General features: G+C 44.4%; 1 protein-coding gene across 1 annotated transcript; it reads right to left on the bottom strand.

Annotated features, from left to right (window-relative positions):
* Positions 1 to 81,664: 81,664 nt before the first annotated feature.
* Positions 81,665 to 143,369, bottom strand: USP46 (ubiquitin specific peptidase 46). Its single transcript, XM_080648584.1, has 10 exons — positions 143,177 to 143,369; positions 117,931 to 118,011; positions 113,456 to 113,669; positions 111,611 to 111,840; positions 103,318 to 103,394; positions 93,862 to 93,945; positions 91,203 to 91,400; positions 87,960 to 88,038; positions 82,228 to 86,448; positions 81,665 to 82,170 (listed from the first exon to the last, which is right to left on the bottom strand). Exons 1-9 carry the CDS (start codon positions 143,210 to 143,212, stop codon positions 86,347 to 86,349), a joined length of 1,101 nt encoding a protein of 366 aa, XP_080504710.1. The 5' UTR covers positions 143,213 to 143,369; the 3' UTR covers positions 81,665 to 82,170; positions 82,228 to 86,346.
* Between the last annotated feature and the right edge of the window lie 810 nt (positions 143,370 to 144,179).

Here is a 144,179-nt window from a genome sequence, read left to right as displayed (position 1 = left end):
CGCTAATGACCTAAGTCAGATCACACATCTGGTTAGACTTTGAAAGCAGGCCCATGAAACATAATTGTTGGAGATTTCTGAACACCAAGATTGCAAATATGAAGAGTTCACTGCCATCATGGGAGCTCAGTGGTTGGAGAACGTATAAACGGAATAAAACTGTCCACATGCTAACAAATAGGAGCAATCAATAGTAATCAACAAGTATTTAGCGTGGCCCTGAGGTTTCTCTGACATGGAATGATAACCTTATGATTTGTCATAAGGCAAAGGGCAGTTATGATCTAAAGCTTATGAATAATGTGGGCTGTGTCCCTATGCTGAGGCAAAAAGAGCCCAGCTGACTCAAAATAGATGTCTCCTAATGAAAAACAAATGCAACTCTGACAAACATGATTAGTACAAGTTACACTCGATAGAGGGAAAGATACTCTGAGATTGTGTGATGGCAAACATCTGGATTTGGGGGGATGGATGACGACTGAATTGAATTGCACGTGTTTGGACAGCTGGATTATATCATATTTAGGGCAGTGTCTTCTCACCACCCTTGACCCAGCTTCCCACCAAACGAAAATAAGTTACTTCGCCAAACCAGTCCCAGGTCCCGTTTCTAATCTCCACTGGGGCGCTGATAGTTGGGGCTGGAGGCCTTCACTTCATCAAGTGGCTGACCTGTAGCCCGAGGCTCCCGGGTCATGCAGGAAGCTGAGAGCCTTCCAAGCATAATCTTAGCACTCAGGAGGCTTAGGAAATGAATCTCTCTCTTGTTTCTGAAAGGGCAAAGCCATGTCATCTTGCTGCTGTTCCATTTCTTTGCTCTCTGCTCAGAAAAGGAAACAAGGTCAGCAGATCCAAAGGCTTTTTTTTTCCCCCAGCAGTTCAAGGTCCCTGTTTAAAGTGACATTTTAGAATGTCCTTGTTTTCCCAGAGGCTTCACGTGAGCAGGGACTATTTGTTTAGCTTCCTGCAAATGAAGGAAGTAAGAAAGAGATCAAAGGTGTGATTCCCGTCCTAAACAGGAATTTGCATTGAAGCAGTGCTCACTGTAATGGAACAATGCAACAGCCATGCTAGCCAACAAAAGGGGGTTGGTTGAGTAGATCTGGAACATTCATAGCTACACACTTGGGAGCTATTAAAATCGTGCTGTTAGACAAACACTTTATGGCACAGAGCAGAGATTTTCAGCCTTTGTCATCTCGTGGCACACATAGACTAATTACTAAAATTCTGTGGCACACCAAAAAATATATTTTTTTGTCAACCTGACAAAAAAAAATAGGTACAATTTTTGATTCACTTACACGAGATGGCTATTGTTGTGTTGGCTGTTTTTGTTTGCTTATTTACAATCTAAGGGAAAAGGGGTCAGTGTCCCTAACTGAATAGTCAGGTATTATATGTTTTAAAAATTCTGGCGGCACACCAGTTGAAAATCACTGGCATAAAAAATGTCTACAATAAAACATAGTAACTGTTAAAAGAAAAAGTTATCCTCAGTTTTGTTTAAGAAACATAATTAAAAATAATAATGAAAGGATCTATCCCCAAACTGTTAACAGGAATGTGGGCGTTGTCCATATAATTTATCATCTAAACAGAAACATTCTTTAAAATAAAATAAAAATGAAAAGAGGTACTAAAAAGAATTAAAATTATATAATATTTGAAATAGTTACTTATTAACTGATCCATGCTTTTATTATATTGGTAAATCTAAAAGTATGTCTATTAAAAATCATCTTCAAAATACTAAGAAATTTCTTAAAAACTAAAAATAATATCTCTGTATATTAAAACCACAAAAGGAAATTCTTTATACTGATTATTTGATCATTAAAATATACCATAAACAGCCCGGCTGGTGTGGATCAGTAGTTGAGCATCAACCTATGAACCAGGAGTTCATGGTTCCATTCCTGGTCAGAACTATGCCCAGGTTGTGGCTCCATTCCCAGTGTGGGGCAAGCAGGAGGCAGCCAATCAATGATTCTCTCTCCTCGTTAATGTTTCTATCTCTCTCTCCCTCTCCCTTCCTCTCTGAAATCAATAAAAAAAAAATGTATTTTTTAAATATCATAATTATTATTTTGGCAATATTCACATCCTTTAGTACATATTGATGTGCTTTAATCAGTCCCTTAGTGCAGTGGTCGGCAAACTCATTAGTCAACAGAGCCAAATATAACAGTACAACGATTGAAATTTCTTTTGAGAGCCAAATTTTTTAAACTTAAACTTCTTCTAACGCCACTTCTTCAAAATAGACTCGCCCAGGCCGTGGTATTTTGTGGAAGAGCCACACTCAAGGGGCCAAAGAGCCGCATGTGGCTCGCGAGCTGCAGTTTGCCAACCACTGCCTTAGTGGATCTGACTAATACCATATCACTGAATGTATTTATTCTGATATGGCATTGAATTTTTCAAACATTGCCTGAAATCTTTTTCAAATATAAACGCATGTTAAGGTTGTGCTAGATTGCAGAACAGCCCCAGTTTGCCACCCCGCCCTGTATCCACACCCTCTCCCAGGTAACTTTGCTGTGTCCCCCGCCCCACGCTGATCCTAGGCCCAGCCATGTGACTTGCTTATGTGATACAAATGTGATAACAAGTGTGATACAAGCAAAGTCTTGAACAGCTATTCTCATGAGATCGTACCCCAGCTGCCTGCTGAGAATAAGGACAGGGGAGCAGAGTGGAGGCTTCCCCGAGCCAGCCGAGGCCAATGAACAGCCAGCCCACACCCCAATAACGAAGCAAGCCCAGCCAGGGTCAGCAGGGCCGCTCACAGCCCAGCCCAGCCCAGAAATGTGAGCATGGCAAAGTCAAAGATGGGGCCAGGTGGTTGATACACACATATACCTTGTTTTCACTTTTCAAAACATCATTAGCAAGAAAGAAACCGTAAATAATCCTACAAGAACTTCGTGGTCAAGAAGGCGAGGAACTTAGAGAAAGAAGTTTGTAAAATGCCTACGAACAAACGAGTTGAGGTAGGCAGGCTCCCCAAACACCGTCTGGGTAGTAATGGCATGGTTGAGGTGTCACCCTCTGAGGAAGCGTGAGGGTGTATTTCTTTTCTAACTGGGAAAAAAAAAAAAAAAAAAAAAAAAAGCCGAACCTTGACATATGTCTTACAATTTACGTAGCTGATTTCTTACACTTGCAAGGGTCTCATCATGTCTCCCACAGTAAGAAAACTCTTGTTTCTTTGGGAAGTTGATGGAAGGGGTGGCACAGACCTCTCTGTGTCTTCCTGACACTCCACAGATGTTTACATAAATATTGCCATTTTATCCTCACAACAATGCATAGAGATCTGAGGCTCATAGAGGCAAAGTAACACAGAGAGTGAGAGGCGAATCTGAAATTTATCCCAAATCTATGCCTTTGCCACCACCCCACTGCTCCCAGGCAAAGTGAGCGATCTTCGGTGATTGTGAGTTTTTTTTTAATTTTCCTCTTCCTTGGTACTCATAGGACTTCTATTCCTTGCTCAGCATTCCCATTCGATGACAAAGAGCAGCCCTCAGCCAGTGGGTGGTTATTCTGAAGCCGGTTATTAAGCTGCCTTAGACGCTGGTCAGCACACAGACATCTCAAATAAGTGGGCGGAAAGCAAAAGCCCAGCACTGGCTCTAAGTAGTATCCAAAAACCCCCCGAGTCACTGGGTCCTTAAGACTAGGGTGTTCACAATCAGCATCTATACTTTTCTTTAAAAGGGGTTGTTATTCAGGAACTGGGAAATGTCTTTCCGTTTGATGAGTAGGTATTAGCATCCTCAAGTAACATTTAGCAAATGCCCACACAAGCATGTGGAGACCGGAATATCATTTGTTATGTGTGTATATTAATTAGTGCTTAAATGTTAATAGCAAGTATCTTAGGAGCACCTCAAAAAAGGTTGCCAAGTAAGCATCTGACGCCAGCTGGAAGAGAAGTCCTGTGATTATAATCAGCTCAGAGGCTCGGAGCTGCTTCCTGTGTTCTGGGATCATTTTTACTCTCCCACGGGCTCTCTTTAAAATACCCAGCAAGTACATGTAAATGCCACAGAGTGAAGTGCCTTCTGTCTATCCAGAGGCCCCTACGAGGAGACTTTTCTTCCTGCCTCTGAAGGCACCACACAGCCTGAGGGCATATCAGGGATGGTACAGTCGGTCGGTGAGACCGTGTGTAGGGGCTGTCTGTGTGCCCAGATCTGCTTTCACAGAGGATCCAGAGCTCCCAGTTTTGCTGAACGAGTAGATGATCACAGGAAATTGGTTATTCAGGGTGGTATGTGGATGGGGATCAAGACGATTGACTTCTTTTTCCATTTTTGCTCATTACTGAGTCTTGTGAATTATGTCATAATTGCCTCTGTAAAATGAGGATTAGAGCAGGGGTGGGCAAACTTTTTGACTCGAGGGCCACAATGGGTTCTTAAACTGGACCGGAGGGCTGGAACAAAAGCATGGATGGAGTGTTTGTGTGAACTAATATAAATTCAAAGTAAACATCATTACATAAAAGGGTACGGTCTTTTTTTTTTATTTCAATAGTTTTATTCATTTCAAACATTTTAACAAGAAGAATGTAAACACTAATTATTATAATTTGAAACTTCAAAAAATGGAGGAATCATAGCACAATAACATACCTTATATTGAAGATGGCAAAGGCAAAATAAAATTGCCTAACAAAGGAAAGGTACAAAAGCCTTTGAAATTAAACTTAAATATAATAAAATAATTTAAAACTAAAACAAATAGAAAAGAACAAAATGTGTAAACAGTAAATTAAACATTCTCTTTAGTGCAACTTCCAAATTATGCCCGGGACGTAGATGTAGATGGCAATGTAGACTGGGTTGAAAGGTTTTTGGTCTTTAAAACATCAACTTCAGTGGGAACAGTGTTGTTGGTCTCCTTTTTAGCTAATGCTCTGATACTGTGCTCTCCAGGGGCGTGTCTCCCTACATCACCACGATAACGTGTCTACGCATTCCCAGGGTGATGTCGGGGGACGCGTCCGCGGGCATTACAAGGAGCCTCTGGAAGATTGAGAGGTTGTTACTTCTACTGAATGGGCGGATATAAATCCGCCAACTCAGAAGAAGGAGCTGCGGCCGTGTTTCCCGACGTTGCCATGTTAACACTGCTGCTGGTGAAGGAGCGGAGGGGAGAGCAAGAGAACCCTCCGCTCTTTCGTCTCCGCGGGCCGGATAGAACAGCCGAACAGGCCGGATCCGGCCTGTGGGCCGTAGTTTGCCCACAGCTGGATTAGAGTCTCTCTAGTTCCAAAACAACTAATAAATACACCACAACCCAGAGTTTGAACGTTGATATAGAAAATCTGTAAAGTACCATGTTTCTCAGCATGAGCTGCCATAGCAAAGCCAAAATGATAACGAGGCTTTGTGATTCATCAGATCTACAAGAAGCTGGAGGAATGTCATCCTCCACATATGGTCGTTGCCTGCGTGACTAGAGGGTTCAGAGAATGAGGAAGAAGAAAGTTGCAGGTTCCTCCGAGGAACCTGGCCCCGCCCACTGCACCCTAGTCTCACCTTGGCTTTCTTTCATGAGCTGATTTGTGCACTGAGTTTACAAGTGAGCCTTGGGAACACGGGTTCTTTTGTAAATTGGTGCTGCCTCCTGTCCAAGCAGAATTTGGAAATGTGAAAACATGTTTTCTCGGATGAGCCTATGCCAATCAGCCCGCAGTGTCCACTGCCACCGTTACCTTGGACACCAAGATTAGTTCTACCTCGAGGTCAAATATATGAGGAAGGAACGATGTTTGTTAGAATTAGGTTTGGCTAAACGGGACAGTAAACCCAGAGAACTGGCTGAAACAAGTTGAAAGTTGATTTCTCTTTCAGGTAAATGTGAACCATTCATGTGCAGAAGAGTTAATATAGCACGTCTATAAGCACGCTTCTTAGAAGGGTCTGCTTGCAAGGTCCACCCTTAGCTGGCATCTGAACTTGATTCTCATGATGCTGAGTCAACAATGAGCTGATGTTGGGAACGACCAGCAATCTCGCCACAGAATGCGAGAAAACAGTGGGGATCACTTTTAGAAATTGAGATCAAGGACCTTATCCCACTAAGCACTGTACCTAGACTATTTGTCTGCTTTCTTGTGAGAATTTTAGCAGAGAGTGCCTAACATGACCAGCCCCCAACTGGGCGCTGAGCTCTAATGGGCTTCCCCGTGTAGAAACATCACTCATGCTGCTGCATTTTCATTGCTGGGGGAAGAGTGAGTTCTGTGTGACTCCTCCCAGGAGGCAGAGAGCACAAGGAAGTCTGCACCTGGATTCCTCCAGGCTCCACGTGTGCCCTTTTCTCCTATGACCCGGCTGAGTATCCTCACTGCATGCCTGTAATAAATCTTAGCCGTGAGCACAACCATCTGCTGAGTCCTCTGGGTCCTTCTCACAAGTCTCCGAACGTGGGGTTGGTCTTGAGGAACATGAAACAGTTCAGGACCAGGGGGACAGCTCCACAGTGATAGGGACCTGGGTTCCCGTTGCCTTTGGTTTGCCTTCTTCAACTGCATCTGGACCTTGTGGTCCGGGATGGCTCTTCCCTATGACTGCATTTCAACCATCAAGAAGGAGGAAAGAAACAAGAGAAGAGCAGCACCCCTGCCATCGCCCCCCGCCCCCAGTAATTAATTACAGTTCCTAACTATTATATAAATCATTACATTCCATTGGCCAGAATTTAGTCAGATAGCCACACCCAGCTGCAAAGGCTGCTGGGAAATGTCTTTACTCTGGGCAGTCATGTGTCTAGCCAGCATTCCAGAGTTCTCTACTGAGGAAGAGAGAATGGATATTGGGAAGCAACAGTCTCTGCCACAGAAAGCATGAAAACAGTGGGATATTTTTTTAAATTGAAGTCAAGTTAAGAATCTTTATACCAGTAAGCAAAATTAGACAGCTCAAAGTATTGACAGCTCAATTTTAGGCTGAATCTTCTAAACAGTGAAAAAGAGGCAGGCTTCTTGCCTATAAAAAGATTTATTCTGGGACCAGTGACCAGATGCTAAGCCACTTACAAGCTATTAAATGATTTACATATGGAAGGAACTGAGAATTCCTGGACATTGAGTCCCTACCACTTTCCTCACTCTTAATCTCTCACCTCATTAAAAATATATATTTCTAAAAATAATGTATTTCAACTGGAAATCTTTAAACCAAATGGAAAAAATCAAGCCCATGGTATTTGGTTCTCTATACTAGTACATCTCATAAAACACCTACTACATAGGACTTCACGAAGCCAACATATTATAACTCTTGTCCTCAAGGGATTTCCAGTATCACGCATGATAATATTGAATAATGTGCTATATTTTCATGCCAATATTCTACCATCAACCAACCACAGATTCATGGCTTATGGTCCTTGTTATTTATGGATGGTCTCCATAGAGTTCTATGGACAGCCCTGGTATGTGCCAAATTATGTATGGAAATGTGCACTTTTCTGTCAATTTCATCAGCTGATCAAAGGAGTCTAATACCCAATGATTACAAAATTTCCGTTCATGGTTTAATTTCTCATTACCTAGATGATAGATATGCTGTGACCCACTCATGCTAACTTCCTGGTGGCCTGGAGACAAGAAGCAGGGCAATGTAGCAGGTCGTAGGGGTTTAGAACTTAGAAGTTGGGTTGCAATTAGAGAGTAACTCTACCAAATAACACCTCTTCTCACTCCTAAGTGATATGTCTGCCTGTCATTTAGGATGGCTTTTTGTCTACTAGATCACCAGTTAGTGCCAATCCAGGGACCTCCATTTTCCATGTCAGTCCCAAGCCAGGAAGCCACGTGCTCTGATGACTCTGTTGAGGGGTGGAAGGGAGTCAGTTCTATTGCTAAAAGGAAGAAAGGGGAATGAATTCTGGGGCTAAGGATCAGTCTCTGTCACAGTGTGGATTCTCTTTTACAGAATTACTCAGAGGCAGTAGAGTGTAGTAAAAAGAGTAGGACTTTTGAGTGAAACACACACCTTGGAATCCTGTGTCTCTCACTTTACATCTGTGTGATTTTGGCCATGTTAATTTACTTCTATGAACCTCAGTTTCCTTCACTATAAAATTGAAATCATAATACCAATTGAAATCATAATCTTCACAGACATAGGAAGATTAAGGATTATATGTTTACAGTGCCAGGTACATAGAAAAGGTGTGTGGGTGTGGGGTGTGTGCTGTGTATATCCATGTCTCCATCCACATCTGTATATATTTACCAAGTTACTCAAGAATGAAGTTACAGAAAATGTAAGTTACCAAGGGTGCATTGACCTTGCAAACAGAAATGAGAAATGAGATGCGTTTCCCTTGCAAAAGTTCTATTTACTCTGTGCCCTTGATGAGAGGGCACACTCATTTCTGAGAAGGAAAAGAGGCAAAATGCTTCCCTTATGTTAATGGGCCAGCAGATTTACAGTCTAAGACACTGTCAAATAATGGATCGAGAGCATCAAATTTGATGTTAGACTTAAAACTTTGGGTAATCTTCACCAGGAACATTACTAGTTTGAACTGAATATTTTCTCCTTCTGTGATATACTTATCTTCTCTGGTTTCCAGAATACTTTTTTTTCAAGACTGTTTACCTGCTAACCCTGCCTCAAACCTTTCCCCAGTTTCTCACAGGCAGAATAAACTGCTTCCTTCACTCTAGTTCCAAAACTAGGACTTCTGCCCCATTCATGCCTGTGTGGCTGCTGGGGGTCACATGCCTGCATAAAATAGAAGACCACGAGCAACTTAAGGGCAAAGACCGCATTTTATAGTTTATTTATCACTGTCCCCCTCCCTCTCTGGCCTCTAGTACAAAACTTCACACATAACACATGCAAAATGATCAACGGTGGCTAAATGAATAAATAAAGGAATTCCTACTTGGCCACCCCAGGCTCAAACATTCCAGTGACTGTATATTCTGAATAAAAAATGAAGACTTCTTATCTGATAAAGGAACATATTGGGGATAAAGAACAGATTGTTTTACATGTTAACTATTCTGAGGAAGATCTGAAACATTTCACTATGTTCAAAAGTCATGCATCTCTCAGTAAGTAAATACAGCTCTGTGTTATTTATCTTAAGTAAGTCACTTAACCTCTCTAACTTCTCCTTCTTCTTGGCCCAATGCTGGTAATAATACTTGACCAGCCTACCACACAAGGCTACTGTGATGAGGGGCAAATGAAACCACGATGTGGGTGAAATCTCTTTGGGAAACTCTAACTCACTGTAAGATCTGAGGCCACAGTTACAGAAGTAGCTTCCCATTTTATGGAACATAAAAGTTAAACCTCCAATTTTGACCTTCTGGCCCCAGAGCTCCATAATCTTTCATGGCACAGGTTGCTGTTTCTTCTTGGTTTGGAGCAGTGACCTCTCATCTTTCATATATACCACATTTCAAGACTTGGGAGTCACTTGATAGAGAGTTCTGAATGAATCCAGCGAATCAACACACTCAATGATCTGATCCAACCTTTCATTTTACCCCATAGAGCTCAAACCTGCTATTTCCTTTTCCTACCAGTGATGAACTTTCTCTCACTTTATGCCACAGAATGTACAATAATCTACCATCTTGAAAGGAAATTTTGCAAAAATAAATTTTCACTGAAGTGATGGATGAAGGCCACCCTCACTGTTAAGATGCTAGGCTTTCACAAAAACAGAACGGACTGTAAATTTGTACCTTAACAGGGGCAGCATCTAGTTTCCTAAGGCTATAATCTACTATAGTTACAAAGAGAGTTTAAGGACTCAGTTATACAGTTTTAGAATTATGCTGAAGAGGCGGAAAAAAGAGTGCAAAATCCCCCAGGAAACAGGAAAAGGCCTGGAAGATCAAAAGACTCTTGTCCCCAAAGTAAGCTTTCATTATTCATACAATCCTTTTTAAACACCGAGAAGGCCCAGAGGAAGCACAGCAGATAAGTGATATCCAGAGTGCAAGAGGCCTCCTCTTGGGTCTGAGCAACACAGAATATAAAAGAGTAATTCAGCAGAAGGGGATAGGATTGCTGCTGGGGGTGCTACCACGCTACGGATGCCTTGGATGTGAAGCATTTTTAATAGTTTTATTTTTTAGAGGAGGGTTTCTCAACTTTGGCACGATTGATACTTTAGACCAGATAATTCTTTGTTGTAGGGGCTGTCCTGCACATTGTAGGGTGTTAGCAGTCTCCCCAGCCTCTATCCACTAGATGCCAGTAGCACGCCCCAGTTGTAACAACCAAAAGTGCCCCCTAGGGGGCAAAACAGCCATCCTCTTTTGGATGTTTAAGAACTGACCCACACCCCCAGTTGAAAACCATTGTTCTGGAGCCTATACGTATTGGGAGGTGTAGGGGTTGGTTCCTAGCTCCCCGTTTTCATGCTTAGTTTAAAAAGAAGTTCAAAGTGTAGTTTAAGAATGCAATACTGCCCTCTGGTTTTACTCAGACCAGAAGTAGAGTCTGACCACCTGTTTAGAAATAGAGTAGGCAAAGCTGGTGTGAAGGCATGGACATGGGAGGAGGGCAGGACTGTTCTGAAAGGAACTGAAGGTATGGTAGGTTAAGGGATGTAATTCTGGGGCAAGGAGGTCAAACTGGTAATACTGCAAGGAAGTTCTGCACAAGGAAGATTGCTTAGGTCAATTCACTCAGGTAGAAAGAATCTGATCAGTACCACAGGCCAAGGAAAGCAAGATTCAAGAGTCCAGAGGGTGAGAGACCCAACACCAGTAGCAGTAATGAGTAACAGCCAGTGAAACCGATAACTGGCCAGAGCTGGCACTAGAACTGGGTCTCCTGCCTGTAAGACAGATGCACTTTTTACTGACTCAGCTTCAAAATTGTACCTTCACTATGTACAAAAGGTTCTATGTCATGGTGTGGCCTTGGGATGCTCTGAGCTGAATTTATTCAGAACGCAATTTAAATGGGCTTAAACAGCAAGAGCATTTACTATCTCAGATTATAAAAAGACCAGAGGTGAAATGTCTTTGGGTTTGGATAATTTAGTGGCTAAACAATGTCATTGGGTACCCAGATTCTTTTTGCCTTTCTACTCAGTGGGTTAGCTTGTCCTTAGCCAATTCCCTTCATGGCTTCCAACATCATAACATCAAGGCAATGGCAGAAGAAATCATTTCCTGAATATCTCTGGGAAAAGGAGAGACATCACTTTAATTGGCCTCCTTGGGCCTGGAGATGGAGCTCAGCTACCTTTAGCCTATGGTTCTGCAGATCCCCAAACAATATTGTGATTTATCAGCAAGGGAGAAATGGAGAACTACTACTGAGTAGACATTCAAGGGTATCTACTACACATCCTATATAATAAAGAGGTGATATGCAAATTGATCCTCACACCCTCACACAAGATGGCCGCTCCCATGTGGTCAAAGATGGCCGCCACAAGATGGCAGGCAGGGGAGGGTAGTTGTGGGTGATCAGGCCAGCAGGGGAGGGAGGGCAGTTGGGGGGACCAGGCCTGCAGGGGAGGGCAGTTGGGAGTGACTGGGCCAGCAAGGGAGGGCAGTTGGGGGTTACCGGGCCAGCAGGGGAGGGCAGTTGGGGGCAATCGGGCCGGCAGGGGAGCAGTTAGGCATCAATCAGGCTGGCAGGGGTGATCAGGCTGGCAGGCAGTAGTGGGTAGGGGCAATCAGGCAGGCAGGTGAGCAGTTGGTAGCCAGCATTCCCGGATTGTGAGAGGGATGTTTGACTGCCGGTTTAGGCCCGATCAGGCCTAAACTAGCAGTCGGACATCCCCCAAGGGGTCCCAGATTGGAGAGGGTGCAGGCTGGGCTGAGGGACACCCCCCAGTGCATAAATTTCATGCACCAGGCCTCTAGTGGATGATATAATTTAAATAAACTTCACTACAATTCTGTGAGGGAAGTACTGCTATCAACTTGGTTTTACAGATAAGGAATTTAGTAACGTGGAATGCTTTGCCCAAGTGATGGATTAAGGTTTCAAACAGGTGGTCAGACCTCATGTTTCTTAAGAGTCATTCCATGCTGCACTAAGGTGCTCCCCCACCACCCACCCACCCCACCCCCCCGCTACACACACACACACCACCTTATATGGACTGAACTGGGCTACTGCTAGTACCCTGCTCCATTAGTTTCCAGAAACAGATCACACTTGCAAGATCTTATCTGAAGAATTAGTAAGCTTTTGCAAGGGTGTGTGTGTGTGTGTACAGAACAGCTAATTAGAGTTTTTCCTTTTTTTCTCTTTCATTCTTCCCTCTTTCCCTGCATCTCTCCTGACTTACTCTTTATACACCTAAGTCAATAAACATAGACCTTTTGAAGATACTACTCGCACTGCCACCACTGCTTTCAGAAGTAATCTTCATCTAAAAACCCATGGGAGCTTGCCTTGGATCAGGCAACTTGAAGTGTCCCATTCTGGCCAAGATCTGGCTACATCCCTGCCCACCAGGTGAGGACTCTGTGAGTCAAGAGGATGTGTCCCAGGAGCCTGTGTCCCCAAGGACAGACCACACCCAGTGTGTTTGCACCTCTAGACCTGAGTAACAACCACAGAGCAGTCGTGTGTGTGGCTGGAGTGAGGATAGAAAGGCCAGGGTGTATGGGTGGTGACTGGGGGCAGAAAGGAGAGGCACAGCCTGCAACCTGATATGGGAAATCGATCTTCCGTGCTGCCAGGTTCAAGCTCAGATCTCTGAGGAGTCCAGGAGGTCTGGATCAAACCTGGTCTTCCAGGTCTCTAGAAAGGTATCATTGTCAAGGCAGAGAATAGAGCATTTTATCTAACATTCTGTTAAGTTGATTACAACTTCTAAATGTCTAGATGTAAGGTATATAGAACTTCCATTTGTACCGTGACCTGGGCCCTGCAAATATTCGGGGCCTGTCTAGCAACAGACGGAAACTTTCTAGATGCCCTTTCTGTCTCTCCACCATTGATTCAGATGCTCCTCCTTGGGCCCCCTGCCTACGGAAATAGTGGTTAACAATGGCCCCAAGACCTCCCTTTCATTTATTTATTTATTTATTTATTTATTTATTTATTTATTTATTTAATTTCAGAGAGAAAAGAAGAAGGAGAGAGAGAATAGAAACATCAATGATGAGAGAGAATCATTGATTGGCTGCCACCTGCATGCCCCACACTGGGTAGCAGGCATGTGCCCTGACCAGAATGAACCATGACCTCCTGGTTCATAGGTCATAGCCAACCACTGAGCCACGCTGGCCAGGCAGACCTCCCTTTTTGGACACTATTCCAGAGACAAAGAGTCTCCTCTCTCAGGTCCCTCAGAGCAAGGTTGCTGCGGCAAGCCCCCATTCCTCCTTAACCATGTCTTCATCGGTAGCTACAATCCTCATCTTGGCAGTGGGACTAGCTAAGAAAGATGGGAGGAGGGAGGAGGCCACTTCAATGAAAACCTGGAGGCAGAAACCACTGTTTTGAATTTTCAGCTTCTAGGAGAGCTCCTGGTGAAGTTCAGGGGCCAAATAGAGACCTTCTGTCTTATCTGGACACAAGCCAGAAAAAGGTAAGATCTTATTTTTAGAAATCAAACACCAATCAGGAAGGAAAAATTTTATGAAACCGTCTTCAACAGTAAACAGAGATGGTCACAGCTCACTGCTGAATGGAAGTCTAGAAATGAAAATTGGATTTCCGTGAAATTCATTCAATGTTAAATCCACTGAGAAAATTCTATTCATGCAGTTAGGTCAGACACCAGATTAGCATAACTGACAGCAAGATGATTTGCCTTTTGGCATCCTCAAAGCTTATTAAATATTTTCTCCCAAACGCAGACTGGTCCTGATGTGTTTAGAATACAGAGACCAGATCAACAAATTCCTTATCATATGGCCACTTCTCCATTACAGTTTGGTAGTGCAAAGATGAAGAACTCCAATTTCTCTGGCACTGGATCTCTAGAAATTACCAGAACTAGGAGTCTGTAGCAGCCTCTCACTTGGGAATTAATTGGCTGATTAGTAGACTATCCAGAAATCTGAAACAACAGCCAGGTCAGCTGATGATATTCTGCCTTTGCACACAGAAACTTCTATTTGTCTGCCTTCATCAGGGTTTGGCTGAATGAGAGAGAGAGAGAGAGAGAGAGAGAGAGAGAGAGAGAGAGAGAACAACTGTCTTGGGGGATGAATGACTTTAGAAGCCCACTTCCTACTAGAATAAGTTTAAGGGTTTAGATTTGATTTTACCATCATCATAAGCTATGTCATCAATTTTTCTGTTTTCCTGAGTTTTAGCTGAGAAATTCATTCATGTCCAATTGTAACATTATCATTTTTTTCAAGGATCCAAGGATTTTATTTTCCTCTCCAGACAATGTGATTTTTAACTCTTTTGCTATTAAAGAAATTTCTCCAGTTCTAGTTAATGTTACACATGCGAGCGTACTCGAGGGGCAGAATACTAATGTCTGCAACCTCCTTTGAAATGCATCAAAAAAGCAAGATGGATCAATGAGTGGATAGGGGATTGGCTAGATGAATAGAAATGTAGTAAATATCATATAGTTAAATGTTAATTGTAGAATCTAAGTGGTAAATATGTTGAAACGCAGTGGGGAATTGCTGTTAAAATTCTTTCACTGCCAAAACCGGTTTGGCTCAGTGGATAGAGCGTCAGCCTGCGGACTGAAAGGTCCCAGGTTCGATTCCGGTCAAGGGCATGTAGCTTGGTTGCGGGCACATCCCCAGTGGGAGGTGTGCAGGAGGCAGCTGGTCGATGTTTCTCTCTCATCGATGTTTCTGACTATCTATCACTCTTCCTTCCTCTCTGTAAAAAATCAATAAAAAATATATTTAAAAAAAATTCTTTCACGTTTCTGTACTTTTAAAACTTTCATAACAAAGTGTTAAGTGAAAAAAAAATGATTTTCACAAACTCCCTGATTGTGAATAGTCTAATCATTCCCTCAGTCAAACCATTTGAGCTATTATCAACTCCAGGTTCCATTGTACAAATAACAAGAAAAAAATCCCAAAAGATGTGCACATTTGTGTCTGGGTTAAGAGAATAAAGAGAAGACATTTTCATTAGTTTGTTTTTTGTTTTTTTTATAAAGTGACATTAGAACACTTATTTTATAAAGCCAGAGTGAATGGTGATTTCACACCCTTGAATGATATCCTCAGAGTTATAGTATCATGTAATATCTTTAAAAAGCAATAATTATTGTAGCAGTGAGGGTTCATATTCTATGCACAATTGTCTTGTATTAAATAAACAGTATAGATTTCCAAGATGATAGTTTCAATAATACAAACCCAGAGAAGTAGATTAATTACTTCATTAATTTCTTTTTTATATTTGGATGGCTTTTAATATTTTAAAGCTTACTTAGAAATTAGTATTTATAGAGGAAGAAACCAAGATGGCGGCATAGGTAAGCACCTAAACTGCTGCCTCGCACAACAATTTCAAAACTACAACTAAAAGACAGAACGGACACCATCCAGAACCACAGGAAAGCTGGCTGAGTGAAAATTCTACAACTAGAAGGAAAGAGAAAAGCTCACAGAGAATTGGAGGTACAGCAAAGGGTCTTTGTGCGAGCAGAGAGGAAGGGCGGCTGAGAGCCTGGCTGACTTTCTCTGGCAGAAGGGGGAAGGAAGCCCCCGACCGCACTGAACCCCAGTTCTGACTGCACTGAACCCCAGTTCCGGGAGAGCCCCTGGGGACCCACGCTCTTACGGGGGGAGTCTGGACTCTCGGGCGGAGACTCGGGAGCTGGGGAAGGCAGAAGTCTGAAGGCGCGCGCGTGCCAGTGCGCACAAAGGCTGCGGAGGTTGCCACAGGCTTTCCCTAGTGGAAGGGAGTCAGAGGCTCCTGACTGCACTGAGCCCCAGTTCTGACTGCAGTGAACCCCAGTTCCAGGTGAGCCCCTAGGGGCCCACGCTCTTGTGGGGGGAGTCTGGACTCTCGGGCGGAGACTTGGGAGCCGGGGAAGGCAGAGGTCTGAAGGCGCGCACGTGCGCGCAAGGACAAGGCTGACGGGAAGCCAAGACTGAGACTCCACCCCATCCAAGCTGAGCACAGAGGCTATTGCAATTTGGCAAGTCTAATCCTATAAGGCTGTCTCCAGCACCAAACTTCTCCCAGCATAGACACAGCTGATCCTTACAGCCAACTGGCCTGGAGGTCAATTCTTCCCAGTGATACCAACAACAATCAAGACTTAATTACAACAAGGCTGTACACACAGTCCACAAAGGGGTGAACCAAGAGTGTCCACCTTAGGTTTACTGGGGAGGCAGACCCACTGGGCCATATTGGAAACCTAGCACACAAATCTACCCTACCAACTCAGGGAAGCAGTGAAAATGCGGTGTCAAAGAATCAGATCACAAACGAAAGAAATGGAGGAAAACAAACAACTGGATATAGAATTCAAAACCACGGTTATAAGGCTTTTCAAGAATATACTAGAAAAGGCCGATAAATATAACAAGACCCTCGAAGATATGAAAAAGGACCAACTAGAAATTAAACATACACTGACTGAAATAAAAAATATTATACAGAGACCCAAAAACAGACTAGAGGAACACAAAAATCAAGTCAAAGAATTGAAATACAAAGAAGCAAAAAACACTCAACCGAAAAAGCAAAAAGCAAAAAAAAAATCCAAAAAGTTGAAGATAGTGTAAGAAGACTCTGGGACAACTTCAAGCGTACCAACATCAGAATTATGGGGGTGCCAGAAGAAGAGAGAGAGCAAGATACTGAAAACCTATTTGAAGAAATAATGACCGAAAACTTCCCCCACCTGGTGAAAGAAATAGACTTACAAGTCCAGGAAGCGCACAGAACCCCAAACAAAAGGAATCCAAAGAGGACCACACCAAGACACATCATAATTAAAATGCCAAGAGCAAAAGACAAAGAGAGAATATTAAAAGCAGCAAGAGAAAAACAGTTAGTTACCTACAAGGGAGCACCCATACGACTGTCAGCTGATTTCTCAACAGAAACTATGCAGGCCAGACGGGAGTGGCAAGAAATTTTCAATGTGATGAATAGCAAGAACCTACAACCAAGATTACTCTACCCAGCAAAGCTATCATTCAGAATGGAAGGGCAGATAAAGAGCTTCACAGATAAGAGAAAGCTAAAGGAGTTCATCACCACCAAACCAGTATTATATGAAATGCTGAAAGGTATTCTTAAAGAAGAGGAAGAAGAAAAAAGTAAAGAGAAAAATTATGAACAACAAATACATATCTATCAACAAGTGAACCTAAAAATCAAGTGAATTAAAAACCTGAGGAACAGAATAATCTGGTGAATATAATAGAATCAGGGGCATAGAAAGGGAGTGGACTGATAATTCTCAGGGGGAAAGGGGTATGGGGGTTCATGAAGAGACTGGACAAAAATCATACACCTATGGATGAGGACAGTGGGAGGGAGGTAAGGGCAGAAGGTGGGGTGGGAACTGGGTGGAGGGGAGCTATGGGGGGAAAAAGGAGAAACAATTGTAATAATCTGAATAAAGATTTATTAAATAAAAAAAAAGAAATTAGCATTTATAGTCCTTTTTAATTTCCTTTATTCAAATTTAAACATTACATGTCCATAAAATTAAAGATGAAAATGTTCTATTCAATCAATCTAGCCACTATGTATTTTTTATCTCATTAGAATTATTTTATCACCTCTCTGAACCTTAACTGTTCATAAAAACCTCATTTCAACTGAGACATATAAAAGAAAATTATTTTCAGTTCTCCACACACTTTCCAAGTAAAACATAGACACAGAAAACTAGATAACATACCTCCCAAAATAAATTTCTATTTTGTTAAATATACAATTACTTTATAATTTCCCCCTTAAGATGGCCTTACACCAATATAATTGTCTAAATTTTGATTTAAATAAAACGCACAAGAAAACAGGCTCTTAAACATATAAAAGTATACGTTTTCTTTAGCTTGAGATTCTCAAGATATAATTGATGTATTTTTAAAATAGCAAAAGCCATTTTTGTCCTCCATTTTTTACAAGTTTCTGTTGCTCATTGAAAGACAGATTCAGATTTGACAATTTTGTCTGGTGGAGAGAAAAGTCACACTTTTTAAAATATCTAATTCAATTAATTTAGCCAAGAAAAGTTAATCAACTAAAACAACACAATCTTGCTCAGAGCAACTGTACCTTTCATTAAGTGAGCAGCTTTATAACATTGAGGAATTTGAAAACACTTCATCTGAGGATGGAATCAAATCCAACATATATGCACATACATCATTCCATGTGTATTCCCGGTTGCCACATGCATCCTGAGAAAGGGAGACACACAGTGCAGGGAGTTATGGTACTAATAATATTTACCTGTTGTGATGATACAACCTCGGATTACATAAAAATGTATAAAAATCATATAGCAAGGAGATTTTTTGCATAATGCTCACTATTTTGATAGCATGAAATCCATTTAATCCACTATTTATTTTGCAGTAATTCTTATCAATAATTTAGAATTGTAGGAGGGACATAAAAATTACCTGCATTTGTTCTCATCATTCACTTGGTTCCAACATATATTCTGCATGAATTCGGTTTCTCTGTCTTTTTAAAAATATATATATGTTTATTGATTTCAGAGAGGAAGGGAGAGGGAGAGATAAAAACATCAATGATGGGAGAGTCATTGATCAGTTGCTTCCTGCATGCCCCCTACTGAGGATCGAGCCTGCAACAGGAAACCGAACCGTGACCTCCTGGGTCCTGGGTCAATGCTCAACCACTGAGCAACACTGGCTGGGCCGGTTTCTCTGTCTTTGCCATTCACTACTCAATGCAGATCTCACTTGCTTTTCACATTGGCCTTGTGTTTTGCTCAAAAAGCATAGATGAGGACCATCAGGAACACAGTTACTCTTCTGTTGATCAGAAACAGGTCTTCAAACGGAAGGAGCACTTGGAGAGAGCATGATCTGAGAGTTATGCCCCCCAAGATGACACTTGGGTAGTTCCTCCAAGTGAAAGACCAAGAACTGTTGACCTCATGTGTTCAGGCACTGTGCATGTGGCCCCTCCAGATCAGACGAGGCTAAACCCACCCCAGTGACTTCTGTGAAGCCTCAAGAAAGCAGACCACACTGATCCTTACATGTGCAGAACCTTCTCACAAGAACGTGGATAATGCTGCAGGACTGGGCTGCAGCTGGAGGCGGCTACTTACCTCTGCACCGGCTGGAATGGGGGTCTTGCTGGTGGGAGCGATTCTGTGTGTGAGGAATTTCAAGGAGTTCAGCAGCTCTGGGGGCACAGTGGCTGCAGCCATTTTCTTCCCGTTTCATTACTATGCACGGTCACATGCCCAGGAGCTTTTTCTAAAAAATTGTATCCTGGATTCATTTATGTCTTTGTTCCCTGAAATATCCCAATACCAATTTTTTTTTCTTCTATTCATCAATCCTCATTGTAAATTCAAAAGCTTGTCACTGCCTGGAATTTCTTTGTTGCAACTGAACAAAGTTTCAGCCTTTTTTAATATTTCAGCCGTTTGGGGGCCTCCATTTGCTAATTAATGATCATAACTGTTCTTCTTCTTCTCTTTCTGATTCTCCACTGCCTTTCTCCTCTCTGGCAGGTGATAGCTTGTCTCGGCATTTGCTTCTTGATGTGGTCTTCTTGCGAGTTCTTTTGTTTGTGAGCTTCTAATGCTTGCCTGGGACTTTTTAATTGCACTTTACTTGAACACAAAGGTCCTCTGCGCTTTTGATTCTCCACATTTCTGCAACAATAAGTAACAATAAAGCCAAACTTAACGAAAGAAGAAGAATATCGAAAGTTCTCTGGAGCATAACACGGCATTTCATTAGTTTTCAATAATGCAGCATTTCATTAGTTTTTCAACACCCACACTGGGAATCTCACTTGCTGATCATTCTTTGCCATTCCGTTGCTATTGCTCCTGCATCCGCAATGTCTGCCATTATTTCAGAAGTGCCAAAAATAAAGCAATGATTCTTTCAGGGCTGAAAATGAGCTGACTGCTAATAAAGGAAAAGTACCAGTTATGCAGAATATTGAAATTCTGCATCAACCAAGAACCAAGTGTCTATTGTCTGTATACATATCCACTATATACCTAGCAATATACAAAAACAAAAATTTGGCCCGGCCCATGTGGCTCAGTGGTTGAGTGTCGACCTACGAACCAGCAGGTCACAGTTTGGTTCCCGGTCAGGGCACATGCCTGGGTTGTGTGTTCAATCCCCAGTGGGGGCCATGCAGGAGGCAGCCAATCAGTGATTCTTATCATTGGCATTTCTGTCTCTCTTTCCCTCTCCCTTCCTCTCTGAGATCAGTAAAAATATATTAAAAAATAAAAATAAAACTTTGTCTAAAGCTCCTCTCTTCTCTACATCATCTCTTGCTTCCTTTCACTCTAACCAATCAATTTTCTTTTTTTTTTTTCATGTTTTTTTTTTCAAATTTTTATTAAGGTATTATATGTGTACATATCTTACCATTGCCCCCCACCCCCACCCCACTCCCATACATGCCCTCACCCCCCAATGTTTTGCATCCGTTGGTTACTCTTATATACATGCATATAAGTCCTTCAGTTGATCTCTTATTTCCCCCACCTCTCCCTAACCTTACCCCTGTAATTTGACAGTCTGTTTGATGCTTTACTGCCTCTGTAACTATCTTTTTGTTCATCAGTTTATAATGTTTTTCATTATCCCCAAATGAGTGGGATCATGTGGTATTTTTCTTTCATTGACTGGCTTATTTCACTTAGCATAATGTTCTCTAATTCCATCCAAGTGCCTACAAATGGTAGTAATTCCTTCTTTTTTACGGCAGCATAGTATTCCATTGTGTAGATGTACCATAGTTTTCTGATCCAGTCATCTGCTGATGGGCACCTAGGCTGTTTCCAAATCTTAGCTATTGTAAATTGTGCTGCTATGAACATAGGGGTGCATATATCCTTTCTGATTGGTGTTTCTGGTTTCTTAGGATATATTCCTAGGAGTGGGATTACTGGGTCAAATGGGAGTTCCATTTTCAGTTTTTTGAGGAAACTCCATACTGTTCTCCACAGTGGCTGCACCAGTCTGCATTCCCACCAGCAGTGCACGAGGGTTCCTTTTTCTCCGCATCCTCGCCAACACTTGTCGTTTGTTGATTTGTTGATGATAGCCATTCTGACAGGTGTGAGATGGTATCGCATTGTTGTTTTGATTTGCATCTCTCGGATAATTAGTGACTTTGAGCATGTTTTCATGTGTCTCTTGGCCTTCCTTCTGTCTTCTTTCGAAAAGATTCTATTTAGGTCCGTTGCCCATTTTTTTATTGGATCCTTTATCTTCCTTTTATTAAGTTGTATAAGCTGCCTGTAGATGTTGGAAATTAAACCTTTATCAGTGATACCATTTGCAAATATGTTCTCCCATACAGTGGGGTTTCTTGTTGTTTTGTTGATGGTTTCTTTTGCTGTGCAAAAGCTTTTTATTTTGATGTAGTCCCATTTGTTTATTTTCTGTTTGGCTTCCATTGCCCTAGGGGCAGTATCACTGAAAAAGTTCTTTTGGCATATGTCTGAGATTTTGCTGCCTGTGGATTCCTCTAGTATTTTTATGGTTTCCCGTCTTATATTTAAGTCCTGTACCCATTTTGAGTTTATTTTTGTGTATGGTGTAAGTTGGTGATCTAGTTTCATTTTTTTGCATGTATCTGTCCAATTTTCCCAACACCATTTATTAAAGAGACTGTCTTGACTCCATTGTATGCTCATGCCTCCTTTGTCAAATATTAAATGCGCATATTGGTTTGGGTCGATATCTGGATTCTCTATTCTGTTCCATTGATCTATATGTCTGTTCTTGTGCCAGTACCAGGCTGTTTTGAGGACAGTGGCTTTGTAATACAGCTTGAAATCTGGTATTGAGATCCCTCCTATTTTATTCTTCTTTCTCAGGATTGCTGTGGCTATTCGGGGTCTTTTTTTATTCCAGATGAATTTTTGGAGAGTTCTTTCTAGGTCTGTGAAATACGCCGTTGGTATTTTAATGGGGAGTGCATTGAATCTATAGATTGCTTTGGGTAGTATGGACATTTTAATGATGTTGATTCTACCAATCCATGAACATGGTATGTTCTTCCATCTGTTTACATCTTCCTCTATCTCTTTTTTCAGTGTCCTGTAGTTTTCCGCATATAGGTCTTTTACCTCCTTGGTTAGGTTTATTCCTAAGTATCTTAATTTTTTTGGTGCGATGGAAAATGGGATTGCTTTTTTAGTCTCTCTTTCTGTAAGTTCATTGTTGGTGTATAGAAATGCCATAGATTTCTTGGTGTTAATTTTGTATCCTGCTACATTGCCGAATTCATTTATTAAGTCTGTTAGTTTTTTGATGGAGTCTTTCGGGTTTTTTATGTACAATATCATGTCATCTGCAAATAAGGACAGCTTTACTTCTTCTTTTCCAATTTGGATGCCTTTTATTTCTTCTTCTTGTCTAATTGCAGTGGCTAATACTTCCAGTACTATGTCAAAGAGGAGTGGTGAGAGTGGGCATCCCTGTCTTGTTCCTGTTCTTAGGGGAAATGGTTTTAGTTTTTGCCCATTGAGTATGACGTTAGCTGTGGGTTTATCATATATAGCTTTTATTATGTTGAGGTATGATCCTTCTATTCCCACCTTGTTGAGAGTTTTTATCAAGAAAGGGTGTTGGATTTTGTCAAATGCTTTTTCTGCATCAATTGATATGACTATGTGATTTTTATCTCTCAATTTGTTTATGTGATGTATCACATTTATTGATTTGCGGATATTGAACCATCCTTGCATTCCTGGGATAAATCCTACTTGGTCATGGTGTATGATCTTTCTGATGTACTGCTGGATCCTATTTGCTAGAATTTTATTGAGGATTTTGGCATCTACATTCATGAGGGATATTGGCCTGTAATTCTCCTTCATTGTGTTGTCTTTATCTGGTTTTGGTATTAGGGTGATGCTGGCTTCATAGAAGGAGCTTGGAAGTGTTCCTTCCTCTTGAATTTTTTGGAATAGTCTGAGGAGGATAGGTTTTAGTTCTTCCTTGAATGTTTGGTAGAACTCTCCTGTGAAGCCGTCTGGCCCCGGGCTTTTGTTTGCTGGAAGCTCTTTGATGACTGCTTCAATTTCTTCCATAGTTACTGGCATGTTGAGATGTTTAGATTCTTCCTGATTGAGTTTTGGAAGGTTATATTTTTCTAGGAATATGTCCATTTCCTCCAGGTTGTCCAGTTTGTTGGAATAGAGTTGTTCGTAGTATTTTTTAACAATCCTTTGTATTTCGGCGGGATCTGTTGTTATTTCACCTCTTTCATTTCTGATCTTGTTTATTTGGGTCCTCTCTCTTTGCTTCTTGGTGAGCCTGGCTAGAGGTTCATCAATCTTGTTTATCCTTTCAAAGAACCAGCTCTTGGTTTTGTTGATCTTTTGTATTGTTTCTTTGGTCTCTATGTCGTTTATCTGTGCTCTGATCTTTATTATTTCCTTCCTTCTGCTTACACTGGGCTTTTCTTGTTGCTCTTTTTCTAACTCTTTGAGTTGTTGGGTTAGGTAATTTATTACCCCTGTTTCTTGTTTTTTGCAGTAGGCTTGTAGAGCTATGAACTTCCCTCTCAGGACTGCTTTCGCTGTGTCCCATAGATTTTGGATTGTAGTGTTTTCATTGTCATTTGTTGTCATGATGTTTTTTATTTCTTCTTTGATCTCTCTGGTAACCCAGTCATGGTTTAATAGCATGCTGTTTAGTCTCCATGTGTTTGATTTCTTTGGGTTGTTTTTATTGTAGTTGATTTCCAGTTTTATGCCACTGTGGTCTGAGAAGATGCTTGATATGATTTCTATCTTCTTGAATTTGAAGAGACTTTGCCTATGTCCCAACATATGGTCTATCTTTGAAAATGACCCATGTGCACTTGAGAAGAATGTATATTCTGTGGCTTTGGGGTGAAATGTTCTGAAGATGTCAATTAATTCCATCTGGTCTAGTGAGTCATTTAGGATTGATGTTTCTTTGCTGATGTTTTGTTTAGAGGATTTGTCCAGTGGTGATAGTGGGGTATTAAAGTCCCCTACTATGATTGTATTGCTGTCAATCTCTCCCTTGATATCCTCCAGGAGTTTTTTTATGTATTTGGGTGCTCCTGTATTGGGTGCATATATGTTTACCAGAGTTATTTCTTCTTGTTGGATTGCTCCCTTTAGTATTATGAAATGGCCTTCCTTATCTCTTGTTATGACCTTCAGTTTGAGATCTAATTTGTCAGAAATAAGTATTGCTACCCCAGCTTTTTTTTCAGTTCCATTTGCCTGGAAAACCTTTTTCCATCCCTTCACCCTCAGTCTGTGTGCGTCTTTTTTTCTGAGGTGGGTTTCTTGTAGACAGCAGATATATGGGTCGTGTTTTCTTATCCAATCCGTTACCCTATGTCTTTTGATTGGGGCATTTAATCCATTTACATTTAAAGTTATTATTGATAGGTACTTATTTGTTGCCATTCCTATTCTTTACCCCTGTGTTACTTCTTCGCTTCCTGATTCTTTCTTTCTTTCTTTTTTTTTTTTTTACAGCAGACCCTTTAGCATTTCTTGCATTGCTGGTTTGGTGGTAATAAATTCCCTTAGTCCTTTTTTGTCTGTGAAGCTCCTGATTTCACCTTCAATTTTGATTGACAGCCTTGCTGGGTACAGTATTCTTGGATTCAGACCCTTCCTTTGCATGACTTTGTATATTTCATTCCATTCCCTTCTGGCCTGATGAGTTTCTGTTGAGAAATCAGTTGCTAGTCTGATGGGGGTTCCTTTGTATGTAACTTTCTGTCTCTCTCTTGCTGCTTTTAAGATTCTTACTTTGTCATTGGTGTTTGCCAATTTAATTATAATGTGCCTTGGTGTCGGTCTTTTGGGGTTCATTTTGCTTGGGACTCTGTGAGCTTCTTGGATTTGTGTGTGTTTTTTCTTCCCTATATCTGGGAAATTTTCTGTCATTATTTCTTCAAAGAGGTTTTCTATTCCTTGCTCAGCTTCCTTTCCTTCTGGAACCCCTATTATGCGGATGTTGTTTTGTTTCGTGTTGTCCCAAAGTTCCCTTAGACTCTCCTCCTGCCTTTTAATTTTTTTTTCTAGAAGTTGCTTTTCTTGGGTATTTTTTTCCATCTTGTCTTCTAGCTCACTGATGCGGTCCTCTGCTTCTTCTAGTCTACTCTTGATGCTTTCTATTGAGTTCTTTACGGCAGCGATGTCATTTTTCATTTCTTCTTGGTTCTTCTTCATTTCCTCTTGGTTCTTGCTCATATTGTCGAATTTGTCTTCCATTCTTTTCAGCCACCTTATGACCATTTCTCTGAATTCTTTTTCTGGAAGGTTGCTTGCCTCCATTTCGTTTACTTCCTTTTCTGGTGATGCCTGCTTTTCTTTCATATGCGGGCTGCTTCTTTGTCTCCCCATGGTCTCTCTTCTCTGGGTGTCTGGTTATGTAGTTCTCTCTCTCCTTATCCCAGGCGAAATCTGACCTTTCCGTGGTGGAGTGTAGAGCTCCTCTGAACCCGTGTGCTTGCGCCAGTTGGGGAGCGTTGTTCTGGGGCTCGCAGCTGTTCCTGGGGTGCCACCGTTGTGGATTCTCAGGCTTCAGATAAGCTCCACTTTCCGGATCAAGATGGCGCAGACTCCGCGTCCAACCCCGCAGCTCCGGGAGGGGACCCAGCCACAGTTGGTGCTGCCAGGTCAGGGGAACCCCGTTCAGCAGTCCCCCACCTCCTTCTGGAATTCAGCTGTCTCCCAACCAGCCAACAAACACTCCTTGTGCGACCCTCAGCTGTTCTTTCTTTCTGCTCCGGGACAAGGCTCGGAACACGTCTGTCTATTCCGCCGCCATTATCTATCTCCCTAACCAATCAATTTTCATCCCAAATATTCTTTCTTAAAAAAACATGAACCTTAAAAGCTTCCCAGGATTGACTTCCCAGCCCACCGAAATGTGGAGGTAGAAAATACCCTGGGCCCTAGCCGGTTTGGTTCAGTGGATAGAGCGCAGCCTGTGGACTACAGGGTCCCGGCTTCAATTCTGGTCAAGGGCACACACCTCCATTGCAGGCTCCTCCCCGGCCAGGGCCCTGGTCGGGGCACATGCAGGAGGCAACCAGTCATGTGTTTCTCTCACATTGATGTTTCTCTCTGTCTTTCCCTCTCTCTTCCACTCTCTCTAAAAACAAATGGAAAAGTATCCTCAGGCAAGGATTAACAACAACAACAACAACAACAACAACAAAAGCACAAAAAAAAAAAAAGAAAATACCCAGAGAGCCCAAGGCGTGGCCACCAGAGCCCCCCATGGCAAGTTCGAGTGCCACGCAGGCGTGTGAGGGTTCTCACTGAGATGGCCCAGGAGCAGAACTGGATTGTGAAGACAATATGAGGGAGCCCTTCTGTTTTGGCTGAGCAGTCTGGAAATCTGACATAAAACTTGTTTATATGGTTGATTCTATTTTTATAAAAAGAAGGATATTATCATGATGGTAGGGGGAGGAGTGGACATCTAAAAAGAGACATTCATTAGCAGGACATTCTGAGCTGTCATCTGGCTTTATTGCTGCCTTTTGTATTTCCAAGATCTTTAAGCTTTTGTAGTCAGCTAAGGAAAAAGAAACCTTAAAATGACAATGCTGTGTCAACAATAAATTCCCCAAAAAACAATGAAAATAATGTCTATGAAACTGGCTGCCAAAGGCTAAACGAAGAGATTCCTTTTCTTCCCAACATGATGGAGTAATTGGTCTCAAACCAGCTCTTCTGCTGAAAACAACTATAAAACTGGAAAAGCATAATTGCTTGGACTAGTGGAAGAGCAGAACTGGGATCCCTGAGTGAAGGGAAGCGAACGAGGTGAGCCTATTACCAGCCCCACATTTTCTGGACTGTGGTGCAGGGGCGGGGCACTAATGGAGACCGGCCATCTCAGAGAGCTTCGGTCCCTGGTTAGAATTCAGATACCGAGTTGGATGGGATTGATGGGCCTACCTGAGTTGCAGAGTACTGCCCCACCCATTGTCATGGCCTTCTTGAAGCAACCTGCAAGGCCAGGTCTGCAGGCTAGCCCTGAAACTCCAATGAGTAATACTGGCTCCAGAGCTCCCTGCCTGCCTGATTAGCCAAGGCTTTTGGGCCCTCATTGAAATTTAACTTCTGCCTTTAACCTATACATTTCTCTCTCCCAGTATAGGTGTTAAGGACTATTAGATATTGTTCAGCCCCAAACTCCATCTCAGCATTTGCTTATAGAGAATCCACCTGCTACACTGATGGATTCTAACCTTTAACAAGGAAATAATAACAATCTTATACACACTCAGAAAACAGAAGAGAGAATACTCATAATCTATATTATATGACCAGCATAACCTGTCAAAATCTTATAGTTATTATAAGAAAAGTAAGGTCTATATCTCTCATAAACATATATGTAAAAATTCTTACCAAAATATTATCAAACAATTTGTGAAAACAAATATACATCATAATAAGTGGGGTTTATAATGGGAATGCAAGATAGAATTAACATCTGAAATCAAATTTAATTTACTATATTAACAAAAGAATTCAATCATATGACCATCACAATAGATGCAGAAAAAACTTTTGACAAATTTCAACATGATTTCATTGTTTAAAGTGCTCAACAAAACAGAAATAGAAAGGAATATCCTCAATCCAATAAAGAGCATCTATGAAAAATCGACAGGTAATATGATATTTAATGGTGAAAGAATGAATTACTTCCTTCTAAGTTCAGGAACAAAGCATGGATGCCTAATCCAATTATCTCTATTTGACATCATACTAGAAGTTCTAGCCAGTGCAAAAAGGCAACAAAAGGAAATCAAGGACAAAAATCTAGAAAGAAAGAAGTATAACTATATTTATAAATAACATAATTGAGTATGTACAAAAATCATAATAAACATACATAATGTTAAAACAATTAAGTGAATTTAATAAGATTATATTTTACAAGGTCAATATACTAAAATCAGATACAGTAGGTCCTCGGGTTACGTCGGAGATCCGTTCCTACGGTGTGACGTAACACGATTTTCGCCATAAGTCGGAACCCACCTACATAAGCACCTACATCACTCACATGGAGCACATACACAGCAGTAATGAAGTGAAACAGTAAAAAAAAAAATTAAAAGAAAGATAACAATTCCTGACCTTTACTTCTGGTAAATAAATAATAAAAAACATAAAGCACATATGTACATACATTGAAATGTCGGAACTTTTTTAAAAAAATAAATTAATGGGAGATGGCGACATAACCACGAAATGATGTATGTTGAGTCCGACGTAACTTGAGGACTGCCTGTATTTATACTAGCAACAAAAAAAAACTGGAAAATACATTTTAAAACTATACCATTTATAATAATAAAAATACTAAAGTAGCTGAAGATAAATGTAATGAGAAACACACATTATCTCTATATTGGAAACTGAGAAATAAAAAATGAAATAACTGAAGAGTAATTCTATATTCATGGATTGGAAGACTTGATTTTATTAAGACCTCATTTCTACCCAAATTAATCTATAGATTAAAAGCAAGCCAATCAGAATCCCAACAGGCATTTTTGTATAATTTAATAAACTTATTCTAAAATTTATATAGAAATACTAAGACACAGAATATATTGCAAAGATTATCAAAGTTTGAGGGCTTATTCTACTTGAAGTCACAACTTAGTGTAAAGCTATAGAAACCAAAACAGTATGGCATTGGTGAAAGGCTAGACACATAGTCAGTGCAGATCAATTAGTATAGAGAGTCCAGAAATAGAAATACGTGACAACTGATTTTGACTAGGCTGCCAAGGAAATTCAGTGAGGAAATGATAACAGGTAGTGTTGTAATGAGATATCATAGGGAGAAGGGGGGGAAGATCTCAACTTTTAATCCATACCTTATAGAAAAATGAACTTGAAATGCATTATAAACCTATGCATAGAAGCTAAAATTCTAAAACTTCTGAAAAAAGTATGTAAGAAAGTTTTTACAACCTTGGAATAGAAAAAATTTTATAGCCGAAACCAGTTTGGCTCAGTGGATAGAGCGTCAGCCTGCGGATTGAAGGGTCCCGGGTTCGATTCCGGTCAAGGGCATGTACCTTGGTTGCGGGCACATCCCCAGTGGGAGATGTGCAGGAGGCAGCTGATCGATGTTTCTCTCTCTCATCGATGTTTCTAGCTCTCTATCCCTCTCCCTTCCTCTCTGTAAAATATCAATAAAATATATTTTAAAAACAAATTTATAGACAGGACACCAAAAATACAAACCATAACAGAAAAAAATTTTGATTAATTGGACTTGCAGCAAAACTAAATTTCTCTCCTCTTTGAAAGAAAACATTAATTTTTTTTTAAAAAAAAGAAGCAAGTTACACACTGGAAAAAATAAGTGCAATACATATACCTGACAAATAACTTATTTCAATAACTCAGTTATTAAAAAGACAATGAAATTTTTTAAAAGGGAAAAATACTTGAACATAAAGATAGAAAATGGCCAGAAAGCAAATGAAAAAAATGCTCAACATCATTCAATTGTTAGGAAAATACAATCAAAACCATGAGATACCACTTCACACACATTAGAATCCTATATAATAAATAGGTAATATATAAATTGACCATCACACCCTTGCACAAGATGGCCACCCCCATGTGGTCACAAGATGGCCACCACAAGATGACCGGCAAGGGAGAGCAGTTGTGGGTGATCAGGCCAGCAGGGGAGGGCAGTTAGGGGTGACCATATCAGCAGGGGAGAGCAGTTAGGGGCATCAGGTAAGCAGGCAGAGTGGTTAGGGGAGATCAGGCAGGCAGGCAGGTGAGCGGTTAGGAGCCAGCGGTCCCAGATTGCGAGAGAGATATCTGACTGCTGGTTTAGGCCCGATTCTGCCTGGTCACCCCTAACTTCCCTCCTTTGCAGGCCTGGTCCCCCCCAACTGCCCTCCCCTGCCGGCCCGGTCACCCTCTCCCGAGGGGTCCCAGATCGGAGAGGGTGCAGGCCGGGCTGAGGGAGCCCCACCTGGCCCCCCGTGCATGAATTTCATGCACCAGGCCTCTAATTTCACTATAAAAAGGATTGAAATTCTGATACATGCTACAATGTGGATGAACCTTGAAAGCATTACACTGTATTAAGTGATAGAAGCCAGACACAAAAGGCCACATATTGTAAGATTTCATTTCTATGAAATATTCAGAATAGGCAAATCCATATAGACAGAAAGTAGATTGGTGATTTTCAGGGCCTGGATAGAGGAGGAAGTAGGAAGTCGTTTCTAATAGGTAAAGTGATGAAGGTGCTCTGGAATTAGTGGTAATGGCTAAACACATGTGAATATACTAAAACCACTGAATTATACACTTAGATAAAGTTTATGTTATGTGACACATGTCTCCAAAAAATCAGGACCTTTTAATAGTACCTATATATATAAAAGCCTAGGCGACCGGTATGATGGAACGACCAGAATGACTGGAACAACCGGTTGACCAGTCGTTATGATGCGCACTGACCACCAGGGGGCGGACACTCAAGGCAGGAGCTGCCCCCTGGTGGTCAGTGTGCTCCCACAGGGGGAGTGCCACTCAGCCAGAAGCTGGGCTCATGCCTGGCAAGCGCAGCTGCGGCGGCGGGAGCCTCTCCTGACTCCACGGCAGCACTACCGAGCAGCGTTAGCAGGTGCAACGGGCTGAGATGAGCAGGAGCGGTGTGGCGCCCAGCCCCAGTTCTGGCTCCTCCCTGGCCACCTGCCACTTGGCACACTGCTACATCCCTCAGGGGATGTCCAACTGCCCATTTAGGCCTGATCCCCATAGGCCAGCCTGGGATCGGGCCTAAACTGGCAGTGGGACATCCCCCAAGTGGTCCCAGATTGCAAGAGGGCACAGGCTGGGCTGAGGGACAACCCCCTTCCCCCAGTACACAAATTTCATGTACCGGGCCTCTAGTAGAAATATAATAATTGACACAAACTTCCAGAATACCTCAGGCATTATCAAATTAGAGTTTCCATTATGTCCTTCCTGAAAGCCATTGCTGACATGACCTAGTTTTGGATACAGAAAATATTGTCATTGTTTGCATAGAAATTATGATCCTCCCCAATGTCTGTTCCGGAGTGACTAACAGTTTTCTCTTTTCACCCACACACAAAGGAGAATGGGGCATGATGTTATTTATATAAACTGCCCAGCAAGTGGTTAATTTATTTCTGAGCTTTGACAAGTCAAACCTGGACTCTAGTCTCCTTAATGAAGAGCGTATCTCTAACACTTGTGTTTTCATGCTGGTGATGTTGGCCTTTGCTTGTGGAATTCAATCACCAACTCAGCTACCAGACAGATTTGAAATGATGTTCTGTTCCAGGGCTGACCATTAAAATAGCTAAATAGTGTTTGTTTCCCACATCATTTTAGCCTCAGAAAATCTTCATTTAAAAAGTGAATTTTTATTTTACAGTTTCTATGGAGATGGTTCAAATAATAGGGAACACAAGATCAACTGTACTTGGGAAGCAGTATGTGGATATGCCTTTTAGTAAAACACGGTGTATTTTCTTTTTTTAAATGTTTTTATTAATTTGAGAGCGAGAGGAAGGCAGAGGCAGAGAGAAACATTGATGTGAGAGAGAAACTTCGATTGGTTGTCTCCCAAATGCATCCTGACTAGGGACCAAACCTGCAACCAGGGCATGTGCCCTGACCAGGAATCAAATCGGCAACCTTGCAGGACACGGACGACACTCAATCAGCTGAGCCACACTGGCCAGGGCAAACACGGTGTACTGTCATCTGCAATGTGACCTGGAAGACAAGAAAACACTCTGTGGAGAAAAATTTGGCTGTCTGTTAGAAGACTAGATCTAATCCTGGATTCGTGGCCCTGTACATGTGTGTGAGAAACAAACCACTATTTCATACATGCCGTTGCTATTTTGTGTCTCTGTTACAGGGAGTTGAATTTATACCCCATCAGAAAGTATGAATCTATCAGAATTTCTCTATGGGGGAATAACATATTGTGTTTAGAAGGAATAATTTAAGTAGAGAAGTGAGGTCCTTAATAAAGAGCATGCTTGCTGGACACATTTTACGTCTGTGAGGTAGGAACATCGGGTCAGTGCTAGACTGCTTGGTTCAAAAGAGAAAAGCTTGATGATGACTATTAGTCATCCACCTTCCCACACACTGGATGGGGCTCGGTTTCTTCTGTAAATAAATTTAACAAATTTTTTAAAATATCAGTATGGAAAGGAACGACTTGTGTGCCCAAAGTGACTATGTGAACCCATCCAATCCTGTCCTGAGGGACAGCTCTATGGATTCTGTCGGAACTCTTAAATATAACTAGAGGAGCCAGCTGGTGTGGCTCAGTGGTTGAGCATCAACCTATGACCCAGGAGGTCACGGTTCCATTCCCGGTCAGGGCACATGCTCAGGTTGCGGGCTCAATCCCTGGTCGGGGGGTTTGCAGGAGGCAGCCAATCAATGATTCTCTGTCATCATTGATGTTTCTATCTCTCTCTCCCTCTCCCTTCCTCTCTGAAATCAATATATATATATATATATATATATATATATATATATATATATAATCATTAGATGTGGTTCTTAAGTCCCCTTCCAGCACTATCATCCTCTAGTACATTTTCCCTAAATAACAGTGTCCAAGACCACAATCACTGTTCAGATATAAGCAGCAGCTATGTCATCCCATCTGAGCAACAGAGAAACACAGCTCCTGGAGAGAGTTTTCTTTCTTTCTTTTTTTTCTACCACAAGGAGTTATAGAAATTGACCTTTACTTGTTGTACTAAAGTCTGTTTAACTTTGGGTACAAAGTAAGGTTTCAGGACAGAAAATCCCAGTCTGCCAGAACAGTACCTGTGCACACTGTACCATCCCAGTCCCACTGTGTCTGTGCTTACTGTCCCTCATATAGTCTCCTCACAACTCCAATCAGGCATGCATGCTACCATTCTCATGTGTCGTCTCTTTTAAAGTTCCCAAAGACGTCTATCTTAAAGTTGATGGGCAGTTTTTAAGCACTCACCTTATTGTATCTCTCAATAGAATCTGACATGATCATTCTGTCCTTTGAAACACTCCTTTAACTTTACTTCTACATCCTCCTGATGGTGCTCAGATCTCACCAAGTGATTATTTTCAATATCCTTTGCTGGTTTCCCTTTATTGTCCCAAATTCTGAGAGTTGACATGTCTCTTCAAGACTTGGTCCTTAGATGTCTTCTCTATTTTCTGCACTTAAGTGAACTCATTCAGTCTTACGGGTTTAAATATCATGTATTTTACAATGATTCTCAAATGTGAGACTCCAGTACCGACTTGCACTTTAGACTCACATGTACAGTTTACATATTACTTTGACATCTTCACTTTGATGTCTAATAGGAATCTCAGCCAGTTCTGTGTGTTGATGCTTCTCATCAAATTTGGGTCTTTTTTTTTTTTTTTTTTTTCGGCTAATGTTATGGCCACACTGGCTTCATGACTATTCCTTGACTAAGCCAAGCTCTTTTATTGCCTTTTCTCATACTATTTAGTGCAAATGTCACTTCTTCAAGGACACCATCCTGGCAGTCCTGTCACTCCTTGACCTTTATTCTGCATTATTTTTGCATAGGATTTTTCACCACTTAACATTATATTATACATTTATTGTTTGTTTTCTATTGTCTTTCTCAAAAAAATTCAAGCTCCCTAAAAAGGACTTTATCTCGTGCATCTTTGTGTCATCTATAGCAATGCCTGACAAGCTGTAAGTATTCAATAAATATCAGTGGTCTGTTGTTTAATACCTCAAAACAAACCAGCTCTCGCGGTGATCTAGCATATATGATGGTTTCCTCCTAAATTAGGTTCCAGGGGAGATAAATTCCTGTGTGCTGCAAATTCCAAGGGGCTCTTCATGGTGAAAGATGGAAACATCTTTGTAATACTGATGGTTTCTTTGACTGTGATCTTTAAAACTTCTCTATTATCTTGTAAAAGAAAATTTGCCAGTGATAAGAAAGCTAGGAAAGTCTACTCAGAAAAAAATTGTATAGGCGATATATTCATGCCTGTCCCCATTAATACACTCAGGAGTCTATGAGCCAATCAAGTAGAGAGAGAGAAAATAGTTCCAGGAGTTTTTGCATCCATGTCCAGGGCCTGGTTGGCTTGCAACTTCTATTCTATCACAGAGACAGCCATGATGAAACGGGTTTCAAGAATGAAGGTGCCACAGTGTGAGAACTATGGTCATGAATTCCCCCATTCTCTTCTCCAATGAAAAAGAGGGAACTTTCGGATAACTGAAATTAGTTCAACTCAATGCAATGTAAAAAAAAAAAAAAAAAAAAAAAAACCACAGCCACTATGTAATGTGTGCCATGAAAGAGGTAGGAAAAACATGAATGTCTACTTCATGGCGCCCAACTAGGGCAGTGTCACAGTTGTCTCGACTACCCTACTGTAAGCTAGCCGAGTGTAAACACAAAGCACATTTCTTTTCAACTCTCCTGAGCTTCTCATTATGTTGACTGGAGAATAAACTCTTTCCCCAATATGGTGATGTTTTGCTACTTTCAAAACAAGCCTAAATGAAATGCATTTCTTTTCACATTGGCAGAAAAGATCACAATAGCTCTTCTGGCATTATTAGAGTCTATTATCTGCTTCTGATTGCTCTGTACAAACATGCTTTACTTCTCTTGGGGACATGCAGGAAAAACCTACAGAAATTCAGCTGCATTGATCTACTAGTAATGTGGCTGTCGACTTCAATAGAGTTTGTTTGTTGTCTTGGTCGCGGTAATTATGGAAAAATAGCTCTCCACAATTCCAGTAGAGGCGGTGTCTTGCTTTGACCTTCTTGTTTCTGCCTGCTTCTTCATTGATAACAAAGACAAATTAGGTTTACAGTTGAGCCAGGGCTCTGCTTCATTTGGCAACATTATATATCCCAGTACAACCAAGGGCCTGGTGTTTAACTGCAGAGCTAAGAAGCCAAAGTGCTTGCCATTCTAGTTTGCAACCTTCCTTTTCTCTTACCCTGCCACTGCCCCTCCTCCCACAATAAGCCAAGATCATCAAAATCCTGAAACCTTGACCTCTCCCTAAAAATGGTCAGTTGACAGAAGCAAGCATGGGTTTTCTTTCAAATTTGACAACTGGCTGTAAACATCCCATGCACCAAAGTGGTAATGTCAGTCCATCGAACTGAAAAATGCTTCACCATTTATTCCAAAGTAAAAGCCAAAAGAGGAGAAGAAGGGCTAGAGCAGTGGTTCTCAACCTTCCTAACGCCGCGACCCTTTAATACAGTTCCTCATGTTGTGGTGACCCCCAATCATAACATTATTTTCATTGCTACTTCATAACTGTAATTTTGCTACTGCTATGAATCGTAATGTAAATATCTGTGTTTTCCGATGGTCTTAGGCTTTATAGCAGCGGTTCTCAACCTGTGGGTCGTGACCCACAGGTTGAGAACCTCTAGCAGGGTCACCTAAGACCATCGGAAACACAGGTATTTACATTAAGATTCATAACAGTAGCAAAATTAAGGTTATGAGGTAGTAACAAAAATAATTTTATGGTTGGGGGTCACCACAACATGAGGAACTGTATTAAAGGGTCGCGGCATTAGAAAGGTTGAGAACCACTGGGCTAGAGAGAGGTAGCAGAAAAAGGAAAAGAAGGAGAAAGAGGAGAAATAGGTGCCCATCCCAAACCATCAGTAGTGTGTCCAACACCCATGGATGCTTGGTGTGAGGGCACAATGGAGGCAGTTTCTGTCCAGAATATAGAGGAGGCCAGAAGAACCTGAGTCCCCTGGTATGTGATGGAAATCCCTGGGAGACTTTTGGACCTCCAATGGGTGTGTTCAAATTCTTATATGCCATCTGAGATGAGGTTGGTGAATGAATGGAATGAATGAGGGAATCCTATCTAATAAAGAGGGAATATGCTAATTGACTGCCCCACCCTCAAAGATAGCAGTGCCCACAGCCACAAGATGGCGGCACCCAGTCCCCTCAGACCCGCTGGGGTGGCAGGTGCATGGCAAGGCCAGGCCCGCCCCCAGGCGGGCCCGGCCGCTATGCACACCTGCCTCCGGAGTCCCCCAGTCTTCTCAGCCCCCCAGCCGCCCAGGGCCAGCCCGAGGCACCGGCAAGCCTCAGATGGCAGCTGCCCAGCCGCCCAGGGCCGCCTGAGGCTCAGGTAACCAGGGCCAGTTGAGGCTTGCACTGCCGGCAGTGGCAGCAGCAGAGGTGTGATGGGGCATTGCCTTCCCCTGATCGCCAGGTCGCCTCCCACCCCTGAGAGCTCCTGGACTGTGAGTGGGGGCAGGCCGGGCTGAGGGACTCCCCCTCCAGTGCATGAATTTTCATGCACCGGGCCTCTAGTAGGTAAATAAGGGAGTAAGTGTAAGAGTTGGAGGTATCAAGTAGTGCAAATCTATACGGGGGGATTTTAGCATTTGATACACTTCAACATCATAGAGTAGTGTAGAGAGTGATGTCAGAGTATTAGATATTCCAAAGTCTATCTATTTGATTAGAAATACCTCCTGATAATACTTCTAGTTACTTTAATCCTAGATTTCTAGTTATTATGAGCCTGGAACTTTAAGGTCGACCTTGTCTCCACTCTTCCTCTCATCATCCATATCCAAGCTGTCAGTAGATCCTAAGGAGTTTACCTTCAACACATATCTTGAATCCAACCACTTCTCAACAATCCAGTGCTACCTTCCCAGTCCTGGCCACCATTATGTCCTGCCTGGATTGTTGCAGTAGCCTCTTCACTGGTCTCCCCGCTTCCACGATTGTCTCCCTTGGAGCTGTTCTCAACTTCTTGCAGAGTTGTTAGGTCACGCCACTCCTGCGCAAAACCCTCACCAGTTGTTTCCATACCGTGGCTATTGTGAATATGCTGCAATGAACATGGGAGTGTAGATATCTTTTTGAGATAAGGATTTTGTTTCCTTTGGATATATATGTAGAAGTGGGATTGCTGGATCATGCTAGTTCTACTTGTAATTTCTTGAGGAACCTCCAGACTGCTTTGTATAATGGCTGGTACCAGTTAACATTGATGGATGAGTTAATTAACTCAATGGGGGAAAAGTATATGCATATCAAATCATCACATTGTAACTTCAAATATCTTATGGTTTTATTTGTCGTTTATACCTCAATATACCCAGAGGGGGGAAAGCCCCTCACCAGCTTCTCATTTGTCTCAAAGTAAAAGTGACCGTCCTTTATGGCCTGCAAAGCTCTGCCAGCTCACCTTGTCTTCCACTCTTGTCCTGCTGCTTTCTCTGTTTCGGCCCCCCTGACTCCCTTGCTTTTCCTACATGCATCTCAGGGCACTGCACTCGTCATTCCCTCTGCCTGGAACATTCTTCAGCCAAATAACTGCATGGCTTGCTCCCTCACTTTCTTTTTTTTTTAATTAAAAATTTTTAATGTTGACACTATTGCAGATGTCTTCTATGCCCCCCCCCTTGGCCCACCTTCACCCACCTTCCCTCCCCCCTCCCTTGGCCATCACCACACTATTGTCCATGTCCATGGGTTATGCATATATATGTTCTTTAGCTAATCCCTTCACCTCTTTATCCTTCGGGCACCCACCATGTATCCATGCTTCGGCTCCCTCAATGTCTTTCTCTGCTCAAATGTCATTCTCTCCATGAGGCCTTCTCTGGCCACTCTTCTCACTGCAATGTTGCTCACTACCTGGGACACTTCCCTTCCTGCTTCATTTTTCTCTAAATGTCTATCACCATCTGACACAAGATGTATTTCACGTAAGTACTTCTATTTGTTGTCTGTCTCTGCCCATTAGAGTGAAAGCCCCTTGGGAGCAGGGATTTTTGTCTATTTATCAGAAGTGTGTCCCTACCTCCACTAACAATAACTGACACTGTAGTAGGTGCTCAGTAAATAAATGAATACATTGGTCATTCTATCTCTGACTTGAGGCCATAGCTCTTTGCAAACTTCAGTTTATTTACAACTCTCTTAACACCCACTCTCTGCTGGCAGCTGAGAGTGACAGGCAAAGTAAATAGCGCCGAGTAAAACAGTCCATCATCAGAAGCCCTAGAGGCATTGCTAGGGCAACAGAGATTATGTTTTAGCTGGTTTGCACTCAACTGTTTCCTCTCATCATTCATAAATCCGCAGCAGAGATTGGCAGAGAACACGTTGGCTCAGGCTGCACAGCAGTTAGAAGGAAACCTTTGACAGTTCCCCTCAAGAAGTCCAGTGACCCTGTCCGAGAACCAGCTGGACTCTGGCAAAATCCCCAGAATTCTGGGAAGCGATGCCTCAGCACAGGAAGTTAATTATCCTCTTCTGGTCCTGCTGACTGGCCATTCTGCACAGAAAAGTTTTTCTCCATAAAACAACAACCATTATGCCAACACCAACAACCAGACCAATGCCCCTTCATTGCTTTGGCTATTTATTTGCCTCACCTACCCGTTGGTTTTGAGATTAAAGTCATGACATCTTAGATTGGCTGTGCCTCTGTCCAGAAGACATTATAATTATAAGTGGCCTTTTCATAAAACTTTAAGAATGGTCTCTGTGGGGGACACTCTACCTTGCCTGCCCCGTCCAGGTGCTAATGTTGGGTGGGCCAATCCAATACCTGGCAACTCTTCTTCACCAAAACAGCAGAAAGATTAGTCAAGAAGACTTGCAGCCTCAACCAGAAAGATTTACCACCTAGCATGGGCTGAATTGTAACACCTCAAACTCATATGTTTAAGTCCCCACCCCAGTATCTCAGAGTGTAACTGTATTTGGACAGAGTCTTTAAAGAGGTGATTAAGTTAAAAGGAGGCCATTCGGGTGGTGCCCTAACCCAACATGACTGATGTCCTTGTCAGAAGGGACTGCACTGCCCAAGCCCCTGGTGGAAAGGGACAGAAGCCCCATTTGGGCTGACCTCTAGAGTCTACCTCTCCTGGCTTATCAGGCACCTTCTCGTAGCCTGTGGTCTCCGTGAGTCTGGAGCCCTGAGGGGGCAGCTCCTGCATTTACATCCTTGCAGCTTCCCCAGCTCAGACCACAGACACCCTTAGAGTGAGCATGGTAACCAGACGGGGGCTGTCAGTTCCTATTTGCATCAAACAGTAGACCCCTGGCAAGGGGTGTGGGACAGACTGGACAAGACCACCAGAGGAATTGCCGACACACACACACACACACACATGCACATACACACAGAGACAGACACACACAGATGCACACACATATATGGGTGCACCACACACATATGCACACACACACAGAGACACACACATGCACACATATATGGGCACACACACAGAGAGAGACAGACACACACATGCACACACATATATGGGCGCACACACACACGCGCGTGCATACACACACACCACACACACACACACACACGCTGTGTCTGCGGCCTGGGCTGCTGGCCTCACTCTCAGCTGGGACCAGCACCACCTGCCTGTGCAGACATTGAGGGCCTGTGGCTCCCCTCCAGCCCAGTAGGAGGCAGCATTGCCCCTCTCTGCCTTCTCGGCCTTGGCCTCTCCACAGGCTGACTCCAGGCTTTCGTCTCTGCAGGACTAGAATTGAAAAAAAGATTTTATCTTTGGAAAACTCCATCACGCTTCAAATGTCAAGATGCTGTAAGATTAATCTAGATTTTTCTCCTCCTTTTTAAAAGCCAAAATTTTAAAACAGAATCATAAAATTCTAAAACCAGAAGGAGGTTCTGGGATTAGATCACTCCCAACACTGGTTTAAGATGTAGGAATAGCCCTGATCGGTGTGACTCAGTGGATGCAGCATCATTCCCAGGCACTGAAGGGTCTCAGGTTCAATTTCCAGTCAAGGGTATGTACCTGGGTTGCAGTTCAATCCTCAGCCCTGGGGTGCATGCAGGAGGCAACCAACCAATGTGTCTCTTTCACATAGGTATTTCTCTCTCTCTCTCTCTCTCTCTCTTTTCCCTCCCTCCCTCTCATCCACTCTCTCTAAAAAAAAACAGTGGAAAAATATCTTCAGGTGAAGATTAACAACGCAAAACACAAAAATAAATAAATAAAGCATTCGACTAAAATATATATTTCAATATTTGGTAGCAAATTGCTAAATCAAACATAAAAAGCAGTCAAGGAGAGACAATGCAATCTGAGTGAGGTGTTGGTTATCACTTGTTGGTTATCACTTTTAATAGGCAAACAACTTACCAGAATACCCAAATAACCTCTGTAAGAAACACTGTAGAGATGATTTGAACAAGCACTGTGCAATCCTATCTAATAAAAGGGTAGTATACAAATTAACCATCTCTCCATCACAAAGATGGCAGCGGCCATAGCCACCATATGGCGGCACCCAGTCCTCTCAGACCTGCCGGAGTCCCCCAGTCCTGGGGAGTGGGGGGGGGGGGCGGCCGCTGAGAGCGGGCAGTGTGAGTGGCCTGGTGGAATGCTTGTTTCGTCGCCACACTGATAAGGCAAGCATTCCGCACCCAGCCGCAGATGGGCCTCTGGGCCGCAGAGAGCCTTTGGGCAGCGGGCACAGAGCGGCCAGGCCCCGCAGAAAGCTACTGATGCATGGATTCGTGCACAGGGCTACTAGTACAATATATAATGTGAGCCCCAAATGTATAATGTTAAAACGGCTACAGAAATTTTTCAAAAGGTGAAAAGCAGCAGGTGAAATTTATTTTAATAGTACTTTCTTATTTCACCCACTAGAGGCCCGGTGCACAAAATTCGTGCACGGGGGGGGGGGTGTCCCTCAGACCAGCCTGCACCCTCTCCAATCTGGGACCCCTTGAGGGATGCCCGACTGCCTGTTTAGACATCAGACATCACTCTCACAATCCAGGACTGCTGGCTCCCAACTGCTCGCCTGCCTGCCTTCCTGATTGCCCCTAACCGCTTCTGCCTGCCAGCCTGATCACCCCCTAACCACTCCCCTGCCAGCCTGATTGATGCCTAACTGCTCCCCTGCCAGCCTGTTTTCCCCTAACTTCCCTCCCCTGCAGGCCTGGTCACCCCTAACTACCCTCCCCTGCAGGCCTGGTCCCCCCCCAACTGCCCTCCCCTGCAGGCCTGGTCACCCCTAACTGCCCTCCCCTGCAGGCCTGGGTCCCTCCCAACTGCCTTTCCCTGCAGGCCTGGTTGCCCCCAACTTCCGTCCTCTGCCAGCTTGGTCACCCCTAACTGCCCTCCCCTGCAGGCTTGATCACCCCCAACTGCCCTCCCTTGCAGGCCTGCTCCCTCCCAACTGCCCTCCCTTGCTGGCCATCTTGTGGTGGCCATCTTGTGTCCACATGGGGGCAGGATCTTTGACCACATGAGGGCAGCCATCTTGTGTGTTGGAGTGATGGTCAATCTGCATATTACTCTTTTATTAGATAGGATAGAGGCCTGTTGCATGGGTGGGGGCCAGCTAGTTTGCCCCTTAGGGTGTGGGGCAGCCTGGGTGAGGGGCCTGTGGTGTTTTGCAGGCCAGCCACATCCCCTGGCGACCCAAGCGGAGGCCCTGGTATCTGGGGTTTATTTATCTTCTACAATTGAAACTTTGTAGCCTGGAGCGGAGCCAAGCCTTCTGCTTGCTCCGTGGTGGCAGCCATTTTTTGGGGGGATTTATGTATCTTCTATCATTGAAACTTTGTAGCCTTAAGCGGAGGCCTGGACGGCCAGGGTGTGTGGAAAGCTTGGCTTCCTCCATCGCCGGGGGCAACCCTAGCCTCCTGCTCTTTCCAGCTCCGTGGCTGCCGCCATTTCTGTTTGGATTTATGTATCTTCTATCATTGAAACTTTGTAGCCTTGAGTGGAGGCCTAGACCGGCAAGGGCAGGCGGAAAGCTTGGCTTCCTCCATCGCCAGGGAAACGCAAGCCTCCCTCCTGCTCTCTGTGGCTGTAGCCATCTTGGTTGGGTTTATTTGCATATTCGCTACTGATTGGCTGGTGGGCGTGGCTTGTGGACATGGCTTGTGGGTGTAGCGGAGTGATGGTTAATTTGCATATTACTCTTTTATTAGATAGGATGTATCAAAAATATCATTTCACTGTGTAATCATTTCACTGACTGGCATGTTGGACGGCGCAGAGCTGAACCAGGGGTTCATCCGGACCTTGCAAAGTCTGCAGGATGCCCTGCACAGATACCCCACCTGCACTCACCCCGAGCCCTCTAGAGAATTGTCCTATAGAACCAATACAGGCTGACACAATTTGATAAAAAAGAGCTTCCTGTTTCAAAAGAGCCTGTTTTTAACTTTACCTTTCCTCCTCAGGTAAACTCCAGAAGGACGCATAATAATCGCATTGTTATGATTCTTAAACAATGAGCTAAAGTGGACACGGTCAGCCAATGCCAATGGGAGTTTGGTGGAAAAGGCTGTCCTGCTCCCTCCCAGAGGGGCTTGCAGTCCATGACCAGGAGGGTTTCTCCTGCCCCCGCAGTGCTGAAAACACTGTGGACAATGTTCTCATTCCCCCTTCTTTGTTAGAGGAGCTGGTGCGGGAAGCAGGCCGGAATCACAGCATGCTGAGGACAAGGCACGCTCAGGCAAATGGCTCCCTCTGAACAACAACGGCCAAGAAGAGCAAAATCGCTTCCAGGATTTCGAGTCACTTGTAAACGATCTGGAAAAGCCTGGCCCTGAGTGTTAACCTATGAACCAGGAGGTCATGGTTCAATTCCCAGTCAGGGCACATGCCTAGGTTGGGGCTTGATCCCCAGAGTGGGGTGTGCAGGAGGCAGCCGATCAATGATTCTCTCTCATCATTGATGTTAGTTACTATCTCCCTCTCTCTTCCCCTTCCTCTCTAAAATCAATAAAAATATACCTATTTTTAAATGATCTGGTAAAGACAGTGGTTTCGAACTCAGCATCACGGCGGAGGACAGTCCAGGCCAACCCCACACAGCAAGGAGTGGGGGGGTGCCCAGGTCCCTGCTTCCAGCAGAGGTGGAGGCACACCTCCGTGGCCCTTCGGGGAGTGGTGTTTCCACCCCTGCTCTCCCAGCAGCCTTTGAGATGTGTTAGTGTTGCCTGGCACATAGTCACAGGGCCAACACCTGTGCACCCCACAGCCAGGGGCTGCTGCCGCTCTGTCTTCCTTGCAGCCCCACAGTCTGAGGTTGAGGGTTTCTCACCAACAGTGAGCGGAGCTGCCGACAAACTCTGACCCAGTCTCCTCATAACTGCACGAAAGTAGAATAAGCCACCACCCTACCCAGAGACGAGTCTTCCCTTTATTTATGGATGTGTCATGGTAGGGAAGAATGTGGAACCAGGATATTTGTCATGAGGAGCCTCTGAGTCTTTTGTCCTAAAAATAATGTTTGGCATTCACTGACCACTTCCTCGATTCCCCCACTAGTTCCCTATAGTCACTCATTTAATGTCCTTTCTAATAATAGTAATTCCAACTCCATTCTAAATGCTTTACTCACTGTAGCAGTTTCTTAGGGCTGCTGGGACAAAAACCGCAGACTGGGTGGATTGCACAACCTACAGTATTTCTCACAGTTCTGGAGGCCAGAAGTCTGAGATCAAGGACGAGTCTGCTATACAATCCTGTGAGGCAATTGAACTTACCATACTGAACTTACACCTGAAGAAATGAAAACATACGGGGTCACAAAACCCTAGGGCTACACAGCTAGTCATTGGTAGAACTCAAATTCGAACCCACTGCTATTTGGCTCCAGGACCCAAACCGTGCAACTTCTTTAAAATAAAATCATTCTTCCCAAAATTCAGGGAAGGCTAGTTTACCATTCCGCACTTCCCAAGGCCTGCATAATTTTCTGGTGCTGTTGATTAAGTATATTACAGGGGTCCTCAAACTTTTTAAACAGGGGGCCAGTTCACTGTCCCTCAGACCGTTGGAGGGCCGGACTATAGTTTTAAAAAAAAAAACTATGAACAAATTCCTATGCGCACTGTGGGCCCGGGACGAGTCGGCTGCTAAGCAGGACAGGTAGCAGCACCTGGCAGGCCGGATAAATGTCCTCGGCGGGCCGCATGTGGCCCGCAGGCCGTAGTTTGAGGACGCCTGATTTAGCCCTTAGAAGGGAGCGGTTCTGACCATTTGCCCCAGTGGAGCCAGGTGAGCACCAGGAATGGGCAAAGGGACTAGGAGGTTAGCAGGCACTTGAGCCCCTGCCCAGCACTGCCCTTAACCACCGTGGGCTCTGAGTGGAGCCAGGAAGAAATGGACAGGGCCATTCTGCACAGCTTTTGTTAAAAAAGGACAGGGAGTGAAAGGATTAGGATTGTTAGAAGGAGGCCAACAGATCCTACCTTATCCCTTCTTCATGACTGGAAGAAAGTGGGTGTCACCTTACTCTCTCTTGAGGAACTGGGGAGCCAGCTCCTAAGCAATCAGGCCAGTCTTGCTTTGACTCATAGCGTAATGATTTTTCTCTAAAAAATGTAAATGGAGAGACACAAAGACTGGGAGGTGGGAAATTAGTCTAGTTCTTAATGCCACAGCTGGCCCACAGGGTCTTCAGGATTGGCTGTTCAACTCCCCCCGTTCTGAGAAAATTCCACTGAATTCCCCTCTCCCACCCGCTGTTACTTACTAATATTGTTGGTGAGAGAGCTTGAGTTATTTTTCCCACTTAGTTTGAGTCCTGTACATATCTTTAATTCATTAATTCTAAAAGATCTTCTCCCCGTTTGCCCAATTTAAAGCAAGTTCCCTTTATTTTGTTCTCAAAAAGTAGGCACCATACTCCAAAGAGCTGTGTCTAAAATAAGTAAATCAGTTTCATTTACACTAATAGTGTAAAAATAGCCACTTCATCTGTTTTGTTTACTCCTATATCCTGAACACCTAGCAAAATGCCTATTACACAGTAGTACTCACCAATGTGAGTAATGAACAAACAGCCATGTATAAATGTTTTCTCCCATGTTATACACATGCTAACTTGCTATGCATACTGTTATGCATGATACTATTTGTTTTTAACCTCTTCATATGCTTTGGAGATTGTCAATAGTTAGCAGGGCAAGAGGCAGGACTCTCGGTTATGTAAAGAGTTCCCAGCAGAAGAAAGCAACTCTCGGCCCATGTGTTCATGTACTAATCCCAGGAAGCAGCTGTCACCAGCATGAATTAAACCGCTGTGCAGGGCCTGTGTGCAATGGAGCCCTCTCTTTGTTCTGTCAAATCTTTAAAAGTCTAAAATTTAGTCTTCCCAATAGGCCTCTGAGACAGGTTCTTTGATCATTTATCCTGTTTGCTGAGGAGGGCACCTGAGGCACAGAGAGAAGAAAATTTTCATTTTCCAGCTAAATTTTTAAGTTGATTTTGCCCCATGGACTCCTTTTATCTCCTATCAAGCGAAGCATGAGTACTTACACGTTAAAGGCATTTAAATGTGTAGGGGGTGAATTAAAAGTTAAGGTATACTAAAAATAAGTTACATTAATTTTTTTTAAGTTAAGGTGATTAAAATATTGAGATACCATGACGCCTCTAATAGAATGGCCAAAATCCAGAACACTGACACCACCACATGCCGGAGAAGGTACGGAGAAATCACTCACTGCTTATGGGAATGCAGACACTTTGGAACATGGTTTGGCAGTTTCTTATAAAACTAAAGATACTCTTACCGTACAATCCAGCAATCATGCTCCTTGGTACTTACCCCCGAAACTGAAAATACATGTCCATACGAAAACTTGCACACTGTATGATACTATAATAGTGGATACAAGTTTTATTCATAATTGCCAAAGCTTAGAAACAACCAAGCTGTCCTTTAGTAGGTGAATGGAAATATAAACCATGGTGCATCCAGACAATGGGATATTACTCAGTGCTAAAAAGAAATGAGCTATCAAACCACGAAAAGGCATTGAGGAACCTTAAATACATATGACTAAGTGAAAGAAGCCAGTTTAAAAAGACTATATACTGTTTGATTCCAACTATATGACATTCTGGAAAAGGCAAAGCTATGGAGACAGTAAAGGATCAGTGGTTGTCAGGGGTTGCGGGGAAGGGGTGGGTGGGAGGATGAACAGGCAGAGCACAGAAGAATTTTAGGGCAGTCAAACTACTCTGCATGATACTGTAATGGTGGATACATGTCATTATACATTAGTGCAAACCCACAGAATGTACAACTATGGATTTAGAGTGGTTATGATGTGTCTGTATAGGTTCATCTAGTATAACAAATGTACCACTCCAGTGAGGGGTGTTGATAATGGGGAGGCTATGCATGTGTACATGGGAAATCTCTACACCTTCCACTCACTTTTACTATGAACATAAGTTGCTGTAAAAAAATAATTTTTTAAAAAAAATCGATATATTTTAATTTTTGAAGTAACCTTGGGGTTTAACATAATGGGTTACATGTAAAATCATTAGGTGCCTTGTCCCTGGTGTCTCCCCATTCATCCCTTTCTTGACCTAGGGCCACGTTTTTCTATCTGCATTTGGGTGTGTAGCAGCACTTCTGTAAGAATCAGCTAAGTCAAGAGTTTCATTCCCGGTCTGCATGGTTAAAGTTTTTATGGCCAAGGACATTTTAGTTGCTTCCAAGTTTGGGCAATTATGGCACTGTAAGATAAAAAGTGAGATATAGGCAGAAGGCTTAGAATCTAGATGTTGTCACAGTGTGAAATGAAGGGGTCATCAGAAATCAAAGAGGACTACTATTTATCAGTAGTCCTCTTATTATAGACTTTATTCTTCAAAACACAACATCCCTGGAAATGATTATGTTTGTTAGTTTGTTTACTTATTTATTCTCCCTCTCCGCCCATGGAATGTCTGTTTCATGAGAGCGGAGCCTTATCGGTCTCGGTCACATCTCTATCTCCAGTGCCTGAAAGAGTTTCTGGCATGGGGTAGATGCTCAATAATTATTTGTTGAATACATGAATGAACAAAAGAGCAGGAGGAAGGTGACTGACTTATGGCTTCATACCATTCCCGGTGCTTAGGATTCGTTCTTTCGGAAATCTTTCTGGAAATTCCCTAAGGAAGCTTTTTCCAATCAAACATGGAGGCCATGGAGAAAGGAGCAGCATCTTCAATTCAGCGGAAATTTTTCTTTTAAAATATAAGGTTTCAAGCCAATGTCGGTGAGGCTTGACTTCAGGTGTCTCCAATATTATTTAGCTGTTCACTGACACTGTTCTCAAATAGAGTTGCTTTCTTCTGCTGGGAACTCTTTACATAACCGAGAATCCTGCATCTTGCTTCTGTCCATTACCCCATTTCAAAATCACACCCCATTATCAGGATTTCCTCATGGCGGCTCCCCTCTTCCAGGTACCAACATCTGGATTAGTTATCAATTACTGAGTAAAATACTACCTCAGAGTTTATTTTGGCTTAAAACAATTGTGATGTAATAGGAAATACATATGTTTAGTCTTTGTCCCCAGTTCCTGGCACACAACTCCTAAAACCCTTGGAATCTCCGGAGGGATCAGAATGTTAAATTTTATATGCTAACTAGAGGCTCAATGCACAAAATTCGTGCACTCAAGGGGGGGTGGTCCCTCAGCCTGGCCTGTGCCCTCTCGCAGTCTGGGAGCCCTCAGGGGATGTCAGACATCCTTAGCACTGCTGCAGAGGCAGGAGAGGCTCCCGCCACCACCACTGTCCTCTCCACCAGGGGGCAGCTCCTGCATTGAGTGTCTGTGCCCTGGTAGTCAGTGTGCGTCATAGTGACAGGTCGTTTCACCATCGGGCCGAAACCAGCTCTCCAACATCCCCCGAGGGGTCCCAGATTGCAAGAGGGCACAGGCCAGCCCGAGGGACCCCACCGGTGCATGATTGGGGCCAGGGAGGATGCGGGAGGTTGGCCAACTGGGGAGGGAATGCAGGAGGGCTCCAGGGTAGGTCTGGTCAGTCTCTCTCAGTCCTGATCGGCGGGACCCCAGCAGCAAGCTAACCTACCAGTCAGAGCATCTGCCCCCTGGTGGTCAGTGCACGTCATAGTGAGCAGTTGAGTGGCCTTAGCATATCATTAGCATATTACGCTTTGATTGGTTGAACGGCTGACTGAATGACCGGACACTTAGCATATTAGGCTTTTATTATATAGGATGAGATGGCTGGTGGCTGGGGACCCCTAGCTGGCTTCAGGCTGGGGACCGGTCACCAGAAAGACCAAGGCATGTTTAGAGGGTTGGAAATTTCAGACTCTCCCACCTACAGCCCTCATTCAATCCCTACCTCATACCCTGGGGAGGGGAGAGGGGCGAGGAGCTGAAGGTTGAGTTCAATCACTAATGGCATTGATTTAATCAATCATGCCTATGTAATGACCCTCCATAAACCCCTAAACAACAGGGTTCAGAATGCTACTGGGTTGGGGAACACACCAAGGTGCTGGGAGGGTGGTGCCCCCAAAGTGGACCTGGAGGCTCCACATATCCCCATCACCTCCACACCCTTCCCTACGCACCTCTTCCCTTTGGTTGTCCCTGAGCTGAATTCTTTATAATAAACGGGGTAAACATAAGTTAAATGAGCCATTCTCACAAATGATCCAACCTGAGGAGGGTGGATGGGAATCTCTGATTTCTAGCCAATTGGTCAGAACTTGTGACTGGCATTTGAAATGCGGGCAGTCTTGTGGGGCTGACCTGTGGGGTCTACCCCAACTCCAGGTAGCTAGTGTCAGAATGGAATCAAAATGTTCAACACCAAGATGGTACCCAGAGAATCAGAAAATTGGCTGTTGGTGTCAGAAGTGTGGTGAGTAAAAGCAGGTCAACTATAAACATTTATCTCATAGTTTTGGTGGGTAAGGAATTAGAGAGCAGCTTCCCTGGGTGGTTCTGGATGGAGTCTTCCTGTGAGGTCGCAATCAAGGCGTCGGCCCAGGCATCAACCCAGGTGTCAGCCCAGGTGTCAGCCCAGGTGTCAGCCCAGGCTGCAGTTACCTGAAGGCTTGCCTGGGCCTGGAAGATTCACTTCCAAAATGGCCCACTCTCCGGGTGGCCAAGCTGGTGCTGGCTGTTGACAAGTGGCCTCAGTTCTCGCCACTCTGACCTCTCCACGGGGCTGCTTAGGACAGGATGGCTTCTCCCAAGGCTAGTGCCGCAGGAAAGCAAGATGACAGTTACCACGTGCTTTATGTCCTAGCCTCAGGGGTCCCATCCTGTCACTCCCACAGCGTCCTGCTGGCTACCAGGCAGCCCGGCGACTGTAGAAGGGAGCTGCCACACGACAATATAAATAGACGATATAAATAGCAGCAGGCGAGGATCTCTGGCAGCCGCCTGGGAAGCACAAACGCAGTGTTCAGATATATTTTTCAAATAAATGAATAAACTATTTAATCAAGTCCAAGTCCGCTCCACTCAGTCCATTTGGATCTAGCGTTAAGCATGAGAGCACAGGCCTCTGGCGGCATGAAAATGCTTACTGGCTTCAGTGTTCTCACTCCGGAGGAGCCCAGACAAATGATCTGCTTTCACGGTGCCCCCAGTCTAGAAACGTGAGGCGTGAACGCACCATGAAATTAAATACTTTCAGAGCCAGGAAGAATGTTCATTACGAGTTCCCTCCCACAGGACCAGCCCCAGGCAAAATCTGCAACTGGGGGACCTTGGCTTTTCTACCCCAATTCCGCAAATACCCACAATCCTTCCCCCACTCGCGTCACCTAATATATGCAGCATTCAGCTCAATAGACAGACATGTATTTTGCAGGGTTTGCTTCCCCATACCTTGAGAAGGTACCAGTTAGACATAATGATACCGTATAAATGCACATCTCAGGAAATTCAGTGAGGCAAATTTTTCCCATGGCTTTGAAACACATCACTAAGTCTGCATTGAACACCTGATGGAATTTCTGGCTTACAACTAGGAGCTGAGGTGCATGGGAATTTGTAACTGGGAATGTCTGTTGTGGAGAGATAATCCAACATCGCAGTCTCACTGGGGGACAGCAGAATCCCACACCCCATCTCAAGGTCACCTGAAGAACACAGGAATTGAATGGAAGGAGAGACAGAGTTTACTTACTGATTTGTTCAACAACTATTTTCTGAGCCAGGCATTGTTCTAGGTGCCAATCTACCCATACTTCAGGTCTTTGCTCAAATATCATTGAAATGTCACCTAGCCTGGCCTCTATATTTAAAATTGCCATTTAAATTGCAATCTTCCCATCTCCCTCATCTGCTCACTGCTTGCTTGTTTCGTAGCCTGTTACCTACTAACATACAATAATTTACTTCTTTTTTTTTCATCTTTATTGTTGAAAGTATTACATATGTCCCCTTTCCCCGCCCCCCCCCCCCCCCCCGCCCTTGATCCCTTCTAGCCCATACCTGCCCTCTGCCCCAGGCCTTCACCACACTATTGTCTGTGTCCATGCTTATAGTTCTTTGGTTAATCTCTTCCCACCCACCCACCCTCCCCCATTCCCTCTATAACTTACTTCTTTATTGCTTTTTATTTGTGTCTTTCTCCCTCACTCCCACTTCATGCCAGAAGGTCATCACCATGGTAGGAATCTTGCTCTGTTTTGTTGGTTAATTAACTGTATGAGTGCTGGTGGTACAAAAGTGAATAGAACAGTCTTCTACCTCTCTCCCTCTCCCTCTCTCTCTTTCTCCCTCCCTCTCTCTCTCCATCCATGCTTACAGTTGCCATTCACTGGGTTGAGTCAGCTATAATGCTATTAGCTCACCATCCTGACCTTCCAATTGTTTCCTGAGATGCCCCGGACAATCTGTGACTTCTCCTTTCAAGAGCAGCTGCAGCAAAACCTAGATCCCAGGCCACTCCACATTCCAAATACACACTTGTTCTTATGAAAATTAAGTTTGGCCCTGGACAGTCTGGCGCAGAGGTTGGAGCATTGGCCTGCACACTGGAAGGTCATTGGTTTGATTCCAGGTCAAGGGCACATAACTGGGTTGCAGGTTCAACCCCAGCCCCTGGTCAGGGTGCATGTAGGAGGCAACCAATCAATGTGTCTCTCTCACATCAATGTTTCTCTCTCTCTCTCTCTCTCTCTCTCTCTCTCTCTCTCTCTTTTTCTCTCTTCCTCTCTCCCCTCCCTTCCACTCTCTCTGAAAATCAATGGGGAAAAAATATATTCTCACTCCTTGGGTGAAGATTTAAAAAATAATAATAGTAAAGAAAATAAAGTTTGCCCTTCAAATGCAAATACTCCAGAGCCACAGTCATGCTTCCTAAACTCTCTGCATGGCAGAGCCACTGGGCTTAGGGAAGAACACATGTTTGTTTTTACTCTCAAATTGTTCAAAACAGGGTTCCAAAGCTACACACTTTTTTTTAATCCTCACCCGAGGATATGTTTTTATTTATTTATTTTAGAGACAGAGAAAGGGAGAAAGAGAGAGAGAGAAACATTGATGTGAGAGAGAAACATTGACTAGTTACCTCCCATATGCACCCTGACTGGGGATCAAATCCAAAACCTAGGTATGTTCCCTGACCGGGAATAGAACCCACAACCTTTTTGGTGCACAGGACAACCTTCCAACCAACTGAGCCACACGGCCTGGCCCAAAGCTACACACTTTTGTCCATAAACGTAAGATGACTACCTTCCCCCTTCCAAACCAAAAGACAATGCTCGTTACTCTGCAAAAGCTGCATTAAAAGCAAAAACATTGCAATGACAGTTTAATAAAAAACAGGACATGCCAAAAGGAAGCACATAGAGAATGACAACTCGAATTAAACAAGGGGGCTGGAAAGACCAGATTAAAGATTCTCAGTGAACACAATCCAAAACAAGAACGTTTAAAGGCGGGTTCAATTAAAGTGCATGAAAGTAGTAACTGGCTTAGGTAACACCAACAACCTTTCAACACGGATAATTACATTAGTGTGTGTGCTATGGATTAGACATGAGGAAGTATTTTTCCAGGTTGAAAACAAAATGGGGACAAAAGCATTTACAATGTTGAGGCTAACAGGGCAAAAGACTGTGAAAAATAAAGAGAAAATTTGACTAAAGGAGAAAGTTGCTGAAACCGGCAACCAGGAGTTGTCTCAGGAATTTAAAGGAGTGTTTGTTGGGAGGGATCAGGGAAGGACACAAAAAACCTTTGTGGCCTTTGTTTCTGTTGCTGAGGAAAGAAAGGCCAGTGGTGTTTACAATAGTGAAAATATGGAAACAACCATCTGTGTCCAGTGAGGGATGAATGGATCAAGAAAATGCGATATAAGTGTGTGTGTGTGTGTGTGTGTGTGTGTACACTTACATACACAATAGAATATTATTTGTCCATAAAAAAAATCATGCCATTTGCGACAACATAGATATACCTTAAGGGTATTGTGCTAAGTTACATAAATTAGACAGAGAAAGAAAATATCATATAATCTCACCTATATGTGAAATCTTTAAAAAAAAAAAAAAGGAAACAAAAACCTAAGCTCATAGGTACAGAGAACAGACTGCGGTTGCCAGAGGAGGCCGAGTGGGTGGGGTCGTGGGGTGGTGGGGTGAAATGGGTAAGGGGTCAACAGTACAAAGTTCCAGTTACAAAGTAAGTAAACCCGCAGCCCTGGGAATGTAACAGTGACTATAGTTAATAATACTATTACATATCTGAAAGTTGCTCAGAGAGGAAATGTGAGAAGTTCTCATCACAAGAAAAAAATTGTGTAACTATATATGGTGACGGATGTTCACTAGACTTATTGTGGCGATTATTTTGCAATTTTTACAAATACCACATCATTTGGTTGTATACCTGAAAATACTATGATGTTGCATGTCAATTACACCTCCATTTTTAAAAATAAGAAAAGACAGACTGGTGCAGCCACTGTGGAGAACAGTATGACGTTTCCTCAAAAAATTAAAAATGGAACTGCCATTTGACCCGGTGATCTCACTTCTAGGAATATATCCCAAGAAAACAGAAACACCAATTAGAAAGGATACATACACCCCTATGTTCATAGCAGCACAATTCACCATAGCTAAGATTTGTAAACAGCCTAAGTGCCCATCAGCAGATGAGTGGATTAGAAAACTGTGGTACATCTACACAATGGAATACTACGCTGCTGTAAAAAAGAAGAAATTCTTACCATTTGCAATAGCATGGATGGAACCAGAGAGCATTATGCCCAGCAAAATAAGTCAGTCAGAGAAAGAGAAATATCACATGATCTCACTCATGTGTGGAATATAATGAACATCATAAACTGATGAGCAAAAATAGAGCCAGAGTCAGAGAAGCATCGAACAGACCATCCACCCCAAGAGGGAAGGCAGGGGAGTTGGGGATAAGAGATCAACCAAAGGACTTGTATGCATGCCTATGAACATAACCAATGGACACAGACAGTAGGTGGGTGAGGGCATGTGCTGAAGGGTGGGAGCAACTGGGGAGAGGTCAATGGGGGGGCAAAAGGAGACTCATGTAATACTTTAAACAATAAAGAACTATTTTAAAAAATAAGAAAAGAAAGGCCAGTAGTATTTGTCCCTGCAAAATAAGAACAGAATGGCCAAACCTGACCCTTGAGAGCTCAGCTGCTCGTATGGTAGCCACTAGCCACATGTGCTCTTTAGCATTACATTCAAATTAATCAAAATTAATATTTCAAATTCATTTTCTCAGTCACATGGTAAGTGCTCAATGGCTACATGTGACATAGCACACAGCGCAGATAACTGAATGTTTCCATCATTCCAGAAAGTTCTACAGGGCAGCACTGCTATAGAGCCCGACAGATAGAAAAGCAAGTCCTGGCCAATAGCCACCCCTGTCCCACCTGTTAATCTGTTGTCCCCCTAGACTAGAGAGAGGCAGACTCACAATGTTACAGTTGGTAAAGATCTTGGCCTCGTAGAGCAAAATTCTCACTGTTCTCAAAGTAGATGGGACCTCAATACCAGATTTCAAGCTGTATTACAAGGCCACTGTTCTCAAAACAGCCTGGTACTAGCACAAGAATAGACATATAGACCAATGGAATAGAATAGAGAACCCAGATATCAACCCAAGCCACTATGCTCAGTTAATATTTGACAAAGGAGGCATGAACATACAATGGAGTCAAGACAGTCTCTTCAATAAATGGTGTTGGAAAAATTGGACAGATACATGCAAAAAAAAAAATGAAACTAGACCACCAACTTACACCACACACAAAAATAAACTCAAAATGGATCAAGGACTTAAACATAAGACGTGAAACCATAAAAATACTAGAGGAATCCACAGGCAGAGAAATCTCAGACATATGCCAAAGCAATTTCTTCACTGATACCGCTCCTAGGGTAATGGAAGATAAAGAGAAAATAAACAAATGGGACTACATCAAAATAAAAAGCTTTTGTACCGCAAAAGAAACCATCAACAAAACAACAAGAAAGCCCACTGTATGGGAGAACATATTTACAAATGTTATCACTGATAAAGGTTTAATCTCCAACATCTACAGGGAACTCATACAACTTAACAAAAGGAAGATAAATGATCCAATAAAAAAATGGGCAACGGACCTAAATAGAATCTTTTTGAAAGAAGACAGAAGGAAGGCCAAGAGACAAATGAAAACATGCTCAAAGTCACTAATTATCCGAGAGATGCAAATCAAAATGACAATGCGGTACCATCTCACACCTGTCAGAATGGCTATCATCAACAAATCAACAAACGACAAGTGCTGGCGAGGATGCGGAGAAAAAGGAACCCTCGTGCACTGCTGGTGGGAATGCAGACTGGTGCAGCCACTGTGGAGAACAGTATGGAGTTTCCTCAAAAAACTAAAAATGGAACTCCCATTGACCCATTAATCCCACTTCTAGAAATATATCCGAAGAAACTAGAAACACCAATCAGAAAGGATATATGCATCCCTATGTTCATAGCAGCACAATTCACCATAGCTAAGATTTGGAAACAGCCTAAATGCCCATCAGCAGATGAGTGGATTAAAAAACTATGGTACATCTACACAATGAATACTACGCTGCTATAAAAAAAGAAGGAATTCTTACCATTTGCAGCAGCATGGATGGACCTGGAGAGCATTATGCTAAGTGAAATAAGCCAGGCAATGAAAGAAAAATACCACATGATCTCACTCATTTATGGATAATAACGAACATTATAACTTGATGAACAAAAAGAGATACAGAGGCAGAAAAGCACCGAACAGACTGTCAAATTACAGCGGGAAGGCTGGGGAGTGTTGGGGAGGGGGTAAAGAGATCAACCAAAGGACTTGTATGCATGCATATAAGCACAACCAATGGACACAAGACACTGGCGGGGGCGGGGGGGCGGGAGGATGAGGGCATGCGACAGGAGGTAGGGGAGTCTGGGGGAAGGTCAATGGGGGAAAAAAAGGAGATATATGTCCTACTATATGTAATACTTTAAACAATAAAAAAAAAATTCTCACTGTTCTCGATGCTTTTCTTTTCCTGTCTTTTCTTTAACAAACAAGGCTCAGAGAGGCTAGTTTAAGCCACTTATTGAAGGTGTGTAAATATATATATATATATATTTACGTATTTATAACGGTGCCAAAGACACTAAAGTGAGCAAAACACAGTCCAGAACCTCCAGGCGCTCACATTTTCGTCAAGATGGTAACTATTACAACAGAAGTGACTATAAGGCACTGTAGCAGATTGGATTTTGCAAAAATGACCATGGCATTATTTTCAGTTCCACATGCTTTTCCAGAAACTTGTACTCCCCGTCAAGAGGTGGCGTCTATTTCCCCTCCCCTTCAACCTGGGTGGGCTCAGGATGCTGTGTGGCTTCTGAGGCTGGATCACATGAAGGACACAGCTTCTTCCTGGCGGGCGCTCACCCCCTGCCACCCGCCCACGTCTCTCTGTCTCTTGGTAAAAAGTCCAGCTGCCTTGAAGTTGCAATGCTGGGCAGACCACGTGGAGAAACAACAGAAACATGGAGAGAGAGATGCCCAAGGAGCCCCAGCTATCCAGCCCCCAGATGCTTGGCCCCTCCCAGCCTGAACCACCAGCCAAGTGAGTGAACAAGTCATCAAAGGACCCAGCCCTGCCCTCAAGTCTTCCAGCTGAGGCAGAGACCACGTCCCTGCTGTTCGGTGTTCAAATTCCAGACCCACAGAACCGCGGTTATTTCCACCACTGAGTTTTGGGGTAGATGGTTCACAGACACAGTAACTGTGGCAGTCACTCAGGGAGCGTAAAATTCTTCGCCCTGCTTAGAGGAGTCAAATAAGGCGCAAGTCAGCACTGGACATTGGTCCCGGCTCCCCTTCAGTTCTCCATGCTTCCGGCCTACCCCCACCCAATGGTTCGGGGAAGGGGAGAGGTTCTGGGAGCAGGTGGTATTGACAATTAAGTAGTAGTGCAACTGGGAGGCAGGGAGAGTAAGGGTATATCTAGCCAACCTTCTATGAATTTCTGTTTCTAGTTTGTGTATAGTTATAAGCCACATGATTTGGCTAATTAAAAATGTTTGAGGATGCCTAATAAACTTGATCTTATGTATTTCCTGCTCCACTTAAAAGGGGAAGCATAGATTTTTTTTTTTTTGATAACTTATATTGGCCAATACATTTGCACAGACTATTAGACTTAGAAGTAATCTCCTGGCATTCCCCTTTTCCCCTGCCACTGCCTCGGCCGGGCTGTATTCTTGTCCTTGGGATCTCAGCTTAAAAGGACCCACTCTGTGAAGCCTTCTGTAATCCCCGCCAGCATAGGACTATATGTGCTTGCCTGCAGACCTGTCTGTTTCCTGGACAGGCAAGGCCCATGCCTTCCTCATTATTAAATGCCTACAGCCCGGCAGAATGCTGAGCACGTGATAGCTAATTCTCAAATAAATAAATCTGGTCCAACTGTGTATAATGCCTGACAATCATTTTATCATCATTGCTTTTCTTGATTAAAACAAGGCCTTCACCACCCCACAAGACAGCTTGTTCCAGTTTTAGAGAGGTCTAGGTATCAGAAAAACAAGTCTTCCTTAAAATGGGCTCACGTCTGCCTTCATGCAATTTGCACCCTTTGGCCCCAGTCTGCCTTGCTGAGCTGCACAGAAAACACCCATGCCTCGTCCATCAATCACACCTGAGTGTTTAGAGTCGCATCCTCCCTTCCCAAACTGGGCAAACCATCTCCTCTTTAGTCTCTAGATCAAGATACTTACCAAAATAGATACTTATCAAAATGTATAAAGCAAATATTTTCCTAGTGAATACTGTTTATAGGAAGCCAAGTAAATTTCAGACCCAAAAGAAATACATTTCTCAAGATCAAGAATTGCATCTTATTTTTCTTTATATCCACTACCCAACGTTCAGTAGATGTTCAAATTAAACTAGCTGATTTGGCTAGTCTTTTTCTTTTATTCTATAAATGTGAAAAGATTAGCACGGCTCCACCAAGCCTCCCCTAAGAGCATCCTTCCTTCCTCACTCCCGCCCCCAGCCCTGTGGGAAAGAATTCATCGGCCCTTCACGTACTTCCACAGTTTTGTACAAACCTACTTAAAAGCACTGATCCCAAGGTATTCTAGTGAAGTTTCTGTATGTACCTATTTCCCCACTAAATCACAAACCCGTTCAGGAGGGCAAAGTTTTACTTATTATGGTATCACAACACCTAGCTCATTCATTGCCTGGGATATAATAGATATTCAATATATGTTGCAAGTAAGAGCACTAGAATATCTAAACTAAGAAATACCTTATTTGTACACAGGGTTCTTTGTTCTATCCATTTTTAATAACGGGATAAAGTTCGGCTTTGCCGGGACATTTTAGAGCCAGAAAAGATGACTGTTGCCCATATATTATTGTTCAGATTTTGGGGACATCTGAAAGGGTGTCCTCTCGTGTTTTCAGAAAAAAAAAAAAAAGATACATTCTTTTTGCTTCCTTGTAGGAAATCTGCAGAGCTTGGGGTACGCCCTGAGTTGAGTTTAATCTCGTGACTGCTCCATTGAAGGCACTCGGAAGTTCCAAAACATGATCCTAGAGTGTGGGTAATCCCTGTTCCTTCACGACAAGCTCTGTGGGGAAACAGACGGCCAGCTTTACAAGTCAGCCCTTACAATGGAATTTTTTCTTTCTTTTAAAAAAATTAATCTCCATCATCACTTGAACCTTCTTTAGAGACCTAAGGGATTGGTGCGTTAGAGCCAAAAGCCATGACAAGATTATCCCAAGAGGCATCTTCCTCAGCTGTTCGGAGAACGGAAATGTGTGTGCTAGGCGCAGAGTGACGACACATCAGGGTGACTTCAGTTCAGATAAAGCCAAGGTGACCAGAATTCTGCTGAGGCATCCCCAGGACAGACACGACATCTACAAAAGTGGAGTCCAGATGAAGATTCCATGGTGACCATCTCCAGGGGAGAAGGGTAGAGTAAGAGAGAAGAGAAGAGAGAGCAACTGCTTGGCTTTTATCCTGTGGATATTGCCTGTGGAACTGCCCATTTCCTTTTCGGAGTTGGCTCCTGAAAGAGCGAGCCAATTTAGTGGCCCGTCCTTAGCAAGTGTGAGTTTTATGTTTTAGGCACAGTCCCTTTGCTGACACCATTTATGTCTCAACTTCATAGGTTCTCATAAATTAGTTTAGGAACGAAGTGATAAAAAAAAAAAAAAACCACACACAAAACACTATGTGCACAGGACTGTTGACTGGTGGGATATTGGGCTAGAGGTCACTAATTCTTTGCATGATCAGGCTAAATATTATTATTCTTTTCTCTTGGGCTCATTTTCCCAGAGAGGAATCCTGCTAGGATGGAGAGAGATATAGAGCTTTATTTCCTGTCTGGGTTGTTTTCAGAACCCCGTAGGGAAAGGAGACTCGGGGAGATGGGATGCATTGTTCAGTTGATGTCCTACTGTGATTTTGCCTTTAGCTGTCCCTTTACTAGAGATTGGTGATGGGGGTGGGTGGTGGACTGAGGTAAGCACGTGTTTTCAACTTACCTGGATTAGTTGCACATCCTCCCAGTGATGCCAGGGAGGAGTGGGCCCCCTGTAAGTGATTGCATGAGCGGGAATGTCATGTGGCCACATGATCTGGGAATGCTCAACTGAACGCTCCTTATTGAAAACTAAGCCATTATTCGTCGGCTTACCTATGGTTCCTTGGACCGTATTAACCTAGCATTTTCCTAGAGGATTTAAAGGATCCATCATTGAGCATTCCAGAAAGGGCCATACACTGTGCCTGCCATTTAAGGGCTAAGCCCCTCCCAATCACTGGGGACTCCCAGTCTTTGGTACCACTGTTGCAAAAGGAATGGGTACATGCTAGGACAGTCCTGGTCCACTTCCTCAAAAGGGCTGCTCCAGATCAGATGGCAGGTTAGGGGCTGCTCGGGGGGACTAGTCTCTGTGATTACTGTCTCTGGAGAACCCTTCCAGTGTGCTCAGAGAGTGACAGCCCCCCAGGTGACCCCAAGCAGATTCAAACCCAGGAAGGTGTGGGATCTTGGGGGTTGGGGAAGGCTGCCCATTTTGTGCTAGGCACCATTCTACATACCAGGGATACAACAAGATTAAAAATAAAATAAAAATCTCTGCCTTCATGGAGTTTATAGTTCGATGGGAATTAAATGGAGCTTACATGTAAAGGCAGCAAGACCAATTTTAGGAAAAACCTACCCACGCATTCTAATTTGGTAAGAAAAATAAACATGTGGCCCATTTAGGCTTCTAAGTCTTCAGAAACAAGAGATCTTTATAAACTCAAAAGAGTGGAGGCAAGCCGTGGTCAGCCATGAGTCAGCATTATTCCCAGCCCCAGTGAGGTCTGGACTGCATGTCCCTGCCCCATCCCCTGGGAAGCTGTTAACCTAACATTCTGATTTTTAATGAAGCATTTTCTTTATTAGACACAAACGCATGTACAGTGCTGAGCACCATGCTCAACGGGGAAGTGCTGATGTTACAGCTGCTGAAATAAGCAGTCCTCCTTCTTCCCCTTGTTGTCAAGCTGGCAGTGTACCCATATATTCCCAGAGACATCCCTCTTGTCTAAAACTTTGTTCCCTCAAAGCTGAGATTTACACTCTAGATAAAATTTCTCATGCAGCCCTGAGAAAAACATTGGGGAAAATAGGTCTTCTTCAACTATTTAGGGAATTAAAGATTTTTTTTTTTTCTATCTTAATGCAGAGCCTAGATGTAGGCAGGCCTGGTAATGGAGATTTGTTGATTTGGGGTCATTCAGCATCCATTTTCCATACTTCCAGTAACAGGCCCTGTTCTCAATTTTGTTTAGAATCCACCCTCCTGTATTCTTATACCATGTGACTCGGATAGCACCCCTCACCTTCTCCCCATCACACCCCAAAGCACAAAGGAGGAAGCATGTGACCTCGGCCAGGCAGCTCATTAAACTCCCCACCCATGGTGATTGGCCTGAGGTATCAACATGTTCTCATCAGAGCCAGGAAAACGCAATGAGACCATCTGTGGAAATGCTAGGATAGAAGCAAGCGCTCTTTCCTGATGACCTTGAACCTCAGACACTGAACCAGGTGAGCACTGAGAATAGAGCTAAACTTGAGGGAATAGAGCTGGAAGAGTGAGAGCAAAAAGGAGGGACAACGGATATAGGAGGGAAGTGGGAAGAGAGACTGGATCCTGGTGATATTGTTTGAATCCTGGATCAGACTCTGCTTGAAGCTGGAGGTAGACCCTAGTCTTTTCAATTATTGAAGCAATAATCTCCCATTTCCACTGAGGCCAGATTGCATTACGTTTATCACCACTTGCAAAGAAAGAAGCCTAGATGATCAACGGTGCAGCTGTCAGCACAGAGTAAGGCGGAAAGGACGCCTCCCTGGTGTGACTTGAAGGAAAACAGGCCCAGGACCAGCAGACTGGATGGGAGAGACACGCAATAATGGACCCAACTGGTCTTCCTCCTGGAACAAAGATGCTGAGAGCCTGGAAAGAGCACGGCGCTCTGCGGCAGTTTCTGTCTAAGTGGGGTAAGACTGTGCCTATGTGTGTGCATTTGGGGAGGACATGTGATTTGAGTAATTGCAATTAGGAGAACAGCAAACTGCCTAGATTGGGGTCGATTTCTTAGATCTCTCAGATTCCAGAAAGGAAGTGATTCTTATAAGCATCTAACATATGGATTCATCCACAGATCACTGGATGAGGGGGAAAACCCAGTTCCTGCATCCTAAACCCCAGAGACTCTTTTAAAACTGAAATACAGCCGAAACCGGTTTGGCTCAGTGGATAGAGCGTCGGCCTGCGGACTGAAGGGTCCCGGGTTCGATTCCGGTCATGGGCATGTACCTTGGTTGCGCGCACATCCCCAGTAGGGGGTGTGCAGGAGGCAGCTGATCGATGTTTCTCTCTCATCGATGTTTCTAGCTCTCTATCCCTCTCCCTTCCTCTCTGTAAAATATCAATAAAATATATTTAAAAAAAAAAAAAAAAAAAAAAGAAATACAAAGCACACCACTGTGATAGCCTGGGCTGCTACTGTTGTAGTGTACCCCGAATCTCACAAAGGACGCCTCAAAAAGTCGAATTATGAAGTCATTTATTAAAGGCCGGTGGCCACAAGAGGCAACATGCTCCAGATCTCGCAGCCCCGAAAAGCTCACCACATCTGGCTTATTGGCAGAGTATCACAAAGGTATCGATTACATCTTTGGGTTTGGAATGAGGAACCTGTTTTGCACAAAGCAGTTACAGAAGCGAAATTGAGCAAGTTAGTTATCTATAAAGATTAAGTATAGTTTTGGGTCTACGGGTCACTGAATCAACAGAAACACATTATCTGGAGCCACTGAGGCAATTTAGAATAATTGTGCTGTCCAGATTCCGGGACCACTGAGTCAACCGAAACTCATTATCTGTAGCTACTGAGACAATTTGGGGTAATTGAGCTGTCCTGGTTCCCAGAAGAATGTGCTTCGATAACCAGTGAGATCACAATCAATGGGATATTCAAACCACCATCCATGGAGTATTCAATCGATTGGGATAGCATACATAAGTTCAGAAAATCAAAATAACTTTTCAATTGTTTTAGCAAGCAAGTAAGTACAGAAGCCAAACAGCAGGGTTAAAGTTAAAGTTAAAAACTGCAGTTTCTACCTGAGATGATTGCTACCATACTTCACTACAACGAAACACCACAGGCTGGTGGTTTAACCAGAGGTACCTGTTTCCCATAGCTCTGGAGACTAGGAGGGCTGAGCTCAGCGAGCCAGCATGGCAGGGCTCTGGCGAGGGCCCTCCTCCTGGCTTGCGGACAGCTGCCTGCTTGCTGTGTCCTCACGTGGCAGAGAAAGGAAGCTCTGGTGTCTCCTCCTCTTCTCTTACAGACCCCGATCCCATCATGGGGCTCTACCTCAGGACCTCATCTAAACCTAAGTACCTCCCTCGGGCTCTGTCTCCTAATTATCAACCCACTGAGCGTTAGGGCTTCAACATATGAATTTGAGAGTGTGGGGGAGGGTCAGGGGACACACCCATTCAGCCCATAAGAAGCACCTCAGGGCTACAGACATGCAGAGGCCTCTGATGTGTTGCAGCAAACCCCTTCTGGCTTTTCAGAGGCTGCTGTGGTGATTTTAATATATATATATATATATATATATATATATATATATATATATATATATATATATTTTATTTATTTATTTATTTATTTATTTATTTATTTACTGAGTTCAGAGAGGAAGGGAGAGGGAGCAAGAGATAAAAATATCAATGATGAGAGAGAATCATTGACTGGCTATCTCCTGCATGCCCCCTATTAGGGATCAAGCCTGCAACTTGGGCACATGCCCTGATCAGGAATTGAACCAAGACCCCTGGTTCATAGGTCGATGCTCAACCACTGAGCCACAGCAGCCGGGCTGCTGTGCCATTTCGATAGTTGAGATTCCGGATGCTCAGTTCCGGCCTAGCACCCAACCCCACGTGGCAGGGCAGGCTTCACCCTTTCACTCCAGGTTCAGGCCTGGTTCCTTGGGCTGCTGATCGCGGTGACCTTCTAGAGGGGCTTAGCCACGAGAGTAATCTTCATTCATATGAAAGACTCCTGCTGCAAAAGCTTCCCTGAAACCACATTCCACACACCCCACAGCCCCAGGAGAAACCTCTGTTCGAAGGAGATGATTGCACTTTTCAGCTTTTAAGTGGAGCTCAAGCTCCTGTAAACTTCATCGGGGATTCTTCATGGGATAATGAGATTGGGGGAAGGATTAATACCAAGGAATGTATCCCCAAGGTTTCAAAGAGCTACTATTCTTTCAATCCTGTTTTTCAATTTTTTAGAAAATGAAGTTAAAGAAAGGGACAGTAAATTACTTGTTGGCTTGTTGCCAACTTAAACAATATGGAACAGAATTCCATCTTCGGTCAACTTCAGCAATGTATTCTCCACCCGCTGATGCACTCTCAGATTCCAGGGTGTGATTTCTACCTGGTCTGAACAAAGGAGTAAGATAAAACTAAAGAGAAGAAAATTAAGCAAATATTCTCATCTTCTCTATTAGGGTACATTCACTATTGCAACAAATAACCCCAATCTCAGTGACCTCACGTGAGTCCGTTTCATGTCTCGCTCATGCAAAGCTCAGATGGCCCCTGGGCAGGCTGTCTGGCGGGTCGCTGTCTTCTAGCAGAGCCCTGGGCTGGGTTGTCACTTGGCCCTTGCAGCTGGCCAGCAGATGAGGCAGCGAGAGAGCGCCAAGAGCACGCATGACGATCTAGGGCAGCCGTGGGCAAACTACGGCCCACGGGCCAGATCCGGCCCGTTCGGCTGTTCTATCCGGCCGGCGGAGCTGAAGGAGCGGAGGGTTCTCTTGCTCTCTCCTCCGCTCCTTCACCAGCAGCAGTGTTAACATGGCAACATTGGGAAACACGGCCTCAGCTCCTTCTTCTGAGTGGGCGGATTTATATCGGCCCATTGAGTAGAAGGAACAACCTCTCAGTCTTCCAGAGGCTCCTTGTAATGCCCGCGGACGCGTCCCCCGGACATCACCCTGGGAATGCGTAGACATGTTATCGTGGTGATGTAGGGAGACACGCCCCTGGAGAGCACAGTATCAGAGCATTAGCTAAAAAGGAGACCAACAACACTGTTCCCACTGAAGTTGATGTTTTAAAGACCAAAAACCTTTCAACCCAGTCTACCTTGCCATCTACATCTACGTCCCGGGCATAATTTGGAAGTTGCACTAAAGAAAATGTTTAATTTACTGTTTACACATTTTGTTCTTTTCTATTTGTTTTAGTTTTAAATTATTTTATTATATTTAAGTTTAATTTGAAAGGCTTTTGTACCTTTCTTTTGTTAGGCAATTTTATTTGCCTTTGCCATCTTCAATATAAGGTATGTTATTGTGCTATGATTCCTCCATTTTTTGAAGTTTCAAATTATAATAATTAGTGTTTACATTCTTCTTGTTAAAATGTTTGAAATTAATAAAACTATTGAAATTAAAAAAAAGACCGTACTCTTTTATGTAATGATGTTTACTTTAAATTTATATTAGTTCACACAAACACTCCATCCATGCTTTTGTTCCGGCCCTCCAGTCCAGTTTAAGAACCCATTGTGGCCCTCGAGTCAAAAAGTTTGCCCACCCCTGATCTAGGGGCAGGAATCCCTACTCATGGCAAGAAGGCTGGAAAAGGCGGGCCTGCTCTGTCCCCAGGGCGAGGGCGTGGACTTGGTGAGCCTCCAGCTGGTCTCTGCTATGCCCATCACTCTAAGTCAGCACTCTGGCTTCTCATCCCTCCTCCCACCACATCCCAGCAGTGCTGCCCAGGGGAGAAGTCCCATCAGATAGGCTCTTCCACCCACCTGTGCCCCCCTGTGAATATTGCTGCGAATGCCCAGGTGCCATCAGCCCTAACGCCAGAAAGCCCAGGCCAGTTTTACATGCTGCGCATTGACAGACATGGTGACAATGCTGAGACACCACGGGGCGCGTCACTCATCCCACAAACCTTCATGGAGCAAATGCTGCGGAGCAGGCACTGCGCCCAGCTCTGGGGACACCGGTGAGTGAGGTAGAGCCTTACTGCCACTCTTCTCATGGAACTTGAAGCCCAGTGGGGAGGGCAGGTAGTAAACAAGTCATTACCGAATAAATATCCTTACGGAGTCACACGCAGGGGGAGGAGATGTATCAAGTCCTATGAGAATGTCACTGGGAAGTTTCTCCACAGAAGGGGCATTTGGGAGGCAGATGCTAATTAAGGGAAGCGGTCTGAGGGGGAGGAGGAAACAGCCTGGTCCAAACCCTGGAGGAAGAAGACATTGACTATATGCCAAGCCCCGAGAGGCCCTCTGTGAAGGCCCAGTGAGCAAAGAGGAGCAGGACCCGGAGTGAAAATGGGAATTTCATGGATTTTCCCAAAGACAGCCAGGACACTTGGGGACTAGACTAGACGGTGAGCTGGATTTCGCAGAGCATTGTGGGTTTAAGTCCGTCATCCCATGGACGTTTCTTGAGCACCTACTGTGTTCCATGCACTGTTAGGCATTGCAACAGCAGAGAAACCACGTCTCTTCTAGCAACGAGTTTGATCTTTGTTAAAAAGAGCCCCAAGACGAAACCGGTTTGGCTCAGTGGATAGAGCGTCGGCCTGCGGACTGCAAGGTCCCGGGTTCGATTCCGGTCAGGGGCACGTACCTTGGTTGCGGGCACATCCCCAGTGGGAGGTGTGCAGGAGGCAGCTGATCGATGTTTCTCTCTCATCGATGTTTCTAGCTCTCTATCCCTCTCCTCTTTCTTCCTCTCTGTAAAAAATTAATAAAATATATTTAAAAAAAAAAAAAAAAAAAAAAAAAAAAGAGCCCCAAGCCCTCTTTAGGGATTTTAGGGAGGAGATCACATCATCAGGCTTGTATTGTGTGTGTGTGTGTGTGTGTGTGTGTGTGTGTGTGTGTGTGTATTGTCTAAAGTTTTACATATGTCTCCTTTTTCCCCCCATTGACCCTCCACCCCAGCCATTCCCACCCAGGCAAGCAACCACCGCCCCATGGGTCCATTGGTTATGCTAACATGCATGCATACAAGTCCTTTGGGTGCTCTCTAACCTCCCCCCTTCCCCTGCCATTTGTCTCTGGATCTATTCTTGTTCATCAAATTCTGCTGTTTTGTTAAAAGGCGGGCTGCTGCAGTGCGGGACTGGCTGGACCGAGACCAATGGGGCGGCCTCGGCAGTCGTCAGGGCAAGAGGGAGTGGCGGCTGGGATGGGAGTGGCAGAGGAAAGAGAGAGAAGCGATGACGATGATGATGACGATGACAATGACGATGATCACTTTTGTAGCACTTCCTGATTAGCTGGATGTCAGGGTGAGGGTGGCGACGGCCCAGGTAACTCCCAGCCTCTGAAGATCTGCAGTGCCTTCTGGATCTTCTAAGAATGAACCCTTTATGGGCACTGTACTTGAAATGTGTGGATTCTTACAAACATGGACACTGGTGTGGGACAAGGCCGTCAACCAGAACTTGCCCTTTCCCCAACTATGTTTAGTTTAGAATAAATAAAACGTGTGTGAGAGAAGGGGCTACTATTTGTACCAGCAGACATAGAATGTCTGGGTCTACCCTCTAATTTCTTCAGTTTCTGCTGAAAAAAATCAGAATGTACTTTAATACCATAAGGATTCTATCAGTTTCCTGGGGCCGCCATACAAATCACCACAAATGTGGCCACTCAGACAACAGACCTGTATTCTCTCTCAGTCACCGAAGTCCGAAATCAAGGTGCTGGCAGGTTGGTTCTCTCTCGAGGCTCTGAGAGAGAATCCATCCCACGTGCCCCTCCCCGAGTGTCTGGGGGTCACTGGCAGGTCTTGGTGTTCCCTGACTTAGGACACATCACTCCAATCTCTACCTCGGTCATCACCGGACTTTTTCTGGTGTCTCTGTCTCTGTCTGTTAAAAGGACCGGTCATTGGATCCAGGGCCCACTCTACCTGTAGGATAATCTCATTTTGAGAGCCTTAATTCTATCTGCTCAGACCCAATAAATTCACATTCACAGGGACCAGAAGATTAGAATTTGGACATATCTTTTTGGGAGACATAATTCAACCCACTACATAGGACTAACTATTCATATCAGAAAATATAATTGCAGAAAACAGATTTAATAAGGTTTTTGTGTTTTAAGAATTTATATAGAAACACCCGTTTTTGTCTTTGTTGCTAACGATGAATTACTATAGCCTTTTTTCTTCACTAAATGCCTGGAGGAGGGCAGAAATTTTAGTAGTTACATCCCACAGTTTATGTATCAACAGAGGAAACAAAGCATTCGTTTCACTGTGCCTGTCTTTGGAGATATACACAAATCCTTTCAAGCTAGGACTAATTGTTTAGTTTAAAGGTTAATAATTTATTTGCCAGAGAGTCAGAAAATAACCAGAGATTAGAGAACAGCTGTGGATGAATTAATTTCGTCCCCAATCACGTGAATGAGAGTTGGAAATGTACCAGGAGGAAAAGCAAACAAACGAATAAAAAATCCTAGCCATGTATATCCAACTTAAGCTGATCATTTTCGATCTATTCCCCATTGCAAAGAATAATAACAGCTTAAAATACTGAGTATTGACTTGTGCTTGCCAACCACTATTCAAAACTGTCTACATGTATCATGTCCTGGGAGCCCCACAACAACCCTATGACGATTATCACCCCCATATTGCACAAGAGGAATTTTTTTTGTGTGTTAATCCTCGCCCAGGGATATTTTTTCCATTGATTTTTAGAGGGAGTGGAAGGGAGGGAGGGAGGTGAGAGAGAGAGAGAAACATCGCTGTGAGAGAGACACATCGATTTGTTACCTCCCACATGCACCCCGACCAGGGCCTTGGATTGACCTGCAACCCAGGTACGTGTATGCCCTTGACTGAGAATAGAACCTGAGACCCTTAGGTGCTTGGGACGATGCTCTACCACTGAAGAGAATATTGATGCACCAAGAAGATAAGTAATTGCTCAAGGTCACAAAACCACGAAGAAGCAGTGGGTCAGGATTTGAACTCAGGCACACATCAGAGCGCTTCCTTTCACTGAATATGCAATTTCTAAAGCCTTCTTTATTTCAAAACTATATATAAAATCATGGTTATTTTTCTGCTAAAGGTAAAATCCTGGTAGTCTCTACCAAGTACCCACACTTCTATTTGCCCTTCATCTTCCTACCTTCCAAAATAATCATTTGACTGTATTCAAAGTTTTTCTTCAAAAAAAAAAACAAAACAACAAAAAATGATAGGGGTAAGAAAGATTTGAGGCAGGCAGTCTCTATTTGTATATCTAGCCAGTATATAAGGAACTCTCAGCTTTGAGCAAGCTAACACAGCCTGCAAGAGTAAACCCAAGAAAATCCAGATTGTAGATTTTGTAAGAAAAAAAAAAAAGGATGAGAAGAAACCCGTGGGTTAAAAAAGGCTTAAAACACATTTTTTTTTTTTTTTTAATGATCAAGACTAAACAAACCACAGTGCCCAAGAATGCACACCGGGTAATAAAACTATTTTTAAAAACACAAGGGAGTGATAGCAGTGAGAGTCAGCAGAGTGCTTGCATCTGGGGAAGGAGGACGGAGGTTAGGACAGGGCTTCAGGGTCCTCACAAAGTCCTCCTTCTGGCCTCGGGTGCTCGCGACAAGGTGTCCGGCTCACCATTTCCCACTAAACCACCCATTGGCTTTGTGTGGTGCTCTGTATGTGTCTTATTTTACCTTAAACATATTTTTAAATTTAAGAATAATTTAAGCATATAATTTACAAACACAGCAGCAAACACCAGGAGAAATGGCTAGAACAGGTGAGGGCGGACTACTTCTGGGGGATCACATGGCTTAAGGGGGATGAATTCTTATATGTCACTGCAGATCTTTTGATGCTGAGTTTTTCTAATAAAAATAAATTAATTTTTAAAATAAAATGGCATAGGGACAGTGAAAACTTCCTTGCAGGACAGCCAAGAGGATTTAATGATAAATATAGAGCACCTACCTCATCACAGGCACCCAGCAAGCGATTAGATTTATTCTCCCACTCCAAGCTGCAGGATGGAGAAATATGTCCATGGAGGCCGGCACTGCTGGGCACGCACTATGCACTCAATAAATATCTACTGATATTTACATGAACATCGGGGATTCTTCATGAATCCCAAAATCTTTTCAACATAATACTTCCTAGCGAATCCCTGCTATTCTGGCTATGAACCAGCTAGGAAATGCCATGTTGTATCAAGGCCTTTGCAGTCAGTGTTAGAGAGGTATGGGAACAAGGTCTGATTGAGACATTTTAAAGAAATATAGCCTCTCTGCCCCAGAAGCAGCTGAAAAGAAAAACAATATTAAACTCTAAATCTCAAAACTAATATATTTACTACATTTTTTAAAGCAGGCTCTTGCCCCCAGATGTGGGCTGGACTTAGTGACTTCTTTCCAAAGGACGAAGTGTGGCGTGGGCAACATAGTAACGTTGCAGTGGCCGAGTCTGCAGATACCACCTTAGCCGAGGGACCAGCATTCACAAGCCCTGTTGACAGCGTGCACCTGCCGGCTGGACGCAAGGAGAAGGCACCTCGCCTCTGTGGGGTTCTTTCCAAAAATTCATAAGCGCAAGCCAATCATGAGCAAACCATGAGGCAAACTGACACAGAAGGAATTCTATAAAAGAGCTGACCAGTACTCTTCAAGACTGTCAAGATTTTGAAAAACAGGGCAATTCATTTGATTGTGGTAATCATTTCACAATGCATACATATATTATCATATTCGACATCTGTAAAAAAATACATTTGTCAATGAAAAAAAACAAAACAAAACAAAGAAAAGAATGCAAAACTGTCCCAGAGCAAAGTAGACTATGGAGGCGTGACAACTGCACTGGATCCTGGGACAGAAAGGGAGCAGTAGTGGAAAAACTAGGAAAATCTGAATAGAGCCTGGAGTTCAGTTAAGAAAAGTACCAATCTGGTGTCTCAGTTTGACAATTCTTGCAAGGTCATGGAAGAGGTGAGGGGTTACACAGGAACTCCGTCATATTTTTGTAACTTTTCTGTACATCTAAATTATTCTAAAATCAGAAGTTTACTTTTAAAATGCTAACTTTTAGAACCCCTTATAGCAAAAATCTTTAAAAGACAAAAACAAGACCTAGCCTGTCACGTGGTAGAGGGGTTGTGCCAAGCGCCCGTGGCGGCTTACCCTGACTTCTGAATGATCCAGCAGTGAAAGGAATACAGGGAAGAAAACACAAGGCAGGTAGCCTTAGGGGGGTAACGTGTTTTTAATAAAAATCGCCTTGTAGTGATTCCATTTCAAGGTGACGGCAATTCCTTACTCTCTCTCTCGTCCATAGCTGAACTCCTGGAATGTACAGATCAACCAACGGCAAGTAGAACTCGAATGGAATAGTTGCCCTAAAAATGAATGAAATCTGCCCTGGCTGGGTAACTCGGTTTGTTGGAGCTTTGTCCTGTAAGACAAAAAGTTGTGAGTTTGATTTCTAGTCAGGGCACATACCTAGGTTGCAGGTTTGATCCCCGTCAGGGCACGTGCAGGAGGCAACCAATCAATGTTTCTCTCACATCGATATCTCTCTCTCTCTCTCTCTCTCTCTCTCTCTCTCTCTCTCCCTCTCTCTCTCTAAAAAAAATAACAATATATCCTGTGAAAATTTACAAAATGAATAAAATCTTGCCATTTGCAACAACGTAGATGGACCTGGAGGGTATTACGCTATGTGAAATAAGTCAGACAGAGAAAGACAAATACCATATGATTTCACTTATGTGTGGAATCTATAAAAAAAAATTAACAATCAAAACAGAAACAGACTCAAGCATACAGAGAACAAACTCTGGTTGCCAGAGGGGAGAGTGGGAGGGTAAACAGGTGAAAAACAGGGAAGGGGATTAAGAGGTTCAGATTTCCAGTTATAAAATAACTAAGCTTCAGGGATACAATGCACAGCAAAGGGAACATGGTCAGTAACAGCGCAATAACTCTGTGCGGTGACAGATGATTACAAGACTTGCCATGGTGGTCCCTTCCTAAGGTACATAAATGTTGAGTAACTATGTTGCACAACTGAAACTAATATACTATGTATGTCAAGTATGCTTGGAGGAGGATGAGAAAGAAGAGGAGGAGGAGAGAGTGGGAAAGAGCTCTCCAGAGAGATGATCTGACTGGCTGGAGAGAAGTGCAGAGAAGGTGGCAGGAGACACTGGAGAAGCAGGGCAGACGGCACGGCCTTGTTGGCATGGTGTGGAGCCATCAGTTCACGGAGAGCCGCTGGACGCTGATACAGCCAGCTGCAGCGCTGAGTCCCAGGCTTAGAAATGCCCCCTCACCCCGACGGAATGCTCCGAGAAGGACTCCACCAAAAGTGAGTCACCTGTGTTTCCTCGTGAGGAAACCTCAGACAAATTCAAAGGGAGGAGGGAGTGTGCTACAAATGACTGCTCTGCGCTTCCAAAACCCTAATGTTAGGAGAGACAAAGGAAGTCTGCGATTTAAAAAGGCTAAAGACATGGCAACTACATGTCTGTTAGGGACTGGCTCCAGGAAGAAAAAAAATTGATAAAGGACATTTTGGGAGCCAATTGGCAAAATGTAAATATGGACTGTATATTAAATAATAGTATTCAATCAATGTCTTGATCATTGTAGGGTGGTTGTTGTGTAAAAGAATGTTGTTGTTTTTAGAAGACATGGACTGAAATATTTAGACTGAAATATTTAGACGTGAAGGGCCGCGATGTCTCCGGTATACTTGCAAGTGGGTCAGCAAAAGCAATTACAACAGCAATGCTAATGATGTACACATATATAAAGAGAAATAAAGCAGGTGCAGCAAAATATCACAACCGATAACTCGAGGTAAAGGCTGTACAGGTGCCTGTTCTGTTCTGGCAACTTTTCTTCAGGCTTGTAACTTTTCAAAATCAAAAGGCAAAAGAAACCCCTCAGGTTGCTGGGCATGAAGTGATTGGAGGGAGCAATAAAGAAGGTTGGTCCAAGCAAGGAGGAGAAGTGGCTTGGACAAAGCAGTTGGCCATGAACATGAAGAGATGCCCATGGGTTGACACAGGTCCTGGAGGTGAAGGAAAGGGGCTGGGGAAGGAAGGGAAAGCAGTGTGCTGAGACCCAGGAAACCGTTGTTGAAAGCTTCTCCCAGTTCTGACGCTCCGTTGGGGTTGGGGAACCACAGCTCTGGGCTGTGTGGGGTCTGGTTCCAGTCTCCGCCCCCACGGCGTTTGGCCTCTCAGAGTTTCAGAGCAAACCTACCCCCAGGTAGAGTGGGTTTGTGAACCACTGTCCCAGGGATTGTCTGACCGACAAACGAGATCATTTCCGAGAACTTAAGGTCAAAGCGGGGGTGACAGCATCATTTTCATTAAGGACTTTGTTTGAAATGGCAGCTTCTTCAGTGCTCCTTCCAACTCCCACCCTTCAGCTTTCAGGCTTCTGAATTTTATCTCAAGAATAATAGAATCAGAATGCATTTTGTGGCATTTACAATTTAAATCGTGTGCCTATGGCAACAATTACAAAACAACCCTAAATCAAAGGAAAACATTTCAGCGAGAAGTTTCACAACTGGAAATGCTAGACCCGGCCGAAAGGGCAACAGTGGAAAAACACACACGAGCAACTTCCAAGCCTCTCCCGGCGCCAGGCCGCTTACCCCAAAGAACAGATGAGGACAGACGTCAAGTCCATTGCTGTCTCCCGGCAACCTAAAATCATGTCTCCAGTAATTATCCTTAGTGAGGGTCCCGGGGTCTGCATACGTTAAGTAACTGTGAAAGTAAAAAATCTCTTTTGGCATCCATAACACCAAACAGCTCTGAAGGCCAGGGTTACCTCTTGTCTGGAAGATTTAGCGAGCCCCTCTAATTTCTCCCAAGTATTTTCCCTGGACTAATCCAACACTTGCATGCAGATATGGCTAAACCTTTTGAACCTCTTAGTGTAAATCCTTCCTGCCTAAGGGGTAACATTTTAAATTTTAAAATGCTATATGCACAAAGCTATCTGTACAAGGGTATGCATTGCAAAGTTGCTTGTAATAGCAAAAAAAGAAAAAAAGAGAAAAAGAACCTAAATGTTCTTTAAATAAGTTATGGTAGAGCCCCAGCCACTGTGACTCGGTGGTTGAGCGTGGACCTATGAACCAGGAGGTCACAGTTGGATTCCTGGTCAGGGCACACGCCTGGGTTGTGGGCTTGATCCACGGTGTGGGACGTGCAGGAGGCAGCCAATCAGTGATTCTCTCTCATCATTGATGTTTCTAATTCTCTCTTTCCCTCTCCCTTCCCCTCTGAAATCAATAAAAATATATTTTTTAAAAGTAAGTAAGTTATGGTACATACAGAATTGCATATGTTTTTTTTTTTTTTTTTAATGAAGTAGCTCTAGGGTAGAAAGAGCTTCAACACTATAAAGTTGGGAATAAAAAGCAAGTTGCAGAATAACATTTAATAACGTTTATTTTTTAAAATCAAAACTAAATGTGTGTGTGTTTAAAGAACTGTGTGTGTGTGTGTGTTTAAAAACTGTGTGTGTGTGTGTTTAAAGAACTATGTGTGTGTGTGTTTAAAGAACTGTGTGTGTGTGTGTTTAAAGAACTGTGTGTGTGTGTGTGTTTAAAGAACTGTGTGTGTGTGTGTGTTTTTAAAGAACTGTGTGTGTGTGTGTGTGTTTAAAGAACTGTGTGTGTGTGTGTGTGTGTGTGTGTGTGTGTGTTAATGCAAAAATAGGTCTGGAGGTGCCTCCTACAAACTTTCATTAGTTGTTACTTTTGGGGAAGGAAGTGGAGTTGGGAGAAAGCAAAGGAGAACTTTCCATTGTTACTCTATTTAACTGGATATTTTGGGATTTTTAACAATAATCACGATGTGTGCATCACCTTTTATTTTGTAAACATATGTGTGGAAGTCCAATGTACCCCCCACCAAAAAAAAATGGCAAAAAAACATTCTGCAGATTCTTTTTCTACTATGTTTTCCTAATGTAGACAATGAGCATTTACTCCTCTTATTTTTACAGCAATACAACGTGTTTTTAAAAAGAAAAGATAAATGTGTTATCTTACTCCTGGGGGGGAGTGTTTCTGAATGAAAGAGCCCAGCAGGAGTTCCCTAATGGCTCGGGAAAGGGCTTGTCAAATGGCTATGAAGTTGGCGCAGTTGGTATGCTGGGCCAGCCTTCTGCGGAAGCCTTCACCAGGGCCCACAGCTGTCCCTTCAGGCCCAGGAGACACTGCAGCCTCTGTGAGTGGGGCCCCGCCAGCACAGGTTGCCCTCACTGAGCCCCACAGTGTGCACCCCAGGAAGGCCTGCAACCAGCAGCCGTGTCCTTGAGCAAGGGCAGAAAATTCTGACTTAATTAGACACCAGCGGCCGGAACAGCTCTGCGGGCAAAATTTCTCTCAAAGCTACTTCTAGAAGTTGCTCAAAGAGCAAGACTGATGACTTGATGTCAGCTTTCTGCTCTCTCTTCTACTGGCCACAATAGCATCCGCAATGCCTGAGACCCCAATCTGTGGATGCTGTTGCCCTAAAGGAAAAGAAGATATAAAATGCTAACTTCAGAACTAGGCCACAGAGGAGACGGAACATGAGCTGGTGTCTCGTGGAGAGGCAGTCAGACCTTCAAAGTATAAAAAATTAAGCTAAATGGTGTTTGCATGGTCTCACCTCTTTTCTCAAATTAACCCAGGCAACTTCACTTAGTCCTATTTTAAATATGTACTTAAGGAGATTTGCTTGGGACCACTTTGTTCAGCTAGTCCAGGTCTATTAATGAATGAATAATCCTATATAATAAAAGCCTAATATGCGAATTGACCAACCAGCAGAACGGTTGCTATGATGCACACTGACCACCAGGGGGCAGATGCTCAATGAAGGAGCTGCCCCCAGCCTGCAGGCCCCAGGCCAGCCAAGGTGGGTGCCAGCGGGCGCCCCACCCCCCCGCCCCAATCGCCCTGCCAGTCACATCCCTCTGCAGGAGACGACCGGTGGCAGCGGCAGCAGGGGGCAGGGCTGGTGAGCAGGCAGCGCCAGGCTGGCCAAGATGGGTGCCAGCAGGGGACCTGATCGCCCCGCTGGTCGCCCCACAGATTGGCTCTGATCGCTGGCCAGGCCTAGGGACCCTACCCGCGCACGAATTTCATGCATCGGGCCTCTAGTGATAAAATAGCTAATACATTCTGAACACTTACATTCCAACAGCAAAAGTACTGAGTGCACTGAACACAGTGGCAGGCGTTGTGTTATGTGCCTGACATTTAATCCTCACAACAACACTTAGACAGGGATACTTTTATTTTCATCTCCATTTCACAGATGAGCAAACTGAGACTGACCAAGAATACACAGCTAGGAAGTGGCAGAGTTTACATTCTAGTTTATGTTCATTTCATTTCAAAGTCGGTGCTCTTATGTCTGTGTATATGGGGAAAGATCAAATGAACAAAATCATGGTTCTAAACCACCTCACCATCAGTGCCTGGAATTCAAACCAGGTAATTTGGGTGGTACCAAAACAAAGAGCTCCAAAAGGGACTCGCAAGCTTTGGAAGTCCCAAACTCAGTTTTCTCATCTCTAAATGGACATGATCATATCAGATCCCATCTCACGGGGTTGTTGCAAGAACCCAAGGAGATAACTCATGTACAGTGCTTACTAGTAGCTTAGTATCTGACACATAACAATTGTTCAATAAATATGTGATGAAAATAACTAATCGCTGCAAAGGAACTGGAAACACACAATCTGGGTTAGTGTATCAGTACAACCAGCACACAGCTCGCAGAAAGCAGGCTCCAAGTCATGGGACACTGAATGGGAACGTCTTGACGAAGGGCTGAAGAGCCATGAGAATTCAATCCACCACCTTGGACATTTTATTTGGTACTGGGAATCCCTCCCTCCCCGCCTCATTTCAGGGGAGAAAGTGGAGAGGAAGAGAGGGCAATGGGAATGCAGGGACCCAGGCACACAGGCTGGCTACTTCGCCCTCCGTCCCATCCTCCTACCAACATGCTGTCTTAGGAAAATGAGTGAAAATGAGCTCAGCACTATTGGAAAGATGCTACCAGAGTCCATATTAAAGGTTCCACCACAAATAAAAACCAACATCAAACACTGTAACTATGTGAGGTGATGGGTGTGGTAACTAACCTTATTGTGCTAGTTATCTTACAATATGTACAATTATTACATTGTATACCTTAAACATACACAAAGTTGCCCTAGGGGCTTAATCACAAGGAACAACAACAGCCTGTAATTATTGGAATCGAGAGTCTAGGTCAGTGGTCGGCAAACTCATTAGTCAACAGAGCGGCAAACGGTGGCTCGCGAGCCGCCGTTTGCTGACCACTGCCCTAGCTGATTTGGCTCAGTGGCTAGAGCATCGGCCTGCAGACTGAAGGGTCCCGGGGTCGATTCCGGTCAAGGGCACATGCCTGGGTTGCGGGCTCGATCCCCAGTAGGAGGCGTGCAGGAAGCAGCTGATCGATGATTCTCTCTCATCATTGATGTTTCTAATGACATGTCATGAGGAAAAATACCCGCAGGAAAGGGGAGAGACAAATGGAAGCACTGAGCCTGGTCCCACCTCTTTGGGAGAATGCCACAAGTAAGGGGTAGATGGAGAGGTGAAAACTGAGAGAGCACGTGAGACAGCTGTGAGCCACAGACGCTGTCGCCCTGGCACACGCATGCGTAAGACCATGTTCTGTAATCTGTATGTGACAAAGGGCCATTATTTTCATATAATTTTCCAAAAGAATGTGGCCACCGTCAAACACTTCAGTTTCATATTTCACAGCATCCATGATACAAATTACATCTATTCCAACCATAAAATCTCTGTATTGCAAACATGTTTCTGATGTTTATGAGGAAACCTTTCAAGTTAGAGAAATGACACATTATTTCAAGTAAATGACAAAACAAGTGGATAGTCCCTTAGAGATGGTTGTTTATCTAAATTGTACTAACACCTCAGGCATTTATCCCTTATGGTTTTCAACCCCTGAAGCGTGAGCCCCTTCCCAGGGCTATCTGAAAACTCTCTCCGTCTGAAACAAGGCTGGCCATAGTGAGCTGTGGAAGCCGAGCCGTGGGTGGATGGAGGTTCAGTATTCTCTATTCTACTTTTGTGCATGCTTAAAATTTCCCATAATAAAGTTTTTAAAAATAAAATATACCTGCCTTCCCTGAAATCTATTTTAAAAGAGAAGCTTTCAGTCAGCTTCATCTAAAGCTGGGTGTGACAGAAATCACATACCAGCCAGCCATGCCTAAGAAGAACAGCGCAGCATTTCCCCTATTCCCTCCAGCTATCCTTCGCCATTTTTCTTTATTGAAGTTCTTCTCACCCATCCATCCCTCACTTATTCTGATGTTACAACAGAATTTCTGCCCCACACTTCACTCCCCTATATGTACAAATGGAGCAGAGAAAAATCCTGCCCCTACTGTAATTAAAGTTCTATTGTATATCCTATAGTTTAAGGTCAGCAGACAAAATTACAAATAAATGCCTTTAGAAAAAAAATAATGTAAAACTGCTCCAAAATGCCAGATAATTTTCTAGTAATTCTAAATCAATGAGTCTCTATTCTGCATCACTTTTGGGGAGCTCTTAATCTTTGTGCCCCCCAAAATCAATAGCTTACAAAGAATTTTCACCAAAACATGAGTAACAGAAACAAAACAGCATATTTGCCCTTGGGTGGGACTATGAGGAGTAAAATGTGGCCCTGCCACCTCAGCTGGCTTGCTGCTGGGCACTGCCCCTAACCCTTCCCCAGTAAGAAAGTGGCTCTCGGACATTTGACTTAAACCCTTCCATCCATTTCTCAAAGCTGCCGTGTTTCTTCCCTTCCTTCCCGCCCTTTCTTCCTTTCCTCTTTGTAGCATTAACAAGTGAAGCAGGAACAGGGACTTGCTGTCTTCATCTGACCGAGGTCCCTCCATGCCAGCCCTGCCTGACAGCAGGCCCTTGGCTTCACTCAGCCACCCCTTCCAAGCAAAACCTTCAGAGGGACCCAGAGCACTGTTGTCAGGGAGGCGTGTTCTTCTCTCCTGCGACTCTGGGATCCTGTGTTCACTGCATCTTCCCTGTTTAATTTAGGCCGTGGTTTGGCTTCAAGATAACTGTAAGGCCTTGGATTTGTTTTTAACAAAACCCATGGGCAAATCACTCACACACACACACACACACACACACACACACACACACACACACACGAGGCCTAGTGCACAAAATTCATGCACTGGGGTGGGGGCATGTCCCTCAGCCCAGCCTGCACCCTCTCCAATCTGGGACCTCACAGGGATCGGGCCTAAATCAGTAGTCGGACATCCCTCTCACAATCCAGGACTGCTGGCTCCCAATGGCTTGCCTGCCTGCCTGCCTGATTGCCCCTAACCGCTTCTGCCTGCCAGCCTGATCACCCCCTTACCACTCCCCTGCCAGCCTGAATGATGCCTAATTGCTCCCCTGCCAGCCTGATTGCCCCCAACTGCCCTCCCCTGCTGGCCCGATTGCCCCAAACTGCCCTCCCCTGCTGGCCTGATTGCCCCAAACTGCCCTCCCCTGCAGGCCTGGTCGCCCCCAACTGCCCTCCCCTGCCGGCCATCTTGTGGTGGCCATCTTGTGACCACATGGGGATGGCCATCTTGTGTGAGAGTGTGATGATCAATTTGCATATTACCTCTTTATTATATAGGATATTATATAGGATATTATATAGGATATATAGAGGAAGATGTGTGCAGCAATTGAGAAAAATCGGGGGCTATTTTTAGGCTACTCCCACTAGAGGGCACTAGACTCTGCACTATGTCCCCAATCATCCCTCTGACCCTCCGCCTTCAGCCCTCTCTGACCCTCACTCCACCCCAGCCCTATGGCTCTAAAAAGCTCACATGTAACAAGACCCAGAGAGAACCGGAACCCTCTCTGTGGGAGAACACTGGAATTCTCAAAGCAGACTCTGTACCCTCGCGGCAGGTGGAGCTCAGGCCCCATCCCCGACTTCAGTCCCTGCCTCGAGGTCTGACACTTCAATGAACCCCCAGGCTCCAGAGACAGCACACCTGGGCCTGAGAGAATCTAAGGACAGGTGCGGAGGAGCAAGGAATCCACACACAATGAACACAGCTTGTTGGTCTCACCATATCCCGCTCATTCTATACCTGTCAAGCTTTCCAGAAGTTTCTACACATCACCACCGCGTTATCACTGCATTTGACAGGTTAGGAAAAACCAAGGTCCAGATGTATCGTTACTTGTAAGATGCTTCTCTTGGCATCCAGTCCGAACACTGTCCCCTCTGGGCAGGAGATACTGCGAATCAACCAGACGAATTGGGGACTAACGACAGCCTTGACCATGTGTGCCTCCTTCTTCTTCCGACTGAGACAGCAGCCCAGGCTGACCGCAGCAAGTGGCGTATCTGTTGGTTTAGCACACTCCTCTGTCCATCCTCTCCCGCCAGACCACCAGGCACACAGCTGTGGTTGAACGCACTGTGTAACCCGCCCAGCAGTGAGGCCACACACCGTGGGGCAGCTGAGGAAGAGAAAGAACTTATGGGATTGGGATTCTAGTTTGCCTCTTTAGGGGAGGGCTCAAGGACCAGGGGTTCCATCTGGATTGGGTGTGGTCACGCAGTGGGGATGATTCTTTGACCGTGTATCTGAAACCTCATCGAGGACCCATGAGAGCTAACACTGTCCTGGGTGAAGTAGTGACTCCGATTTCGGGGGAGGAGATGTTTGGTGTTTTGTGGTTCACAGTGACCTTGTTTTTGTCTATGCTCAGAATTATGAAGTTGTCTTATTTTTTGTTTCACTTCATCATGGTCTCAGCATGACCTTGTCTGGGGCTGGTGTCTGTGAGATCACGTCCGGCCAGAAAACACCACGACCCAGCTGTGAGTGCCGAGCGGCCCCTACCAACATCCAAGGTGCAGCTGTTTCAGGCTGGTGCCTGGCTGTCAGGGGCTGCTGCCTCTCTCTCACCTCTCTTTAGACTTGCCTGGAGAATGTTGTGGGGATTAGATAAAATGGAACAGTATGGCGTAGTACTACCCTAGAATGCTGTTTACGTAACTAGCTAGTCTATGCTTTCCATTGTTTTGACAGTTGTGTGTCTCCTCGAGAACCCATGGAGAAGAGCCCCACTTCCAAACACCGTGCATTAGCACCGGAACCCCAACAAATTAAGTCGAACAAACCTCTAACTTCATGGAACCAGGAAGCCACAGTCAGGACTTGAACTCTTATGCCTCCTGATCCTCTATTTCCCCACATGCTAACGATGGCACCAGCTGGTGCAGCCCACACTAGAACCTGGACTAAGTCCAGTAGAGCTTTTTCAAGCTACTATTGAATCACGTCTAAAATTCTCCCATCAGAGATCAAGGTCGGGGCAACAGCAAAGAGCACAGAATCTGTAGGTTGCATATCAATCAGCTAAAGGCATTTGTGGGGCTCCCTGGGGTTCCATCTAACCCTGCAGGGCCAAGTGCACAGATTGGGGCAGTGGGACCAAGGCTAGAAGCTAAGAAGTAATGCTAGAAGGATCTTAACTTCATTCCCCTCCTCTTACTCCTGAGATCCATACCCCCTCATTCTTCTATATTTGTACAAATTCCCATCTAAGGACAGAGTCTGCAGTGAGGTTGTTCCTCATAAACCTTCACAACTCCTCAGATGACAACGTTTAAAGAACCCGGGGCCTATCAATGAACATCTGAGAAGAGGGCTTCTCTCCATTCAACAACCTTCACCCCAACTTCTGCTCAAGCCTTCTAAGTCCAAAGGGGACATACAACATACCTAAGCTAGCAATTTATTTGTATTCTCTGGGTTTGGGAGTAGTAGGAATAAAAAAATATGCAGAAGTAAGTTCTTTTCAAAGACTTTTCAAAAAATTCATCCTAGGGGAGATGCGAGGAGGCCAATGGAATGAGTCTTTTCACACAGGTTTCCTAAGTCCTTACAAAATATTTTTCTGTCCTTTCGCTTGGGAAACGAGCAAATAATACTCAACTTGGAGATGAGCTCTGCAGTGAAGAGGCTTTGCTTGCTCAGGAGGTATGATGGCTCACTTTTAAAATGTCTCGTGTTTATTTTCAGTTGTCTCAGCACAGAATGTTCTGTCAGGCAAGGTCAATTAAGAGAGACGCCAAAATAAAATTACAGCTGATTTGGAGCAAAGGACTTGGTTAAATATCGAGAAATGGTGGCTTCAACCATCAAATTATTTTGCTTCCAGCCAAGTCAAATCTATAAGTCTGTTTTCTTCTGAAAGCTCAGGACTTTGCTGAGGAGGTAAGAACAAGAGAGAATTTCAACACGCAACATAAGTGCCCAACCTCCCCATGAAGGGTTTTGTGGGATTCCACACCACCCTGATACAGCCTGCGCCCTCACGCAAACATGGTCTGTGCAACTGAGGTGAATATGATACCCAAGGCTGTTAATAAATACTTTATTATGAATCGCCGCGTGGGAAATGAGGACAAAGTTAGGAATCATCGTTACAAAATCTCATATCATTTCTGATTGCAGTGCCTCATAACCAACATGAAGTTATTTTTCATTTGTTTGTAAATTCCTAATGTGGTTTGTTCAAAGCACTGTTGCATCATAAGGGAACTATAAAAGGAAACACAGGTTGATATGCCAATAAAATAGTCACACAGCTTAAAAACTCTCATGCCCTGAATGACTGGTTCTAATTATTTGGTAACTAGAGGCCCGGTGCACAAAAATTCAGGTTCCCTCATCCCAGCCTACACCCTCTTGCAGTCCAGGACCCCTTGGGGGATGTCCACCTGCCAGCTTAGGCCCGCTCCCCCCGGCCTAAGCCTCAGTCGGACATCCTTAGCGCTGCCGAGGAGGCGGGATAGGCTTGCTTGCAGCTGTCAGCCTGGCTTGTGGCTGAGCAGAGCTCCCTGTGTGGAGCACACTGACCACCAGGGGGCAGCTCCTGCGTTGAGCTTCTGGCCCCTGGTGGTCAGTGCACGTCATAGGGACCAGTCGTTCCCCGGTAGTTCCGGCCTTAGGGTCAATTTGCATATCACCCTTTTATTATATAGGATAATGTAAAAAAAAAAAAAGGGGTTTAGATATTTGGTCCATAAAATCCAGTGTTAAAAGACTTTCAACACGCCGGCTCTTTTAACGTGAGAATTAAAAGGCAAGATGCCCAAGTCCTTTGATGGAATGCAATGGATTTATGTTTTTGAAAAACTGTGTGCTCCCTAGAAGGAGATGACAGGCAAGCTCAGGCAACACTGAGAGCAGGCAGGGAGAAGCCAGATGCTGATGGGATCCCAGAGCTGCAGCCACTTCCTTTTGGGGAAATAAATCTTTTATTTCACAACTAGTAGATTTAATACGCAAAGTCCCTAGCTAAGCAATTCTTGGTGATGTGTAATTACCAATCCTTAATTCTTTTTTTTTTCACCGATATGCTCAATTTGCTATTCTCCGGATACAGATTTCAGGATTAATTCTGTTGGCCTCTTCATTCAAAAATGGTAAGTTACCTCCAGAACAGTGACTTTATCAACCTTGACAGTAGCATTGTCTCCATCTATTACAATGACCAGAATGTTCTTTACATTCCCACTGCTATGAAATTAAGTCCAGAATAACTACCTAGATATGAGACTTAACAATGACCCACATTTTTATAACATAATGTATATAACATTACCCAGATATAATTCTCTAGGAAGAGAATTCCTATTTTTTTAATTTATTTATTTTCTGCAAACAATTTTAGAGGCAGGGTGTTAAACTGATTGAAATTTCACAAGATTGACATTATTGCTTAAAGTGCTTGAATTGGTTACATTTTTAAAAATTAAGGTACAGATTATTTTAAATGAAGACTAATTGTTTTTTGTTTGTTTTTAGCGACAAAGTCATATGAATGCCACACACATAGATTAACTATTTTTGTTACACAGTAATGGAAGCCAAAAATAAATTAATGTAATACTGGAAAACAGAAACTTACGTAGGCAGAAAAGTAGGAAACCCTTCTTCCTGACCAATGCCATCTACAGAGTGAATCACAACAGTGCTGATAAATGCCTGACCACAGGAGAGCAAAACATTTAGTGCACAATATTTTAATACATGGGACTATACAAAGTTGATCAAAATGCAGTGTTTAAAGATAAAATCCATCTGTAATAAAGCTACACTCCAATATCGAAAATAAGCCCTAAGCTCCGGTGAGAGCATCGTTCATTGTTAGGCATGCCCATGAAATCAGGGGTACCCAGGAAAATAAATCCAAAATATACCAGGCTATACAACCAACCGGCTTCCTATTCCAACCAGCACCCTCCTGTGCTGCTCCTTGGCTGCCTCAGACCAGGCCACTTCGTGCAGCCTCGGAATGGAAAACGTATTGACACCCAGGGCTAATGTCAGCATTTTACCAAAATTTACCTTTTCGGCATACTGCACCATAATCTAGATGCTAAACTAGTAAGTAGCCAATAAAGCAAGTATTTCTTCTCGTGTCAAGTATAAAACACTGTAATTCATTTTAAAACACCCAGCAGTTTAAAAAAAATACAGCAGGCCTTCCTCCTGCCGAAAACGACACGCAAAAACCCTGGCGCGCCACGGGCACTGCTGGGTCTTGTGCTATCCTTGGCCTCCGCATGGTCCGGGGTTTCCCACTCCAATCTCTGCTCTGGGGGATGAATGAGGGATGAAAAATAAAAGTGTGTGCATGCTGCTGTCTTTATAGAACGTGAAATGACCCGGGGGAATGTAGCTGCCTAGTGTCTGTTTCATTAATTGGAAAGAAGGGAGAAATTACCAGATAGCCCTAAAGTTTAAAAACCTGATGGAGTGTTGGAGGATAAGTGCATTTTCCCAATCTTTTCCTGCAACACACGACCATTTCCATATCTTTGCATTATCCCCCATCCTTGTTTTTTTATTCCAAAAATCTATCCATGAGTACTGAATTTTAACTGACCCTATTATAAGGAATTACTTCAGTTAAGTCACTGGAAAAAAAACAAAAAGCAACCTGAATCTATGACTTTGCATTTAGATATTACTTACACAGGCTTCCAAATGTAACTTTTTTTTCTAATAAATTAGCTTCAAGAGTCATTTCAAAGACAATTTTAATAGTTTTTCTTATGAATCAGTTCCAAATATATTAGATATCAACCATCATTTTCTTAAACTTTGCAACCTGCAGTCAAATATATGGGTTATATATAGTACAAACAGTTCCCTACAGCAATCACTTTCAACTGGAAAGTGTCTCTCCTTAATAACAGAATAAAAACTCACCTTCCCGGTAAGTGATCACTGCATATGTTTCATGGAGGAAAAAACAGACAAAATATTTATAAATATGAATTGGCCTTTAAACAAGGCAAGGTATACTTCTGTCACTCGTATAAAACAATAACGTGAAGATCACCCTGTTTTGTCTTCTCCAGTGAAAAGTAAAACATTTCACTTCAAGCATGAACAAATGAAGTGTCGGCATGCTTATTTAAGTTCTGAGCAATAAACAGTTCACGATATTTCAAAGGTAAGAAATCCAGTTTTCATCTAGATAAAGTGCTATGCTCTTAATTGTTGCAAAATGGCCACTAACATTTTCAATTTCAATTTTAGCTCACATTATGCCAAACGCTTGTATGTTTGTTTGCTGATTTATTAGGTAACAAGATCATGTGTTCACAGTATATTATAGTGTATGGAGGTCAACCGACTTCCCAAAGGAAGGTCTATGACTCATAGCATTTGTAGGAAACCAAAAACCAGCTCAACGGCAAAACACCACATCAACCCTTTTAATAAAAGGTACCAATACTCAAATGATCTAATAAATACATATATAACAAAAGTGAAAAAAAAAAAACTAGGGTGAGATGAGGTTCTTCCCAAAAACTCTGTCTTGTCAAGCATCCTAGGAGCCTGAGTCAAAGAAACGCCGCTGGTTGGCTCCTCCCTCCACCCACCCCCTGACACTTCCCTCGACCCACCTTCACGCCGCCTAACTCCAGTCTTCCCTCCAGGGAAGGCTCCACGTTGTCCTGGGCTGCCACTGCCTCAGCAAGCAGGCTGAGCTCCCTCAGAGAGAACAGCGGCCCAGCGCGTGGATGGTCCTAAAGGGGCAGTGCCCTCGTTCTCCCGGGCACAGAATGGTGTTGGTCTGGCTGCTCAGGAGAGCTGCGCTGGAGGCAGCCACCCGGGTCCCAGCCCTGTGACCACGGACTGCGAAAGGCCGACGCCGGGCCTGGAAAGTGCCCTGGAAGCTTAGCAGTGCCAGAGAGGAGAGAGACAATGCAGGGGACCTTACGGAAGAAAGTGGCACTGAAAACACACAGCAGAGAGTTATTTTCCTGAAATGTGGTTTTGGTAGAAAGATAAGAAAACTAACTTTTCTCTCCCCATGAAAGCTTCCTCCTCCTGGCTTTGCCTGCTCTGAGCTCCCGACCCTCTTTGCCCGGAGAATTCTAGCTCGAGGTGAGCACAGTCCGGGCACACACTGGCACCTTGAACAGCTCTTCACCCTGTCCCACCTGGAGGATGGTGTATCTGAGGTTACTCACTTTTAAACAATTTCACCTGCACACACTTAAAGCTATAGCTGCAGCCCTAAAGGTGAACGTCTACCCAATTCTGTCCTTTGAGGCAGAGAAGCTAAACGTGGGTAGCAACGTTTCCAGGGACCCGTTAAAGGAATGCATTGAAAGGAGACCCTGGAAACCACTTAGGAAACTCAGCAAAGACCCCCAAACAGACTGCAGACATTCTAGGACATGTCATGCTAATCCAGCCAGAAATAGCCAGTGGCATAATGTTTACCCAACCCTAAAATTAGCAACTGTTATTCATATAAATCTTACTACAATCTGATTGCAGTTAACTTCTACCTCAGACTAAAATAAGACCACGAATAGTGCTGCATGTAAAAAAAAAACAGAGAGAGAGAGAGAGAGAGGGAGAGAGAGAGAGTCTAACACAGCCAGATCATTGAGACTCGGAGTAATACATTGGTGGGCTGCGGGGAGAAGCAAGTCCGCAGAGAACCCAGGTAACAGTGCTTTGAACACTCCCCCTCTTGAGTTAGTCCCAGTCCTTTAAGTTATTCTCGTGACTGATAGAATAAAATATATCCAGATTCCGAATTTTTTGATATATCTGACGTCAGGCCATAGAATTCTTCAATAGCTTGGGCATCAATTTTCTGCAATAAAAGAGAAATAAAACAATATACTTGTATAACATGACAACTGGGAGAAGGACAGGAGAACTTATGAAACGCACGAGGAAAATGTCAGAAACACTGTTGGCTATAAAATCACAACTGGGAACGTCCGATGGCAGACGGTAATTCCACAGACTTGGCAGAGAACACAACTGCATGAACTGCACATCTCTGGGGAGAAAGCCACCCTCTAATCTAGCAGCAGCCACATGTGGGCACGCTGAAGGAGCCAGACTTCTGTCTTTCAAATGGCAAACTGAGGCACCCAGCTACTGTGCCTCTACAACAAAATCAACATTTGGAATACTTTGGTGTAATATAAAGATTTTCAAGGTCCAACAGACTGAAAAATACAATTTTTAATAATCAATACAAGAAAAATTTGGTATAATTTTAATAGAATTTCGAAGTGCATTATTTGGTCTTTACCAGAGAGGGCTGTAGTCACGTTGAGGCAGCAGAACTCATCCTAATATATAAAAACCCTGGGTCTGTCACAACCGAGGCTCGACCAACTGGAAGTCAGTCCTGCAGTCAGCGCTGGGTTGCTATGCTGACTGCTGCAGCAGGCGTGGTGACCCAACACTGACTGCTGAGGGGGCTGTGAATCAGGCCCAGAGAGAGGCCTGAAGAGAGAAGCAGGGTCTGATCCATAGCCTGTGTAGCAGCTGTTGATCAGCACTTGCCTCTTTCTTTCTGGGCCGGGCCAGCAGCCGTGCCTCCATTTCTCTCCAGGCCTCCACCAGGGCTGCTGATCTGCCCTGCCTTTCTGATCAGGCCCCACTGATAGGCCCAGAAACCCTGACTGGCATAGAAACCGACCAATCAGAACCAAATCTGGGTGAAGTGTGAGGAGCCAATGTTTGCCTAGGAGGTGGAGCTTTTGACACTGACTGGCATAGAAACCGACCAATCAGAACCAAATTGGCCAGCAGAGGAGGGCAGTTGGGGGCAAGATCAGGCCTGCAGGGGAGGGCAGTTGGGGGCGAGATCAGGCCGGCAGGGGAGGGCAGTTAGGGGTGATCAGGCAGGCAGGCAGGAGAGCAGTTAGGAGCCAGCAGTCCCAGATTGCGAGAGGAATGTCCGACTGTTGTTTTAGGACAGGGATCGGGCCTAAACCAGCAGTTGGACATCCCCCAAGGGGTCCCCAATTGGAGAGGGTGCAGGCTGGGCTGAGGAAACCCCCCCTCTGTGCACAAATTTTGTGCACTGGGCCACTAGTGTATAAATATGACTGATGGTGGCATAAAGCTCCCATGTCCATGGCTGATCAGTTAACCAGAACACAGTATTAAGGAGGCCATGATCACACCCCTTCTCCCTTTCCACAGAGAATGGGAAGCAGCAGGATTTCATTTTGAGAGAAATGTACGTTGTTTTAAGGTCAGATGGTGGGAAAACAGACCTCTTCTAGAAAACGTCTACCCCTACACATTCTCCAAAATGCGATCCCCACCCCACCCCTGCCGCGGAGCACTCTGCATACCCACCTCTACGATGTCATCATCAAACAAAAGCCAGAAGCCGTGACTTTTCACAATAGTGATATAATGCCCACGATTAGGACCGCTGGAAAGGCAGAAAAAGACAGTAGCCCCGTTAACATTTACTTCTTTATAAGCAGCGACTCACTAGAGAAAGCTATCGTCAGGGAAGAACTTGGCCTGACCGGTTCAGGGAGGAGCGCCAGGTGCTGGCGCTGTGCTGGGCACAGAGAGTGCAGAGATGAGTGGACATCTAGTGTCTAAGGACTCACAATCCAGGGGAAAACAGACATTCAGATTTGACATATATAGCAAATAATCACTGTATGCATACCTACTATGTGCCAGATCCTATCCTGGCTGTTGGGGTAAAACGCAGTGAACAAAACCAAGTCTCACTTTTGGGGGGGCAGGGGTTGAATGGGGAATAAACAAACTAAAATGTAGATGCCTCTGCAGTGGTGGTAAAGGCCATGAAGAATAAAGCTAATGGATGGCATAGTAAGTGGAGAGGAACGGCATTCTCTGATATAAAGGGATGGAAGGGGCCTGATAACGTGAGATGTGAGCAGAAGAAAATTTCCCCGAAGGAAAGGACTGTGGGACAAGCCATGGACTATTAGGTGGAAGCATCGGGAACAGGAAGTAGCAAGTGCAAAGGTGTTGGGGGATACAGTTCTTGCCGTGTTCACGGGAGGCCAGGGCCCAGAGAGCCAGGGGCAGCCAAAGCCGGAGGGGGAGGGGCTTTCACGGCTAAGATTCTGGACTTTGCTGTGAGCCAGGAAGATCTTGGGAAATTTTGAGGAACTGATTTAAGTTTCAGAAAGATGTTGCTAAACCACAATGTATAATACCAAGCATTAAAACAAAAAGGTATATATTACACAATAAGGAAACAAGTAGAAAGAACAACTATAGTATTATTCTGTAGTTAGATTTGAACAAATGAGATTTTAAACCTAAATTTAGAGTTTTGCTTTGTGCAATGCACCATTAAAGCTGAAAAGCTTTATTTCCCTATGGTTACTTTCTTTAAATACAAGATGACCCACAGGAACTGTTCCCGCCTTTCTCCAACCTCTGCCCCCTCCCTGAGCTCCAGCCCACTGTTCTCCTCAGCTTTCACACACATCACCCTTCACATGCGGGCCTTCCACCCGCTGCAACTGCCTGAAATGATCCTCCCCCAGTGTTTGCACGCTGAGGCCTCAACTAAAAGGTCACCTGGGTAGATAAATCTCTGCCGATCACCTCCCCTTGCTCTCACCGCCTGGTTGGTTCATTCCTCATAGTATGAATCAAAATCATAAAGTGTTCTGCCGTGGTCCGTTTGTTTTGGGCTGTGGCAGGCTGCTGTGTTTCCTTGTTAGTTACCTTTCCCACTATCCTCGGCTTCCCGAGGGCAGGGCCCGTGTGCCTTGCTCACTACTGTACCTTCAGATCCTACCCGGAGACCCAGGAAACAAGGGTTCAAAAGTGCTTGCAGCAGGTATTAGTGAGCGAGGCTGTAAACCCACTGCCACCGTGAACCAGGAGGCCCTGGCACAGAGAGGGGCTCAGCTCCCTAACCTCAGAGCACCCCGGTGCCCCAGCCAGCCCTGCTCTGCGTATCAGAACAATGTGCCTCTCGTGGGAAGAATGTAAAGAATCCCAGTGAGCAGCATGCGAGACTCAGCACCCACTCGCCCTTGCTGCCAGGGCTGCTCTGACCTCGTGCACCTATCATAGAGGCTGACTGTCCCGAGCCCAGTCTCCCGCTCGTCCTGTCTCCTTAATGGGTCTCCGCCGTGCCCTCCCCAGTGCTCCCAGGGTCAGAGCTGGCACTCACAGAGATCCACACTGAAAACCCATGCGTACCCTACAAATCTGAGTGCTTCTGTTTCCCCATCACACTGCCCGCCTCGGCCACAATGCCCTCCAGGTACCTCCTCTGCCTCCCTAAAACCTCCTCTTCCCAACCCCTGCCGGGGGTCCACCCAGCGTTCCTGGCTGGCTTCCAGATCACTGGACCCCTGAGGTCTTTAAAGGGACCTGTTAGAACTATTCCTCAGGGAAAACACAAAGCCGGCTTATAACTGGCTGATAAATATAACCGAGAACACAAAATACCCAGTGACCTGAAGTTGTTTAATATGTGCAGGACAAAACAGGGGTGCTTCAGCTGTGACATTACAGCTCGGGGTACCATCCACCCCAACACAAGGTTAAAAATTCATCAATCCACTCTTCCACGTGGAGCTGGGCACCTCCTGGAATAGTCCATTCACCACAGCCCGACCCGGGCAGATGCAGAGTAAAAGACACCTGTACTGTGGCACGTCACCATCTAGAACCCACAAGGCAGGAAAAGCCGTGCCCACCCCGGGGAGAGAGCACACACCGACCGCAGATGAGTAAAGGAAAACAAGAGCAGTGTTTTGCTGAAAGTCCTTTAATTATCAAAAATATTTAATCAAAGGACTTTCAGCAAAACACTGCTCTTCTGTATCTAGGGGCCTTCTCACTCTTCTGATTATGTACTTTTTTAAAAAAGACTTTGCTCTGCTGTGTGTTGTTTTTAATAATTTATTAATTTTTAGAGAGAGAGTACAGGAGAGGGGGAGAGAGAGAGAGAAACATCGATGTGAAAGTGCAACACTGCTGGGCTGCCTCCTGCACGCCTCTTACCAAGGATTGAGCCGGCAACCTCTTGGTTTACGGGGCGACACCTAAACCAGCTAAGTCACACCAGCCAGGGCCTGATTATGTACTTCTCATAGAATGTTGGGCCAAGACTGAGAAATACATAAACAATATTTTTAAGAGTACATTTTCAATCATTCAAAAAGCCAGAAAACTGAACTCTGACCTACTGCTCCCAGTCTTTATTCATACATCTTAAAACACTTTTGAAATCCCATAACCTGTAACCTGGCTTTTAAAAATTAAAATCCTAGCATAAGCATTTATGCCTTCATGTTATTTCAAACTCCTCCCAAGCATCATGTATAACCAAAGGAGAGTTATTATTTCCCTTGTGATAAAACATTTAGATTATCTTATCATAATGCAGTTTATTTTACTTTATGTGTGTATGTAGACACATTTATATTAGTTTTAGATGATACATAAACAAGAGCTTGGAAGAGATTCTACAAACAGTTCCATTATTACTGAGACTCACAGCCCAGGAAAGGCCCAGCTGGGTCTGCTTCGGCACAGGGATGACCCCATACTTCCCGCGTGCACCCCGCTGCCGCCGGCCCGTACCTGCCACAGTGCACCACCACGGCCACCAGGTCGTACATGCGGTCCAGGTTCACGGCATCGCTGGAGGTGTTGAAGAGCCGCAGCTCCAGCGGGAAGACCACGCGGTAGGAGAGCTTGGTGTACCTGTGCAGCTGCTCCATGTACTTGAACCGCTTCAGGTGCAGGGCCAAAATCATGGGCAGCTTCTTCACTCTCATCCTACGGAACCGAGAAATAGAACATCAGTGTATCCAACCCATTAAGGCAGTGGTTGGCAAACTGCGGCTCGCGAGCCACATGCGGCTCTTTGGCCTCTTGAGTGTGGCTCTTCCACAAAATACCACGGCCTGGGTGAGTCTATTTTGAAGAAGTGGCGTTAGAAGAAGTTTAAAAAATTTGGCTCTCAAAAGAAGTTTCAATCGTTGTACTGTTGATATTTGGCTCTGTCGACTAATGAGTTTGCCGACCACTGCGTTAGGGCAACAGAATCCACTGCTGCCTGCACAGATGGAAAGCAGGAGGGTTCTAACCAACTGCAAACAACCAACCACTCATAAGAGTAAACGTCTGCTCGTTTGTGTAGAGCTGACTTATCCCACATCCTCGGTTAACTGAGCACAGAGAAAAGCGCAGCCTGGGTCTGTTTCGTCAGAGGAGACATCCCAGAACTTCTCTGCCAATAAAAATAGGGAGTGCGATCGCTCTGTCACTGCCCTCGCCAGCCAGGGAGGAACAGCACTTGGGCAATCCTCCCCGGCCCCTTCCTGAGATCCTGGGCAGGAGGGTGACAGCTCTGGGGAGAGGAGGGTGTGGTCTGGACTTCCAGGTTCCGAGGACCAGCGGAGATGTGCCGACACCGCCGGCCGCTGGCATCAGGAAACCAAACGTGCCAAGCTCACTCCCACTCCCTTTGTGCTCTTGGGCACGTCATTTCCCTTCTCTGGCTCTGTTTCCTTGTTCAGGGGTTGGCTCAGGGCTCCATTTCCCAAACTGGCCTCCTCAGCGCCCTGGAGACGCTAACAGGGTGGGGTTTCTGCGGCCCAGTTTGGACAATGCCACTGTTTTGAAGCTCCTCCCTACACCTTAGCCAGTGGTTTTGAGAAATCCACACTCAAGGAACGGTTTTCTGTTGTTTGATGCAGCATTCCCCAAACTTATATAAACACAGAAAGCTTTTTCACCCGAGGGCCATTAATATTCCTTCGTAGAAAGTCACAGACAACAGCCTCAGTAGTGAGCACTGCTGGGATGGAGAGTCCTCCAGGCACCTTCCAGGGCCCCATCTACGAATGTCCTGAATTCGTGTACATCCTGCTCAGCTCGTGTACACAGCTGATGCATATTATTTGAAAGGGACAAATTTTAAGAGAATACTATTCAGGAATCTATTAAGGTAAAACCCTGTTCATACAAAATTAAGCAAAATAACATCAGCAGAAACATATGAATTATGGGGAACCCATTTTATAGGAGCACATGACATTTTAATGTATGAGACCTCTGGAAATCACCTTCCTGACACATCGAAGACCTGGGCTGGCCTAGACTGACTAGAGTATATGGATGGGAGCAGAGGCGAGCTTCCCTGACCACTAAGGGGAGCGAAGTACCTACCACCCACGCTTCACCTCCTGTAAGTTTAGATCAGCAAGGAAAGAGGAGAAGGGCTGGGAGGCTGGGCAGAGGAATTATTTCATCCTCAGCCTCAGGCCCCTGAGGGTTTAGATGGCAGTAATGAGCATCTATGAGTTACTGAGAACATTCTACAACCAGGGGCCGTGTAAATTTAACTCACAGGGAGACTTCACAGGATAATTAAAATGTCAAGTTTCTTGGCTTCTGGGGGAAAATACCAGGGAAGCCACTGGTTATCTCAGATTGCCCAAGAGCTGTAACTGCTGACTGGTGGTGGGAAAAGGATGGGCAACCTGGGTCCTACATCAATTCAGAATGTGATAATTCTCTAATCAGCTATCCATGTAATTGATGTTATTGATTTCCTCATGATTCCTTATTAAATGATTAATTTTTTAACCTCATATCTTCTAAATAAGCAGCTCTGCCCTCGCTGGGGTGGCTCAGTTGAATGGAGCGTCATCCGTACTCCAAGAGGTTGCAGTTTCAATTCCTGGTCAGCGCACATACTTAGGTTACAGGTTCGATCCCCAGTCAGGGCGTGTACAGGATGCAGGATGGATGTTTCTCTCTCACACAGATATTTCTCCCTCTCCCTCCCTCCCTCCCTTCCACTCTCTCTGAAATCAATAAACATATCCTCAGGTGAGGATTAAAATAAAAAGAAGTTCCAATGTTTGGGCAATACTAACCATGTTACTGGGTGACAACTATATGTCATGTACTCTACTGGGTCCTTTTAATAGTTCGCCTTTAAGCCCAAGACAACAGTGACTGTATCTGATGGGCACATAGGAACACTCAATCAATATTTGTGGAAGGAATGCATGAAAGACCAAACGAGCAAACAATCATACGAATGGACAACTCTCCAAGGCAGGCATTCTTATCCTACTTTTACCCGTGACAAAGGTAAATGATTTCTCCAAAGCTCCTTGGCTAGAAGCCCATGGAACTGGGATTCAAAATCAGATCTGGCAGGCTTCCCAGGCTGGCTCCCCCTCCAAACACAAAGCCACCCTCTTGAGCTAAATCCTTTACCCACCTTTTCTGGGCCTCCTGTTTGCTGCAGCACGTTTCACAATAATATTTCTGTTCGCTACACAGTGTTTCTGTGTTGCTGAAGTCTCTGCAGAGAAAAATATTTACAGCTGAAAAAGACCACACTGTGCTTGGTGTACCGCGTTTTAAACCCTCTATCACCTGTAGGGTGATCTTTGAGTGTAGGGAACGAAGTGATGAGAAAAGACCCTTCTTACAAGTATGATGCCATTAGAGCGTGTCTACTGGGCTGGACTGTGATTCCACCAGGAGAGATATTCAACTATAGCTTTATTTAATGGGACACAGACAGATGTTTCCAACTGATTCGGAAAAAAACGGTGTTTAACAAAGAATACCTGTAAATTGGAGATACAAATTATAATAGAAAAATACTAACTATAGTAAATGCCCACCGCAAAGTTGAGTCCAAAAACGTCAATCCCATAAAATTACTGGGATTATTGTACTGTAATGATAAACGGCACATCTCAGGTGGTCTGTATTTCCTAAGAGCTTGAAAGTGAAGATAAGGACATGTAAACCATATTCAACTGCCCTTATATTGAACGAAGAAAGTCCCAATGATCAGCAGATGACGGCTTCCTACCAACCCCTGCTCCCCGTCTCCCCACACCCTGGATGACATGAATGTTAGCCTCCCTCCTTTTGAGAACAAATGCCATTGTGGTGTTATGTCACTATTTGACTTATAGCCTACTGATATTCATTTTTAAATGTCATGGATTTTCATTCTTTCTGGTCCCTGAGATTCTATTTAACATTCCTGTGGTACTACTTCAAAGGCAGAAAGAACATCCAGAATATAATATAATAACACCCCACAGTCTTGAAAAGATCTGCGACATTCCCTTTTGCACGGGAGTGTCCCAGAACCAGAACGGTCACATTTTACTAAATTGAAAATGTTAGCCGAGCCAGTGTGGCTCAGTGGTTGAGCACTGACCTATGAACAAGGAGGTCACAGTTCAATTTCCAGTCAGGGCACATGCCTGGGTTGCGGGCTCAATCCCCAGTAGGGGGCGTGCAGGAGGCAGCAGATCGATGATTCTCTCTCATCACTGATGACTCTATCTCTCCCTCCCTCACCCATCCTATCTGAAATCAGTAAAAATATGTATTTTTTAAATCAAAAATGCTATTATTCACATGTGAAAGATTCAACCACTTAAAGCTTATCAAAAGAAAACATAGATTGTTTGTTCATTAAATTCCCAAATGTTTACCAACAGTACTTGGGACTAGGTGACAGAGATTCGCAGAGTCCCTGCCCTCACACAGCTCAGCCCACAGAGACGTGCACAGTGAGTCACAAACATTTAGTGTTCAGTGCAGGTCCAACATCAATCACTTCACACCGCTGATTCCCCTAAAACCCGCCAACAGTTCCTCAGTGCAGTTGTGAATAAAATCCAAACTCCTTGCCATGGGGCAGGCCAGCCGTCTTCAGACCTGACTGCTCTTCTGACCTCATCTCCCACCTTGCCCATGTCCTTCACTCTCTCCAGCCACACGGGCCAGCCTTCTCCTGTGGCTCAAGTTCAACGCTCTCCCTGCCTCTGGGCACTTGCAGGTGCTCCTTTCCAGATGCTTCCATGCTGGCTTCACTCGATCGGAGCTCGGTGTAAATGTCACCTCTTGCCAGAAGACTTGCCTGTCCACTTGCTCCAAACCCACCCCGCCAGCCCTAGCCCGCTGCTGTCTGGTTTTCTTCGGAGCACGCAGTGCTCTCTGAAACCATCCTCTCATTCATTTAGTACGTGTCTCCCCTCTTTCTGGGCACTGACCCCGTCTGTCTCACTGCTATAGCCCAGCACGGAGAACAGGCCCAATGCTCACGGCACTCAATAATGCGGCCGGCTGAACGAATGCAGAGGAGTGTGCACAGAGTCCGAGGAAAGCACGGGAGAAGGAGACATGAACTTGAACTGGGGTAATTCAGGACAGCGATGCCCGAGCCAGGCTGTTGGAGGGAAAAAGTGCTGGGGGGATAGGAGTCAAGCATTGCAGACGGAGGGAACGCCGACAGAGGCATGGAGGCACGGCGAGTATGCTGCTTAGAAGCTGGGTTGGACCCTGCGGCTCTGGAGCCCCACTAACCAGTCTCAGCATGGAGAAGACATAATCAGACAGTGCTTTCTACAAATACCACTTCTGGCAGCACCACGGAGGAAGAACTGGAGGGGGTCGAAGGCAAGGAAACAATTTAGAAGGCAATTACACTCCATTCCGGATTTCAAGTGCTTGGTGCATAATACAGTCTCAAATTCAGCTGAATGAATACAGCGACTCTTCAGAGAAGGAACGGATGGGAAAGCAGTTCTTGGCCTGCACAGGCTTACAGGGTGGATGAGGCGGGGCTGGGAGAGGGAGAGGCGCGAATGGGTGGCAGTGGAGATGCACACCCTGGATACATCTACCACAGAAAAACCTCTGTATCCAGCTAAAGAACAGAAAAACCAAGGCAAGCAGAGCAATGGACAGGGATTTCTACTTACTGTATTTCTCAAAGGCAGTTTCCTGAAGTATTTGTAGACCCAGATAGTAGAAATACAGCAGAAGTTAGTACCTAATTTAAGGGCCCACTTTACAAATAACCACCAGCCTGCCCTGCCCCAGCGGCCTGGAAGCTTGTTGCCACGAGGACAGGGTAATGCTTTTAGGGGGTCTGTGAGCTGAGAAGTGGGAAGTGAGGCTAGGTGATGAAAGGGGGTGAAGCAGCAGGAAACCCTGAGGCAGACCAGGCCTGCCAGCTGCTATTGTGTAACTGCTGGAACAAAAGCAGGCAATAGAGGTGAGGAAACTGCGCAATAAGAGTCAGAGGGGAAGGAAAGAGCAGACCTTTTCCAAGAGCAGATCAATTACTAAAGCAGAGATGAGGTTAGAGAAAAAGCACAAAACTCTTTGTATTTCTTTCAAAGGAGTCATAGTGACAGTAAAACACTATTTAAATATATACTTTGGGGCCCGGCTGGTGTTGCTCAGTGGTTGAGCGTTGACCTACAAACCAGGAGGTCACAGTTTGATTCCTGGCCAGGGCACATGCCCAGGTTGCAAGCTCGATTCCCCAGTAGAGGGCCTGCAGGAGGCAGACAATCAATGCTTCTCTCTCATCATTGATGTTTCTCTCTCCCTCCCTCTCTGAAGTCAATAAAAATATATTTGTATATACACACACTCACACACAATTTGGGAACAAATCTAACATAAAATGCACACCTTTGTAAATAAAAGAAACTGTATAATCTTATGGAAATGTATACAAAAAAAAACTTTAAAAAAATGGAGAAAGACTATGTTCATGGATGGGAATGTTATGTACTGTAAAGATGGCTACCATGTCCAAGGTAATGTCTATATTTGATACATTTTTTCATTGAAATCTTAACTTTCCCACTCAACACAATAGCTCAAAAATTGGTTTTTAAAAAATTCTCAAGCAATGCTTCCAGATAGTGCTCATGGCGTGGCACACATAGAATATGATACTACACAGCAAGGAGCTGCGGTAACCTGATGCGGCTGCTCCTGTGGCTCTGCTCAGCCTCTAAGGAGCGGAGGGCATGACACACACCTGCGACCCATTTACCATGGCACACCAACTGGGAAGCTTTGTTCTGGAACCTACAGCAGTGGTTCAACTGGCTGTACCTTAGAATCACCTGGGGAACTTTAAAGACTATCTCAATCCCCATATCAGCCCCCTCACCTGCCCCCATCAATTACATCAGAATCTCTCCAGGTAGAACCCAGGCACTGTTCTTAAAGCGACCCAGGTGGCTCCAAGGCACTGCTCTGCAAACATTCACATGTGTTTGAATCTCCTGGAGATCTTGTCCAAATGCAGATTCTGATTCATTCATTCATTCTTGGGGGAGACCTGAGATGCTGTGGTTCTAATGAGATGCCAGGTGACAACAACGGTGCTAGTCCACAAACCCCTGTTTGAGGGGCAAAGATCTAGAGCAGTGGTTCTTAAACTTTGGTGGTATCAGAATCACCAGGAAATTAATTAAAAATAGAGGCCTAGACTCGCCGAAGTTGAATATGGCCTGGGCCTCAATTTTTACCAACCTTCCCAGGTGAATCTGACACAACAAAGTTCGAAAACCACTGACTAGAATATAAAAAAATATTAAAAATAGAAATCCATGAGAAAAAGTTATGTGTCAGATATTAGAAAACACCATATAACAACAACCAAAACTGAAACACAGGACAGTGAAACTGAGAGATAAGTGTGTGGCTGGCAAAGGAAGTGTGGTGGGGCTTATATGTACTTAGTACATGAAAAAAATTTCTCAAAATAAGTAGAAAAGGAATTTTCAAAAAATAAGATTAACTTTTAAAATAGAGTTTCAGTAGTATTAAAAGGCTCCTTTCCTTCTGGCTGATCTCCCTAAATGAGAGGAAGACGGAGGAAGAGGAAGGTAATCTCAGAACTGGGAGCACTCTGAGGACAAAGGTACGTTTCTGCGAAGGAGCCACAGGGAGGGACTAGGCACAAAAAGAGGAAAGGCCACGTGGGGGTAACTGAGATGAACTTCACGTAGTTTCAGTTTTTGCCTGAGGCCATCCCTTAACTTTTCAAAAGGATAAAAAACTTACTTGGTATCCTCCTAGGGTGAAGAGGGCTCACCTTGCCTAAGACACACAGCACTGAGGTTTGAAATATCAGAATTATAGCTCAGCGACAATATGGATCCTGTATCCTGAACTTAACTCCATTTTATATCATCATTTCTCTGGGACAAAAGTTCACTGAACACACATTGTAACTGATCACCGAAAACCATTCTGGAAGGAAGTGGCAAAAATATGACATTTAAATACCACAATTTTAGCTTGATTTTTTTTTTTTACTTTTTCATCAGCAAATGAAAGATAAAAATATCACATCAGAAGAGAAATGGAGACATGATGTTAAAGAAAAAACTTCAGAATTCTAATTTTAAAAACAAGCCTTCAAGAAGGCAAACCAAATGAAACCATGAAAAGGGCCAAAAATAGATCATAATCATTCCTCATCTTTTGTCTCAGATGGAAAAAGCTGGGCCTGCCTCCTGCACATCCCTCTCGGAGGTTGGTAATCTGCCGCCCCAGGGCAGAGCTCTCGGTGATGAATGACAACACCTGGCAGGTGTTGGGAGGTGAGGTCTTAGGCCTATATGAGGGCAGGGATAGCTAAGTCAGTCAAGGTCTAGTTTAAGAAGGATATAAAATGAGGATGGGCAGGCATTTCAGGAATATCAGCCTGCACAGTCGCATCAAATGAGAATCTTATGTTGGATGAAAGGTTTTCCCAGGCTATTTTGTCCTCACCCATCCCAGCTTTATCATCTCCAAATGCCTCTAGCCTGCCTTCCTTGGGTATGCATGGCCAATATACTGTATACATTTCTCCAGAAAAAAAAAATGAACACATAAATCTGGGTTCCCAAAGGTTAAATTTTTTTAAGGTTTTTATTGATTTCAAAGAGGAAGGGGGAGGGAGGGAGGGAGGGAGGGAGGGAGGGAGAGAGAGAGAGAGAGAGAGAGAGAGAAACATCAATGATGAGAATCACTGATTAGCTGCCTCCTGCACACCCCCTACTGGGGGGTGGGGAGGCTGGGGATCGAGCCCGCAACCCAGGAATGCGCTTTTGGCCCGAATCGAACCTGGGACCCTTTAGTCCGCAGGCCGACGCTCTATCCACTGAGCCAAACTGGCTAGGGCCAAAGGTTGAAATTTTAACTAACCATTGGCCCTTTACCTGGTTGGCCTCAAAGCTAAGGCCACTGCCGTCTGCCTTTTTGAACAGCCCAGATCATGCTAAGAAGGGGAGCAGTCAACCTCCCTAACTCCCCTTATCAAAGAAGGGGTATGGACAATACCCTTCCTCCCATCCCCTCATCTGCGACTAATGTTAGCACAACCTCAATTGTTTCTATACTCCCTGAGATCATAAAACCTTGGGAAAATAAAAAATGGCTTATTTTCACAGGAAGATTAAGAACCCATGTCATAAATGGAACCATTTGGAATAAAAAGAGGCCATCCTTCTCTTTGCAAAGAGGTAAACTCTTCCTAGACCCCAGGACCTAAGGCATTGGGAGACAAGCTGACATGCCAAACCAACAGGAAGCACTCAGGTACTATTCAGCGCAGTGTTGGGGGGCGGGGGGGCGGGGCACGCAGCGGCATCAGGCTCCTGGGGGATGGGAGAGCAATCCGCCCCCAGCTCACATAATACCTAACCCCCAGACAAACCAAGCTCTTCCATGTAAGATGACTTTCTTACAGTCAACTGCCAGAGCAGTCCCTTTAATCCGCATCTTCTAAAATGTTCCAAGTCACCCACACTCCTGAAAGAACAAGTCTGCCACCCTACTCCTACTGCCGTCTGATGACACCTTAAAGCGCCTCTGAGCTGCAGTACCTGAGCAATGACCACACAGTCTACACTGACTCCCTCACTCTCCAGACCTGTTTCATTTCCTTCAAAGCACCAATCATCGTCTTTAGATCCCGCCGCATGTAAGAGCTGCCAGAGGCATATCTGGTGCTCATTCCTCTATTTCCAGTGTCCAGACAGGGCCTGGCTCATTGTGAGCATTCACGACCTCTTGTTAGAAAGAGGAGAGTGAGGAGGGAAAAAGGAAGCTATGTCTTTACAGCAACTTGGAGCACAGTTTAAATGTGCAATCCCTATGGTGATCCTGCGCACGTACTATTCTTACACGAGGGCTCCTTACCTCCACTCAACCCTAATGAGGAGCCATTTTTCCCCATGAATGATCTCCATACAATGCTGGAAGCTGAAGGAAAAGGCAATTTCCTCATTGGTTCTCGGGTCAAAAGTGCATGATTTTTAAAATAACAGAATAGATTAGCTTAGAAAAATTAAGGAATGGCAGGCATCTATAGCATTTATTAACTTAATTGTGTAACTTGTGGGGAGAGAAACCAAGATGGCGGCATAGGTAAGCACCTAAACTGCTGCCTCGCACAACAATTTCAAAACTACAACTAAAAGACAGAATGGACATCATCCAGAACCACAGGAAAGCTGGCTGAGTGGAAATTCTACAACTAGAAGGAAAGAGAAAAGCTCATGGAGAATCAGAGGAACTGCAAAGAGCTGAGATACGGAGAGGAAGGGCGGCTGAGTGCCTGGCTGGCTTTCTCTGGCGGGAGGGGGAAGGAAGCCCCCTACTGCACTGAACCCCAGTTCTGGGCGAAACCCCATGGACCCAGGCTCATACAGGGGGAGTCTGGACTGTCAGGTAGAGAGAAAGGCACTCGGAGACTCCAGGGAGCCGCGGCGGGCAGGGGTCTGGAACCGCACGCGCACTCGAGTGCATGCAAAGAAGACTGACTGCGGAGGTTGCTACAGGCTTTCCCTAGTGGAAGGGAGTCAGAAGCTCCTGACTGCACTGAACCCCAGTTCCGACTGCACTGAACCCCAGTTCCAGACGAGCCCCTGGGGACCCACACTCTTACGGGGGGAATCTGGACTGTCAGGCGGAAACTCAGGGGAGCCGCAGAAGACAAAGGTCTGGAGGCGTGCATACAAGGGCAGGGCTGACGGGAAGCCAAGACTGTCTGCTCAGCCCTGAGACTCCGCCCCATCCAAGCTGAGCACAGAGGATTTTGCAATTTTACAAGTCTGGTCCTATAAGGCTGTCTCCAGCACAGAAGGTCTCCTGGCGTAGACACAGCTGATACTCACAGCCAATTGGCCTGGAGGTCAATTCCTCCCAGTGATACCAACAATAATCAAGACTTAACTACAACAAGGCTGTACACACAGTCCACAAAGGGGTGAACCAAGAGTGTCCACCTCAGGTAACTGGGGAGGCTGAGCCACTGCACCATTTGGACACCTAGCACACAAAGCTACCCTACCAACTCAGGGAAGCAGTGAAAATGCGGCGTCAAAGAAACAGATCACAAACGAAAGAAATGGAGGAAAGCAAATGACTGGATATAGAGCTCAAAACCACGGTCATAAGGTTTTTCAAGAATTTCCTAGAAAAGGCCGATAAATTTAGCAAGACCCTTGAGGATATGAAAAAGGACCAACTAGAAATTAAAAATACACTGACTGAAATAAAAAATATTATACAGAGACCCAACAGCAGACTAGAGGAACGCAAGAATCAAGTCAAAGATTTGAAATACAAAGAAGCAAAAAATACTCAACCGGAAAAGCAAAAAGAAAAAAGAATCCAAAAAGTTGAAGGTAGTGTAAGAAGCCTCTGGGACAACTTCAAGCATACCAACATCAGAATTATGGGGTGCCAGAAGAAGAGAGTAAGATACTGAAAACCTATTTGAAGAAATAATGACTGAAAACTTCCCCAACCTGGTGAAAGAAATAGACGTACAAGTCCAGAAAGCGCACAGAACCCCAAACAAAAGGAATCCAAAGAGGACCACACCAAGACACATCATAATTAAAATGCCAAGAGCAAAAGACAAAGAGAGAATATTAAAAGCAGCAAGAGAAAAACAGTTAACTACCTACAATGGAGCACCCATACGATTGTCAGCTGATTTCTCAACAGAAACTATGCAGGCCAGATGGGAGTGGCAAGAAATATTCAAAGTGATGAATAGCAAGAACCTACAACCAAGATTACTCTACCCAGCAAAGTTATCATTCAAAATGGAAGGTCAGATAAAGAGCTTCACAGATAAGAAAAAGCTAAAGGAGTTCAACACCACCAAACCAGTATTATATGAAATGCTGAAAGGTATTCTTTAAGAAGAGGAAGAAGAAAAAAGTAAAGATAAAAATTATGAACAACAAATACATATCTATCAACAAGTGAACCTAAAAATCAAGTGAATTAAAAATCTGAGGAACAGAATAAACTGGTGGATATAATAGAATCAGGGGCATAGAAAGGGAGTGGACTGATAATTCTCAGGGGGAAAGGGGTATGGAGGGTGCAGGAAGAGACTGGACAAAAATCGTACACCTATGGATGAGGACAGTGGCGGGGAGGTAAGGGCAGAGGGTGGGATGGGAACCGGGTGAAGGGGAGCTATGGGGGGAAAAAGGAGAAACAATTGTAATAATCTGAACAATAAAGATTAAATTTTTTAAAAAAATTGTGTAACTGTGTGTGTGTGAGAGAGAGCGAGAGAGCGAGAGAGCGAGAGAGCGAGAGAGAGAGAGAGAGAGAGGAAAGCCCTTTAATATATCTGTATTAAAGATTAAAGACTTAATGACTAACAGCTTCCACTTGACCCTAGCTCTTCTCAGTAGGACTCTTCTCCAGACCACATACACTTATTTTTAATCTCTCTCGGAAAAGAAAAAATAGAAAATAGTATGGTATGGGTTTAATAGAAAGGAAGACTATTTCCTATAGAAATACAGGATGTTTTCCCCACTTATTTACTAGCCTGATCAAAAGCTCAGACCACAGTCAGAATTCATGAGGTTACCTCAGGCAGTGGGTAATAGATGTATTCTGCTCCACATCGACAGAAAGATCAAGAAAGTCTTCATCTTTGCTACTAACCTGAAGCAAAAAAAAAAAAAAGAAAAAAAAGTCTTAGGCACAAAATACACAGCAGACATAGTATCTTGAACACTTAGTGGTAACCGAAAACCGTAACTGCAGTAAAAGTGGTGTGTGGCTTTGTATATTCACTGGCAAGCAGTTACCTTGAAACCCCAATCTACAGAAAATCCCACATTTTCAATTTAATCATATCTCTATCCCAGCTTTGATTCAGAACTTTTTATTTTTTAATGTTTTTATTGAGAGAGAGAGAGAGAGAGAGAGAGAGAGAGAGAGAGAGAGAGAGAGAAACATAGATGAGAGAGAAACATCAATTGGCTGTCTCCTACACGCCCCCTACTGGGGATGGAGCCCACAACACAGGCACGTGCCCTGCCAGGGAATGAAACCAGCAACCTCTTGTTGTGTAGGACAACACTCGATCCACTGAGCCACACCAGCTGGCTAGAATTCTTAGGTAATGAAATTACCTAAATCTACCAGATTTCTCTTCCTCTCCATTATTTCCTCCACTGTTCCAAAGTAGGAAGTATCAGACAGGTAGCCATATAGCTCAGACTGGCACAATGATAAAAACGAAAATGGAAAAAGGACGAGAGATGTAGAAAACCTACTACTCTAGGGATCATTAAGTTGTCTGCACTTTCTGCCAGTCCCTTGAAATCACTCGCTTCTTCCCATGTCTGGTCATCCCAACCACATGAGGGGCCACGGAGCCTAATGCGCGAGAGGCTGGAGAGTCACACCAGCTCCAGGTGCAGCTGAACTTTGATACAAGACGTGGCCATCACTTGCAGAGCCCTGCACTGTCTGTGGTAACAACTGGACCCGGAGCTGGCCTGGAGCTGTGACTCGCACAGGCCTGCCCACCACTCTGGCCTGCTCTCAGGCGGGCTGGCTCATTGGCCCAGGCTACTTCTCAGCTCTCCACAGATCCAATTCTGGGCCTACTTATTGAAGCTCACCGAAGAAGTGTATATATTCCAGCAGTTCACCAGCATTTTACCATCCTGGAGTGGGAGGGACCAATTATTCCTGCAACAACCTTGAGGTGCTCAGTCAAGTGGCAACGAAATGAAAATAATACTCCTTTACATGTGACAATTACCTTGTGACCCAATACTCCACTGCTAGGACATTACCTAAAGAATTATCAGAGATCTGAATACATCTTTTATACCTGTGTAAGTCTACTGAAGATGGTGTATTGAGACAGACTGCCCAGCGCCATATCCTATCTCTGCCCCTTATTAAAGTGGATGACTTATGGCCAGGTACTTAGCCTCTCTGTACCTCAGTTCCTCATCTGTAAAGTGGGGACAGTAAGAGTATCTATTTCATAAGGCTGTTCTAAAGATGATATAAATAATACATGTTAAGTACTTTAAGAAGTAAACATTCAACAAATCATGAGGAGTAGAAAGTGTTAAAAGGCCTAAAATGGTCAAGAAGTTGGAAACAGTTTACATACATTATGGGTATCATAGTAAGTGAAAAACTTGGCTATCTAATTATGTGAATTAATTCCAATTTTGTATTTAAAAGGCCTATATCTAGTGGTGGACAAAAGTAGATTTATAATTTTGAGTACAAAAAACACAGGGTTAATTCTTGTATTATTATTTGTTAATTATTGTATTATTTTCCATATGAACAATTGTAAACCTACTTTCACCCACCCCTGTATATTCACACACACACACACACACACACATCTCTAGCATCCTAATTTAACTTTTTATGGCGCTTATTACTGCCATGGTAGAATGCATGAAAGGCCCCAAATCCTCACCATTGCCTATACTAGCCTTTTGCCACATGACTTTACAGATCTAAGGGGTATGTTCCCCAACCCTTGATTCTACGTTCAGCCATGTGACATGCTTTGGCCAGTGGAATGTTAGAAGACATGGTATAAGCAGGGTCTTGAATAAGCACTTGTGAAACTGCTCTCTCGCCCTCTGTCATCACCATGAGGACCGGCCCACTGTGTCCAGGAGACGAGACCCATGGAGCAGAGCTGTTCTCACATCGGTGCCCAGCCAAGCCCAGTCTCGAGTCAAGCCCCAAGCTGGCCTGCAGACACACGAGTGAGCCAGATGAAATACAAACACACAAGTTCAGCCAAGTCCATAGCTGCATGAATTATAATAATAAATCATAATTGATTTAGGTCAGACTTTTAGGGTGGTTCATAACAAAGTAACAGATAACCAGTACAACTACAGCAGGTCCTTGAATAATGTGGTTTTATTCAAGGTCATTTTGTTATGACATTGGTGAGATGCTATAGGAACTTAACTCTTATTTATATCAATTAGCCAATGGTAAAATTGGTTTCATTATACACTAGAGGCCCAGTGCAGGGATTCGTGCACTGGTGGGGTCCCTCAGCCTGGCCTGCAGGAATTGGGCCGAAACCGGCCCGGTGCACAGATTCATCCAGGGCGTGTCGGGCCCATCTCACCCAGTCCCTATCAGCCAGACCCCAGCAGCATATTAGCCTTTTATTATATAGGATGTCCAACAACTGCAAAATATACATTCTTTTCAACTCAGCAAGGGAAACAGCCTTCCAGGGGTCTTCAGGCAACGTTGGGAGACATTTTTGTTGTCTCATCTTGGGGGATGCTACTGGCATCCAGCAGGTAGAAGCCAGAGATGCTGCTAAACAACCTATAATGCACAGGGCAGCACCCCACAACAAAGAATCATCTGATCTTAAATGTTAAGTTCCAAGGTTGAGAGAACCTGTTTTCAAGTACATTTAAGAAATCAGACCATGTGTTAGGATTCAAAATATGTCAAAATAAATTTAGAAAGATTGAAACCATACAGAAGATATTCCCTAACCACAATGGAATTAAATTCTACAACAATAATATTAAAATATCTAGGAAAATCCCAAATGTTTGAAAATTAAACAGCATACTGCTAAGTAATGTATGAATCAAAGAAAAAAAATCACAAGAGAAAATTAGAAAATATTTTGAACTAATGACAACACATATCAAAAGTTGTGGGATGTAGCTAAAGCAGCACTTCAAGGAAAGTTTATAGCTTTAAAATGCATATATTAATAAATAGTAGAGCAGGGTCTATCTTTTCTGTATGGTCTAATTACTATAGCCCTAATTCCTAAAATAATTTTCAGCATTTAGTAGGTACCCAATAAATATTTACTAAATGAATGAATATATAACAAAAGAATGAACAAGTAAAAAGATATCTAAATTCCAACAGAGACATCTGTGTGACAGAATTATGAATGATTTTCTTTTTATACATTCTGCTTTCTTTTTATTTTTATTTTAATCCTTACCTGAGAATATTGTTTTTTATTGATTTTAGATAGTAAAGGAGAGAGAGACACATCGATCTGTTGCCTCCTGTACACACTCCAACCAGGGATCAAATCCACAACCTAGGTATGTGCCCTGAATGGGAATCGAACCGGCAACCTTTCTGGTATACAGCATGATGCTCCACCAACTGACAACCCGGGCAGGCTATATTCTGTTTTCTTAAAATAATCCACAGGTATTATATTTTTTAATTAACAAAACTTTTTCTAGAACCAAATGGCCCTTCTCATGGGGGCCTGGGTGGGGGGTGGAGGGGAAGAAGAGGTTTATAGCCAACTGAAATCATACATAATTTAGATAGCTAGGATCAGGTTTTACTAAAACTCTTACAGCTGGAAGGGAGCAAAAACAAAGAAACATTTTCTCCTGTTAGGCAGAAATCTTTTTCTCTACTCAGTTGTTTTAGGAGATGGGGGGTGGGGGAGGTAAAAATCTAATTAACTAACTGGGTAAAGTTACTGTAACTTTCTCAATTCCCAGTGCAAACTGCTCCCAGGATTAAGACTGTGAGAAAGCACTGCTCAGGTGGATCAGGCCCGTTGGGAATATCAAAACATGGCATAAACCCTCCCACTGGATTTCTCTCTCTCCCTGCCCAGATTGACACAGTCAAAAGCAACGAGTGATCAAGCAATCTTTTTTCCTTTCTCTCTTCCCAGAACGCTGCCAGAAAAGAAAACCATTTTCTTCCCACACACAAGGATCTCATTCTGGTCTAAATGAAAATACAGCTTGTCTCCACGGAAACATATATATCACTAAGACTCCAATACTCTCAGCAAGTACAGGCTACATCTTATTCTCCTTTCTTCTCCCCAATTGGGTTCCCCAAAAACTCTAGTTTAAGAAGGGTGGAAGAGACTGAACTTGCTCTTCTTCAAAGTAATAATTACAAATTAATAGAACAAATTCATTTATACGGTATACATATAAATCATGAGCTTTGCTATGTTTCTGAGTCATAAAAATCATATTCAAATATGCTTCTAAATTCAGAGACTCCTTTCCTGGGCTTATTAGAAAAGGTGACCAGGCAGGAGCCCCACGCTGTTCAGCCAGGAACTGAAAATGCGCTGGCCTTGAGCGGTGCCAAGACGGTGGACTAGGGACAAGTGGCAACTACAACCCACCTGAATCCCACGGATTCAATCACACCTGGCCACACCACCCACCCCACTCCTCTTCTGTGAAGGGCTCAGAAGCTCTACTGGATCAATTTTTTTAAATAGTTTTTATTGATTTCAGAGAGAGAGGAAAAGAAAGGGAGAGAGAGATAGAAACATCAATGATGAGAAAGAATCACTGATCGGCTGCCTCCTGCATGCTCCCAACTGGGGATCAAGCCCTGATAGAGAAGCAAATGGTGACCTCCTGGTTCTTGGGTCGATGCTCAGCCACTGAGCCACACCGACCAGGCTCCCGGATCAATTTTAACCCCTGCAAACAAAGCAAGAAGGAGCTGTACTATCGGTAGTTAATAAAGCGATTCTGTAGACAATCTCTGACTCCAGTAACAGACAGAAATGTGTCTTAAAGCCACTGAGAAGCACTGAAAACCACCAGTTTGCAGAGCAAAGACTCCGTGTTAATGGAAAGGAAGAAAATTAACAACAAAATTGAGCTCCAATGGGCCCTGCAAATCTTATGAACTAAGCAAAGAACCGCCAAGGCAGCGCTGAGGCTGCTCTGTAAAACCCCCACACCTCAATTCTGAAGAGCCTTGCTCCAGGTTATCCAGGGAAGTCAGCACTGAATTACCCCCCTTAAAATAGTCTCTCCAGGACTACTGCAGAATGAAACTGTCTCCATAAATCGGCAGTTGACATTTGTACAGCAATCACAAGCAACATTTACAAAGGGCGAGACCCAGAAAAAAAATATATTGTTTTCTGAAAGCATGAAGGCTCCCACGAAGAGTTTTCCACAATTGGAGGAACTAGCAGCCAGGCAGCTACAATGGCAAGGTTCCCCGGGGGCTAATTTGCTGCTCGGGATCTGGTGCAGTTTCTTCCCACTGCGAGATTTCACACACACGTGGGGCCTGGCAATTCTGACTGAAGCGCCGTCTGCAGGCTGCCTGCCCTGAGCAGAGGACCTTACTCAAAGGGGGCCTGCGTTTCTCATCCTGAGCAGGAAAGCTTCAACGCTAAGTGTTCTTTTACTCCAAGTCCTCAACATTTTACAGTACAAAAAAAAAAAAAAAAAAAAAAAAGCCTGCAGGTTATGTGTTTTCTTAGAAAGTAGAGAGCTTTCTAACAATTAGAGCTTTCTAAAAATGGAATGCATCTCCTCAGGAGATTGAGTTCCCTGTCTCTGGACAGGGTCCAGTAGATGACCAACTGGCTAGGACGACACAAGAGGTACTGGGGCACAGGGCGAGGAAGGATTAGATGACTCCTAGGATCCTGTTCAGTGAAAGCACCTAAGAAAATGGAGGTGATTATCTCAGAAAGTCCAGGGGAAAAACACTCTTGCCTCAAATCATCTAGTACTCATTTCAGGGAGGAATAAATGTAAGAATCAATCTGATTGCCCCAGAAAGACATCCCCATACACTCTAATTCACTCCCACAAACCAACTATAAATGGCTGGGATCCCATTTCCACAAACTCTACAGGATCATCCAAAATCTTTGGAGAAATCTTTGGGCTCAGGTTTCCCCTCTATGGTAACCCTGCAGAAATAACAGACTAGGTGATAGCTTTTTCAATACAAATATTTGAGATACAATATTTGCATGTGTTGGGATCAACTGACCTGTTCACAAACAACAAAGAAACTACAAATACAACTGAGCCTCCCAGCTGAGCCTTCCTGAAAATCCAGACACTGGAAGATGGATTTAATAATGTGTTTATTTCAAAGATTAAAAAAAAAAAAATTAAACCATTTCATTGATCCAAAAGCAGGCAAGAGAGAAAACAAAATATAAAATAGGTGTGTTAAATAAAAACAAAGAGTAGGATAGTAAAAACATACTGCCATTTACTACGCATTTTAAATACCACCACAGATGTTTCCAGAATGTGGGAAATTCTACGGGACTAATAACCTGATTTCTTCAACAAATAAACCGGAAGGAAAATAATGGGGGATGGGGTAACCTATAGATTAAGACAGAGACTGACCAAGTGCAATGGGTGGACCATGTATGAATCCTGATTTGAATTAAGCAACTGCTAAAAAATATATATGAAATAAAAAAGTTCCAGAGCAACTGAGTGAATAATGGTTTAAAGAAATTATTTTTAAAAGTAATTGTACTTACGTTTAAAATAAAAAGATTTCTTTCCTTTTAGAGATATAGAACAAAGTAATGAAGAAACTACAAGTAAAATGATAGGTTATCTGAAATTTGCTTAAAAATAGACCAGTTTGATGATGAGGGAGGGTACATGGAACAAGAGATGAACAAGATAAGATGGGCCAATGTGTTAACAATCACTGATCGCAAGTAATACACACATGGGATTTATTATACTATTCTAATGCTGTATTCATATGAGTTTTACTGGAATGTAAAATACAAAGGAACGAAAGGAGAAAGGAAGAAAGATAGATATCTAGATAGATAAGTATATGTAGAAAATGTTTTGGCAGGATATATTTCAAAATGTTCCATTGTTACCTCTGGGCTAATGTGGGCATCTCTGAGTGGGGAGATTACTGGTAACCTTTAGTCTCTTTTTGCTTAGCTATGTTTTCTTTTTTTTACAATGAACAAATCAGAATGTTAATTCCAAAGTTGTTTAAAAGGACAGAAGAAAGACTGTCAGAAAACGAAGAGCCTTTCATTTAAATCCACATTCTTGACTACTTTTGTGTAGAAATGTTTTGGCAGGGGTTATAGCCCCTTTACAAAATCTGATAAAAGCTACTATCTACTCAGAGAAAATGCACAATCCTACAGAATTTTTCATACAATGTCAAGAAACTCGAAGGTCCCTGAGGAACCCATAGACTTCCTATGCTGTTAGTAATTATAATAAGTAATAATATCTAACATTTTTTGCATACTTCCTATGTGCCAAGCATGGTTCCAAGTGTTTTACAAATGTTAACTCACTTAATCCCCCAGCAACCCTATGAGATAGGCACTGTCATCATCCCCAGCAACCCTATGAGATAGGCACTGTCATCATCCCCAATTTACAGATGAGGAGAGAAGCCAGAGGTGGAATAATTTGCACAGGGCCTCACAGCTACCGAGTGGCTGAACCAACATTCAACTTGGCCGCCCGGCTGTAGAGCTGGGTTCTACCTACCATATTTTGCACCACATACAGACTTAAATCAAGTATACCAAGCAAACATAACATCTTGAATCATATTCTGGAGATCACATCTTCAGATCCAACTAACACCAAGTGCCTACAGACCATATGTCTAGCTCATCCAAGCACTAAGCTCACCCAGCCCTCACAACTGCAATGTAAGGGACTTGAAGGAGTCTCCTGACTTCAAGTTCACCATACCACACAGCTGATTTCCTTCAAGTCAGAGAGATGGTCTAAGTCACACATGACCTCCTTGTAACCAAAATCTTTTCAAGATAACTGGTGGAGGTCCAGTACAACAGTTCAATCTGTGGGCCCTAAAATTTGCCCAGGATGCAAAGCAACCCAATTGTTAAGAAGTGCCCTAGTCACTCTACTTTAGCCAGTTGAGACATCTTAGATGGAGACATGCTTGCAAAAGTTTGCACCTGAGGTTCATATACATAAGTAGAAGTGTCTGCATGTACTGAAGACAAATGTTGATACTATGAAACCACATCGCACTCACACGCAACCTGGCCTCTACAAATACATACAAGCAGATTACATGCGAGCCCGACCAATGCTTACAGTTTCACAGTTCAAGCATCGAGTTTCATTGGTGAGCGTTCCCTGAAAAATCTCATGGACCCAAGTGAGTTCTGGTTTATTGTTCTCTGTAGGTTCATTCATGTTGCCATTTTTTAATTTCCCATTTTGTTTCTCCTGTTTCTTCTCTTCTTGCAGTATGTCCGCAATAGTGTTTAGCAAATAGTTTAAAAATTCGTGAGCATCCTGCTGCATGTAGTTATCAAAGAGATCTGGAAAAGAGAGGGCCATTATTTCAGTCTCTGGTCCTTAAAAAGCAAACAAAAATGCTCAATTTTACAGGCGACACTTCAGTTTTTATATTGAAAGGGGGAACTAGTATGCAATGTATTCATCTCTATTTGGAAACTTCAATAGGTAAGTTTGAAAAGAATTTTTGGTCATGTTCATTTTTTACTGCCCACCAAGAACTGAATTTCATATATTTCCTTAAAGTCATCATGTAAATAAAAAGCTAGTAAAATTTCTTTACAAAAAAAATAGTAGAAATTACTTGATAAGTTCCCTGATAAAATATCAATATTTAATATGATGTGACCACCAATGATCAATTATTCATTCTGTAATTTATCCAGAGCAACCAGAGTCTCTTCCCAAAGATCACACTGAACCCTGGACCAGCCTGGAAGCAGCTTCATTGAGCACATACGGGAGACGAGGGATGTATGTGAGAATGTGTCTACCTGATAGTGTCCTAAAACCAAACACAAATGCTTCCAGAAGCCGATTGCTGGTCCCTGCCGTACAGACAACAATCTAGAGATGAGTGCAGCTGTGAGACTTCATTATTAATCATGTTCACAACGAGACTCAGGCGTGCTCTGCTTCCTTCTCAGGCTACTTTTATTCTGGTGCCGTGGTTGGCAAACTGCGGCTCACGAGCCACATGCGGCTCTTTGGCCCCTTGAGTGTGGCTCTTCCACAAAATGCCACAGCCTCGGCAAGTCTATTTTGAAGAAGTGGCGTTAGAAGAAGTTTAAGTTTAAAAAATTTGGCTCCCAAAAGAAATTTCAATCATTGTACTGTTGATATTTGGCTCTGTTGACTAATGAGTTTGCCGACCACTGTATCTGGTGCATATAAACTACAATGCCTTTAAGAGGCAGCAATCCAATTAAACGAGACTTTATAAAACAAACATCTGATTAACTCTGCAAATCTGTTGGAGCAAGGCTGAAATCTAGGATAAACACAAGTTGCCATATCAAATATTTCCAAAGTCATAAAAATTACCAACGCAAAACTTCTGGAATAACCTAGTCTCTACCACCACTTGCCCGCCCTCCCAAAATGACAGAAAAAGCAGAAAAAAATCAGGCGACAGCAGGACATATTTATCATATAAAGGTATTAATTTAATACCCTTTGTCTTAGGTAAATAAAAATGAGAGGTATTATTTTTTAAATAGCAGAGGCCCTGATTAGGTAATATGCATTTACTTTAATCACTTATAACAAGTTTATAAGATAGTACTATTTCATTCAATTATTGCATCAATCTATTTCTTCCAATCAGTGTCCTGCTTAGAAAGATGTCTTGGGCAAATTTTCCTCTTACAATGATCATACCTTACAAATATGAAACAAATAAAAAGACCATTCCAAAGTGAAATGACAAATCAATTTTTAAAGCATATTTTTAATCTAGTTTTGTTTTATGTATACTGGGTAGAAAAGAAGAAATGTATTTTCTTTGAAAAGCTATATTTGAGTAGTTGGCCATACTATTTCCCCCTGGGGAAAATGAAGGATTCATTCTGAGGATACACAGAACTGTCCATTCTCCTTATTTCAGACCCCGAGCACATTCATCTCCACACTACTCACCATTCTCTTTTCTCAGCCTTGAAATGAACTTCTTTGGTGGGATCACGCCAACCTTCTTCTTCTGCGTGGCAATGCTGTGGAAAAGGTCTGCCAGGCACGTCAACAAGTTTTCCTTCTTTTTTTGCTGGGCCTTGTATGCCAGCACATTCTCACGGAACGGCCGGCAGAAGTACAAGGCCTGAAGCACAGAGTTACAGTAGCACGTGTTCCCGAACTGCCAAAGGACAACAGGTCTGGTTCAGATCACGGCCCGCGACACGCCACCTCTGGAAGGGGTCGGGATAGGGAGAAGGCCACCCTCCAGGAACCAACCGGCCTGGAGTCCCTGCATCAGAGTGCTGCTCGCCATGTCAGAAAACGAGTCACCACCGGTGAACAGCTGACCAGCAGGGGAATGAACAGTCTACATAGCCTGCTGCCTCTCTAGCCCATCAGCATCTCTAAAAAGGTAAGCACTCTGCCTGGATAAAAAAAACTCTAATGAGACCTTCTGGTGCTTAAAAAAACAGAAAATAAAAAAACTCGACATAATACAGAGACCCAGAAAGGCAGCTGGCTAAATAAGAGATACTACACTGCAGCACATTAAAACTCCTCTAACAGCAAAAATAAAAACTCCGAACACAAAGAAACCCAGGAACTAGGAACCACTTGCTCAGATGAAACAGCCTTAACTGAATGGGACTTACTTCAGTTTTTCTCTCTCAAGATTCTAGCAGCCTGCCCACTGGCTTCAGACCACATTTCCTCGCTTCCTCCAGAGCAACAGAGGCAAGGAGATGCCTCCTCCCGTCATCCCACAGCCTCCTCCCTCGTAACTCCTGAGTTACCCTCGCTCTCATTTCTGCCAAGATGGCGATACGACAGCCCTCAGCTCCTGGTCTCCTGCATCAGATCAGGGCCCCCGCAGGAGGATTTGGTGCCTCTCAAAACCCACAGATACTCAGATGATGATTAAAGAGGGAAAAAGTCATCATCTCGCTGGCTTTACTGACTGGAAAACCAACTCTGTAAGCACACAGCAAAGATGATCACTTCAGAATTTTTCCTACACATATAATGAAAAGGGAAAAAACTAAGGAAATAAGATTAAAACCACTGAGAGCAAAATGCTGTGTAAGACTGAAATAGAACATGAGCATCTTCCTAGGACTGGCTGTTGGCTTGCGTGCCGTTTACCCAGCAGCCAGACAGATGCCCCGCCATGCTTACCGTGACATTTCTACGTATGCTAAGATAGAACATCTCCTATTTTTACATATTTTAATCTACTTGGACACAATTATGTAATAGGAGGCAAACCTCTCTCTCCTTTTTTGTTGTTGTTGTTGTTAATCCTCACCCAGGGAAACTTTTTCCATTGAGTTTTAGAGAGTGGAAAGGAGTGGAGAAGGGGGATATGGGGCGGGGGGGAAGAGAGAGAAAGAGAGGATGGAGAGAGAGAAAATGAAATATCACCGTGAGAAAGACACACCAATTGGTTGCCTCCCACATGCACCCCGACCGGGCCAGGGATAGAACCTGCAAACCCAGGTACGTGCCCTTAACCGGAATTAAACCTGTGACCCTCTGGTGCACAGGCCGATGCTCTAACCACTGAGCGCACCAGCCAGAGTGAGACAAACCCCTTTTTAAAGAAAAGCTGGACTGTCCATGAATTACCTTTCAAAGTGAACATATAGCTGTTAATGAATTTAGGTCTCACAATGCTCCCACAACCTAGGCCTTACTTCTTTCTTTCCCATAGTCTGCACTTGCATTTTCCTTAGCCAGGGCAGAATTCCCACAATTGGATATCTTCAGAGAGCATAAGCAGAGGCCTGTGCACAATGGCTAAACTATAAATTGTATTAAAATCAGAAGTCAGCATTTCGTCAACACAATGCCCTATATCCCAGTACTTCCTCCTTCCATTCTTTTCTCTTTTACGCAATGTGTTGTCTTTACTCAAATACCCTTCAGTCACACTTGGTCTTGATCCAATGGACAAGTCCTGGAGAAGAAAAGGAAATGACGTTCACCAGGTATCCACAATGTACTGCAGCCTCGTGTCAAGCCTTCAATAGGAGCTCTGATGGGCCCTTCACTATAAACCAAGAGGTAGAAACCATTGATTTCCACTGTACAGATGGGGAAAGGAGGCTGAGAGAGGTCAAAGGACTTGCCCAAGATCAGACAGCTAGGGAAAGGCATAGGCAGAGCTCAGACTTGGGCCTGTATTACTTTGAAGCCAATATCCATTCTTACTATTATAATCATAGGCAGCATTAACTTACGGAGAATATTTCCAGCCTCCTCCATGGAAATTACTACCTATCCCACCTGGGTACTGACTATGCTCAGAGCAGTTATTCCAGAAAATCGGGTGCTTGTGAGTTAACACCTGATGCCAGTTAAAGCTCCACCTCAGAAGGAAGCGCACGAGGGTGGTGGGTGATGCTGCCTTACTACTTGGTCATAATCAACTTATCAAGGAAGCAGAGCCTGGTAAGTCTGGCCATAAACAAGGGAGCAGTGCTGAGCACAGATGAAATGAAGCCAAGGAATTTTGAGATAAACTGGTCCCCCACTCCCCGCCCATACCACCACCAAGTTATATTGTTAAACACTTACTGGTGATGAGTTGGAAACACTTTTGTTTTTTTTGAATTTTTAAATTTTATTTTATTGTTTAAAGTATTACAAATACTTTCCTTTTTTTCCCCCATTGACCTTCCCCCCGTCCTCCCCCCACAGTGTCTTGTGTCCATTGCAGAGAAAAAGGAACCCTCATGCACTGCTGGTGGGAATGCAGACTGGTGCAGCCACTGTGGGAAATAGTATGGAGTCTCCTCAAAAAACTAAAAATGCAACTCCCATTTGACCCAGTAATCCCACTTCTAGGACTATATCCTAAGAAAACAGAAACACCAATCAGAAAGGATATATACACCCCTATGTTCATAGCAGCACAATTCACCATAGCTAAGATTTGGAAACAGCCTAAATGCCCATCAGCAGATGAGTGGATTAGAAAACAGTGGTACGTCTACACAATGAAATACTACGCTGCTGTAAAAAAGATGGCAACACTTTTAAAACTCTGATTGTACCGATGTATCTGAAACAAAGACTACCTGAGGAGTCTATACATCCAGAGGACAAAGGGGGAGCATGTGAAAGCAGATTTCGCAACAGAAGTTAATAAAATCTCCTCTCAAAGGTATGTGTACAATGGAAATCCTTTAAAACAGCGGTTGCCAACCGGTGGTCCACAGACCACTGGTGGTCCGTGAGGTCCGAAAGGTTGGCAACCTCTGCTTTAAAATACAGGTAGGAAAAAATAAGAACCTGATGCAATAATGTAGTAGTTAAACCCTTCTTTCTGAGATAACTCACATTTTCAAAAATGTCTCCCTCCCCAACATTTGCCACTTCTGGTAACTAAAGAGCATGAACAATTGTCTAAAAATTTTTTATGAAAATGGCAGTGGAGCCCTGGCTGGTTTGCTCAGTGGTTAGAGTGTCTTCCCTCAAACCAAAGGTCTCGGGTTCAATTCCTGGTCAAGGGCAACCAACATACCTTGGTTGCAGATTCAATCTCTGGCCCCAATTGGGCATGAGCAGGAAGCAACTAATCCATGTGTCAATCCATGTGTATCTCTCACATCGATGTGCCTCTCTCTCTCTATCTCTCTCTTTCTCTCTCTCCCTCCCTCCCTCCCTCCCCTCTCTCTTCCACTCTCTCTAAAAAATATCCACAGTCCTGGGGTGAGGATTTAAAAAAAATAAAAAGAATCAGAGAAAAACAAGTATCACATGATCGCACTCATATGTGGAATCTAAGTAACAAAATAAACTGATGCCGAAACCGGTTTGGCTCAGTGGATAGAGCGTCGGCCTGCGGACTGAAAGGTCCTGGGTTCGATTCCGGTCAAGGGCATGTACCTTGGTTGCGGGCGCATCCCCAGTGGGAGGTGTGCAGGAGGCAGCTGATCGATGTTTCTCTCTCATCGATGTTTCTGGCTCTCTATCCCTCTCCCTTCCTCTCTGTGAAATATCAATAAAATATATTTAAAAAAAATAAATAAATAAAAAATAAACTGATGAACGAAGTGGATCCAGAGACATAGACACATAGAACAGAGTGCAGAATCTCAGAGGGAATTCAGGGGAGGGTGGGTGGGTGGGAGATAATCAACCAAAGGCCTTGTATGCATATATGCATAACCCATGGGCATGGACAATAGGGTGCTGAAGGCCTGGGGCGAGGGGCTGGGTTGTGGGGGCGGGCTGGAAGGAGTCAATGGGGGGGAAAAGGGAGGACATAATGTAATACTTTCAACAATAAAGAATTATTTTTAAAAAAGAAAAGAAAATGGCAGTGAAATTGCTTCAAGTATTCTAAAACATTTGATAAAAATAATACATTTTAATAGTTTCAACAATAAAGATAAATTTAAAAATTAAATAATAATACATTTTTAAATACTTACATTGACCAATCCGAAGTAGTGCTCATTGATGGGAAACTGCTCTGGGCCGATGTCTTTTTCCAGAGCAGAGGCATTGGTGCCCTACAAGAGAAAAAGAACGAGAGCTCTGTTGCATGTAAAAGAGACAAGAAAGTAAAATGATACTTGAGAGGCCACTTGAGACAAGCATCTCCCCTGGTTGCCCTGGTGTTCGATGTTCATGCTGAAAGAAAAGGGGTCAGAAGTAAAGCAGCCGTACCTCTCCTCGTCTGACTTAATCGTCCCTCAGATTTGTTCCTCCTGACTTCAATTATCTCCTACTAAGAAAGGAGGTTCGCGACCAGCAAATGAGCAAACTGTCGCTAGGAGCTTCTGAACAGCCCGGCTGGTGTGGCTCAGTGGTTGAGCGTCAACCCATGAACCAGGAGAACACGGTTTGATTCCCAGTCAGGGCACATGCCTGGGTTGTGGGCTCGACCCCCAGTGGTAGGCGTGCAGGAGACAGCCAAATGATGATTCTCTCTCATCATTGATATTTCTAACTCTTCCCCTCCCTTCCTCTGAATCAATAAAAACATTTTTTAAAGGGCTGCTGAATAGAACATTCTAAGCTCAGATAGCGGCAGCCGCTTTAATAATCTTTAGTGGTGTACAGAATCATACCATCACTTTCAAAGTCAATTTCTTGATTCTGATAGATGTACCACATACCCACAGATCAGGCACCATTCTAGGCTCTCACAATGGAACAGTGAGCAAAGTGGACATGGGTGCATGCTCTCATGGAGTTCACATTTCAGTGGAGGAAGACAGAAAAAGCAAATACACTGGACAGAGGTGGTAAGCGCAGTGGAGAAAAACCAAGTACGAAACGAAGGTAGGGGGCCAGGGAGGATGGGGTGAAGGAGAGGCATGGTGGAGTGGGTGGTAGAAGGTGGACCACTGCAGCTTTAAATAGGGTGTTCAGGGAAGGCCTGAGAAGTGAAATGTCCAAGGAATATTGTGGATGACGGAGGAATACAATTTAAAAACTAACAATTCCCAAATGCATCAAATTGGTAAGCCACATGAACCCAACCAACTCTCCAACACAATGATAGTAATAGTTCCTGGCAACTCCTACCATGTGCCAGGGATTGCGCTACTTATTCTCACAAGAATCCTATAAGTACTACTATAATCTGCATTTAACAGACAGAAACACATAGGTCAGAAGGGTTAAAAACCTATCCGAGGACCACAGTGGCAGAGCTGGGACTTGAACCGGGAGTCAGACTTAGGAGCCCGAGATCTTAACCAAATGCTATGCAGAGCAATCCTATTAACACCACCATTTACTGAGCCCCACTAAGCGCCAGGGGGCACCAGCATTACCACTTGATTATCATTCCTCCCAGGGCCTGGGTGAGTGCTGGGATTCCGGAACGTGAGCAAAGTTCAGTGCCACGAGGTAAGGAGTTTGAGGGTGGTGGGCAGATCAGCTCCCTGTGCACGGCGGCTCCATCCTACAGCCTTCTCATGTTCTCAGGCTGTCATGAGATTCACAGAATCTCAGACTTAGGAGGTAGGTATTTTATTTTTATTTTTTTTAATATATTTTATTGATTTTTCAGAGAGGAAGGGAGAGGGATAGAGAGTTAGAAACATCGATGAGAGAGAGACATCGATCAGCTGCCTCCTGCACACCCCCTACTGGGGATGTGCCCACAACCAAGGTACATGCCCTTGACCGGAATTGAACCCGGGACCCCTCAATCCCCAGACCGATGCTCTAGCCACTGAGCTAAACCGGTTAGGGCGGAGGTAGGTATTTTAAAAAGGAAAAGAAAAAGAGACTTATGTTTTATTTAAAAAGTAAACCTGCTGCTGCTACTTATTCTGGACTAATATAATTATCATCTCCTGTCACAGGAAGAAATGGTCAAAAAGTGGGCTGAGAACCAGTCAAAATGGTCACATGTCAATAAACACCATTAGCCCTAACCGGTTTGGCTCAGTGGATAGAGCGTCGGCCTGTGGACTGAAGGGTCCCAGGTTCGATTCTGGTCAAGGGCATGTACCTTGGTTGCGGGCACATCCCCAGTAGGAAGTGTGCAGGAGGCAGCTGATCGATGTTTCTCTCTAATCAATGTTTCTAACTCTATCCCTCTCCCTTCCTCTCTGTAAAAAATCAATAAAATATATTTAAAAATAAATGAACACCATTAAATGCAAAATAACCCAATTCTATACAAAGAGAAGAGCAGCAGAAATAGCACATTCCAACCCCTTGTCATAACATTCCGTTTTCCCTTGTTTTCTAGGTCCACATGCTGCTCCACGATCCACATTCCCGTCCCTTCAACTGAGATGGAATTCTTTGGTCATCTGTGTGCACAGCAGTTTCATTACTGCTGTGTGTGCACGTGCATGAGCACATGTGGGGTTTTCACTGCCTTCCCAATAATGCAACCCCAAATACAAGGCTAGATTTTTAAAATAATACTTATAAAATAACTAGAGGCCCTCTCATAACCTGGGACTCCTCGGGGGACATCGGAGAGCTGGTTTTGGCCCGATCCCCACAGACCAGGCGTAGGGACCCCACCGGTGCAGGAATCCACCGGGCCTCTAGTATGCACATAAAATCTTTGGTTAATCTCTCCGGCCCTCCCCCCACCCCTCTTCCCTCAGAGATTCATCAGTCTTTCCCATGTTTCCATGCCTGTGGTTTCCGCTCCTTCATTGAGCGTCTGCCCACTACTGGTGGTCAGTGCATGTCATAGCTACTGGCCAGTAGAGGCCCGGTGCATGAAATTCGTGCATGGATGGGGGGAGGGGGAGGTGTCCCTCAGCCAGGCCTGCACTCTCTCCAATCTGGAACATCCCTCTCAAAATCCGGGACCGCTGGCTCCTAACCGCTCACCTGCCTGCCTGATCGCCCCTAACCGCCTCTGCCTGCCTGCCTGATCGCCCCCTAACCGTTCCCCTGCTGGCCTAATCACCCCCAACTGCCCTCCCCTGCTGGCCTGATCGCCCCCTAACTCCTCTCCCCTGCCGGCCTGATCACCCCCCAACTGCTTGCTCCCCCTTGCCAGCCTGATCTCACCCCTAACTGCTTGCTCCCCCATGGGTCTGATCACCCCTAACTGCTTGCTCCCCTGCTGGCCTGATCGCCCCTAATTGCTTGCTCCCCTGCCAGCCTGACTGCCCCTAACCGCCTCTGCCTCGGCCCCCGCCACCGTGGCTTTGTGGCTGGGAACTTCCAGAAGGAAGTTTGATGTCCGGAAGATGTCCAGTTGACCAGGTCTAATTAGCATATTACCCTTTTATTGGTATAGATACTTATATTACAGCAAGATTTTATAGAATAGACAAAAATCACTAAAATTTTTTAATAAAGCTACATCTCAATCATAAATCAATGTAAATAATGCATTTTAAATACACCCACAGCTGCTTTGAAGCAACATGAGTAGACGTGGCTTAGAGCCCAGAAGGAATGTCAGATATACAAGTATAGCACATGGAGACAGATCTCATTAAATCTTTCTTTAGGAGCTAGCCATATATTATTCGCGTTAACCCTTGATTTTTGCTCTTTGGGAATTATTGGATTGAGTCTGCTTTTTTCTACCTATCTTAACACATTGCGCACTAGCAGTTTTATTGCTAGCTTTACCCAGTGGCCAGATAAGTTTCTATTGAATGAGTACAAAAGCATCATACTTCAAAAAATATTAGCTTGTAAGAACATGTAATAAATAACTTCAAAATGCAATGGGTATTTAATTTTAAGGCGTGCCTTTAACATTTATGTAAAACACTGTGTAATATGAAAACACAAAAATACTCATGATCCGCCCGCAATGTGTTAATATTCTCCCATCGGAGGGGGAAGAGAAGGAGGGTGATGACGCACACTAAGGACAGTGACCAGGGGCGGTGTTTAAGAGAAACATCGTGTCAAAACATCTACCATTCTGCTGCCTGTGCTTACCAGCACTGTACAAACTCCTTCCTTTCTCCTCTTCTTGGTTCACCCCCATTCACAGAAGGCTTACCTTTGCACCCCATCTCCTGCCAGCATCCTGGGTGGTCCCAATACCCATGTGGGGGAGTCTCCCCACACCCTGCGCTCTCAGCAACTGGATGTCCTCTTTCCTGCTCTCTTCCATTCCACTCCACTTCAGCTCCCACTCCCACAGACTGCCTGCATCTGGTGACCCCTAAAACCCACCAGCTCAGCTCCACCTGCTGACTTCCTAAAGCCCTCCCCTCCCAGCTACTAGTACACACATCACACCAGAACCACTTACTCCTCTACTTCCTCACTCAGCTTAGGGTCCATGATCATGATTTCAACTGCTCTTATAAACAGCCTTTACCCTGTGCTTTGGCCACACCACCTGGCAAAAACCCCCCACACAGTAAGAACCAAATTATCCACCTTGTCTAATATACACCCAGACGGTGTACGAAAGTCACACAGCCCAGCTCACTGGATTCACTAGGATTCACCAAATTCAAGTGGCCCTGTACACACTCCACCTTCCAGCAGCGTGTCTCTAGTGCACACAGTCTCCACTCCACAATGACAGTTTCCAACTTTCTTCAAGCCCCTGAGAACGTCAACATCCCCTCTGCCCTTCTCACTGGCCTCCCACTCAACAGAAATTTTTTTAAACCAGCAGAGAACTCCCTTAATTCCTCACTCCCAAACCTTCAAACCTGTGCGCCTCCCCTGTTAATGATAGAGGTCTACCTTCTGTCCGAGACCAATCTCTCCTCTACTATTAAATCCTTCCTATCAGAATTGAACATGCTTAAGTGTCTCTCCTATTAAAAATCCATACCTTCTCTTCCACACATCTCCCCCAGGTCCCACCCTCTTTCTCACCTCTCCTTCATAGCTTAAGCTTCTTTCAACAACTATCTGTTCTGAAACATTGACAACTGAATCAGATGATTTCTAAGGTTTGCTTCAAATGATCCAATGGTGAAGCGGGAGGTCAGGGATGGAGGTAAAACTGTGTTGTTGAAGCTAAGTGGTAAGTAGGTGGGACTCAATATACTGTTCTGTTTATACTTTTACATATATATATATATAGGCAGAATAATGGTCTCCCAAAGATGTCCATGTCCTAATCCCCAGAACTTGTGCAGATATGACCCTACACAGCAAAGGGAAATTTAGTTATAGATGGACTCCATTTGCTAATCAACTGACGTTGAAATAGGGGAGAAGTCCTGGGTTATCAATGTCCTCACAAGCATCCTTAAAAGTGGGGGGACAGAAACAGAACAATAGATCAGAGTGGTGCAATGTGTGAAGGGCTCACCGCCTTTGCTAATTTTGAAGCTGGAGGAAGGGAGCCAGGAAGCCAAGGAGCACAGGCAGCCTGCAGAAGCGACAAGCCAAGCAGGCAGTCCCAGGAAGAACACGGCCCTGTACCTCCTTCATTTTGTTCAGGGAGACCCACTTAGATTTCTGACCTCCAGAACTGTGGGATAATAAATTTGTCCTGTTTAAGGGATGAAGTTAATGTTATTTGTTACAGCAGCAATAGGAAACTAATACTATATATTTGAAGTTGTCCATACTATCCTTTAAGACTTGTCTCTACTTCCTCACCTCCACATCTCCCTTCAAAACAGCCCCTTCTGGATTCTACCCTGACTCCATGCCTGATGAGCTCCAAACAGTGTCACTCCAGGGGGTACCTTTAGCTGGTGGCTTTCTCCAAGCTTGTCCAAGGCCCTCCTCCCTCTCCCCAAGCCTCTCTGTGGGGTGCAGGCATTAACCATCTCCATAGCTTCATTCAGCAGCCAAGTGCCAACCATTTCCAACTCTGTACCTCCTCATCCCAGAAACCTCACTTCTAAGCTCATTCAGACTGGATGAATACTGACATTTCCACTTGCTTGTCTCACAAGCAAGTCAAAATCAATCTACCCAAAACGAGAGCTTGCACTTTTCCTTCCCCCCAATTCCAATCTTTTCCTGGTGTTTCCCCACTTAGTAAATGACAATGCCACCCTTTTCCTTGGGGTCGTGCCCGACATCCCCCTCTGCACTCTGCACCCATCCATCACGCTGTCTTACTGATTCACTTTCCTTAAATCTCCCAAGTCCACTCGCTTCCTTTTACTCTCCTGCCACCAGCGAGACCAGGCTACCAGCATCTCTCCTCTGAATTACAATAGCTTCCTAAGTGGCCTCCAACATCCACTTTACTCACCTCTAACCTCGCTGTCAACACAGCAGCGAAAGTGCTCTTTTTGAATACAAATCTGCCTTTAAATCCTCCAGTGACTTTCACCACGTCTCCAGCATCTCTCGCTGGCCAGTCACTGGCTCCTACACTGGGCCTGTCACAATTGCCTTCGTCCTGTCCCTCAAATATCTTCAGTTCCCTCCCACCCATCACCTGAGGATCTTCCCTGCTTCCTCAGTTGCCTGTACCTATCATCCTCTGGGAGTTCTTCCCTGATCAATCCTAGATTAGGGTCGCCTGTGACAGACAGAATCATGGCCCCTCAAAAATATCCACACCCTAACCCCTGGAACCTGTGATTATGTTACCTTGCATGGCAAAGGGGTCTTTGCAGGTATGATTAACATAAGGATCTAGAGATGGGGAGATTGCTCTGGATCATGTGGGTGGGCCCATTGTTATCACAAGGTCCTTGTGAGAGGTAGGCAAGAGCATCAGTCAGTGAGGAGATTGACATCTAAGGCAGAGTTCAGAGAGAGAGATATGAAGATATTACACTGCTGGCCCTGAAGATGGAGGAAGGGGCCATGAGCCAAGGAATGCAGGCAGCCTCTAGAAACTGGAAGACAAGGAAACACATTCTCTCCTGGAGCCTGGGGAAGGTGTGCAACCCTGCTGACCTCCAGAGCTAAGAAAACTAATCTGTTTTATTTTAAGCTACAATGTTTGTGGTAATTTTTACAGCAGCAACAGGAAACTAATACAAGCCCCCCCCCCCCCACACACACACACACACACCCTATTCCCCACTGGTAGCATCTTGCATGTCTTCCTTATAGTATTTATTCCAATTGTTATTTATATAATTATTTTTTAAATATGTTTTTATTGATTTCAGAGAGGAAGGGAGAGAAAGATAGAAACATCAATGATGAGAGAGAACCATTAATCAGCTGCCCTCCTGCACAAGCCCACAACCCAGGCACGTACCCTGATTGGGAATTGAACCGTGACCTCTTGATTTATAGGTCAACACTCAACCACTGGGCCACACTGGCAGGGCAAGGGCCTTTTCTTTTCTCTTCTCAACTGTTTGCATTTTTTGCTATGAGAATACTTTATTATTTTTGTCATGAAAAGTTTAATAAAAAGTTAGCAAACTAATATCCCACAGACCAGTTCTCTGAGGCCCACCGCAAACACCTCCGAGGTGGACTGGCCTTTTCATTTTCTCCCCAGTATGAATTTGCCTTTGATTTCGGTCACTTTCTCTCTTGTCCTCCGTTTCTTGGCTGAGGCCTGGTTGCTGATATCCAGCCTGCCTACCTGCTTGGGGTGGCAAAGAGAATCAAGCAAAACAGGGATGATGTAAATTGTAAATTGTAAGATGCATTATAAATCCAAGAGCCTGACCTTCCACTGCTAGCACCCAGCACCATGACTCAAAAGGCAAATGAGAGACATTGAAAATAACTGTTACATGACCACATGCTGAACAAAAGACCGTCTATGGCAGTAAATCACAGGGTCTGCAGGTCTAAGTAACAGAGTTCTTATTTCTATCAATAAAAAATCTGTTAACCTTTGAAAAACAATGCACCACACTTTATTAAAAATAGAATCTGGGCTGGGACAAGTTCCAACAAGAAGGCAGTAATGCTGGCTCTTCAAAGCACTTCTGAAAGCAATTCTGCAACTGCCTGGGGGTGCTACAAAAACACAAACAAACAACAACTCAGGAAGGATGAATCATAAATGCATGAGAAGGGTATAGAAAGGCATTTCTTTGCAAAGCAATGTTTTTATCCTCACCCGAGGATATGTTTTTGTTGATTTTAGAAAGGAAAAGAGAGAGAGACAGAGAAACATCCATGTGAGAAACATTGATCGGTTGCCTCCTGCACATGCCCCGAAACCTAGGTTATCAAACCCGCAACCTTTTGGAGTACGGGACGACACTCCAACCAACTGAGCCACCTGGCCAGGATAAAGCAATTTTAAAAGCAATTTATGAGAAAAGACGTTAGAATGTCTTCCTTGGGGGTGAAAAAGTGAGACAGACCCTTGCCCAGAGGGAGGATATGACCAGGACAATGGCACTGCAAGGTCTACAAAACCAAGGACAGCACTGTCCTCAGATGGGGAGCCCAAACCAAACCCAGAGGCCAGGAGGGGTCCTTGGAGATCATTTCACAGACGAAAGAAAAATCTGTGGTTGAGCATGGACCTCTGAACTAGGAGGTCACTCCTCGATTCCTGGTCAGGGCATATGTCCAGGTTGCGGGCTCGATCCTCAATATGAGGCATGCAGGAGGCGGCCGATCAATGATTCTCTTTCATCATTGATGTTTCTCTCTTTCTCCCTTCCTCTCTGAAATCAATAAATATATATTTTTAAAAGACTAGTTTTCAAAAGGAATAGTATTCCCAGACTTCTGGTAACAAAAGTTCATTGCTGCAGCCTTACAGAGAAAGTAAAGCAAAGATGAACTGATGCAGGCCACAAACTCAGGATGAGTCAGAAGCTACTGGCCTGAATTCAGGACGGTTACGGAGGAATTATGGACACTGGTTTCCCAGATGTAATTAGCAATAATCATAATAGATAATCCATAATAGCATTTACTGTGTCCAGCCACTGCTCTAAGACTTGATGTGTGTTTCATTCATGTGCATCCTCAGAATCATCCTATGAGGTGGATGTCATTCTTCTCCTCACTTTAAAGATAAGAAAACTCCCTAGCTGGTTTGGCTCAGTGGATAGGGCATTGGCCTGCAGACTGAAGGGTCCCGGGTTCGATTCTGGTCAAGGGCACATGCCCAGGTTGCAGGCTTGATCCCCAGTGGGGAGCGTGCAGGAGGCAGCCGATCAGTGATTCTCTCTCATCACTGATGTTTCTCTCTCTCTTACCTTCTCCCTTCCTCTCTGAAATCAATAAAAAAATATTTTTAAAAAATAAAATAAAGGTAAGAAAACTGAGACACGAGGAGGGCAATAACTATCCAAGCTCACACAGCTCTCGGGTAGCAGGAGTGGGTTTGCACTCACACAGTGTGCCTCCAGCGTGTGTGCTCCACTACCCCACACCGACTGCCAGGGAGGCAGGACCAGAACCACAGAACTGCAGGACCGAACAACTGACGAACTCAAAGGGCTCACAACTTTACAGGTGACCCCTACCGCTGAGGCATGCCTCAAAACATTCTAGAGTGAGGAACACACGTCCTTTTCTGTAAAATCCCCTCAAAATACTGCGACCTGGTGAAAGGAATCGTAAAACTGAAGTTGGAAGTCAGGAGAAACACAACGTGTCAAGGGGAAAACAAGTATTTTTTTCAAAATGGTTCCAAGAACTGCAGATCTTTTTCTAGCGAGCCAAATAGAAAAAGAAAATAATATAAAGTTTAAAAAAACCAGAAAGAGAAAACAGCATCAAGTAGAAATGAGCTCTAAAAAGTAAATCATTTTATACCTAACTAGAGGCCCAGTGCACGAAATGGTGTATAGGTAGGGTCCCTAGGCCTGGCTGGCGATCAGGGTCAATCTGTGGGGCAACTGGCAGGGTGATCGGGGACCCCTGTTCACACCCGCCTTGGCCAGCCTGGCACAGCCCACTCGCCAGCCCCACCCGCTGCCGCTGCCACTGGTCACCTCCCTCTGCAGGGTGACCAGCAGGGTGATGGGGGGGGGGGAACGTGGAAGGGGCCGCTTGTACCACCTTGGCTGGCCTGGGGCCTGTGGGCTGGGGGCCGCTCCTGCATTGAGCGTCTGCCCCCTGGTGGTCATTGCGCATCATAGCAACTGGTCGTTCAGCCGGTCGTTCTGCAGTTTGGTTGATTTGCATACTATTATATAGGATAATGGAATAATGAACATGCAATCTTGCTGCCCTAACTCATGACGTGTTCACAGCTCATCTCAGTGCTGGGATTATTAGGGGGTGGGAGGGAGGGTGGGAGAGAACTGGCATGAATTATATATCAGGGGAAAAATTACCACTATGTTTTCATTTGTTTGTTTGGTTTGTTGTGTTTTTTTTTAATCCTCATCTGAGGATGTGTTTTTACTGATTTCAGAAAGAGGAAGGGAGAGAGAGAGAAACATCGATCCATTGCTCCTGTACCCACCCTGACCGGGGATCGAACCCACAACCTTTTGACGTACAAGACAACACTCCAACCAAGCCACCTGGCCAGAGCACCATTATGTCTTTATCCAAAGAAAGTTGTAAAATACCTATTGTGTCTCTAAAAGACAGAAATGCAGGTTGCAATTCTGAGCCTCTTGGCTCAGACCTAGTGCGGCCAGTTCTCTGGCCCTTCACAGTGCTCCCCCTCCTCTCCTCCTCCTGCTCCGCCTCATCATCATTTGGCTTCAATGTCACTTCTTCAAAGCTATCTTCCCTGACCCTTCCCTCTCACAGAATCCTATGGGTAGCTTCATAGCACTTATCATAATTTGTACCCCATACTTATTTGTGATTATTCAACATCTGTCTTCCCGCTGGACCATGGGTTGGCAGATAGATGAGTCCATGGGACAAATCTGGCCCACCGACTGTTTCTGTAAATAAAGATTTATTGGAACACGGCCACTATCATTCATTTACTTACTGTAGCCACTTTCACAATACAATAGCAGAAGTGAGTATTTATGGCTCACAAAGCCTAATGCTAGCCAACCCTACACTAGAGCAAAGCTTCATGAGGACAGGGATTCCCTCTGGCTGGCTTGCCAGGACCTAGCAGACCACGTGGCATGTAAAAGGCATTTAATAAGTTTGGTGATTAAGAAACCTGGGAAATGGGAAGGGTAAGTAGTATGTGCTACTGGTTCAAGAGATCTCCACATCTATACGTTCATTTAATCCCGTCCACTAACCGAAGGTCGATTACACTTGCTATCCCCGTTCTACTCATCAACTGGAGGGAGCCTGCCAAGGCTCACTCGGGCCGTAAAGGCCGGGCCAGGTCTCAATGTTAGGCCATTCCGTTCCAGAGCCTGAGCTCCTGACCAGAGCCAGGCACGATGATCTTCTCATTCATATTTTAGTAATTCCTCAGCTGCAGATGTAGCGACTGGGCAGAGAGCCAGCTGTTTCTCAGCATGTCCTCCTGGGCTGCCAGCAGGCACACGTTAGCCAACCACCAGGCGCGCCACCCTCGCAGTGGCTATGAATGCCCGTCCTGCTTAGGCAGCAGACACGTCGCCCAGGCCCACTCTCCCTCCCGATAAATCACCAACAGGGATTCACTAGCCCCATCTCACAGGTGAGAGAAAGAAGGTTAACAGAGGTGAAGTAACTAGCCAAGGTCAAGTGTTAGTTGAAGCAGAGGTCAGTTGTGAGCCCGCAATCTTAATACCATTACACTACAACCCATTTCCTGCTTCCACCGTGCTCATCGCCGCCCCTTCCTTTTCCGGCTTCCACGGGAGCCAGACATCCACAAGAAGGCAGTTAACAAGCATTTTCATTCTGCGCCATGGTAGCATGTCATTTCCATGCCATCTAGAGAGTGGGTGGGGAAAAATAACTCTGCAAAAGACCTCGACATGACTTCATTAAATGATCATAACACAGAAGCAAAAACATCTGTTAACGAAGACAGATGACCCTGGGACACATAGTGATCCCAAGTCATAAGGGACAGTACAGAGCAGCTGGACTCTGGCTTGTAAAACAACGCTCCACGTGTCTAGAGGCAGCGTAACCAAGTTCTCATGCAAAGATCAAATTTCAACTCAAAAGCAGGACAATCAGCACTGGGTCTGCCTCTGTCTTCCAGCTGAAGGTGGAGGAGGAGGAAATAGTGACGGCCGGTCACTGAACTCGGCCGGTCACTGAACTCGGTGAGCTACATGCAAGAACCTCATTCCCAATCCAATGTTCTGCAAAGCCACCCGTGAGGCCGCCTTGATGACAGGTCTCGTAAGCACCTACATTACCTTCCCCATCACTTCCCGGAAAAGCAGCATGGGTGGCATGGGATCCTGGCAAAGCCCCAAGTCAGAGGCCAACTCTGCAAAGTTGACTAATAGGGTATTTCGAGCATTCCTCCCTCAACCCTTTCTCTCTAGTTCAAGCTCAAGGTCTTCATCGTGAAAAACCAGAACACCAGTGTCCCCGCCTCACGGCATGGGAGAACTGCCCGAATGTGTTTATGGGACATCCCTCCCCCTGGGAACCAAGCTTTGTGCACCATCAGAGATCTTTTACTCTAATGCAACAAAAACATCCTGTCATGTACTGATTGCGAAATACAAAACATAAAATTCTGTGCTCTCTGCTCCCATCCCCAAGCGGGGTGGCAAAGAGGGAAAAGAGATGAAGCAAGTTCTGCAGAGCAGTCTCCGTGTTACCAGGTTCGGAAACTGAAAACATGTATAATGAATGAGTAATTTTGTATCTGTTGAGATTAGTAATAAAAAATTGGGGCTTGTGTTTTATGTATCGTTAGGGTTTTTATTCCACTTCGCTCATAATGCTTTTTTATTGTAGTTTACAGAAATATCAGTCTACAACAGATTGAAAATAAAAATAAAACGGGGCCTTCCCTACAGACTTTGAAAATAATTGCCAACAGCAAAGCAGTTAAATGAAATTGAGCTTGTTTCTTACACGTGTGAATAAGCTGCTCAAACTCACGCCTAGGAAGAGAAACGCAAACTAAAAAATACACTAAGACACCATTTCCCCCTGCCTGGCAAAGATCAAAAGGGTCCTGGAGAGCTCGCTGCTTGGCAAGGCTGTGGGCAACAAGTCACACATACATCGGAGAGAGGGCAATGGGCAAAACCCACCACAGTTACAAATGGAAATCCATGTCTAGGAAGTCAGCTGACAGGCATCCCCCCACATCCGTGAAATGATGAATGGACCAAGTTGTTCCCTGCAGCCTTGTTTGTAAAAACCAAGGACTGGAAAACTACCGTGGCGCCCATTAGTGGGGGGCTGGTTAAGTGAATTCAATACATTGAAGCAACTGAATACTCTGCAGCCATAAAAAAAGAATGAGGAGGCTCTTCACATGCTAGTACAGATCCACCTCCAAGATACAAAAAGCAAGGGATAGATATGGACAGATCAGTATATGCTATAAGTATTGTGTTTTCAAAAACTGGCCAGTGTGCTAAGTGCTTAGCACGTCAGCCTGCACACCCAAGGGTCTTGGGTTCAATTCCCGGTCAAGGGCACATACCTGAGTTGCAGGTTCAATCCCCAGCCCTGATGGGGGAGCATTCGGGAGGCAACCAATCAATGTGTCTCTCTCAGATCAATGTTTTTCTCTCTCTCAAAAAAAAAAAAAGGGGGGGGGAGAGAAATATAAACAAATATGCTGGTACATGCATACAACACCATTGAGTGGAAACAGAAGACACTGCAAATATTGACTGATGCCAGAGACAAGAACTGGATGGTGGGCATATTTTCAACATACATCCTTTTACACAATTTTAAATTCTACCATGTGAACTCATACAACATTTTCAAAAACTTTAAATTTTTATTCACAAAAATAAAACAGATTTGCAACAGCATGAATAGACCTAGAGGGCATTATGCTAAGTAAAATAAGTCAGTTAGAGAAAGACAAATATCATATGAGTTCACTTATATGTGGAATCTAAAAAATAATATAAATGAACAAACAAAATTGAAACAGACTCATAGAGAAAAGACTGATAGTTGCCAGAAGGGAGGGGAGTTGGGGAACTGGGTGAAAAAGTGAAGGGATTAAGAAGTACAAATTGTAGTTACAAGATAGTCACATCGATGGTAAAATACAGCATAAGAAATATAGTCAGTAATATGTAATAACTATGTATGGTGCCAGGTAGATACTGAAAATATCAGGGGGACCACTCTGTAAAGTATACAATTGTCTAACCACTATGCTGCACACCTGAAACTAATACAAAACAATCCTATATAATAAAGTTGTAATATACAAATGGTTGTTACACCGTGAAGCATAATACCGACCGCATAAACGACCGGATCACGGATCAGCAGGAGGGTGAGGCTACAAGCTACAAGAGGGCAGTGGACAGCTACAGGAGGGGGCAGGGCAGCAAGCTGGGGGAGGGGTGGGGGGAGATAAAGGAGGACGGGGCAATGGGAGGAGAGCTACTGGAGGGCGGCAGCAAGCTACTGGTAGATTCATGCGCAGGGCTACTAGTATTGAATATAAACTGTAATTGAAAAAAAAATAAAAAGAAACTGAGCTTAGCTACTTTGTATATTTCTCAGTAGAAATACCTGTGTGTACCAAATTTAAAAAGGGTATGTTATTCGCTTATTAGATGACTAAAAATCTTTAACTATATGATGTGCCCTCATTATCAGGAAAAGGAAAATCATTGTACCCTGACTGATGAATACAAATGCTTTGCCACACACCACCAGCACCATGTCTTCCACCAGCACCCTGCCCTCCACCAGCACCCCGCCCTCCACCAGCACCCCACCCTCCACCAGCACCCCGCCCTCCACCAGCACCCAGCCCTCCACCAGCACCGTGTCTTCAGAGACCTCTCAATCAGAAATCACAGCTTCTTCCCCCTTTTGTCCACTCCCAGCACTTTCCCTCCCTGGCCTGGTCTTTGATTGGAAGCTAGATTACAAGGTACCCCCTCCACCCCATCTCCTTCTCAGCACTGCTCACCAGCAGGAACAATTCTTAACGTCCTATAGACCCAGAGAGGCGTAAGTCACCTGCCCAGGGTCCCAAATGCCACAAAGTATCAGGGTCAGGATGGAACTGGGTCCCCAGTTCAGGGTTCTTCCCAAGACATCATTTGGACTCCTTTGCTGGTGGGAAAAAGAGGAGCTCTAGATAAAACAGTAATAAAATGGCCGGGCACTGGGCTAAGCACTAGACATAAATGATTCCATTTAAGTCTTGCAACCCTTCGGGGAGGTAGTTCTCTCATCACCTACAGGCTATGGATGAGAAACCAGGTCTCTGAGAGGGTAAATAATAGCACTTAGTACCAAAGTGTTATTTTGAGCACCCACTCCCTCACTTAGGAAGGGCCTCACTTGGGGAATAAATCTGAGCGTCTCCCTCCTATCCTATCCTGACCTGCTCCAGTGCAGAGCTGACCAGGAGAGAGCTGTGGGCCTCTCTCTAACCCCGGTCCCCCCATACCACAGAAACAGGGAGAAGGGACCCCGCATTTCACCAGCACCAGTCAGACCAATCCATCTGGTGCTTTTTCCTCTGCTCCTGCTCAACGCCCCTTCCCCCATCCCACTCCTCCCCAAATGCCCACTGAATGTGGACAGCAGGTCAAAATAAAAGCAGAATTCCACTGGATCCTACAATACCAACAGCTCTGTGCTTTGGAAAATATTGACTCACAGGCAGGATAAGAATAATTGTGAAAAGTAACATGCGGGAGGGCATCACAGCAACCGCTACCCTGTTAGCGGTTCTCTACCTGTTAGCGGTCCCGACCCACAGGTTGAGAAACACTGCTGTAGAGCCTAAGACCATCAGAAAACACAGATATTTACATTACGATTCAAAACAGTAGCACAATTACAGTTATGAAGTAGCAACAAAAAGTATTTTATGGTTGGGGGTCACCACAACATGAGAAACTGTATTCAAGGGTCGAGGCGTTAGGAAGGTTGAGAACCACTGTCCTGAAGGAATGAAGGCACATGCGTAAGGAAGGCAGAAACAGGAGCATTCACTGTGGCACTGTTTCCAGAGAGAACATTATGGAAACTGCCCAACTGTCCCTAAATAAGGTGATGAATAAGTCAAAGAATATGGCTACCGAGCAGTGAGAATGAATATACTAGAACTATATGAGTCAACATAATTTCAAATGTAATTGTTGAGTGAAAAAGCTGCAAAAGATTGCATATATTTACACACAAACGTTGATATACTGCTTATGGGCTCGTAAATATGAACTATAAAGACATGCACAGTAAACATACCAACTTCAGGAAAATGGTTAGTTCTGGAGGAAGGGAGAGAAAAGAGACAGCAGTGGTTAGAGATTTTCTTAAAGATTTTATGTCTAAAAAAAATCTCAACCAAGTATGACTAAATTTTAATATTTGTTAAATCCGAATGGTAGGTATACTATCTAATAAAGAGGGAATATACAAATTGACCATCACACCGTCACAAAGATGGTGGCGCCCATAGCCACAAGATGGCGGTGCCCAGTCCCTTCAGCCCCGCCGCAGTCCCCCAGTCCTTTCAGCCCTGCCGGGGGGGGGGGGGGGGGGGGTGGCATGCACACAGTGCAGCCGGACCCACCGTCAGCCCCCCAGCTGCCCAGGGCTGGCCCGAGGCGCAGGCAAGCCTCGGATGGCGGCTGCCCAGCCGCCCAGGGCCAGCCCGAGGCGCAGTTAACCAGGGCCGGCTGAGGCTTGCGCTGCTGGCAGTGGCAGCAGCAGAGGTGTGCTGGGGGCATCGCCTTCCCCTGATCAGCGGGTCACCTCCCGCCCCTGAGGGCTCCCAGACTGTGAGAGGGGGAAGGCCGGGCTGAGGGACCCCACCTCTAGTGCATGAATTTTCATGCACCGGGCCTCTCGTTTGAATATAAATATATTAAAATACATTTTTTCCCATACTCTTCTAGGTGTTAAGACTTTACAGTTTTTTATAAGTTTCTCATGTGACGTGACACATGGCCAAGGTTGGGAATCCCTGTCCTAGGAGCAGAAAGTAGTAAAAACCGGGCTATGTGATATCAAGAAATACATCTACAGAATGGCAATTATCTATAGCTCTTGAAAGTTTACTACCTTAAAATTTTTACATAAATTTTAAAAAACTTTAACACAGCAGATAATTCCTATAAGCAATATGTTTTTCAGAGGCCAAGGTTATTACCAGCGAAAGCAATTATTTCTCAAAATGTGGCTGTCAGCTCACCCTGTAAGAGAATGAGGAAGGAGTGAGTGGGAAGAAGGGAATACTAATTTTAGAATGCAGATTCCAGGGCTTTACCGTGGACCTATCTAATCAAAGCCATGGGGGATAGACACCCAGAGTCTGAATTTATTTTTTTAATATATTTTTATTTATTTCAGAGAGGAAGGGAGAGAGAGAGGGAGAGGGACAGATGGAAACATCAATGATGAGAGAGAATCATTGATCGGCTGCCTCCTGCACACCCCTAACTGGGGATTGAGCCCACAACCCGGGCATGTGCCCTTGATTGGAATCAAACCCGGGACCCATCAGTCCGCAGGCCGACACTCTATCCACTGAGCCAAACCAGCTTGGCCAGAGTCTGAATTTTTAAGGAGAGAATGCATGTGGGCACAATTCCTTGATACACCAAAAAACCACTAAAGTATAATATATTTTTAAAGCTACTGTCAGTTGTATTTTTAAAACCATACATGTCTGTGTTCAATAAGATGACATTTGTCATACTCTAAAAATCAAAATAAAGTGCAGGGACAGTTTTCTAAATATCTGAGGCAGTAATTCCACAAGTTCCTCAAGCAGAGCCTGATAAAAGCTGGTTTCCGGCACAGTGTAACCACCTCACCTGACATAGAATGTCCTGGAGGAAGAACATAATCCCACATTGTCTTTCTAACAGGACTTCAAAAAGCAACTGGGTGAACAGGAAAACTCCACAAGCCCAGCCTTCCTGTTGTTCTCCCTGGAGAAGGCCCTAGACACGATTTTCACCAACGCCAACTTCAATTAAACAACACGTGAAAACACGCAACTTGAACTGAGAGGCCTGGCCAGGGCAGTAATGTATCTGGAATTGACTCTCAGTGCTCAAGGTATCTTCTAGTCGATAGTCTTTATGCTACAAGGATTCACCTGTTTCATCTTATCATTCCCCTATTCTGTTCTGTCCCTATCTTTCTTGACTTTTTTTTTTTTTTTGTCTTCCTGATCTTCCCCTTCATTACCCTTTTCCCTATTTTCACACAAAAAACCACCACTGCAACCCTGACTTACAAACCCTGGAAAACTGCTCCAAAGCCTCTGGATTAAAAACAACCCCAGCGCCATAAACACATAAAAAGATGTTCAGCCTCACTTGTCAACAGGAAAGTGCAAATTTTAAATCACGAAGATACCATTTCACGCCCATGAGACTGGCAAAACCTCAAGTCTGACCACGCTGGGTGTGTCTGTAAGCCTGTGGAGCAACTGGAACTCCCCACCGCTGCTGGGTGCAATGCAAATTGGCACAACTGCTTCGGAGAGCAAGCTGGCAATATGTTAGGGGCAAAGATACCCAGCTCCTTTGACCCAGCAATTTCCCTTTTAGGTAGAGACCACAGAGAAACTCTAAACACATGCACGGGGAAACAAGTTCAAAACTGTTCATCGCTCTAAAAGGGCACACACAAGAAACTGTACACCCAAGTGCTGATCAACAATATAATGCAGCACGTTCATGAAATGTAATATTATACAGCAGTTAAAACAGCCTAGAATTCGTGTATCTTTTTTTAAAATACATTATTGATTTCAGAGAGGAAGAAAAGGGAGAGAGATAGAAACATCAATGATGAGAATCATTGATCAGCTGCCTCCTGCACGCACCACAATGGGGATCAAGCCCGCAACCCAGGCATGTGCCCTGACCAGGAATTGAACCGTAACCTCCTGGTTCATAGGTTGATGCTCAACTAATGAACTACACCGGCTGGATGAATTCATGTACCTTAATGGATAAATCTTAACATTATAATGTAAACAAAAGCAAACTAAGAAGTTGTTCAGTATTGCAGCTTGTTTAAAACATGAGGAAACTACTGTATCTGGTTTATGAATACATACAGACCCAGTAAAAGTATAAAAACACATGATAAATACCAAATTCAGAACTGTGGTCACTGTCTGAAGGGAAGGGGAATAAAGTGGGGAAAGGTTCACTTGTATTCATAATATTTCTTCACGTGGAGGTAGATACATGGGTACTCACTCTGTTATTCTCCATATTTTGCCGTATGCCTGAAATTTACCACCAGAAAAAGAGCCCCAAGAAAAATAGTCCCAAATCTGAGCTACTATAAGGCATTTGCAGATTCTGAAAGAGACATCAGAACTTGGGGGGCAGGAGGAAGGTTGGACCTACAAGTGGAAAGTGAAGCTTTAGGAACCAACAGCGTTTCCCCACACACACTCCATCCATAGCAAATAATCCTCGGAATTATAGTGAAATTCCAGGCAGAGGACTTATGACATCCCCAAAATTCTCAGCAGCAATCCCAGAACAGAAACCTTCCAAAATGTTGGCCGAAGTTGGTTGCTAATATAGAATTTATTTGCCTCAAGAAAGTCTTTGCTGGTTCATTTTCGGTGGCCTTCTCTCTTAAAAGATCGGAAGGCCTTTCAAACCCGTAGATGAGCATTTGGTTTCAGCACAACTAAAGGTTTATCATGTAAAACCGCATTAAAACATTTAGGCCAGAAGGGTTAACTAGGCTACAAGGCACCATCTCTCACAGCTCTTTCCGTCAGTTTGCATTGGGCTGGCTCCATGGGTAGCCTAGAGATAAAACCAAGATATACCTTTCCGCTGGCACCACAAAACCAAACACCATCTTTTTTTTAAATATATTTTTATTGATTTCAGAGAGGAAGGGAGAGGAAAAGAGATAGAAACATCAATGATGAGAGAGAATCATGAATTGGGTGCCTCCTGCACGCCCCCTACTGGGGAATGAGCCTGCAACCTGGGCATCTGCCCTTGACCAGAATGGAACCTAGGACCCTTCAGTCCACAGGCCAACGCTCTACCCACTGAGCCGAACTGGCTAGCTAAACACCATCTTAAAACCTCCACTCAGTCAAACTAAATTAGACCAGGCTGGGGGGAACACATGAACAAGAAAATTTTCTCTTAATTGCTAAGAGAATCAAAATGGAAAATTACTTTCAATGAACCCCAACACACCAAAATTCCACATTAATAAAAAATAAATAGGTTGTACTATAGGGGTGAACTGGAACACAAAGGTGATTTCCAGCAAATGACAATCTTGATTTCTAACTAAATATTGAGATTCAACTTTGTTTGCACCTTAGGATTCCAAGAAAAAAATGAAAAATAGGTAGACTTAATTGTTTGGACCTGACCCAACACAAGTGCCTACATTAGATCCAAGAGGCCAGAACAGAATTTTCCTCTAAGTATTAACCCTTTTTACCCAGCAATTTCTAAAAACTGACAACTATCAGAGAAGACCCTCATACGAGATTATAACAGCACCCAGCTGATAAGTCTCCAATTATCTCTGACAATTGGAGAAACAGAGGAAGAGACCAGTTATCGCTTCTCCCAAATTATGTGATTTTTAATGTTTTTTAAAACTTCTTCCAATGATTCTCAATATACATGCCTCAGGTCAGTAACTGACTTATCAAAATAAAATGATCTCTATAAAAAACCCTCTAGCTTTGTTTCAAATTTTTACTAATTTTACTTTCCCTTCTTATCAAGGTGATTTCACTAATTTAAAAGAATTCTGCCCTAACCAGTTTGGCTCAGTGACTAGAGCAGCCATGGGCAAACTACGGCCCACAGGCCGGATCCAGCCCATTCGGCTGTTCTATCCGGCCCGCGGAGCCGAAAGAGCGGAGGGTTCTCTTGCTCTCCCCTCCGCTCCTTTACCTTGAATTTATATTAGTTCACACAAACACTCCATCCATGCTTTTGTTCCGGCCCTCCGGTCCAGTTTAAGAACCCATCGTGGCCCTCGAGTCAAAAAGTTTGCCCACCCCTGGGCTAGAGCATTGGCCTGCGGACTCAAGGGGCCCAGGTTCGATTCAGGTCAAGGGCATGTACCTTGGTTGCGGGCATATCCCCAGTAGGGAGGGTGCAGGAGGCAGCTGATTGATGTTTCTCTCTCATTGATGTTTCTAACTCTCTATCCCTCTCCCTTTCTCTCTGTAAAAAAATTAATAAAATATATTTTTTAATAAAAAAAAAAGAATTCAAATCTGTCACTCACAAAGGTGTTCACTAATATACTGGGGATGTTCATGGATGCTAAAATGCCAACATCTGGCAAATTCAACACAGTTTAAACAAGGTAGTTGAGTACTCAAATAGTTACTAACCAATTAAGAGATGTAGATTTTATAAAGACTCTAAGAGATACTACTCACTAAAGAAGCTTTTGACAACAACAACAAAAATCAGTTTTAAAAGCTGAGAAAAACTAAGGTTGCAGAAAATACAATTTGTTCAAAGGCACCATTAGACTCATGCTTAACTGAAGGGACACCCAATGGTCTAAATCCCATGTCTAATTACAGTTACATTGACTATAATCACATCTTCACATAAAAAAATAGTCCAATTTTGCTCAAATGCAAATATACTAAAGAAACATCCTACTGTGTTCATCAGTCTTTCCACTGTAGTGCCGCTGAGATTTTATTCAACCTTTCTGCATGGATATACTAAAATTTTCATCTTTATCAATGTTATGCCCATAAGATAAGAAACTCCTGAGCTCCTTGGAGATAAGAATTCACCTCCTTCATTTATTTAGCACCTGCACATAGTACGTGCCAACACGGGCCAGCAGGTTCTCAGCAAATGGCCATTTATGGAAACAGAAATGTAATCTCCTTTCCACATGACATTTCCTCTGTGGTGCATCTCAGAGCACTATTAACAAGTAAAATTAAGATGAGATGATTTAGACCAATTTGCATCAGTCCAAGGCAAATTTCTAGAGGGCACTTTTGTTTTCTCCTAATAAATGCTTCCTCTTTAGAAAATTCCTCAAGTTCTTCAAACAGAAAACATACCCAAAACAAAAGCCTTCCATTTGTAGGGCCATAAGAATACATAGGAAGTTAAGTCCATTGGTCTGGACAAAAATCAGAGGATTATCAACAAGGGAGATTTCCTCATACTTGGTAGCAGCCAGTGCATTTTTAAAATTACAACACACCAGCCGAACAAGCTTTATTATCTGTGACCCAGACACGCTGTGTGGCTAAGCTGACAAGCCCTGAGCAAGCTGATCAAGAATCATTATGGCAGGAATTCACATGGAAGTAAAATTAAAACAAATGGGAACTAGCATTAAATTTCCAGTGCACAATAAGACTTCAGTGGGGAAGGGGACAGTGGAGGGATGTGAATATTTCCCAAGGCCCCTATATCTAAAACTGGCACAAGAAGTTTGAGAAGGGGGAAAAAAAGGGAGTGTTTATTTCTCAATCACATGAAGGATTTGGTACAAGTTTTGTTTCCGCTCTGCTGGGTCCTTTCTTGTCTGGTGACAAAATAAATCCACTTTTCAATACAAGGTCTTGGTTTGTTCAAGTCCTACCTAGTAACAGCCTTTCTGGAAAAACATCAATGTGTTTAAAAAGGCAATCTTCACTTGCTCTCTCTACCACTACTCCAACCAGTTCCCACCAAATAGGGTTAAAAGGAAGGACCAATAGGAGCCCCAGAGAGAACCCAAACAGTGAGGAGAGACCCCCAGAAGACCTACCTGGAAGCAATTCATCATCGAGAGATGAATCTAAAGAGGAGTCCAATGAAAATGTATGTCAGATCAGGTGGAGGCAGCCGTCTCCTCAGCACCAAGCCTTCTCGTGTGGGAAGTGAGGCTGGGAGGGACAGGGTGACCCGAGCAGCATTTTATAAGGGGCGGGGTTAAAGATTCCCATCCCAGTCCTTGTATACTGCCATTCGGCTTGCTTTACATAAATGAACACGTGAGCTGTTTATATTAGTGGCTTCTTCCATCAGGTCCAAGAAGGCGTAATCTCCTTTGTCCTTGAAACAACTGAAGGTGACATAAGACGATACACTGAGTACCTTGCCTCTAAGTACTAGGCCTAGTAACTCACTTAATGCAACTGTCCTAGGAGGTGGGTACCGCTATCATCCCATTTCTCGAGATAAGGAAAGACAAAGTGCAACCTGTTCAAGGACAAAAAGCTAGATTGTGTTAGATCCAGGACTTGAACCCAAGCCTAACGTGAGAGCACAAACTCTTCATTACTTGCTCAAGACGCAGTGTCCAAAGAGGAACATAAAACTCCCAACTTACGAAGTACTGGTTCCTCATCTCACCGGGGTGATGACCCCAAATGTGGCACTTCTTTAAAGATTCCACACGAGGTTGTCAACTCTCCAGACACAGCTCTAGCCTGCTCCTTTCATGCCCGCCCTGCAGCCCGCCTCCCTGGCTGAGTTTCACTGGAAACAGGTAGTGACATTCTGCCCTGGAGTGCCAAGAAGCCCCAGCTGCCTGAGGGTGGAAAAAAAAAAAAAAAAGCTGGAGGCTGGCTTCCTCTTGGGACACACTAGCTCTCAAGTTCCCAAGCTGCTTTAGTACAGAGAGGTGTCACCACACACCAGCAGGACAGGAGTACCACCCAGGGCTGGGACTGCACCTGACGGGCCCGTAGGCATGAGGCCACCCCAGCGAGCCTGAAAGAAGAGTACTGGTGAGCTGCTCTGGTTTCAAAGGTCCCCTCGGAACTCAGCTTGGCTTAGAGACACACTGGGCAGACTGGCATCACCTCTTCACTGCACCGAGCAACACTAATGCCACTCGACGGGAAGGAGCGGGAGGCCGTCTCTGCGTGAAGAAGGAAGGAAAAGAGAGGACACTGAGATGCTCCGGGAGCCACCCACCTCCTCCAGCTGGCCCTGCGCCAATCCCTTGGCAGCTATCACCCTGGGAAGCCCCGGCATTTGTTCTGCTGACCACGGCAGTGACCACATCCAACGGTGCTGAAAACTGAAGCCAGCACCAGTGGGTCTCAATTCCACTCCTGAGCTACCACATGGCTCCTTAATGCTCCTCTGCCATGTGTTAATCTTGCAACAAAATGTGGGGCAGAAGATTTAAAAGGCTGTGTGATGGGGGAAGGGCAGTCAGATCACCTTACCTCCAGACTTCTCCATCAAGCCTCCTCAGATTCCCTGTAGGGGCCTGTATTACTAGCCTGTATTACAAGAGAGGTTTTCCCCAACCTGGCATTAAAAGAGCACGGGTTCCAGCTGGAGATAGGGAAGCTTTGATGGTGGTGTGTTGGGGGATGGGGGGGAGAATACCCTGTAGGAAGGCAAGGCACACAGTCTCTCACCCTGCATAGGAGAGCAATGTCTTACTCCAGAGAGCAAACTGTGCACCCAAGGGGGGAGGGGGAGGGCAGCAGGGTGCACCCTGAGGACCCAGGGGTTAGAAGCTGCTCCTGAAGAAAAGCAAGGGAAACTGAAAAGCAAGGGAAAGCAATGGGAGAAACCTAAGTTAAAGTCACCAACCACCACACCAGGGAACCAGTCCCCATCCGAGCCTAGTGATGTCCCCTTGCTGTGTCCACGCCCACACCAGCCTCCACTGGGTCTGCAGTGCATCAGGCAGGATAACCCTGAAGACCTCCACGCCCACAGCCCGTCCTACCTCCACAGGCCTTAAATGTTACTGCATATAACCTTGTGCCTCTTTCACAGATGGGGAAACTGAGGCGTCCGAAACAAATGACTGTGCTTTCTCAAACCAGGTGAAGTTCACTTCTCTGAACACAATTTTGCACTTTTTTGCAGCTTTATGACATTTACGACATAAATGTCTCCAGATACACCGATTGCCTTTGCAAAGTGAATTTTAAATACAGTTTAAGGAGTGAACTCAAAATGAGATGAGGGCGGTCAGGGAGGCCGGGAGGGCTTCTTCTACCTCAAGGGCAGGATGAGTACCCTCCCCCCCCCCCCCCCCCGCCCAATCCGCTTGTCCCCCAAACCCTTCCCCCGGGACGTCCGGATTCGGCCTGCCCCCCAGCCAATTCCACCGCAACCCGAGGGCGGAGGCACACGGCGCGGCCAGGGGCCGGCGCCCAGGTCCCCAGGCAGAGAGGCGGGCAGAGGGCTGGGGACCCCTCCCCGGGGCTCCAGGGGCCGCGGCCGACCCGCCCAGCCCGGGGCCAGGAACTTCCAGCGGCGCCGCGGACCCGCCGCCCTCGCCCCCACCCCCACCCCCACCCGCCGCCGGGCGAGCGTGCGGCTCGGGTTTCCCTTTCTTCGCCGCCCGCGCCTCGGGCGCGACCCCCCGGCGGCGGCGGCGGCGGCCACTCACCATATTACAGATGGAGGCGATGTTTCGGACAGTCATTAGTCTAAAGGTTGCAGCGATCCCGCACCGCCATCTTTATAAGGTGAAAACAGGACTGTCCATGGTGGAGCGCCTGCAGGGAGGCCGGGCGGCGGGCGGCGGGCAGCGGGAGGCGGCCTGGGGTCCGGCTTTCAGTTTGGCTGGGAGAGGAGGCCGGGAGGGAGGAGGCGGAGGCGGGAGGGCGGGGACGCGGGGGGCGGAGGGAGAGCGGAGGGCGGGGATTGGCGGAGCGGGGAAGCCTGGGCCGCGGGCGGCGGCGCAGGAGGAAGGGCGGCCCGAGCGCCGCGTGCTGCCCGCGCCGTGGGCCCCCGCCGAGCGCCCGACTCAGACTCGGCCCCGCGGCCCTCCTCCGCCCGCCCGCGCCCCGGCTCCGTGCTCGGCCTTTTTCTTTTCCTTTTTATTTCCTGCTTCACTATATTTGGGCTGAAATGCGTGGGCAGGCCCGCGCGGCTGCGGCTGCGGCTGCGGCAACCGCACCGCGCGGGTCCCCCGGGCAGACCCAGATGCGACGGCGACGGCCTCCTCGGGGCCCTTGGCGCCGTTGGGGAACCGGGGACCGCGCTGGGCACCGCCCCGCGGAAGGTCCGCACCTCCGCCCGTCCGCAGGCTGGGGCTGGGGCGGGGGTTGGGAGGTGCGCCCCGTCCCGGGCACCGACGCCGCGGAGGGGGCCGGCAAGGACACGGGGCCCTATTCTGTCTTCACTTTTTCTCTCCTGCCTCGCGGCCCCCAGTAACCCTGGGTCTGTATATTCTGTCCAGTAGAGAACGCAGAGGGGTAGGGGTGACTAAGGCCAACGTTTACCTTTTCCCTGGGGCTGCAGCCAGATGGCAGCGGCGGGGCCCAAGAAGTAAATGGGGTCAGGACTTGGGAGTGTCCGAAAGCCCTCGCCAGCGCGGGCCGGCTGCCTGGTGCCGGGCGCTGGGAGGGGAGAGGAATCTGGGTCTGGGCGGAGGCCAGAGCGACGCG

This window comes from Plecotus auritus (assembly GCF_963455305.1).
Source record: "Plecotus auritus genome assembly, chromosome: 1".
Lineage (NCBI taxonomy): Eukaryota > Metazoa > Chordata > Mammalia > Chiroptera > Vespertilionidae > Plecotus > Plecotus auritus.
This window is presented reverse-complemented; position numbering and strand designations above follow the sequence as displayed.

Excerpts from the sequence above, each read along its gene's own strand:
- USP46 (XM_080648584.1), bottom strand. The coding sequence starts at position 143,212 with ATGACTGTCCGAAACATCGCCTCCATCTGTAATATG. Across the intron at positions 88,039-91,202 it reads GTGGTGGTGCACTGTGGCAG|CGGTCCTAATCGTGGGCATT; the intron begins GTACGGGCCGGC and ends CTGCCTTTCCAG. Across the intron at positions 86,449-87,959 it reads TTGATGATGACATCGTAGAG|AAAATTGATGCCCAAGCTAT; the intron begins GTGGGTATGCAG and ends CTTTTATTGCAG.